Here is a 143404-nt window from a genome sequence, read left to right as displayed (position 1 = left end):
TTTGTCTTGCTTATTATTTAGAGTGGGCTTAATCTATAAACAACTGCACCAAACAAAAGCACGCTTTATCGATCGCCAGTAAAGATGTTTGCTGGTTGCTGGCCGTAATAAACCTAGGACTCCTGAGTTAGATTTCTTCAATTGAATTCATGGCATGAGTTCATTTCAATATGAGCTGCTTGAAACTGGCTTTCGGGTGTCCGTGCCTCTATCATTGTTAGTTATGGGCAATTTCAGCCGGACCGGGTTGGCAGTGTAATACAAATGTGTTCTAATCGTACTCAAGCAATGAAGCTGATTGCTTTTTTACGCATCATCCTGGCACCCGCAGAAAGAAAGCGGCGAGAAGTTTATGGAGATGCTTCTGGGCACCTGCGCCGAGTGGTTCGACAAGCGGGACCAGCTGCTTCAGCCGCCGAACGGGCCCGAGCGGGTGCTGCGCAGCTGGCCGGCTTTCGTGTCCTTCTTGGCGAAGCTCCTGCTGGGACTGCGGCGTCGCAGCGGAGAAGGAGACATGGCGAGCAGCAGGCTGTTTCCGGGCCCAGCTGCTGTGCGACTGCTGCCACGACATTCTGCAGTCCCCTTCGCTGAACAACGCACAAGAGGTAAAGCTCTATAAGTATGTATTTATACGGTTCCTCAGAGCCATTATTAACTACCTGTGTCCCTCAATCATAAATTATCAATGCGCCGCGTAGGAATCAAACGAGTCCTAAAGGTGTCTAAAAATGTGACAAACTAGAATTGTGATCGGTTGGTTGGTTGGTTTTATGGGGTTTAACGTCCCAAAGCGGCTAAGGCTATGAGAGACGCCGTACTGGAGGGCTCCGGAAATTTCGACCACCTGGGGTTCTTTAACGTGCACTGACATCGCACAGTGGACGGGCCTCTAGAACTTCTCCTCCAAAGAAACTCAACCGCCGCGGCTGGGCTCGAACCCGAGATTTTCGGGTCAGCAGCCGAGCACCATAACCACTGAGCCACCGCGGCGGCTAGAATTGTGAGGAACCCAATGCTCTGCTCTCAAAGAGTTTGGAGGGATCGCATAAAGTTATTTGGTCCAATCACGCAAATAGGTGCACAGAAATTAACATGACGGTCAGCAGTGATTTTAGGCGGCACTACGAGCGCTCAGAACGCGGTCCGGTCCGCACTCCTCAGAGAGTTCTTCAAAAGAAAGCGCACGAATGGCATACAGAGCAGAAGCAACACAGGGAAATCCATGGAACGCGCCTGCGTCCTATGTGCCACACGTGTGGCTTCATTGAATAAGTAATGCCCTAAATAGACCACCAGAGAATACCTTAATACGTTAGAGTTCGTTACACATTCAAGTGCCTACTCTTGAAGAAGCCAGCGCCAGAAATGCACCTTTCGCCTTTGGATCTTTAATGTAAACCTCGGATGCTCTGCACAAGTAGGTAACCTTAATCATTACTGCGAAAGCTAATCAAGACGAATGTATCTATTTGATTCAAGATGGTGCCCTCAGCGCCAGAATGAATGGTGCATTGGTGAACGCAACGCGGCTCGCTCGCATCTTCTGATGGGAAAATCGTGCTCTCAGTAAGCTCTTATTCGTCAGTAAGCCCCAGTTCGTCAGTATTGATGCCCTTTGTTCCAATTACCTTCCGGTCACTTCTGCCGTGCCGCAAGGAAGTGTGCTTGGACCATTACTGTTTTTGGTCTACATTAATGACATTGTGGATGTAAATAGTGAACCAGTGCAATTCAGGCTTTTTGCCGATGATTGTGTTTTATTTCATGAAGTCAGATCCTACGAAGACCAAGTCATTCTTAATTCTAACCTTCACAACATTCACTCATGGTGCAGTCGATGGGAGATGGAACTTAACAATGAAAAAAGTCTTTATGAAAGTGACCAATAAACAATGTAGCCTATCATTCCCGTATGCCCTTCCAAATAATTCGCTTGAAGAAGTTAACGAATGCAAATACCTAGGTGTTACTGTGACCAATAAACTTAGCTGGAACAAACATATAACCAACATATGTGCGTCATCCTAGTGCAAAGCTTCTAGCCTACACATCCATCATCAGACCGAAACGTGAGTACGCATGCACCGTATGGGACCCTTACACAATCCATAACATTGAGGCACTGGAAATGATCCAGCGAAATAGTGTTGGATTCATCTTTAATAAATATCGTTCTAATGACTCTCCAACCACTCTTACAGCACAAAACAACATACCGGCTTTGCAAACACGAAGAAAAATTCAACGATTCAAATTTCTTTTTCTACTCAAACGTAACAAACTCTCCATGAGACCAGATTTATTTTTTAAACCGATCACAACGTGACTAATACGACATCGTCACACGGAATCACTAACACTTTACAGCGCTAGAATCAATGCTTTTAAATACTAATTTTTTTCCTCACAATAAATCGAAAGAATGAACTCCCGTCTGAGGTTGTAAACAGCATCGATGCCATTAACAAAATTACTTATTGATCATTGCTGAGTTGTTTTTTCCTTGTTCTTTACTATGTTCTATTACTCTTATGTTAGTTTTGTGCTTGTAATCTGCCGTGCCTCTTTATTTTTTGTGCTTTTACCCCTTCTGCTTGGACCCATTTCAGGGTCTGCAGTATTCTGTAAATAAATAAAATAAATAAATTAACGTACTCGAGAAATTGTATAATATAGTAAAGTATCAACGACAAGATAGACAGTACATTTAAGGGTCATTACTATTGTTCATCTATAAGGAACTCAGCGTCGAGGTTCCCCTCTGGGTACAAATTCAAAACTTTGCTCGCCGCTTTCTGCAAAAAACCACAAGCCCCTGTTAGTCACTGTGCTATATTTGCTGGCTTTTGTTGTTATCCGAAGTGATTCCGCTCTGCTAAGCTAGTCTTAGCAGTGAGGGCGCTAAGCGTCATGCGATATCGTCCTCAATGTTGCCCTCCCGCGCTTACCACTAACCACCGCTGTTTTTTTTTTTCTCACAGATTGCGTGTTCGCGGTCGGTTCTGAGGAGCACCGGCAAGGTGATCGAGCATAACGCTCCCCACCTGATGCAGACCTTGGTGCAGCGGATGCCGGAGGCGTTCCTTCAGCCCGGCCTGTCTGCCACCACGCGCAGGGATTTGCTGGAACTGATCGAGCTGCGCGGCTCCGGATGGGTGTTCAACCTTGAAAAGAAGGAGTACTACGAGAAGACACCAATTTATGTTGAAGCTTATATGGCAAAATTGTTGATTTGCTTGCAAGCCTGTTTAATTCGGCAGCAATCAGCAGTCAAGGATGGCGCTTTATTTCTTGCTGCGCTATTATTTTTCATAGTAAAAAGCTCGTGACAGCTCTAGAAATCTTTTTCTTTTGTTGTGTTAGCAGTGTCTTGAGCCAATTGTGATATCGTCGTCAATAAACGAATGTACGTTTCGATCGAATATAATGCTGTGTTGTCTCGAGTTTTGTGGAAGCATCTGCGGAGCCCAACAACTTCAATGCGTTTGCGTTGCACATCGCGTTGAATAGAGCTATACAAAGCCATGCAAACGCTAGATGCCCTCCTTCCGTGCGAGATCTACCGCTGGTTCATTCCGTGACACATGTTGCTGTGATCACTGCGGTTTAAAACCTCGATACCAGCGCCATAATGCAGTGAAGGTGATTGTATGCGGCGCTGAAACGAAATTGGTATGGGTGATTAATAGAAACATCCCCATAGAGCGAAAATGAAAAAAAGCTGTGCGCGGGGCTGTTCTCTTCTCGGGCTCGGTTCTGACATCCTGATTTGTTTAGAATGCAACTCTACCTTCTCCTGCCTTTTTGAGCTTTTTTTTTAAGTACACATGGTTTTTTTGGGACTTGATCACTGATGTTCATCAGTTCTGGGTCTGAGTGTTGTGTTTTATCGGAAGCTCTTGAATCAATAAAAATATTTCAGTAAAAAAATCTACGTAACAATTAGTGAAGAAAGAAACATGCGGCGGTGGTCACAGATCTCAACTAAGGAAAGTTGAGCCTAAGGTCATGACGCACTGTAAAATTGAACTTTCCTCCCATACTGACGACCCGCTCCCCCCTGGAGACCAAGTTAGCGGGCCGAGCAGTGTTTACACACAGCTGCACTTATACGCGGCTCCGCAGAGGAATTATGGGTCACGTTATCAAGTCGCATTGAAGAAACGAATGCAGCCGGTGCATTTAACGAACAGCTCAGGTTTACGACTCGACGGACGGCGAAGGTATTGAACAATAAAACGTTTTCCAAGGGAAACCTTTCCATGACAAACTGTCAGGCTGCGACCAAATAGGATGCATTATTGAGATCTTTCGAGCACTGAGCGGGCGGAAATTTTAGACCGGCTCCTCGGACATTGGGCAGAGTGTGTGTGGCGCTCGAAAGGACGAAACAGGACTGGGCTACTGAAGAACGTATGATACCGAGGGATATAAAGCAATACCGCATCCCCCTCTCTGAATTACGACCACGTGCTCCGATATGACAAATTAGTACGCAAGCTTTATGAGTAGCTTGAAGCGCTGCTCATTTTCTATAGTTTCTAAATCTTTGCCTCCTTTTTCTGTTTACCCTTGTTGTGCATGCTGCAGACAGGCTTTTGAAGTATCCCATCTTCAATACTATAGTTCAATACATTTTCTCTATCTGTATATGGTATCCCTTGGCAAAAATGGAAGTATGAGAGTATCAGTATCGAAAAAAAAAAAATCGGCAGTGGTTTGGGTCTGATTCAAGCGGGTTAATTGCGTTAGCAGTGGTGTGCGCGTATTTGCGGCGATTCCTCGGCGCGTTGCCTTCGCCTGCTAGCATTGCGGCATTCCTGAGCCGTCAGGTGTTAAGGTTCACCGTTGACCGATATCGTGGAACCACTCTGGGAGGTAGACCATTGTCGCCTAGCTGCATCCTTAGTACGATGCTTTGCAAGATCAGGATCTATAGCGCACAAAATTGAAGGGACACAACACAAGCGCTAAACTTACACTGAACGATCTTTATTTTTCGCGGACAACCTTATAAAGGTCACGTAAGGTACAGTAACAGATGACTAAAAGTTCAGGACGTGCAAGGAATGAGAAAAAACAGAATGCAAGCCACCAAGCAGTGAGCACGTTTCACACTATCGCCCGCTGCCTTGCGTCCAAGAAAGCTAAGTACTTTTTTGATAATGACAACGAAGGATCCTTAACGCATTTTCCAATCCCTCTTTTTCCATTGCCGCTGCTTTAATTATCTCCCTCGTTTTTTGATCACTATTTTTTCAAACTACTGAACACTCATCGAACTTAGGCGCGCAGTTGTGACCACGGCAGTGACGAGCCAAATTACCTGGCCCCTCACCTCTAGCATTTCTGTAGTGCTCGCTGAGTAGCTTATTCAGGCACCGGCCTGTCTGTCCAATATATAGCGCGTCACATGAAAGTGGCAACCTGTAAACAGCGTTATCGGTGCAATTTACAAAGCGGTTCTGGAGCCGTACAGAGCAGACGTTCCTCTCCTGCTCATCGGGACATGTGTCCTTACACATGTGGGACAACTTTTCTGGGGCTGACAAGCAAACTCTAACTCCAATTTTCTCTCCAATCTTTCTGAGGCCGTGGGAGAGCCTGTCAATATACGGTATTACTTCAATTTTGTTGAGACCTTCCTTTTTATCTGTCAACCTTGTGCTTTTTCTTTGTCTGTGCATGCTTTCTGTTACTGCTAGTACGAGGTACCTCGGGTAACGCGCTTCCTGAAGGCGATCAATCTGATTACTGAAACTTGTTGTCATGAGGCATGTGATTAGACAGACATGTTTTTACTACCACTCTTTTAACCAACTTCGTATGTGCCGAGGCTCTCTTACCGTTTACCTCGGCACATACGAAGTTGGTCAAAAGAGGAGTAGTAAAAACATGCCTGTGGAGAAGATGGAATGGAATAGAGAATGCTAATGGAGAAGTTGGAGATGGGCTGCAGGGTCGCTAGTGTTCAATAGGCCACTACCCAAGGAATGGGAACAAAGGGCCGTCTCCTGCTCAGGCTATAATCGGGAGCATAAAGGGTGCAATCCCATAAAGAATGGACTTTAATCCGGGGAAGAAAAGTGGCGGGTAGACCTGGTCCCAATCACGACCGGTACGGAAGAGTAAGCGTACGGGTTTGCCCATCGCATGTGGAAATGGCAGTTTTCAACAAGTGCATCTCGAGTAAAACGCGAATGCCATGTCAAAAAGGCAAATTAGCATCGTGAGAAAACACCGGCGACGAGCTATCGCTGTCCTAACGTGTATCCCACTTTCAGAGACATTGATACCAGCGTGCTGTTTTTAAATTTTGAAAACCTGCGAGAATACTGCTGACAATGGCCTTCCGCGTTCAGGAATCGCGGGATGTTACGCAATTACTGCGCTGTAGAGATAGTAGGAGAAGTTTCGTTGTTATAATGTCTCTAAAGTGGTTTTTTTTGCGTCTAGGGGTTTCTTTTTTGCCGCTCTATTGAGACAAAAGGGAGGCATGAACCCTTTGTGCATAAAAGTAGGGAACAGTTTGTTCTTCAATGCGAAGGAGGCCAAAACGTAGGATTTGCCGCAACGTAGCCTTCGCTATGATAGGCTTAAAGGTTTTATGAAGGATACAACTATATCAAAGATGGAAAGACGTATTTTGCAACCACGACCTCATGTCCTGCAGGATATAGTCTGTAGAATTACGTTATCACGCAGGAAATCTTAGGTCGGCCAAATTAGCCGATGTATCAATATTCGCCTCATGAAGCCTGATTCTTGCCGCGGCTATATCAGGCCCTAGACACTTGGTGGCACATTGCAAATGAAGTGAACGAAATAGCAAAGTCTGTACCCATTGTTTGAGCAGACGTGTAATATTTGTAAATTTGGAGCGAGAGATACTGTATGCATTTCTTAAGCACGTGGAAGGGCATTCGTGCGTAAGTAAACCAGATATTTATATACCGTCCAAGGAACTGAAGTTCTTGTATCCGGAGGCGCCATCGCTCTAGCACGTTGACCACTGACACTTTTAGGCACCCGATCGTTCCCTATATATACGTTGTTTTTCTAAGAAAAAAATCAGTTGACGACTAGCGCTTGTGTTGTCTTCTCTCCTTTAGTACCTGGTGTTTAGCGCTGCTACTATGTGCTCTCTATCTGAAGACCAACCAGCCCCGCTTTCTGCCTGAAAATACACAACTAATATGCATCGATGAAACCCCATTCAAGCACTGAACGAAAATGAGACACAAACGCGCCCATTTCTACAGCATTTTGAGACTCTCACGCGAAAAATAGCGATCGATGTGCCGGAATGTGGTTATTATCATGGCTGTGGCAACCACGTCTGCGGAATGCATTTCCACTCGATTGCGCGGCCCATTTCCTTTCATGAACACGGCAAAGATATGCGAGCGCAAAGTAACGTGTTCATTTCGCAAATGCCATCACATATCGCATCGCGCAATCTAGTCCATACGAAAACCTCTGCTTCTTCACCGAGAGATCTTGAGTGGCTGAATGGCTGTTTTTGGCTCACGCCAGTTATGAACGCTTTATATCATCTTGTGCAAACGTTGGGTCCTGAAATATCAAGCGTCCTTTAATCCCCGTTTTGCTTTCTCTTTGTATGACCCCAGGCAACGTCATTTTTTTTTCGCGCATTGGACATGGCCGCTAATTTTGTGTTATTAGGATTTCGTGCTAACCCCGAAGTTGAAAAAATCTTCCATTGGATTTCCTGCAATATAGTACAGAAGACTAAGCACATAGTATTTCATTAAAAAATCAGTTCTTCCAAGTAACCTGTTGCGTAATAGAAGCGTGTGGGAGTAACTGCATACATTTTAATGCTCTGGCGTATATTTCACCAACACGTACCTTGTCAAGAGCATATAAGTGTGGCGCGTGTGAGAAAGAGTAGGGGGATTTATTAGGAAGTTCAGTTTTGACACTGACATATGTGATGTCACTCCATTTTGTAGTGCGGAATATTATAAAGAATTTATAATTTGCACCGCGGCTCCATGGTACTTTTTGTTTTAGTGCACCTGGAGTAGCCAGTGGTTATTGAGAAGAATTATGGTACATTTTATAAGACATTCTTAAAACACATATGAATAAGTGCTAAATATAAATTAATTTAACAAGAAATCAAAAGCTCGAACGTTTCAATGAATAAAAAATGTGCCTCTTCCGCACCACAAACAGAAATTAAATGAAAGAGTCGATCAATAAGATTACAGAAATGCACGAACAACACGATTACATTTCTTGTTGAGGCATCCATTTGCTTGCTGGGGTGGTGCCTGAAAATATACGAGGAAAAAGACTTCAGACAGCTATGTTCGTGAATTTTGGTCCCAGAAGACTTTGTTCAAAAAAAAACTCTACGAAGAGAAAGGATAAAACGCGCAAAAAAAAAAGCCCAGAAGCGAAGCTCAAGCAGCTGAAAGCCATGTTTTTTTTTTTCTGTTGGGGAATGGGGGCGAGGTGGGGAGGGTATCCTTCCGCCATCTGCATTTGATCTTCGTCCCTTCGGATTCGTGTGGTAGGAGTTGGCATGCTTTGCCAGAGATGAAGTGAAATATCTAAAGCCGACGAGATTAAAGGTCAGGGCTCCAGCCAGGAAGAGACTGGCAGCAGAAGCAGGAAAACAGGAAAGAGGTGGAGAGTGTGAAGGTGCTTATCAAAGGTGCTTTTCCCTCTAACCCCCTGTTGGTAAACGTGACGTCACTGCTACTTCTCTAGGATGCATCCTACCGAGCACTTCCGACATGACATCATATGTAAACCATTGGTATGAAATTTCAGTGGATTACCAAGCGCCTTTGTGAAAAACCGTGACGTCAGGAGAATCCGTGGATGCCACTGGCTGGAGAGTCTCGACTGTAAAGATTTGGCATTGAAGATTCGTGGATGGCTGGGCTAATAAGATCTAAACGACTCAGTACGCACTAGTTTTCTTCCTGATCGCACTGGCTGCTGGTCGGCGTTCCCTGGATAGAACGCACTAGCTTCGTGTACCTGAACGCAGAACTGAAGACTTGACTCCTCCGTTCTGCTCGGCACAGCTTCGGTGGCTGCTTACTCGAGGCATCTGTGCCGCTCGCAGTCTACTAACGCTTTGTGGTGGCCGGCCTGCGGTCCTGGTCACTAATTTTTGTAATGAGTACCGGCACCTTTTTGCAGGAACTGCTATCGCTTCTGCCGAACCTGTTATCGATATTCCTGTTTGTATTGCGTCCGTGGGAGCCGGCACTGGCGAATCCTCCCGTGAAAACGTCGACATAAACTGCGATCGGTCTCGGGAGCATCGACTGGCCTTGGAGCAACTGCTGCTGGAATACAAGCGGTGTTGCGCTTCCTCCTCGAAGGTTCGTAAACACCCATTACGCTGCACCGCATCATCACCCATGACGACGTTCGCCCTGTACGACAGCAGCCTTACCGTGTTTCTGCTAAGCAGGGGCAGTTATTGAAACTCAGGTTCAGGAAATGCTTGACGATGGCGTTGTTCACCTTCCCAAAGCCTATGGTCTTCGCCTGTAGTCCTCGTTAGGAAAAAGGATGGCACTCTCCGGTTTTGTGTCGACTATCGCAGACTGAACAGTGTGACCAAAAAGGACGTCTACCTGTTGCCGCGTATTGACGATTCACTGGAGAGATTACGGCGCTCTAAGTACTTCTCATCCATTGACTTGAATAGCGGCTATTGGCAAATTGAAGTAGACGAACGGGTACGCGAAAAAACCGCTTTTGTGACTCCAGATGGCTTCTATGAATTCAAAGTGCTTCCTTTCGGTTTGAGCTCCGCCGCGGCTACGTTTAAAAGGATGATTGACAACGTCCTCACAGGCCTCAAGTGGCAAACATGGCTTGTTTACTTGGACGACGTCGTCGTTTTTTTCGAAGCGTTTGATCAACATCTCTAGCGCCTGCGGGCTGTCCTCGAAGCCCTCCTCTCCGGAGACCTTACCCTGAAGCCCCAGAAGTGTCATTTCGGTTACGAAGAGCTCAGATTTCTGGGTCACGTTGTGAGCTCTGAGGGAGTGCGGCCGGACCCCGAAAAGACTGCCGCCGTCGCACGTTTTCCCGTTAACACCGACAAGAAAGCTTTAGAGCGCAACACCGCCCTGCAGGAAACTGCGCGCTTTGCTTCGTACCGCCTTGTGAACGGACGTGAAGTCCAGAGCATGCTTGATGCCATGCTCGCATGTCCTGAGGATGACGAACTCGACCCAGACTCTCAACGATTTGCCCAACGTGCTGAAGAAGCCCGTCAGCTGGCCCGCGAGCACATCGGGCTACAGCAGAGCACCGATGCGCGCCGTTACAACCTTCGCCACCGAAAGGTTGACTACAAACCCTGTGACCAAGTCTGGGTGTGGACTCCTGTCCGTCGCCTAGGCTTGTGTGAGAAACTGCACTACCACTATTTTGGCTCTCACAGAGTGGTACGGCGTGTGAGTGAGGTTAACTATGAAGGGGTTCCGGACGGTGTTGCACAACCCCGACGCCGACAGCCCAGCTCTAACATTGTGCACGTTGTGCAGCTTAAGCCGTACTATAACCCGGTGACGCAGACGTGTTGATGTCTTGGCTCGCTTCAGTTACGGAACTTTGCTCGTTTTTCGCTTATTAAGGCGGAAGGCTTTAATGCCTCATCGCTGTAAGCAGGAGTTGTCGACAGAAATGTCATGCTTTTCAATTGGTAGAAACGGTCGTGACGTCAGAGTGCGCGAATTTCAAACGGGGCACATTGTACTTTGGCTAGTAACCATGCAACCAATTAAAGAGATCCTATAGTGATGCTCCAAGTAAGCGGCACTGAGGTTAGTTAATTGCTTAATCACCAAATTAGCATAATGAACCTTTCTAATCAGGCAAATAAATAAATAAATCCGAGTAGGAAATTGGCCGAGTTCTGGAATGAATCCCGGACTCCGGAGTGCGAGACGAGCATGCTATCCACTCCGCCATGCGAGCTCGATGGTTTGCAATGAACAAAGGCGCGTCTAGTGAATACGGTCCCACCTTCCTCCCTTCCCGTTACGCCGAGGTTCAGGTGTCGACCGAGGTACGCGAGGCAGATAGATTTCCTTTCCTCAAAAACCAATTTACCGACGAGCAAGGCGTCGAACCGAACATGCGATGGCGTTCTGTGGACTCCCTGGCAGCGTTGCAAGACGCTGTCGTGTTTCACTCTTATAGAGGCGAAGCTTAACATCTTAACACACAAGTGACACGAGCAGCAACACAGCCTCACCGAACTTTAGGTCAACTAAGTGCCCCCCTGAATTTTTTGTATTAAAACTGTGACCTAACCGTTCGTCGTACGCCGTTGCAGGGGACGCCATGCGATTTCTAATTTCATATAAGCCACTTAACCAGGTTAGAGGGTAGCTCAATACAAGTACTCGAAGCGAGTACCCGACTGTTTCACTCGGAGCTTTGTGGATTGAGCATTTGTAAAACCATCGTAAAGCCATGCCTGCCTTGAACGTGCGTTGAGGTCGAACGCTCATGATGACAAACCAAAGGCCCAACCACAAGGCAGTGTTGGCTGTGTTAGACGTGGGTCAGCGTCTCGTCTGCCAGCGTCTTCGCTCGGAGCGCATAGCAGAATACGATCAAAAAATGACGGCATATGATGTGGGGTTTCCACACAGGCCTGGCGAGAGATCGTGGATAAAGCCCCTCAATTATCTCCTCTCTATAGCTAATCGTCCTATTAAGCGGCGAAGGAACTTACTGCGGGGGCAAGGACGACAATAGCAACGTTAGAGAAGGGGCAACTGCTACCTTCGGATAAACTGGCCGCCGCTTTTATGGCAAAATTCTTTAATGGCTCATACTGTCATGAACAAGACGTGTTAGCAAATTTGTCCGCGTTTCAGACTGGTCGAAATGGTCGTGACGTCACTGCGCACGAATTTTTGACGGGTGTCCACCGAAATATGTCAAACAGTTACTGCGCAAATCTCTTTCCTCAAATACAATTTTCGACTGGTCTCCTCCGAGGTACGTGAGACAGTCACTGCGTATTTTCCTTTCCTCAAATACAATTTTCGTTTTCCTCATTACGCACCCTCTTTCTCTTTCTTTGTTCACTCCACTTCCTTCGAGTACAGTGCGGTTCAGGTGTCCACCGAGATGACAGAGAATTACAGCGCCATTTTCGTTCCTCGAAAATCACGGGGGCACTTTGTTGGCCTAAAGTACGGTGAGGCGAAAGCCTTAAGTGCGATGTTGCTGCTTGCGTGGCTAATTCGTTGTTAAGATGTTAGGCTTCGCCTCTAAAAGTGAAACGTGACAGCGTCTTGCAACGCTGCCAGAGTCCATAGAACGCTATCGCCCGTTCAGTTGTACGCCTTGCTCATTTGTAAATTGGTTTGTGAGGAAAGGAAATGTATCTGTCTCGCATACCTCGGGGGACACCTGAAACTCGCCGTAACGGGAAGGGAGGAAGATGGGAGAGAACTAGGACACCGGATTCACTATACTCCGTTTCATACATAGCTGTAAACGCTGCCAAAGGTACGAAAGTAGTCCGCTGCAAAAAACACGCAAAATGTATCCGTCCGCCTCGCGTCGTGGCTGAGTGGTACGAAGCGCGCGCCTTTCTGTTCATTTTACAAAGGGCCTAGGTTCGACTCCCGGCTCGGGTGGTTTTTTTATTATTTTTTTTTTATTTTTCTTAAAAGATTCATTAGGTAGAAACTCGAAACTGTCAAACTCTAATACCTACTTTGAAAAACACAGCGCTGTTTACTTGTCTGGAAGGGAAAAGGCAGTGTAGTGTATTGGCGACGGACGTGATTGCGAAGTGCTTTTCTCGGGTACTGAACGACTTTTTAGCATGCGGCACACAATGAATCATTGTGTGCCTCCACAAGGTAGCCTTACTCATGTCCGGCAAATCGGCATCTTCGTTCACTTCATCCAGGATTCTGTCCAAAGTAGGTATTTCGCGTTCGGCATACATACGATGTAACTTGAGTCGGATGGCGTTGACTGCAAAGCTGTCATATTTAACACTGCAAGAGCTAGATATGGCCACCTGGCTAGGTCGTTTTTGCGGTGATCTTATTCCAGTAGCGAGACCTTCCTTCTTGAACCTCGCAACTGTCCGAGGGCTCACCCATGTCATCTCGCCCACAGTTTCGAGAACTTCGCGCACAGTCTTCTCCGGGATGCGCTTCCTTACGCTAGAGTAAACGTTGACAATAACCTGCTTCGAGTCTTTCGAAAATTTCGGAGACTTCAGCTTGGAGAACAGGCGAGCAGGAGATGTTTTTGAAGCCGCAGTGGGCGAAGAAAACAAGCGAGTAGGCGATAGCGTTGCCATTTTCTCCATACTCGGAAACCGAAAGACGAATGCGGAAGACATCACCGGCCGGCCTAGCTGCGAAAACCTGATACAGGAGGAGCCGAAAAAAAACCAGAAAACTAAGGCACTCTGTTTTGAAGAACATTAAAGAAAAAGCAATCTTTTTGCAAAATAAAACACCAATATTATTATGCTGCAATATTAACCAAAAATAACTTTAATATTGAGTTCATTACTCTTGTCACTTTCGACGCACTACATTACGATGCGGACGAGGACCGCGAACAGGCGCCGTAGCCTTGGCTGCGTTGACAGCTATGTATGAAACGGAGTATAGGCGCGCCTTTGTTCATTCCAAACCATCGAATAAAGACAAAAAAAAAGAGCTAGCATGGCGGAGTGGTTAGCATGCTCGTCTCGCACTCCGCAGACCGGGGTTCGACACCCGAAATCGACCAATTTCCTACACGGTTTTATTTATTTATCTGGCCTGACTAGAAGGGTTAATTAGGCTAATTGGATAATTAGGCAATTAACTAAACTCAATCCCACTTACTTGGAGCATCATTTTACGATCCCTTTAATTGGTTGCATGGTTACTAGCCAAAGTACAATTGGCCCCGTTTGAAATTCGCGCACTTTGACGTCACGACGGTTTCGACCAATTGAAAAGCGTGACATTTCTGTCGACAACAACTGCGCACAACGATGAGGTAATAAAGGCTTCCGCCTTAAAAAGCGTTGCGTTCAAAGGGCAACCAAACAAACGGTAGTTTGGGTGCCGGGACATACCGGCATTACGGGAAATCAGGAGGCGGATAGGATAGCTCGAGTGTACGCAATAAACCGAGCATCCAACATTCCCGACCCCGCTGAGGAACTGGAGCCGGTAGCCCAAAGCTACACAGACATTCTGAACTATTACAGAGGGATCAGACGAAAATACCCGCCCCTACACAAACAACTCAGTAGAGAAGACGCCGTAGCATGGCGACAGTTACAAACGGGAACATTCCCGTGCCTAACATTCTAAGTAAAATCTACCCCACCCAGTATAAGAGCGAGTGCCCGTGGTGTGGAGACAAACCAACATTATACCATACCACATGGGCATGCGAGAAAATAGACAAGCTATCCATAATTGAAAACCCGAGTGCGGAACAGTGGAAGAGGATGCTATCCGGCGACATCCTGAAAATCCGACAAGGACTAGTAAGGCGTGCACGCAGGGCAGCTACCCTCAGCGGGGCCCTGGACTAGGGGAACCGACCATGATGATAAGATGGAAGAGCGCAAATCCTCGTAGTCGGAGACTTCAACGCACCCCAATCTGAATATGGATACGTTAAATCCACCACGAAAGGCACGAAGCTATGGGAAACTTCACGCGATCTCGGCCTCACTTTACTTAATGATCCCCACTCCTGCACGCGGCTAGGCAACAGCGTCAGCAGGGATAGCACACCCGACCTGACCTTCACCAAGAATATAACTGAGGCCTAATGTCATAACACCAGAAATACGGCATCATAACAATCTCGTTTCATACGTCCGCACTCAAGTCAATTCCAAAAAGCACTACGCTCACGGATTGGGATAAGTTTAGAAAACTTAGAGATACCGCTCCCACCAACATCGAAAACTGAGATAATTGGGTAGAGCAGCTGAAAAATGACGTGCGCAAGACGACCAAGGAGGTGGAAGCGACGGAAGATGAGCCGTCGGCTGACTCCAAGCTTCTACATCTCTGGGAAGCGCACAAAAGCATCTTCAATAGATGGGAAAAACAAAAACACAACAGGGCACTTAAGCTAAAGGCAGCCAAACTACAGAGGCAGATCGAAGCCCATACATCCGACTTATCTAGGCAACAATGGGGCCAGATATGCGACAGTCTAAATGGTCAGTTAGGTAACAAAATGGCCTGGCTCCTCTTAAGGCACCTCTTAGATCCCACTAAAACAAAATCTACTACCAGATCTCACATGAGCGAAATCATACACGGATTCCCCGGAAGAGATGCGGAGCTCCTAGACGAACTTCGAAAGAGATACCTGAATACGTCTAAAAGCGACGCCCTTAACCGCTACACGGGTGCTCCCAACGAGGAGCTGGACAGAGACATAACGGACGCGGAGACATGGGCTGTAATCGGTCACCTTCGCACAACATCAGTTTCGGGACCAGACTGAGTCACGAATAAGATGCTGCGAAATCCAGATCGTAAATCGCTCTCGGCAGTTACCGATTTAATGAATGGATATTGGCGCAAAGCAGAACTTCCTCAGTCATGAAAAAACGCGATAGTAACGTTTATTCCTAAACCCAACAAAAGCTCAGCATTGACACCCTCACACCCATATCCCTTACCTCGTGCTTAGCCAAACTCATGGAGCATGTGATCTTGAGCCGATTGCAAGGCTATGCTGAGGATAATGACTTATTACCCAGTGCTATGGTAGTTTTCAGGAGCCACCTATCAACCCAAGACGTCATGCTCCAGTTGTATAACGACGTCATAGATCCCCCGGATAAAACCGGCACCAAAGCCGTTCGTGAACTTGACTTAGAAAAGGCCTTCGACTACGTGTCGCATGGAGCAATTCTAAGAGGCCTCTTGAGCATAAATGTAGGTGCCAGAACCTACAAGTATGTCAGTTCTTTGCTGTCGGGAAGAACGGCAGAACTCTTAATCGGGGGAATTAGGCCGGATAGGCTAGAACTGGGAGATTGAGGCCCGCCGCAAGGCCCCGTTCTCTCACCCTTTCTCTTCAACCTATCCCTCATATCGCTGCCTAGCAAGCTAAACGCCATAGAGGACTTGCGTCAAACACTCTATGCGGACGACGTTGCCCTATGGGTGGGAAATGGCTCCGATGCTCACATAGAAGAAGCTCTTCAGAAAGGAGTGCAAGTAGTCCAGGAGCATGCCAGTAGCATAGGAATAAAATGTTCTCAACCCAAGTCTGAACTCCTTCTAATAAGAAATAAGAAACAGAGAGAAAACACCATAGAGGTGAACCTTCAAGGTGTACCGATAAAGGAGGTCGAAACCATTCGAGTACTAGGTCTGTTGATTCAAAATAATCGTAAGAGCAACATTACAATCACCCGTCTGGAAACAACGGTCAACCAGATAGTCAGGCTCATTAGAAGAATTACTGCTAAAAAGAGAGGTATGAAGTAGGCCGACATCTGTCGCCATATACATGCATTCATCATTAGCAGATTCGCCTACTCTCTACCATACCTCGAACTTTAAGGTGGCAATCGACAGATTAAACAGGTTACTCAGACAGGCATATAAAGCTGGTCTAGGGCTTCCTAGAAACACACCCACGGACTGATTTTTATCCTTGGGTATACACAACACTGTAGAAGAACTCATCACTGCACACAAGGCGATGCACATCCAAAGACTGGCCAACACTACAGCGGGAAAGGAGACTCTAGATCGAATAGGCGTAAACGCTGAACCCATGTCTAACCGACCGGGCCCTCTACTACGAGGAGTGTGCGACAAACTAGTCATCAAACCGCTCCCCAAAAATATGCTACCGGGCTTCCACGATGGAGACGACGAGCCGAGCGCGGGCTCTGCATAGAAAGTACCTGAATCATTTTGGAGCAGTGTACACCGATGCAGCCGATTATACTTTCAGCCAAGGGGCCCTTCGCTATCTGCGCATCCAAATTCATAGCAGGAAGAAGCGAGTGCATCTCTGCGGCCTCGGTCACGGTCTAGTACGCGGATCAAGCTGAAGAAGCGGCCATAGCCTTGGCCATAGCAAATACTGACGCTGACATCATTCTCAGTAATTCTAAGACTGCCATACGCAACTTCTCGCGCGGTAGAATATCCCTAGCTGCTAGAAACATCCTCAGAAATATTACACTGTAACGAGAAATAGAACTGGTATGGGCACCTGCCCATTCAGGGAACCCAGGGAACGAAGCAGCCCACCAACACGCTCGAGGTTTTGTCGGCCGAGCGGTGGGCTCTCGTCCAGGGGGATCCGAGATGGAGGCAGTGATTTCGTACCACGACATTACCCAATTCTACAAACTCTCTAGAAGAATCCTCCCCCGCACAAATCACTCTCCAAACATCAAGAGGTGGCTTGGAGAAGACTTCCAACCCATTCTTACCCGAACCCGTACATTTACGCCCACATCTACACCGATCTCATAGACCCCACCTGCAGACACTGCGGTAGCACTCCCACCCTCGATCATATGCTATGGGACTGCCCGGAGGATCCTCCTCCGGAAGCTCTTATAGAAGCTCCTTCACCAGACGCTTGGGAAGAAGTGCTGCGCAGCTCGGACCCCGCCGTCCAGGCAGGAGCCATCAAGCGCGCCGAAGAGGTCGCCGCCAGCTATCAGCTAACGGCCACCTGGCCCTTCTGCGAAACATCCAGGAACCCTTCTTTTCCGACAATAAAGTTTTCTCTCTCTCACTCCACCTGAAGCCGCAAAAAAATATTGTAAAATAGAGCAAATAAACGTTTTCCACCACCACCAACTGATCGTGCCGAAAGGGTGGTGGCGTTACGTGGACTCCCTGGCAGCGCTACAACACGGTGTCGCGTTCCACTACTAAAGGCAAAGATTAATTAATGCACCAACAGAATGAAGTGAGCAATCGCGTTGCAAAATACAGCACTCAGGCTTTTTTCGGCTTTCACCAGTTTATCCGTTAACGTTCCTCGTAGTTTTTTTTGTTATGTCGACAGCGCCCATCCTTTTCATAAGGGGGAATAATGCCACCTAGTATTGCCAGGTGGCGCACAGCTGACAACGAAGTAGGGCTCGCGCCGTCAGGGGATTGGTCGGAAACCATCGCTCGGTGCGGGAACAGAGAAGTGCCACGACACTCCTGCAGCAGTGGTGCCCGTGCCTGGACTCGACAAGGACCAGAGCTCCCTGCGAAAGATAGAAAGGACCAGACCTAGCGGAACAACCAGGTATGTACCTTTGTTCTTTATGCGGCTGGCTTTGCACAGTAATTATTGCGGTGTTTAGGTTTAGGTCAAAAAACAGCCGCTGTACGTTTGAAAGTGTTAAGCTTTGCACATACATGTTGAAGTGGCCACCGCGGTACTCCAGAATGAGCAACTGCTCGGTCTCAGTCTGCTAGCCAATGTACTGACAAGAGGACCTGTATTTCTCTATGCAAAGCGTTCGTCATTGGGAGGGGATCATTTGTTTTTAAGCATGAAATGCTTTTAGCTCCTGTTGTCGGCAGTGTGGTGACGTCACGCCGAGACCAACAGCCAACGTCCGGACACTGAATTCCACTCATCCAGGTATTGAAACGAGAGCATCCGGGCATCGTACGAGATTTAATGAGATTTAACGAGACTCTCTAAGCCCCCCTACAGGACCGGCTCAAAAGCGGCGATAGCTTCACGCCGAGAGGGAGGCATTTGGTTTGCAGCCTTCGGGCTGCAGTCGTGTTTTTTCAGCCAGCGTCCGTTCCGGCGGACGCGGTTGTTTCGACGAGCGTCTTTGCACTCTTTTGCTCTGTGCTCTTATCTTTCAACTCTTTTCTATCTGCACATGGGAGTGGTGGTGGCTCGGCTTGAGCCAGTTGGCAGGCCCGTGCACTTCTCCTTTTCATCCTTCTCTCAGTCCCAACCGACGAACGGGTGGTAGCGTTCCTCCCTTCCTGTACGGTCCGGTTCGGGTGTTCACCGAGATGACAGAGTATTTCTGCGTAATTTTTTTTCCTCAATAGGGGTCGCGTTCGAAGGGCAAGGAATCGCAACGAACGGCTGGTGGCGTTCCGTGGACCGCCTGGCAGCGCTACAACACGCTGTCGCGTTCCACTGCTAAAGGCGAAGCTTAAGCGTTGTTAATTAGCAGTTAATTAGTATTTATTCATTAATCAGTATTTAGCCACTAATCAGTAATTTGTCATTACTTCGTCATCAATTTTTGTGACGTAATCCAGTGGTGGCGCTTCTGCATCGTCCTGCATTTCATGCTTTACTCCCTGCCTTTCCTGTTCTATATCCTCCTCCTCCTCCTACTCTCGGTTACGGGAGAGGCAGAGATTTCAAAGTGGTGCGGAAAACGCGTTCGCCACTACGCACTTTAGACAGTTCGAACGCGCTGCATATACATTCTTGTCAGGCCTGCGTCTCGTCGTGTCCGCGTACGCTTCGTGTTATGCCTGTAAACATTTCATGCTTACTCTACTCTTGGTTGCGGGAGAGTCATAGTTTTTTTTCACTCTGAGGAGGAAGACCCGGTGAGGTGGAGGGGGGGTGTGATGTGTGGTGGGATGCACAGCGTCAATTTGATTTTTTGTGTCTAGGCATGGTGTTTTCTAGAGAGGATTACACGGAATAATCTGCGCAGCTTTAATTAAGCATCACCGTAGCTAGCAGAACGGTATCGGCGTTCTTGATGATGATCAAGAGGCACGGACGGTGTGCTGCGGGATGCTAGGCACAAGTTTGGGTAGAATAAAATTTCAGGGATAAAGCTTCTGACCAGCGGAGCAGGACGAAGTCCGCATACAAACAGAAACGGGGGAATACAGTTTGGAGAGGGGGCCCCTTCGTGTTTTGGGCCCCTATAAGCTATGACGTCAATATAGCTTAGGATGAAATTAATATAAAAAAGCAGCGGGGGGGGGGGGGGGCTGTATGAAAGAAACGGTAAAGCCCTCAGCAGAACAGGTAATTGACCCAGTATATGCCGAAGGTCGGTCGTACAAAGGGCCAGAGTAAAGAAATTCATTTGCAATATCGGGCCGCGATTACCTGTTCTTAGCATTACAAGTTTGTGTGATTGTTGAAGGAATCCATGGAAGACTGGTCTTGGTGACGTATCTTTAATTCAGTTTTTTTGAGGATTATGGGGGCGTTTTTTTTTTACGGGTATGCTCAGGTGGATGCCAGAAAAAACTCACTACCTTAAACACCGTCGCAGCAATGTGGATTGCTGCACAATCCCCGGTACCACGTCGTGTGCGTACGTAAGCGCGGAAAGTAAAAAAATTCAGAGGGCACTTTGCTGACCTAAAATGCGGTGAGGCGAAATCCTAAAGCGCGTTGTTGCTGCTTGTGTAACTGATGTGTTAAGAAGTTAACCTTCGGCTCTAAGAGCTAAACGCGACAGCGTCTTGCAACGCTTCCAAAGGAGTCCATAGAACGAACTCGCCCGTTTGGTTCTACGCCTTGCTCGTCGGTAAATTGGTTTTTGAGGAAGGGAAATGTGTCTGTCTCGCATACCTCGGGGGACACCTGAACCTCGCCTTAAAGGGACGGGAGGAAGAAGGGAATGAACAAAGACACCGTATTCACTAGACGCGCCTTTGTTCAATGTGGACCATTGAGCTTGCATGGCGGAGTGGTTAGCATGCTCGTCTTGCTCTCAGGAGACCGGGGTTCGATTCCCGCACTCGACCAATTTCCTACTCGGTTTTATTTATTTATCTGGCCTGACTAGAAAGGTTAATTAGGTTAATTGGGTAATTAAGCAATGAACTTCACTCTTTCCTACATACTTGGAGCATCACTATACGATCCCTTTAATTGGTTGCATGGTTACTAGCCAAAGTACAATACGCCTGTCTGAAATTCACGCACTGTCACGTCATGACCGTTTTGACCTATTGAAAAGCGCGGCATTTCTGTCGACAACTCCCGCTTACAACGATGAGGCATTAAAGGCTTCCGTCTTAATATGTATGACAACTGTAGGGTAAGACCTTTCTTCTTCGTGGCCAGGACAAGAGTTTTGCGGACTAAAACATTATTAGTCAGCTGCCACGACAAGGACACGTTATGCGGAGCATGTGGAGAGGAGGTGGAAACCTCTGTACAGTGACACTTCTCTGCAAAGGGCTTCGGCCTGCAGTTAGAAGCAGCGGGGCTGTTTATTGACAGCACTGGGGTTTAAAGAGATTGAACGCATGACATGACAAAGTGGCATGACATCCCGCACACACCGGATCTGCCAGTCGTTTCTTAATGTAGTGCTCTGCTGTCTTCTTCAAGGTATTCTATTCGATGGCGTGGTCTACGAAAGATTTGCGGAGCTGTCCTCCACTTCGGCAGCTCAAACGTGCCTTACGCGATGAGCCGGAGTCCGGGAGTGCCCCCTCGAACGCCCAGGGCCTCATCAAGAAGGCGCTGCAAGGTGAGAAAGCGTTCGGCCGCGTTCATCCAGCCTGGAGTGGAGCTCACCTCCCGTGAGCCCACATCAAGGGCACCATTTTGAACATTTAAATCTGTTCGCATAGCCTTAGAAGTTTGGTTTTAGGAGAGCGCAGCGAGTAGCAAACGCTAGGGCCTAGTTTACTTAGGTCCAACGTACTATAATCCTATCCGGAAAAAACTTCTCTGATAGAGTTGGAGGCCGGTTTCCTGGGAAGGGTGGAATTCCAGGGAGCTTGGCAAAGGCAGGTGGGGATCGTAGATCACGATACTTGCTTCCATGGACTGCTATAACTGCCGCATTAGAAAATTAGAGGGAGATGCCTTTGTTGTGCTTAATGCATGCCATGTCTTAGCGCCCGTGCTTAAAGCGTGGCTGCTACAGCGCTTATGATTTCGATGCGACAGCAGCTTATGTCGGCGAGAGCGAGTGGGCAAACGAGTGTTCCGGCTTTATTCCGCTTGGTTCCTTAGACGTTTATTTGCGCGCAGATCTGAACGCCCTTTCCACCCAGCAGCTGACGGAGCTGGTTAAGGCTCTATGTCTAAGAGCCACACAGGGCACTCAGAATGACAAGCCAGCTTTTCAACTGTGCACCTTCCTAATCGCGGTAAGCCGGCTTTTCTTTCCTGTTGATTCTTCGTGCCGTGTGACCGATGCAGTTCGTATTCTGGTCGACTTTCTTGCGCTATCCTTACAACTGCACATAGCAAGGTATAATGCTGTTGAGAATACGTCAGATTACGAGGTACCTGTATGATTGTCTTTACCCATGACGTTTGTACTTGGTGTCCTTGCCGTCCGTAGCAGAATTCATATTTTGACTACTGCTCTGCTCTCGTTACTTCTGTCTTATTATTTAGAGTGCGCTTAATCTATTAACAACTGCACCAAACAAAAGCACGCTTTATCGATCACCGGTAAAGATGAAGAGGAGACCACTCGGGCTCCATATTTGTGGCGTTTCGTCTGCTCGTTGCTGGCCGTAATAAACCTAGGACTCCTGAGCCAGATTTCCTGAATTCAATTCATGGTATCACTTGATTTCAACATGCGCAGCTTGAAACTGGCTTTCGGGCGTCCGTGCCTTTATCATTGTTAGTTATGTGCAATTTCAAGCATACTAAATGCACTATAAACAAAGCCGGACCGGGTTGGCAGTGTAATACAAATGTATACTCATCGTACTCAAGCAATGAATGTAATTTCCTTTTTGCGCATTATCCTGGCACCCGTAGAAAGAAAGCGGCGAGAAGTTTCTGGAGATGCTTCTGGGCACCTGCGCCGAGTGGTTCGACAGGCGGGACCAGCTGCTTCAGCCGCGGAACGGGCCCGAGCGGGTGCCGCGCAGCTGGACGGCTTTCGTGTCCTGCTTGGCGGTGCTCCTGCTGGGACTGCGGCGTCGCAGCGGAGAAGGAGACATGGGGAGCAGCACGCTGTTCCTGGCCCAGCTGCTGTGCGACTGCTGCCACAACATTCTGCAGTCGCCTTCGCTGGACAACGCACAAGAGGTAAACTCTATGAGCATATATTTGTACGGCTTCTCACAGCCATTATTAACCACCTGTGTCCTCAAGCAGGATACGTGAAACCTAGCAGTTCCAAATTATTACTGCGCTGCGTAGGAATCAAACGAGTCTTAAGGGTGTCTAAAAATGTGACAAGCTAGAATTGTGAGGAACCCATTGCTCTCAAGGAAGTTGCAGGGTTCGGATAAAATAATTTGGTCCAATCACGGAAATAGGTGCACAGAAATTAATGTGACGGTCAGCACCGATTTTCGGCGGCACTGCGAGCGCTCAGAACGCGATCCGGTCCGTACTCCTCAGAGAGGTCTTCAAAACAAAGCGGACAAATGGCATACAGAGCAGAAGCAACAGTGAAAACCATGGAACGCGCCTGCGTCCTATGTGCCGCACGTGTGCCTTCGGTGAAGAAGTTACGCCCTAAATAGCACACCAGAGATTACCTTAGTACGTTAGGGCTCGTATCACATTCAAGTGCCTACTCTTGAAGAAGCCGGCCACAGAAATGCACCTTTCGCTTCTGGATCCTTACAGTAAACCTCGGATGATCTGCAGATGTAGGCAACCTTAATCATTACTGCGAAAGCTAATCAAGACGAATGTATCTGTTTGATTCAAGATGGTGCCCTCAGCGCCATAATGAATGGTGCATTGGTGAAAGCAACGCGGCTCGCTCGCATCTTCTGATGGGAAAATCGTGCTATCAGTAAGCTCTTATTCGTCAGTAAGCCCCAGTTCGTCAGTATTGATGCCCATTGTTTCAATTACCTTCCGGTCACTTCTGGCGTGCCGCAAGGAAGTGTGCTTGGACCATTACTGTGTTTGGTCTACATCAATGACATTGTGGATGTAAATAGTGAACCAGTGCAAATCAGGCTTTTTGCCGATGATTATGTTTTATTTCATGAAGTCAGGTCCTAGGAATACGAATGCCAGGCAGCAATGCCAGGCTGTGCCTCTACGTAGAGGGAACTGTAAGGTATCGGTAGTGCATGCGAGGTCATTGGGGCCGGTCATTGTTTCTCAGCACCCCTGCGCTGCCGTCCTCAATGGACACCCCCTCCGCGACGGGACGGGACGCTGGGGTGCGCTCGAAGCGAAGAATGACATTTCTTGGAAAGATGCAAGCGCACGAGGGCGCCGGGCCGCTCTGGTGTCCATCGCCCCGCGGTGCCAATTCGCACTAGCTGGGCAAAAGAGCGGTGACAACTATGGGACTGAAGAGTCGCCACACGTCGACACCCCCCCTTGTCTTAATCCCCTCGTCTTAACGGGCACCAGCCGAGGCGCAAACTCGCGACGAACGTATCGTTCGAAAAGTCTGCAGATTTCCTGAGGATTAAGCACTGCCGGACGGAACGGCGTCAGGGCGCCGTTGACGAGAGGGGCAATAGAGATAAGGAATAGCCGGCGACAGCGCGGGAAGCCAGGAGCAGCGAAGGCCCGAGTTGGGTGACGCTACTGACCGGGTATCGGTGAGGCGCCGAATAAACAGCCTTGGGAAGGCTAAGTCGCCTTTGAACGCAGGTGCAAGCTCGCAGTGGCAGTTACAGCGGTAACTGCCCGCTTAAGCCCGATAATCCCCAATTCCGAGACGACGCCAACGTCGGGGGTCATCGGGGAAACCGACGGCACGTGCTCGCACGAGTGTGTTTTATGTTTGTTTTTACTTTTATTTTGCGAGGGAGAGAATGTTCTACCCCGCACGTGCTGGCATGACTGAGCGTTTGTGTTTGTTTTTACTTTTATTTGGATATGGAGAGGGTGGTTTACCTCATAGAAGCCGGAGGGCTGGCCATGCCCTTGAAGATCCAATCATGTTAAGTGTGCAACATGATTGCAAGCAGCCAAATGTGGGCCGGGCCTTTAGGGGTTTAAAACCGATCCCCGGAGCCGGGAAAAGGGTTCTGGGCTAAGGTCAGGTGCTATGCATCTTCGGCTACGCCTAGTAGGGGCCTCCCCTAGTGTTAGCCAGTTCCACCTTTTTGTTGTTTGTCTTTGTGCTGCTTAATTTGTCTCCAGTGCCTAAATTTGTATGTGATGTAAATATCTGTACATAAACTTCAGTTAGTCCCTTTATCCCTGCATCGTAACTCATCTTGATACCGTCTCTGACGGGGCACCCCTGGTGCCCCGGCACTAGAACCGTGGCATGTGACGAGCATTGGCCACCGACGCACTCGCCTTACAATGATTTGCGGAGAAAGCAACCAGCTAGAAGCATTTCAGGAGACCATGCTATGCTGTGAAAGAAAAGTGGCCGTCAAATTCCGATTCAGCGCCAGGAAAGTCTCCATGGAGACAAATCCGGCAGCTATTTTTGGCAGAAGCTGGCGCTGCCCTTGTAAACTGCATCGTTATCTCCGTTGTCTCCCTCTTGCTCTGGAGGTAGCGATAAGGTAATCGAACGTGTTTCACTAGGAAAAAAAGAAACTGACTGCTGCTGCTGCAAAAAAGAAAAAGCAGCTCATTGCTCGTTGGCGTTGACGACGGTCCGTTCGCCCGCGGCCTGCGCACTACGTGTTCATGCGTCAGCACATTGAGAGGCGCGCTGACCAGGCCGCGGGCCGACAGCCCGCCTCTCAATGTGGTGAAGCATGAACACGTACTGCGCGGTCCGCGGGCGAACGGACCGTCTTCTGAATCGCCCTTTTAGTAAGTGCGCAAGCCTTCCTGGCGCGACGAACGCGCCGGCCACACAGATGGCTCAAAGGGCAACGCGAAAATGGCGAGCCGGCCGCCCTAGAAGCTCGTCTGAAGCAGAAGAGCTGTGAAAGAAAATACGAGCAGAATCGCTTTATTAAGGCGAAAGCCTTTAATGCCTCATACTGTCGTGAGCAAGGAATGTTAGCAAGTGTGTTCGAGTTTCGGCGAAGAAAAAAAAAATTCACGGGCACTTTGACTGTCTAAAGTGCGTAGAGGCGAACGCGCTTTCCGCAGCACTTTGCCTATGTGACACTGGTGTCGTCCAACGGATGACGTCACACATAATTGATGACGAAGTAATATCAAATTGCGAATTAGTGCCTAATTACCGATTAATCACCGAATACTAATTGACTGATAATTAATGACGCTTAAGCTTCACCTTTAGGAGTGGAACGTGACAGCGTGTTATAGCGCTGCCAGGCAGCGGTGGACACCCGTCAAAACGCGGACACATCTGCCGACAAAGCTGTCGCTACATCTGCCGACAAGGCTGCCGACACGGCTGCTAACGACAGTTTGAGACAGTAAAGGCTTCCGCCTTAAAACCTTATTGAGACTGGGAATCCAACCAGGGCCTTTGGCACTTCCAGGGTAGTCGCCGCCATTGCGCCACGAAGGCTCACAGTTTGAGCATGAATAAAGGCACATCTAGTGAACGCACGAGTTTCATGAGTGAAGTAAAACAAATAAAAAATGCAAATATGAAAATAAACAAAAATATAAAGAAATAAAATCGTAAAATACGAAAAATATAAAAGAAAAGGCACATCTAGTGAACGTACGCGTTTCATAAGTAAAACAAAACAAATGGAAATATGAAAAGAAACAAAAATATAAAGAAATAAATCATAAAACGCAAAAAATATAAAAGAAAAGGCACATCTGGTGAACGCACGGGTTTCATGAGTGAAATAAAACAAATAAACAAATTCAAATACGAAAAGAAACCAAAATATAAATAAATTAACTCATACAACTTGAAAATATAAAAGAACAGGGACCGCCTGGTGCAGAAGACGCGCAGAATCGCGGTTTTGCACGACAGAACCGCAAAAACCCGCGGCGGCGGGGCGCGGAGGCAGGCCACGTGCGGAAAATGCCGTAAAGGGCACAAAAAATAGCGCCGAATGAGACACACGCTTGTGAAAATGGCCAGCCGGCCCTCTCGAGTCCTCGCCAGAGGAATAGACCGAAGAGCGGAACAGCCGTAAAAGAAGAAAAGAGAAAGGAGGGGAGAAAAGTAAGAAAGAGAAAAAGAGAAGAGAAGAAGGGGAGGAGGGGTTCGGAGTAGAAAGGGCGGCGCTGCGAGGGTTCTCCAACGACAACGGGGAATGAGCCAAAGATTCGAGGTAGCTTAAAGACCGTAGAGTAAACTAAGCATGGGTAAAACCAGGTGTACGCGTTAACAGACGCGGCCAATGTCATCATCAGTATGAACAAAAAAGGTAGCCGAAGAGTTCTTGACTGGTCTACAGTAGTCAGTGCAATGAGAACATAATGAGATGGGCAGTAGCGAACAGTAATGGGACATCTTGCCAGTAGAGGAGGAGGAATTAGAGAAGGTCTTAAAAGAAATTCAAAAAAGGAAATCACCTGGCGAGGATCAGGTAACAGCTGATCGGTTGAAGGCCGCAGAGGAGATCGTGCTAAAGATGTTAGCCACCCTGGGCATGGAGTGCTTTAGCGTACCTGAAGCGTTGAAGACCGCGAACATCTTAATTCATATGAAGGGAGACGTCCAAAACTTGCAAAATTAAACCAATCAGTTACAAGGTCGCGAATACTAACGCATTCTTCATTAACTCTACACCCAGCTTTTACCAAGCCAGTGATCGGAGTACCTCCTGTATTAAGACGGTGAGCAGCAATGGCGAGATCTTGTCTCCACGCCTAGCACACTTCCTTATCGGAACTTCTCTGGTGACTATAGAGAGGACTATGGTAGCTGTGCAGTCGTTAGATGTCTAGTCGTTTCATATATTTGTACACCCTGTTGAAGCAATCAATGCTTGCATGACTGCTCATATTTCCACCGAGTCCAATGCTTTCTCGCAATCAGCGAAGGCTATATAAAGGGTGAGTGATGCAACACATCGGAATGCAAGTCATGCTAACTAGCAGGCTGGTTGAAACAACTGAGAGGCGTGTAGCCCACCGTATTTAACATCCATACCAGTTTTCTTAGACTTTCGGAAACGCGGTTGCCCTCGGCGCTGTGGCTCACGAAAGTCTGCCTACATCGCGACAGGCGCTTTCGAGACACTCTCTTCCGAGTCCGTAACTCGTTGAAGTGGCCAAAATTTGCTGAGCCACAGCGCCGACGATAACGGAGTTTTCAAAATTCTAAAAACTTATATGCATATATTACTCAATATCGGCTGCGCCGCCCACAATGCTGTGCCGAAAAAACCACCTGCCCTGCTACGGCAGGCAGCCACTGGTGGAGCCTGTGCGAGCCGGATTGGCCTCGCTGAGCCACCTTCAGCGACCGATCATTAATATAACCATTCATTAAGGAAGTTTAACTGAAAGCCTACTTTAAAAAATGTGATGCCTTAGATGAAACACCCTCTGTTATATTCTGCACATTTCTCGATCACCTGATGGATAGTGTGAATATTGTCTATGGTCGAGCATGCTTTACAAAAAGGCTTCTGGTAGTTTTAATCTGGGTGTATTAGATTTTAATGTACTAAACAAACACTAATTAATGATGTCCTAATGGAAATCAAGCAGAAGTGCTCTTGGACAGGGCGTGTAGTGCGAAAGCCAGATAACTGCCGGTCCTTATGGGTAATGGAGTGTGTTACACCCGAAAAGTATGAGGCCGGCACGATGAAGGAAGTGATTGATTTACTGGCCGGAGTGTTAGAATGTAAGATGACGGGCCGAAGAGAGGCGCGTGCTGCCGGCACGGGAGTCGAGCTCCATTCGCCGGAACTTCGGCGTCATCTTCATCGGCGGCCGGTACTGCTTCTGCCGCGTGAGGCAGCTGCTACTGCTACAGTAGCCCCCCCCCCCCCCCGCGCTAGTGAAGGAGTCCGGTGAAGCTGGGAGCCGGAACGATACCTTCCGCTGCTGAGAGGTAGCAAGGAAAGATGCCGGAGGAGGGCAGGTGGACGGGGCGTCTTTTGTGAAAGCTGGCTCCAAGCGGTCGATGGAAATGGTGTCAGTGCGCCCATGAAGGTGCACGACGAAGAACTTCGGTGTTTTTTCGAGTACACGGAAAGGGCCGTCGTAGGGGCGCTGAAGCGGCTTGCGGACAGTCTCGGCGAACAAAGACGTGGGTCCAAGTCGCTAGTTTGGATGGAACGTATGAAGGTGGCCGAGACTGGCGTCGGAGGTGTAGCGCTCGGAGATGACGGCAAAAACGGCGGAACTGCGTCACGTTATCAGTAGGGTCGGGACTTGTGGACGAATCGGTGGATTCGAAAAATTCACCAGGAAGACGCAGGGGCGAGGCGAAGACAAGTTCTGTCGGAGTGCAACGAAGATCTTGGTTTAGTGTATCTCGGAGGCTGAGCAGAACCAGTGGCAGGGATGCAGTCCAGTGGGTAGTGTGGAGTTGGGCTTTGAGGGATGTTTTGAGCGAACGATGGAAACGTTCGATCATGCCGTTGGCGATGGGATGGTAAGCAGTAGTTCTGATTCGGGAAGTGCCAAGTAAATTCATAAGGTTATTAAAAAGGGAAGATTCAAACTGGGCGCCACGGTCGGTGGTGATGGTGGAGGGAACCCCGGGAGACCCACATGGCGACGAATGTCCTGGCGGTGGTGTCACTGGTGGTGTCAGGCAGAGGGAACGCTTCGGGCCAGCGAGTAAACCGATCGATGCAAGTAAGGAAATATGTGCGTCCAGCGGAAGGTGGCCAGGGACCCAAGATATCGATGTGGACGTTGTCAAAACGGGCGGACGGCGGAGGGAACTAGTCGAAAGGAGAGGTCGTGTGTCGCTTTGTTTTAGACTGCTGGCAAGCCAGGCAGGCACAGACCCAGGCGCGCATGTCCTTGTTGATGCCGGGCCAGACGTAACGTTTTGTGAGAAGATGCTGGGTGGCGCGGTTCCGGGATGGGACAGGCCGTGGAGGGCGTCGAAAACAAGACGACGAAAGGCAGAGGGGACCAAAGGGCGCGGAGTCCCGGCCGAAGTGTCGCAGATGATGTGGACGGGGCACGAAGGGAGTAGAATTTCACGGAGAACCAGTGGGTCAAATTTCATGCGAACCAGGCCAAATGTCATGCGGAGGTATTCGAAGAGGCCGAATGGTGTAAAGATTGCAGTTTTGGGTACATCGGATGGTTCGACAAGGATTTGGTGGTAGGCCTTGACGAGATCGATTTATGAGAAAATTGTGACGCCATGCAGTGCGGAGGTGAAATCGGCGATGTGAGGTATGGAATACCGGTCCGGAACGGTGGCGCTGTTGAGGGAGCGGTAATCGCCACAGGGCTGCCAGTCCCCTGGGGATTTCTTTGCTACCATGTGAAGAGGGGGCGCCCATGGTCTAGATGAAGGTCGGAGAATGCCGAGCTCCAGCATGTTACAAAATCATTGCGGGCGATCTGTAAACGGTCTGGAGCAAGGCGACAGGCTCGAGCGTGTGTTGGAGGGCCAGTGGTCACAATGTGATGCGTGACCGGGTGTTTGACGGGCAGAAAAAGTTGGAGGGACGGAGTAGAGAATGGTATTCATCCAGGAGGATCACGTAGGCGGACTAGCGCGGGCTGGGTATACTGGCAAGCGGTTCTCGAATACGGTGGCCATGAACCGAGAGGTTCGTCACGGCATCTACGAGACACTTGCTGTGCATGTTGACGAGCAGATTATAGTGATGCAGGAAATCAGCTCCTAGGATTGGGTAGCGTACTTCTGCGACAAGGAAAACCCATGGGAACACACGTCGGAGGCCCAAATTGAATGTAAGAGCATGTTCGCCGTACGTAGCGATGGGGGTGAGGTTTGCGGCTTGGAGTGATGGGCCAGTACGAAAAGAAGGTGATGATGTAAAGCTGCAAAGCAGGACGCTCACATCGGCACCAGTGTCGACGAGAAAACGGAGGCCCGAGTTGTGGTCGCGAATGAAGAATAAGCGGCTGGTCTCTGGGGTGGCACCACTTGCTGCTTCTAATGGTGTCGTGGGATGTTTACCTGGAAGCGAAAGGGATGGGTACACCGACGCGTTGCTTCACCAAAGGTGCAGTGATACCAGCACTCGCTGCCTTGAAGAGGTAGGGTAGCACTGCGTCGGCGAGGTGAAGTCTGGCGACAGGAAGGCGAGCGAGAACGGGAAGTCGACAGTGCGGCGATTTGGTCGGAGAGTCGCGTGATCTGGGCTCGGAAGTCGTCACGGAAGGTCTGAAGGGCCACGCAGGAGGGAAGAGATGATGGTGGTGTGGGGGGCTGCGAGACTGCGCAGAGAGATTTTGCGGAGTAGGAAACTTCTATGACGGAGTCCGCCAGCTCAGCAAGCTTCTCCAAGGAGAACCCCTGGGCGGGCACAGCACCATGCGAACCGACGGCGGCAAGCGCTGAAGGAAAAACTCACGAAGGAAAGCTTGGTCGAAAGTAGTAGCCTTGTCGCCCAGGAGCTGCTGGAGCCGCCGCAGCAACTGTATTGGCTTGCGGTCTCCCATTTCTTCGGAGGAGATGAGCTGCTGGAGGCGGCGATGTTCCGAGACGGCTGTTCGCTTGATGAGCTCAGCAGCCAACGTGTCAAACGGGGCCCAGGCGCGCGGAGTTATGAGGAGGTCGCGGACCTCGGCGTCAATCTCAAGTGGTAACGACGCAGCGACGTGATGAAACTTGTGTGCCTGGCTGGTGATGCGGCCAATAGTGAACTGGCTGTTAACCTAAGCGATCTAGAGCTGAGGATCGGCTGCCGAGAACGGGGGAAGGCGAAGGGACAGCGCAGAGACGGCGCTGGAGGGTCCGTCACCGGGCAAGGCGGAGGCGTTGTCGTCGGCGTTGGTTGGCAATGGTGAGAGAGGGTGTTCCAATGTACGTCCGGGTCACCAGTTTGTTGCACACGAAACGTGTGAGGCCGGCACGATGAACGAAGTGATTGAGTTACTGGCCGGAGCGTTAGAATGTAAGTTGGCGTGCAGAAGAGAGGCGCGTGCCGCTGGCACGAGAGTCGAGCTCCATTCGGCGGAAGTTCGGCGTCATCTTCATCGGCGGCTGGTACTGCTCCTACCGCGTGAGGCCGCGGCTACTGCTACAAGTGGATTCTAAGGGAAGGCAAGCGCAGCAGGGGAGTGAAAGACCTACCTTTAGATCTCAAGCGTGCACTGATATCTCACAGCACACTGGCGCGTTTTGTTTCACCTCCATCGAATCGTGGCACATTGAACTTTGCCCATCTCGTGAGCATCAAAATGCTGCAAACGCAGCCGAGCGGGTAATTTAGTCGCCGTAATGAATTGTTTCTACTAGCACCGGTCGTCCTTTCAAGTTTTGGCAGTGGACAGTCTTTGAATGAATAGTGCAAATCATGCCGCAGCACTTGTGCTCAGGTACGTCGCCATGACCTGGCTGCTCTCCTTACACTCCCCGCAGGTTTCTAAAGGACGGCATGCCCCCCTGAAATGTGTACAAAAATCAGAAATGTAAAAATTTGTCGTAATGCATCAGCGAAAGGGCGCTAGCTCAGCCGGTACCTGTCGACGCACTTTGCAATTGTGCTGTGTAGGGTACTAGGAAGTTGAACTGGGGTCTACTTGCGCCAAGGCCCGCACTCCCTGCCGCGCACCACGCTCTTGGCCGTTTGTGCCCACGCAACCACATAGGGCATAAACAGCCATCATTTCCTCGCTGTTATTTTAGGCTTTTGGCCCTTCTGCTCTCGCTCGAATAGAGCTGAGTAGATTGGAGGGATGGCAGCTGAGCAAGAAACGTTGTTACGCTTATAGACCTTGCGTTCTGGTTTAACAAATTTAAATACGTTTTTTTTTCGCTCAGGATAACTGGCAGTTCAAATCGGAGGCCTTTTATTTCAGTGCTCTTAAATATGTGCTCTTAATTTGTCCCACAAATTAGCTGCTTGAAAAAAGCAGCTTATTTCCTTACAGTATGTTTCTTAGTCTTCCTTACAATATATCATTTATTTTCAGGCTTTCGTGAGTGCCTTGAACGCAGATGATGCCCTGAAAATTATTGTTGCAATCGATGTGAAGACAAGCAGCAAAATCTTGTTCAACAGCCACCTCTCAGAAAAGCTAAAAGGGTAAGCAGCATTTCCTGTTAATGCTCTATTATCAGTACTAAATGGTTGTTGTTATCCCATTTTCTATATTTTTGCAACCCAGGCTTATCATTTCGTAGCCTATCATTTCCGTATGCCCTTTCAAATCATCCGCTTGAGGAAGTTAACGAATACAAATACTAAGGTGTTAGTAAAACCAATAAACTTAGCTGGAACAAACATATAACCAAAATATGGACGTCATCCTTTCAGAAACTTTGCTTTCTTAGGCATAGATTAAAAGGTGCTCCTTCTAGTGCAAAGCTTCTAGCCTACACATCCATCATCAGACCGAAACTTGAGTACGCATGCACCGTCTTGGACCCTTACACAAAACATAACATTGAGGCACTGGAAATGATCCAGCGAAAGTGTGTTAGATTCGTCTTTAATAAATATCGTTCTACTGACACTCCAACCATTGTTATGGCAGAAAACAACATACAGACATTGCGAACGCGAAGAAAAATTCAACGATTGAAATTTCTTTTTCTACTCAAAAATAACAAACTCTCCATGAGCCCAGATTTATTTCTTAAACCGATCACAACGCGACTAACACGACATCGTCACACGGAGTCACTAACATCTTACAGCCCTAGAATCAACGCTTTTAAATGCTCATTTTTTCCTGACACAATAACTCAATGAAATGAAATCCCGCCTGAGGTTGTGAACAGCATCGATGCCATTAACAAAACTACTTATTGATAATTGCTGATTTGTTTTTTTCCTTGTTTTTTACTATGTTCTATTACTGTTATGTTAGTTTTGTGGTATGTAATCTGTCGCGCCTCTTTTTTATTTTTTGTGGATTTGCCCCTCCTGCTTGGACCCATCTTAGGGTCTGCAGTATTCTGTGTAAATAAATAAGATAAATGGAAATTGTATAATCTAGCAAAGTATCAACGACAAGATAACAGTGCCTTTATGCGTCCTTACTGTTGTTCATCTATAAGGAACTCAGCTATGAGGTTCTCCTGTGTGTATAAATTCAAAACTTTGCTGGTCGCTTTCTGCAAAGCAGCACAAGCCTCTGTTAGTCACTGCGCTATATTTGGTGGCTTTTGTTGTTATCCGAAGTGATTCCGCCCTGCTAAGCTGGTCTTAGCAGTGAGGGCACTAAGAGTCATGCGATATCGTCCTCAATGTTGCCCTCCCGTGCTTACCACTAACCACTGCTGTTTACTTTCTCACAGATTGCGTGTTTGCTGTCGGTTCTGACAAGCACCGAGAAGGCCATCAAGCGTGACGCTCCCCACCTGATGCAGACCTTGGTGCGGCGGATGCGGGAGGCGTTCCTTGAGCCCGTCCTGTCGGCCACCACGCGCAGGGATTTGCTGGAACTGATCGAGCTGCGCGCCTCCGGGTGGGAATTTAACCCGGGACAGCGGCAGTACTACGAGAACACACCAATTTAAGTTGAAGCTGATATGAAAAAATTCTTGATTTGCTTGCAAGCCTGTTAATTCGGCAGCGCTCAGCAGGCAAGGATGGCGCGTTATTTTTAGCTGCGCTATTTTTCATAGTAAAAAGCTCGTGACAGCTCTGTAAATCGTTTTGTTTTGTTGTGTTAGCAGTGTCTTGAGCCAATTGTGATATCGTCGTCAATAAACGAATGTACGTTTCGATAGGACATACGATGCTGTGTTGTCTCCATTTTTGTAGAAGCATCTGCGGCGCACAACAACTTCATTGCACATCGCGTTGAATAGAGCTATACAAAGCCATGCAAACGCTAGATGCCCTCTTTTCGTGGGAGATCTACCGCTGGTTCATGCAGTGACACATTTGCTGTGATCACTGTGGTTTAAAACCGCGATACCATCAGCATCGTGAAGTGGAGGTGATTGTATACACACGGACACTTTCGATGCTCATTGAACTCGATCTGCATCGAGATTTTCGAGCACGCTCGAAACATCCGGTGCTACACGGGCATTTTCAATGCTCCTTGAAAAGTTTCCGTCATGTGCGTTAGGTGGCGCCAAATGTTTCTCCAACAGCCATAACAAAGTGATGTCCGGCAACACTGTGCAGTCGGGGGCAGTGGCAGCCAAATCCGTAGCCAGACGTGCGACGCACCTCTGTGCCTCTGCTGTCATGTCTGCTGTTGTGCGATGGAACCCGAGGGTCCGGAACGCCTCCGCGATTTCTGCGTAGACTACGGCGTTTCTCTTCTGGTGCCGCAAATTATCTAGGCGGTCTAGCCAGCAGTCGATGAGAGCGGCTGTCTTGCGCTCGCTCCACAGTGTGCGCGTCGACGTTACGTCGACGAGCTGTAGGACGCCATCTTTGTTGTTTACACTGACGGCGAAGCTTGGAGTGTGGTGCCGAGATTACATATAAATATGTTTGCATATAAGCAGGCATAGTGCCTGAAAATGTTCTGTCTTGCATTTTAATCAATTACAACAACAGTTGTAGTTTTTTTTGTTAACTAGTGTTTATATTTATAGCTTCGTGAGAGCGAGAGTGCTTTCGATTGTGCTTGGAACCTCAAGCACTCTTGAGGGGCAGGCATCGAGTCAAGCAGGATCGAGCTCGATTGCGCTTGAAAGTGGCCGTGTGACAACCGTCGATCTGCATTGAGTTCGATGAGCATTGACTCAATGAGGATCGAATGTGTCCGTGTGACAGGGGTATAATAGAGACATACCGATAGAGAGAAAATGAAGAAAAGCTGTGCGCGGGACTGTTCTCTTCTCGGGCTTTGTTTTGACATTCTTAATTGTTTAGAGTTCAACTCTACGTTCTCCTGCCTCCTTTGAGCTTTTCTTAAGTACACTTGGTTTTTTGGGACTTGATCACTGATTTTTATCAGTTCTGGATCTAAGTGTTGTGTTTTATTGAAAGCGCTTGAATCAATAGAAATATTTCAGCAAAAAAAAAATACGCGACAAAATAGTGAAGAAACAAACATGCGGCGGTGGTGACAGATTTCAACTAAGGAAACTTGAGCCTAAGGTCATGACGCACTGTAAAATTTAACTTTCCTCCCATACTGACGACCCGCTCCCCCTGGAGACCAAGTTAGCGGGCCGAGCCGTGTTTGCACACAGCTGCACTTATACGCGGCTCCGCAGAGGAATTATGGGTCACGTTATCAAGTCGCAGTGAAGAAACAAATGCAGCTGGTGCATTTAACGAACAGTTCAGGTTTACAACTCGACGGACGGAGAAGGTATTGAACAATAAAACGTTTTCCAAGGGAAACCTTTCCATGACAAACTGCTGGGCTGCGACCAAATAGGATGCATTATTGAGATCTTTCAAGCACTGAGCGCGGGCGGAAATTTTCGACCGGCTCCTCGGACATTGGGCAGAGTGTGTGTGCTGCTCGAAAGGACGAAACAGGATTGGGCTACTGAAGAACGTAAGATATCGAGGGACATAAAGCAATACCGCATCCCCCTGTCTGAATTACGACCACGTGCTCCGATATGAAAAATTAGCACGCAAGATTTCTGAGTAGCTTGAAGCGCTGCGCACTTTGTATAGTTTCTAAATCTTTATCTCCTTTTTCTGTTTACCCTGCGTTGCGCATGCTGCAGACAGGCATTTGAAGTATCCCATCTTCGATACTATAGTTCATTAAATTTTTTCTATATGTATATGGTATCCCTTGGACAAGATTAAAGTGTCAGAGTATCAGTATCGAAAAATATATTGGCAGTGGTTTGGGTCTGGTTCAACGGGGTAAATTGCGTTAGCAATGGTGCGCGCGTTTTTCTGGCGATTCCTCGGCGCGTTGCCTTCGCCTGCTAGCATTGCGGCATTCCTGAGCCGTCAGGTGTTGAGATTCACCGGTCACCGATGACGTGGAAGCACTCTGCGAGGTAGAACATTGTCGCCGAGCTGCATCTTTAGTTAGCACGGCGCTTTGCAAGATGAGGATCCATAGCGCACAAAATTGAAGGGACACAACACAAGCGCGGATCTTGCACCGAGCGATCTTTATTTGGCGCGGAAAACCTTATAAAGATCACGTTAGGTACAGGTACAGATTGCTAACACTGATTATCTTGTCAAGTTCATGGCGTCCAAGGAATGAGAAAAAACACAATGCAAGCCACCAATCAGAGCACGTTTCACACTATCGCCCGCTGCCTTGAAACCAAGAAAGCTAAGTCCTTTTTTGATAATGACACCGAAGGATGACTAACGCAATTTTCCAATGCCTCTTTTTCCATCGCCGCTGCTTCAATTATCTCCCTCGTTTTTTGATCACTATTTTTTCCAACTACTAAACACTCATCGAACTTAGGAGCGCACTTGTCACCACGGCGGTGACGAGCCAAATTACCTGGCACCTCACCTCTAACCTTTCTGTAGTGCTCGCTGAGTCGCTTATTCAGGCACCGGCCTGTCTGTCAGGTATAGAGCATGAAACATGAAAGTGGCAACCTGTAAACCTCGTTATCGGTGCAATTTACAAAGCGGTTCTGGTTCCGTACAGACCAGACGTTCCTCTCCTGCTCATCGGGACATGTGTCCTTACACATGCGGAACAACTTTTCTGGGGCTGACATGCAAACTCTAACTCCAAATTTCTCTGCAATCTTTTTGAGGCCGTGGGATAGCTTATGAATATACGGCATTACTTCAATTTTGTTGGGACCTTCCTTTTTATCTGTCAATCTTGTGCTTTTTCTTTGTCTGCATGCTTTCTGTTACTGCTACTGCGAGGTACCTCGGGTAACCCGCTTCCTAAAGGTGATCAGTCTGATTATTGAAACTTGTTGTCATGTGCATGACTTATTTACTGCATTAGACATGCATGTTTTTACTACTCCTCTTTTAACCAACTTCGTATGTGCCGAGGCTCTCTTACCGTTTACCTCGGCAGATACGAAGTTGGTTAAAAGAGGAGTAGTAAAAACATGCCTGTAGATAAGTTGGAATGGAAAGGAGAATGCGAATGAAGAAGTTGGAGAGAGGCTTCAGGGTTGGTAGTGTTCAATAGGCCACTACCCAAGGAATGGGGACGACGGGCCGTTTCCTGCTTAGGCTATAATCGGGAGCATAAAGCCTGCAACCCATAAAGAAGGGTATTTAATCCGGGAAAGAAAGGCGGCGGGGGAGCCCTGTTCCCCAGCACGACCGGTTCAGAAGAGTAAGTCTACTGTTTTGCCCATCGCATGTGGAAATGGCAGTTTTCAACAAGTGCAGCTCGAGTAAAACGCGAATGCCTTGTCAAGAAGGCGAATTGGCGTCTTGAGAAAACACCAGTGACGAGCTATCGCTGTCCTAACGTGTATCGTACTTTCAGGGACATTGATACCATCGTGCTGTTTTTAAACTTTGAAAGCCTGCGAGAATACTGCTGTCAATGGACTTCCGCTTTCAGGAATCGCGGGATGTTACGCAATTACCGCGCTGTAGAGATATTAGGAGAAGTTTCGTTGTTATAATTTCACTAAAGTGTTTTTTTTTTGCGTCTAGGGGTTTCTTTTTGCCGCTCTATTGAGACAGAAGGGAGGCCTCAACCTTTTGTGCATAAAAGCTGTGAACAGTTTGTTCGTCAATGCGAAGGAGGCGAAAACGCAGGATTTGCCGCAACGTAGCCTTAGCTATGATAGGCTTGAAGTTTTTATGAAGGATGAAACTATATTCGAAGATGGAAAGCCTTATTTTGTTACCACGACCTCATATCCTGCAGGATATGATCTATAGAATTACGTTATCACGCAGGAAATGTTAGGTTGGCCAAATTATCCGATGTATCAATATACGCCTCATGAAGCCTGACTCTTGCCGCGGCTATATAGGTCCTGGACACTTGGTGGCACATTGCAAATGTTGTGAACGAAATAAAGTGTCCACCCATTGTTTGAGCAGACATGTGTAATATTTGTAAATTCGGAGCGAGAGATACTAGAACCTTTTCTTAAGCATATGGAAGGGCATTCGTGCTTAAGTAAGCCTGATTTTTATCTTCCGTCCAGGGCACTGAACTTCTTGAATCCGGAGGCGCCATCAATCAGCACTTCGACCACTGACACTTTTTGGCGCCCGATCGTTCCCTATAAATACGCAGTTTTTCTGAGAATAACATCAGTTGACGACTAGCGCTTGTGTTGTCTTCTCGCCTTTAGTACCTGGTGTTTAGCGCTGCTACTATGTGCACCCTATCTGAAGACCAACTAGCCACGCTTTCTGCCAAGAATACACAACCAATATGCATCTATGAAACCACATTTAAGCACTGAACGTGGATGAGATACAAACGCGCCTATTTCTACAGCATTTTGAGACTCTCACGCGGAAAATAGCGATCGATGTGCTGGAATGTGGTTATTATCATGGCTATGGCAACGACGTCTGCGGAATGCATTTCCATTCGATTGCGCGGCCCATTTCGTTTCATGAACACGGCAAAGATATGCGAGTCCAAAGTAACGTGTTCATTTCGCAAATGGCATCACATACCCCAGCGCGCCATCTAGTCCATACGAAAAGCTCTGCTTCTTCACTGAGAGATCTTGAGTGGATGAATGGCTGTTTTTGCTCACGTCAGTTATGAACGCTTTAAATCATATTTTGCAAACGTTGGGTCCAGAAATATCATGCGTCCCTTAATCCCCCGTTTCACTCTTTTTTGTACGACCCCAGGCAACGTCATTTTTGATTTGCACATTGGACATGGCCGATAATTTGTGTTATTAGGATTTCGAGCTAACCCCAAAGTTTAAAAAAACTTCCCTTGGATTTCCGGCAATATAGTAAAGAAGTCTAAACACGTAGTATTTCATTAAAAAAAGATCTTCCAAGCTTTAAACTGTTGCGTAATAGAAGCGTGTGGCAGTAACTGCATACATTTTAATGCTCTGGCGTATATTTCACCAACATGTACCTTGTCAAGAGCATATAAGTGTGGCGGCGCGTGCACGTCCTGAGAAAAAGTGGGGGGGATTTATTACGAAGTTCTGTTTTGATAGTGGCGTATGCGATGTCACCGCATTTTGTAGCGCCTAATATTATCGAGAATTTCTAATTTGCACCGCGGCTCCATGGTACTTTTTGTTTCAGTGGACCTGGAGTAGCCAGTGGTTATTTAGAAGTATTGTGGCACATTTTATGTGACATTCTTAGAAAACATATGAATAAGTGCTAAATATAAATCAATTTAACAAGAAATCAAAAGCTCGAACGTTTCAATGAAAGAAAAGAGTGCCTCTTGCGCACCACAAACAGAAATTAAATCAAAGAGAACATCAAAAATATTACCGAAATGCACGAGAAACACGATTACTGTCCTTGTTGAGTCACCCATTTGCTCACTGCGGTGGTATCTGCAAATATACGAGGAAAAAGAATTTAGACAGCTATGTTCGTGAATTTTTGGTCCCGGAAGACTTTGTTCAAAGAAATAGTCTACGAAGAGGAAGGATAAAGGAGGAGGATGTAGAAGAGGAAAGGCAGGGAGGTTAAACGCGCAAAAAAACCCGAAGGGAAGCTCAAGCAGCTGAAAGCCAAATATTTTTTTTCTTTTGGGGAATGGGGGCGGGGTGGGGAGGGTATCCTACCGTCATCTGCATTTGATCTTCGTCCCTTTGAAACCCGTTGGTGGCAGTTGGCATGCTCTGCGAGAGATGAAGTGAAATATCTAAAGCCGACGAGATTAGAGGTCAGGGCTCCAGCCAGGAAGAGACTGGCAGCAGAAGCAGGAAAACAGGAAAGAGGTAGAGAGTGTGAACGTGCTTATCCCTGGTGCTCTTCCCTCTAACCCCCTGTTGGTAAACGTGACGTCACTGCTTTTTCTCCAGGAAGCATCCTACCGAGCACTTCCGACATGACATCATATGCAAACCATTGGTATGAAATCTCAGTGGATTACCAAGGGCCTTTGTGAAAACCCGTGACGTCAGGAGAATGCGTGGATAACACTGGCTGGATAGTCGCGACTGTAAAGATTTGGCGTCTATGATTCGTGGATGGCTGGTCTACATTAAGATCTAATCGACTCAGTACGCGCTAGTTTTCTTCGTGATCACACTGGCTGCAGGTGGGCGTTCCCTGGATAGAGCGCACTAGCATCGTGTACCTGAACGCATGCAGACCTGAAGACTTGGCTCCTCCGTTCTGCTCGGCACAGCTTCGGTGGCTGTTTACTCAAGGCATCTGTGCCGCTCGCAGTCTACTAACGCTTCGTAGTGGCCGGTCTCCAGTCCTGGTCACTAATTTTTCTAATGAGTACCGGCACCTTTTTGCAGTAACTGCCATCGCTTTTGCCGAACCTGTTATCGATATTCCTGTTTGTTTTGCGTCCGCGGCAGCCGGCACTGGTGAATCCTCCCGTGAAAACGTCGACATAAACTGCGATCGGTCTCGGGAGCAACGACTGGCCTTGGAGCAACTCCTGCTGGAATGCGAGCGGTGCTTTGCTTCCTCCTCGAAGGTTCGTCAACCACCATCACGCTGCACCGCATCATCACCTGTGACGACGCTCGCCCCATACGAAAGCAGCCCTACCGTGTTTCTGCTAAAGAACGGGCAGTATTTCAAACTCAGGTTCAGGAAATGCTTGGCGATGGCGTTGTTCACGTTCCCAAAGCCCGTGGTCTTCGCCTGTAGTCCTCGTTAGGAAGAAGGATGGCACTCTCTGGTTTTGTGTCCACTATCGCAGACTGAACAGTGTGACCAAAAAGGACGTCTACCCGTTGCCGCGCATTAACGACTCGCTGGATAGATTACGGCGCGCTAAGTACTTCTCATACATTGATTTGAAGAGCGGCTATTGGGAAATTGAAGTAGACGAACGGGACCGCGAAAAAACAGCTTTTGTCACTCCAGAAGGCCTATATGAATTCACAGTGCTTCCTTTCGGTTTGTGCTCCGCCCCGGCTACGTTTAAAAGGATGATGGACACCGTCCTCACAGAGCACAAGTGGCAAAGCTTTCTTGTTTACTTGGACGACGCCGTCGTTTTTTCCGAAACGTTTGATCAACATCTCGAGCGCCTGCGGGCTGTAATCGGAGCCCTCCTCTCGGCAGACCTTACCCTGAAGCCCCAGAAGTGTCATTTCGGTTACGAAGAGCTCAGATTTCTGGGTCACGTTGTGAGCGCTGAGGGAGTACGGCCGGACCCCGAAAAGACTGCCGCCGTCGTGCATTTCCCGTTACAACCGACAAGAAAGCTGTCCAGCGCTTCCTGGGCCTCTGTGCGTATTATCGGCGCTTTATTGCGGGCTTTTCTACGACTGCCGAGCTGCTAACGCGCCTCACCAGGAATAGCACCTCCTTTGTCTGGATCACTGAGCAACAGACCGCTTTCTCTACGCTCCGCCAGCGCCTTCAAAACCTCCCGTTCTTGCGCACTTCGACGAAGGTGCCGATACCGAGGTTCACACCGACGCCAGTAACATCGGTCTTGGCGCGGTCTTTGTCCAACACCAAGAGGGTATTGACAGGGTTATCGCCTATGCTAGCCGTACTCTCTCCCGCGCCGGGAGCAATTACCCCACGTCTGAAAAAGAATGTCTTGTGCTCGTGTGGGCCACCATGAATTTTCGCCCTTATCTGTACGGCCTCTTATTCAAAGTCGTAACCGATTCCAACTTATTATGCTGGCTGGCAAATTTGCGAGACCCATTTGGGCGCCTGGCAGGCTGGAGCTTACGGGTCCAGGAATTTGACATCACTATTGGCTACAAGTCTGGCCGCCGACACGAAGACGCCGACACACTGTCGAATGCACTTGTTGATCCTGGCGACGCAGCACCTGATGAGGACAGCGGCTTCCTTGGTACTCTCCGCCTCCCACCTATTGACCCGGCAGAGGGCGGACTGGTACGTTCGCTCTCTCAATGACGCCCGTGAAGGTAGAGATACGGCTATACTTCGCCACTTCTCTCGACGTCTTGGCTCCTTCTGTTTACGGCAAGGTCTCTTGTACAAGAAGAAGTCGAGAGGCAACGATAGACCTTACCTTCTCATCATTCCAGCTGATCTCCGAGCTGACGGTCTTTTCGCCTGTTAGGATGAGCCCACGTGTGGCCACTTGGGCTTTTCACGTACGCTCGCCAGAGTGCGGAACGTTTACTACTGGCCTGGATTTTCTGCTGCTGTCAAACGCTACGTTAAAAGCTGTTGTGAATGCCAGCGCCGGAAAACGACACCACTTAAAGGGGTCGTGAAATGTTTTCCGAAAATTTTGAACGACGTGTGTATTTGGAATTCTGACCCTTCATTCTATAGTATACCTTGGTTCGTTTCATCGTCTGGGTTGATTGAATAGCGAAAAAAAACTAAATTTCGGTTTCCCAGTGCGCGCCCCCCTCAACTCGCAGTAAACGTCATTTTAAGAAGCCAATCAGAGGCTTCTGTCGTCAACACAACATGGCGGCGTAGCGAGGCCTCTTTAGCCATAGTTGACCGAGGTTACAGCACGCATATTGACTCGAATGTGGCACTGTCGTCTGCTCAGAATGGAGTCTGCTAGCTGTCAAGCTGACACATGTGCGAAAACTTGGCCGGCGCGCCGCACCAGCCGCCCTTGCGAACTGCCGCCCACTGCAAGCAGGGACACGGAGCGGCAAGCATCTTTGCGCCGCTAGACTCATGCCAGGCCCACATCCGGTGTAACACTTTGCCACCGCACACCAGCGCCTGCGCGCTGCTTGGCTACTGAAGTTCGCACCAGAAAAGACAAAATAGCGATGTTATCAGAAAGACTGCCGGCTGTACTCGGGCGGCGACAAAGCATGCCTGCACACGTAGCGCTCTTTCGGCAACGGCGCTGGACGCGGGCGCGCCGGGCGACGAACTGCACTGCTCTCTGGATGCCCTGGTCGTCGCTAGGCCTGTTTAGCATCGAAGCCGCGGTGGACAGCGCTTCGGAAGTAGCCTGGGTTATAATAAAATGCCTGCTTTTGGCATCGCTTTACCGTCAACAGCATCGTCTCACAACAAAAAATATGGTCATTGTTGCGGTGCGCTCGGCAGCGGAGCTATATAGCGGACGCCAGGCGCGCAAGCCGGACCGCAACGGCCGGGCAGCGGCAGCTGAGCGGCGGTTGTGGCAAGAAATTTGCTCGTATTACAGTTGATGCTTCTACCAGCAACTCGGCATTGTTCAACGATCCTCAAAAATGATCTATTTGCCACACTTCTTGCTGCGACAGTTTATTATTTACGTGAAGAAAAATCTTTAGCTCATTTTTATGACGCCAGCGGACGGGATCCAGGTTTGCCGGCCGGCCTGCAGACTCGATCGCTGTATTTCCCATTCGCACCAGAAAAGACAAAACAGTCATGCTATCAGAAAGGCTGCCTGTTATATTCGAGCAGTGGCAGCATGCCGAGCTTTCGGCAACGACGCCGCCTGCGGACGCGCCGGGCGATGAACTGCGAGGCTTGCCGGCGGCCCTGGTCGTAGCTAAGCCTACCTGGTTTTGCATCGATACTATAGATACCGCAGCCGAGGGAGCTTAGGAACTGGTCAGCGCTGTAAAAGGTACTACTCTCGTCACCCCTTTAACTGTGAACCTGTTCCATAATAAAATAAAGATATGCTCGATTTCCGCGACGCCAGCGGAGCTAGCAAATGCCAGCTATGCGAGGGGCGACCAGGCACTAAATAAAGCGGTCATGGGATGAAATTTGCTTCTATCGCCGAATTAAATACTGCCAGTAACTCGGCATCAGCCAACGATCCTCAAAAATGATTCATTTTTGGCATTCATCTATTCCAGTGCTTGTTATGATCGTGAACAAATAATACTAGCATGTTTTTCTGACGCCGGCTGCCGGCATCCAGGCTGACAGGCCGGCCCCGAGAAACGCGCCCCCACATCATTATGACGCTGGCGCTCTGCGCGCTCGCATTCTGCCCCTTGTCAGTGCGACGCGCCACGTGCGGCCTGTCATTGACATCGGTTGGGCGCAGGCGGCGAGCTGCTGTCAGTCGTTGTTACGCCGCTCGCAACGGCACGTCGCGCGCCCGGCAAGTAGCAGTCATGCCGAGAGCCCGCGACACCTCTGCCTGCGGGAGCCCCGACCGTGAACCTCCGAACCCGGTCGTGGACTCGAGTCTTCATCTCTATCGCAAGGGGTGGGTTGACTCGCAGCCCCATCTGCAAATTATGCCTAACCCTCTTCACGCTTCTGGAATATATTTTTCTGCAGCAAAGAACAAAAGCGCGGAACCGATACGCGCCGCGATAGCTGATTCGTTCGTATCGAGTTCATGTAAACAGAGAGTCGTCGAGGTGGGCTGACCTTGCTCAGCTCGATTCTCTGACTCAAACCACCGCTGTCAAGGAACACCACCTAGATAGGTTCGCGTAAGGAAGGCTATGTCGAGCCGCTGATACTGAAGCCAACGAGGATGCAGAAGCAGAACCGAAACCGAAACTGGTCCCAGGTCAGTGATTGATGTATGACCGCGCGTTGCAGTTTAACAGAGTGCAATTACGCGTGCAAATAATTGGAAAACCTTGTTTCACTTTCTGAATTTCTCATAAAGCTATTATTTTAGGGCAAACGAAAGTTTAAGGTACCTCTATACGTTTCTGAAGGTCTTAAAATGACGTAGTCGAGTAGTGCGTGTGCCGGCCGTCGGCGGCGCATGGTCGTTTCAGGAACGCAAAAAGGCAGCAATTTCGAACGGGCTTTATTAAATGCAGACTCAATATTGAGACGAAATATTTCGGAATCAGCATGTCTAATGTTTACGGAAGCAGTAAAAATTAAAACCGGGCAGCTTCATTTTCTTTTCACAACCCCTTTAAGCCGGCGGGTTTTCTCAAGCCTATTAAAGCCCCTCGCGCTGCGTTCGACCAATTCGGCATGGACCTCCTCGGCCCTTTCCTTTTGTCGCAGGGCGGCAATAAGAGTTCACAGTTGCTACCGACTATTTGACTGGCTACAACGAGACCAAGGCGATCTTTCGAGGCACAGCTTCCGAAGTCGCGGAGTTTTTATGCACAACATCGTCTTGCTACATGGCGCCCCTTTGCACGTGATTACAGACAGAGGGACGGCGTTTACAGCGCAGCTAATAGACCACATCTTTCGGCTGAGCTGCACAACGCACCGCAAGAGCACGGCCTAGCATCCGCAGAGCAATGGCTGGACCCAACGATTGAACAGGACCCTTGCGGACATGTTGTAAATGTACCTAGATGTCCAACACAAAACTTGGGATGAGGTCCTGCCGTGTGTCATTTTCGCCTACAACACCGCCCTGCAGGAAACTGCGCTTTACTCCGTTCCGCCTTGTGTACGGACGTGAAGTCCAGAGCATGCTTGATGCCATGCTCCCGTGCCCTGAGGATGACCAACTCGACCCAGACGCTCAACAATTTGCCCAACGTGCTGAAGAAGCCCGTCAGCTGGCCCGCGTGCACATCGGGCTACAGCAGAGCACCGATGCGCGCCGTTACAACCTTCGCCACCGAGAGGTTGACTAGAAACCCTGTACAAAGTCTTGGTGTGGACTCCTGTCCGTCGCCTAGACTTGTGTGAGAAACTGCTCTGCCGCTATTTCGGCTCTTACAGAGTGGTACGGCGTGTGAGTGAGGTTAACTATGAAGTGGTTCCGGACGGCGTTGCGCAGCCCTGACGCCGACAGACCATCTCTAACATTGTGCACGTTGTGCAGCTTAAGCCGTACTATACTGGGTGACGCAGACGTGTTGATGTCTTTGCTCGCTTCAGTTGCGGAACTTTGCTCGTTTTTCGTTTATTAAGGTGGAAGCCTTCAATGCCTCATCGTTGTAAGCAGGAGTTGTCCATAGAAATGTCACGCTTTTCAACTGGTCGAAACGGTCGTGACGTCCCAGTGCGCGAATTTCAAACGGGGCCAATTGTACTTTGGCTAGTAGCCATGCAACCAATTAAAGAGATCGTACAGTGATGCTCCAAGTAAGTGACAGTGAGGTTAGCTAATTGCTTAATTACCCAATTAGCCTAATGAACCTCTCTAATCAGGCCACATAAATAACAATCCGAGTAGGAAATTGGTCGAGTTCGGGAATGAACCCCGGACTCTGGAGTGCGAGACGAGCATGCTATCCACTCCGCAAGGGTTGCTCGATGGTTTGCAATGAACAAAGGCGCGTCTAGTGAATACGGTTCTATCTTCCTCCCTTCCCATTACGCCGAGGTTCAGGTGTCGACCAAGGTATGGGAGGCAGATACATTTTCTTTCCTCAAAAACCAATTTATCGACGAGCAAGGCGTAGAAACGAACATGCGATGGCGTTCTGTGGACTCCCTGGCAGCGTTGGAAGACGCTGTCGCGTTTCACTCTTAGAGCAGCACCTCCTCACCGAACTTTAGGTCAACAAAGTGCCCCCCTGAATTTTTTGTATTAAAACTGTGACCCAACCGTTCGTCGCACGCCGTTGCGGGGGACGCCATGCGATTTCTAATTCCATATAAGCCAATTCCAGGTTAGAGGTTAGCTCGATACAAGTACTCGAAGCGAGTACCCGACTGTTTCACTGGGAGCTTTGTGGATTGAGCGTTTGTAAAACCATCGTTCGAAGCCACGCCTTCCATTTCTGTGTGCAATGTGCGTTGAGGTCGAACGCTCATGATGACAAACCAAAGTTCCTACCACAAGGCAGTGTTGGCAGTGTCAGACGTGGGGTCAGGGTGTCGTCTGCCAGCGTATTCGCTCGGAGGAGGAGGAGGACTTTTATTCCTATTTACAGTCAGAGGTCGATGGGGCGAGCCGGAAGGGCCCGCCCATTACAAACACTAGGATGGATCCCTAGTCCGGGATCCCTGTAGCTTCCGCAGCGGCCCGGGCTCTAGCTACCAATGCCTGTTGGGCATGGAGTTCGGAGAAGCCGCGCAGGGCAGCTTCCCAGTCCTCTCGAGTGGGGTGGAGGTGGGGTGGGTAGGCAGGATTGGAAGGGCATGCCCACACCGTGTGGTAGGTGTCCGAAAACTCCTCCTCACAGTGTGGACACGCGCCCGAGAAAGAAGAATTGAAGTGCTTAAGTACTGCCGGGCACAGTACAGTATTGGTATAGAGGCGGAGAAGCCAGCTCTCCTCCACCCTGGTGAGGCCTTTTCAGGGAGGGGGATAGAGACCATGAAAATTTTGATAAAGAGAGGTGATCTCTTTAAAGGTGATGGCCGGATTGAAATTGAATTCCGGATCAGACTGCGGATGAGGCGACGCCCGGTGAGTAAGCGCGCGGGCGGCAGCGTCGGCTGCCTCGTTCCCCTCAAGACCCGCATGAGCCGGAGCCCACACGATGGTATGATGGGTCGGAAACCTTGTGTATTCGCATGCGTGGAGAATTTTGAAAGCACGGTCTGGAATATACCCTTGCTCAATATTGCGGCAGGCGCCCCTGGAGTCCGTAATAATGACTCGGGACTCTAGATCTGCGGCGGCCAGTGCAATGGCGATCTCTTCCTCAAATGTAATGTTTGGGGCACGGAAAGTAAGGCCCTTAACTGTAGTGTTTTGGTGGATGACGGCCGCCGTGTACCAACAACCATGGTGTGGGCGGGCCGCATCCACATAGAAGACACCTGGCTTATGGCCATATTGTTGAGAAATAGCCTCCGCCCGCGCGAGACGGCGACTATCATGGGTGTCTGCAGTCATGTTCTTCGGAAGGGGTCGCACCTGGAGCGCAAAGCGCCAGGCTTCAGGGATGCGGACCCGTTCTTCTGTGTGTGTTGCGTAGGATATGTGTAAGCGGGTCAGAAGGCGGCTCCCCGCAGGTGTTTTGCTTAGGCGCAAGTATTGATTGTTAAGATGAGCTTCACGTAACTCCATAAAGGTGTAGGTCATCCGCAGACCGAGGAGACGCTTGTCGGAGGGAGCCGAATATAAAATCTGGCTGGTCACGAATGCATTGGACAGCCGCAGGGCATCTTTGCATCGTAGTCCCCCCCTTTTATTGGACACCCGGCGGAGCATCCGACCCACCTGGTCCCCCACCTTACGTAGCTTGTTTAGGGTAGTGTCTATCTTGGGCCTATGATGAATGAAAAGCCCCAGTACCCGGATCTCCTCGTGTTCAGGTATCAGTCCGCTAAGTAGGGAAAGGGCAATTTTGGTTGTGCACTTTGAGTTGGGGCGTATGTGCACAAATTCAGATTTGCTCGGGGAGCATTCAAGACCACAGCGACGAGCGTATTCGTCCACAATAGCTGCCGCTTGTTGCAGGTTGGTCTCGATGTCTCCAACCGATTGTTGTGTTGCCCAGAGGGTGATGTCGTCCGCATACAGAGCGTGCTGCACACCGGTGACCTCTGCCAGCTGGGTAGGGAGCTTCATCATGGCCAAATTAAATAGTAATGGCGAGAGGACAGCTCCCTGTGGGGTCCCTCGTGTGCCAAGTTGATATGGGCCATATTCTGTGTCTTGCAGCCGGATATAGGATTGGAGCGCGTAGCAAAATACGATTAATACATGATGGCATAAGATCTGGGGTTTGCAGGCAGGCCTGGCCAGAGTTCGTGGATAATGCCCCTCAATTATCTCCTCTCTATAGCTAATCGTCCTATTAAGCGGCGTAGGAACTTACTGGGGGGGCAAGGACGACAATATCATTGTTACAGAAGGGGACACTGCTACCTTCGCATAAACTGGCCGTGGCTTTTAAGGCTAAAGTCTTTAATGGCTAATACTGCCGTGACCGAGACGTGTTATCAAATATGTCCGTATTTCAGATTGGTCGAAATGGTCGTGACGTCACTGCGCGCGAATTTTGACGGTTGTCCACCGAAATATGTCAGACAGTTACTGAGCAATTTCCTTTCCTCAAATACAATTTTCGACTGGTGTCCACCGAGATATGTGAGACAGTTACTGCGTAATTTCGTTTCCTCAAATACAATTTTCATTTTATTCATTACGCCCCCTCGTTTTCTTTCTTCTTTCACTCCAATTAATAATGCAGAGGAATGGGAGACCATACTCGGAAGTGCCGACCTTAGCATACAACGATATGCTACCCGCCTGGCAGCAGAAGCTGCGCGACTATATCGTTGGTATTCTGCCCGCTGCGACGCTGCCCCTCCCCGGACGCCTGCGTGCGGACCCGGAGGGGCACGGGTCTTCTTCTGGCGGAAATAAAGTTTCTTCTCTCACTCACTCCCTTCCAGTACAGTGCAGTTCAGTGTCCACCGAGGTGACAGAGTTACAGCGCCATTTCCTTTGCTCAAAAATTCACGGGGCACTTTGTTGGCCTTAAGTGCGGTGCGGCGAAAGCCTTAATCGCGATGTTGCTGCTTGCGTGACTGATGCGTTTTTAAGATGTTAGGCTTCGCCGCTAAAAGTGAAACCTGACAGCGTCTTGCAACGCTGCCATAGAGCGGCGTAGGAACTTACTGCGGGGGCAAGGACGACAATAGCATTGTTACAGAAGGGGACACTGCTACCTTCGCATAAACTGGCGGTGGCTTTTAAGGCGAAAGTCTTTAATGGCTAATACTGTCGTGACCAAGACGTGTTATCAAATATGTCCGTATTTCAGATTGGTCGAAATGGTCGTGACGTCACTGCGCGCGAATTTTGACGGTTGTCCACCGAAATATGTCAGACAGTTACTGAGCAATTTCCTTTCCTCAAATACAATTTTCGACTGGTGTCCACCGAGATATGTGAGACAGTTACTGCGTAATTTCGTTTCCTCAAATACAATTTTCATGTTATTCATTACGCCCCCTCGTTTTCTTTCTTCTTTCACTCCAATTAATAATAATAATAACGCCATCGCCCATTCAGTTGTACGCCTTGCTCATCAGTAAATTGGTTTTTGAGGGAAGGAAATGTATCTGTCTCGCATACTTCGGGGGACACCTGAACCTCGCCGTAACGGGAAGGGAGGAAGATGGGAGAGAACTAGGACACCGGGTTCACTAGACGCGCCTTTGTTCATTCCAAACCATCGAGCTAGCATGCAGGAGGGGTTAGCATGCTCGTCTCGCACCCCGACGAGCATGCCCGACGAGCTCGTCTCGACTCCCGAAATTGGCCAATTTCCTACGCGGCTTTTTTTATTCATGTGCTCTGACTAGAAGGGTTAATTAGGCTAATTGGGTAATTAAGTAATTAACTAAACTCAGTCTCACTTACTTGGAGCATCATTTTACGCTCCCTTTAATTGGTCGCATGTTTACTAGCCAAAGTACAATTGAGCCTGTCTGAAATTCGCGCACTTTGACGTCACGACCGTTTCGACCAATTGAAAAGCGTGACATTTCTGTCGAACACTCCTGCTTGCTACGATGAGGCAATAAAGGCTTCCGCCTTAAAAAACGTTGCGTTCAAAGGGCAACCAAACACGCTATAATTTGGGTGCCGGGACATACCGACATTACGGGAAATCAGGAGGCGGATAGGAGAGCTCGAGTGTACGCACAGCGCGCCATTCTTAATTTTACTCATGGCCGTATTTCAGTTGAAGCGTTTCGCGTACTCATATCAAATCCTCCTAAACACCTGACCCTACTGATATGGGCTCCAGCCCACATGGGCTTGAAGGGTAATGAGGGAGCACATGAGCTAGCTCGAAGGCTCACTTTCCGAGCAGCTTATCACCCCGCCCCCAACATGCTCGCCTTGGTCAGGAAGGACACCATAATCAGTTCACGCGATCTGCTCCAGCACTATCGTCTTTCTCGCCAACTCTATCCAGGTCCGCACCAAGAACTTACAAAGACAGAGGCCGTCACATGGCGCCAACTCCAGACGGACACTTTCCCCAATCCCAAAAGATTGCATAATATATTTCCTGAACGGTATATGCCGATGTGTTAACATTGCAATATCCCAGCAGACCTCCTTCATATGGTCTGGACTTGTCCACGACAACACATGCCAATACCCACACAACATACCTGGGAGGCTCGTCTACGCAGCTCTACCCTAGACGACCAACGAACGCTCATCGGTCTCGCTCTAGAGGCTGCCAGATTCCAAGGAGTCTTGGCCGACCCCTAGATCTGGGCCTTCGGCCCCTTGACTGTTTTAATAAATGTTTACCAACCAACCAACCAACCAACAACCCAACCAACCAACCAACCAACCAACCAACCAACCAACCAACCAACCAACCAACCAACCAACCAACCAACCAACCAACCAACCAACCAACCAACCAACCAACCAACCAACCAACCAACCAACCAACCAACCAACCAACCAACCAACCAACCAACCAATGACAAACCGAGCATCCAACATTCCCGATCCCGCTGAGGAACCCGAGCCGGTAGCCCAAAGCTCATTCTCAACTATTACAGAGCGATCAGACGAAAATACCCGCCCCCACACAAACAACTCAATAAACGGGAACATTCCCGTGCCTAAACATCCTAAGTAAAATCTACCCCACACAGTACAAGAGCGAGGGCCCGTGGTGTGGAGACAAACCAACATTATACCATATCACATGGGCATGCCAGAAAACAGACAAGCTATCCATAATTGAAAACCCGAGTGCGGAACAGTGGGAGAGCATGCTACCCAGCGACATCCTGACAGTCCAACCAGGATTAGTAAGGCATGCAAGCAGGGCAGCTACCCTCAGCGGTTCCCTGGACTAGGGGAACCGACCCTGATGATAAGATGGAAGACTCCATCTGAAGCGGAAAAAAAATATTGTAAAATAGAGCAAAAAAAGTTGGAGGCTTATCAAGGTTAAGCCCAGTGGATGCGAAGCAGCCTTCGTTTTGCATTCTTATTATTAACGTAATTAGCGTTTGGAGGCATCTTGACCGCATACAAGCCCGCCGCAAAGACGCTGGCGCGGTTGCGGGCACAGAGACTGACGCGACGGCGGGCGCGCGCCGCTTGGATGGATGGATGGATGGATGGAAAAAACTTTATTGTCAATAAATTGGTGTTCTTGACCCTTACGGGTCACTGGGCGCCGTGGTCGATCCTTGGTCCAGAATGCCGCACTTGACTGCAGCCATCGTGGCTCGGCGCACAAGGAATCGTTGCGCTTCCTCGTCCTCGCTGGCCAGCAAGTGCTCCCACTGCATCACACTCGGGTTTATTCTTGGCTCTAAGTCTGCCTTAGGGCAGGTCCATGTGATATGTTCTAGTGTAGGTTTACTCTGACGCCACGGGCATTCGTCTGCATATTGTGTAGGGAAAATCTTGTGTAGTTTGTGCAGGTGTGGGCAGGTACCGGCTTGTAGTCTGCGCCAGTCTGCCGCCTCCTATTTGGTGAGCCTTTTGTGTGGGGCTGGGTAGCGTTTCCGCTGACCCCTGTAATGATCGAGTATATCTGAGTACGTGGGGGTAACTGGGTCAAAGGTGCCTGTGATGCAAAGTGCTGAGTCTGCTCGGTTGACCTATCCTCGAGCTAACTCGTCTGCTGCCACGTTGCCCCTCATCCCCTCATGTCCCGGAACCTACACTATACTATGTTTAGTGTTTTTGTGTCTTCTCGTCGTGTGTAGAATATGATTGGCGATGCTGTCGATCCTGCCTCTTGTGCAGTTTCTACATGCTTGTTTGGAGTCCGTCACTATAGTGAGGTTGTGTCCTGTTGCGTTGCCGTGTGATATTGCCAGAGCAATGACGGCTTCCTCAGTTGCTTCTATGTTTGGGTTGTTTATCGTTGCGCTGGTTATTTCTTGTCCTCTTTCATCTGTTACAACGGCGATCGTTTTCCGTTGGTATCGGTACTTTGCTGCGTCCGTGTAGACTACGTTGGGATTGTCGCTGAGTTCCCTGGTGAGTGCTCGGACTCTGGCTTGTCGTCTTTCATGATGTAAATTCGGATCCATGTGTCGTGGTATTGGTCTTACCCGGATGTTGTTTCTGTCTTCATTATTAATCTGTTCCTTGTCTCTTTGTGTACCTAGAGGTAGCCGTAATTTCTCCAGTGTGTGTCTTCCCGTCCTGGTTTGAGTGAGTCTGTCTAATTGCGCACTACGTTGCGCTTCTCGTAGTTCGTCGAAGGGCCATTAGTTTCTCCCAGGGCCATTAGTTTCTCGGTTGGTGTGGACATTGGAGTTTGAGCGCCGTTTTGTACGCTTTGCGTAGTATGGTGTCGATTTGTAGTCTCTTGCTTGTTTAGTTCGTGGTAGGGGAGGCTGTACGTAACCCTGCTCGTGACGAGGCTGTCTATGAGTCTTAGGGTGTCCTGTTCTCTCATCCCCTTCTTTCTACTGCTGATTCTTCGCACGATTCTGGCGACTTGCTCTGTTGTATTCTTAATAGAGGCAATGGTTTTGCTACATCGTCCTGTGTTTTGCAGCCACATTCCAAGTACCCTGACTTTTGTTTTCTCAGGTATTGTCTCGTTTCCGAGTTTCAGGGTGATTTGGGAGTCGTATTTTCGTGTACCTTTTTTACTTCTTACGTATTCTGATTTTTCTGCTGAGCACAATAATCCTCTGGCCCTGGCGTATTGTTCAGTATGGTCGATCGCTTTTTGTAGCCGCTCTTGTTTAGCTGCTAGGGAGCCTGTGGTTGTCCATATTGTGACGAAGACGAAGCTGGCAGTGGCGCGGGACAGAGCGCTCGCGCTAGGCCAGCGGCCATTAAAACCATCTCATAGCCATCGTTCACCATGCCTCATTCTTCGGCTGGCCGCCGCGTAACATTTGGTGTGAGGTGCTGGGGTCCCTTCATCGCCATCCTGGTCCCGGAGCTTCGGTGTCCTGCGCCTGCCGTGGACATCGACCGTGAGTGCCTGGTCCGCGCCGCCCGGCCATGCCCCAGCCCGTCCGACCTGAACCGACCTCGCCGCTCACCCCAGCCCCGTCCCGCGCCCGGACCACAAGACACGACGACCCAAGACCCGACCGACCCGAGAACCGACCGACCCGAGACCCTACCGACCCAAGACCGAAGACCCACACGTGAAGACACCGCCCCCCTGGCCCTGCCGTCCGGTGCGTCCAAGGACCTCGGCCGTCAGCTCCTGGCACCCTCCGGCCCGGATGCTTCGTGGACCGGGACTCATTCTCTCATCTTTCTCATCGTGGCGACCAGCACTGCACCATCTTCTACATATTGTTCGATCCTTCACTCAAGCCCATCGCCATTTCGCCGTCTGCTCGTCATCGATCGGGACGATCGCTCGGAGGCCCCGGGTAGTGTGACGAAGACAAAGCTGGCAGTGGCGCGGGACGGGGCGCTCGCGCTAGGCCAGCGGCCATTAAAACCATCTCATAGCCATCGTTCACCACGCCTCATTCTTCGGCTGGCCGCCGCGTAACAATATTGTTATGTCATCTGCATACATTGCGTAGCTGATGTTTTCTATTTCGTCCAGTACTTTCGTGAGTCCTATCATCGCTATGTTGAATAGTAGCGGTGATATTACTGAGCTTTGCGGGGTACCCTTGTTTGGCACCGTGAAGCTCTCCGATCTTGTATCTCCGATGCCTATCGTAGCTGTTCGTTCCGTGAGAAAGGCTTTGACATAACGGAAGGCTCTGCTTCCACAGTTTATGTAATTGAGACCTTCCATGATGGCCGCATGTCCCACATTATCGAAGGCTCCCTTTATGTCGAGTGCTAGCACTATGTGTTCGGCGCTTCTTGGTATTTCAGTGAGGACATCCTCCTTTAATTGTATGAGTACGTCTTGCGTGGACATTCCCCTTCTGAAGCCAGACATGGCATCAGGGCAATATCCGTTGTCCTCCATGTAGTTTGTGATCCTTTCATTAATCACCCTCTCGTATATCTTCCCTAGACAGGAGGTTAGGGAGATTGGTCTTAGGTTTGCAATTTGGAATCTTTTACCCGGCTTGGGTATCATAATTACCTCTGCATGTTTCCATTCCGCCGGCACGATTCCTTTTTCCCAGATAGCGTTTAGCTACTTCGTAAGCTCGGCGATGGCCGTGTCTCCCATGTTTCTAATGGTAGCGTTATTTTGTCCTTTCCGGCTGCCGTATTCTTTTTTGCTTCCCCTATGGCTGCCCTTACTTCCTCCTCGGTGATTGGCCTATCCATCTCGGGGTTGTTTTCGCCTGTGTATACTTGGTCTTGCTTTGGGTGCATGATTGTGCCGTAGCATTTTTCCCTCAGTGCTTGTGTTAGTTGGTCTTCCGTTCCAGGGAAGGTGTGGAGTAGTCTTTTCATGGACTTACCGCTTTCCGTTTTGGTTTTTGTGGGGTCTATCAAAGCTCTTAGTAAATTCCAAGTTCGGGCCATACCTAGTGTTCCTCTAAGTGTTTCCGTGAACTGTTGCCAGTTTTGCATGGCAATGTTGTCTGCGTGTTCTGATGCCTTCTTAGTCAGTTCTGCGATCTTCAGCTTGAGTTTCCTGTTGTGTTTTTGCCGCCTCCATCTCCTGATAAGGCTCCTTCGTGCTTCCCATAGGTGAAGAAGGAGGCTGTCTACGTCTGGGTGTTGTTCCATGCGAACGATCATCTTCGTGTATTTTGTCTGACCTTCATAAGCTCCGTTCACCACTCTTCTATGTTGGTTATCGGATTTATTATTTCGTCGCTGTAGTTTTTGAAGGCTTCCCAGTCTCTGACTTTGGCGGTCCGTAGGCATCTCTTCATTTCTCCTGCGGCTATTTCTAAGTTAAGGATGAAGTGGTCGCTCCCTAAGGTTTCTATTGTATTTTCCCATTGGATATTCTCGTTGTTTTTTGAGAAGGCTAGGTCAGGCGTGGTGTCTTTGCAGGCGCTGTTTCCTATCCTCGTCGTAGTTGTGGGGTCGTTAGCTAGCTCCATGCAGTATTTTTGTGCGCTTTCTGCTATGCTTTTACCTTTGGCATTGAGGTTTTGGTACCCCCAAATGGGGTTTGCCGCATTAAAGTCTCCTAGGATCAACAGTGGGTTCTGGCCTGCCATATCGCTGGCGTTCTTGAACAGTTCGTGCATTCTGGGGTTCTTTTGTTTTGGGAGCTGTATACGTTTATGATGAAAGCGCTGTCATCCGCTGGTTTTTCTGGTACAATTTCTAATACAGTGTGGTGCCCGTCCGTATCCGTTATTCTGATTTTGCAGATTGCCGTAATTGACTTATGTACAAAGGTGACGGCCTTGCTGGAACCGTCTCCGTCATACATCTCGTATCCTGTTATGCTTGTTTTAGCACTGGCACCGTATTCTTGGATGGCAATGATGTCCGGCGGTTTTTCTTGGTTCTTTATGAGATGGATTAACTGAGTTTGTTTTCTTTTTATTCCTCTACAGTTCCATTGCCAAATTTTCAAGCTTCCTTTCTTGTTCAGCCTTGTGTGTTTGCCGTTAGACATTTTGTATTCTTGCTTCCTGCTCGTCGGAATGGATGGGCCTATTGCTCATGTGTTCTCTCATGCGTTTGCTGTGTGCTTACTTCGTTGTAGTCGCTACTTTCCCTTTAATGTAGTTGTATTTTCCGTCCATTTTCTCCAGGTGTTCACTGACTTTGACATGGTGTTTCATTATTGCTAGCAAAGTTGCTCTCACCATCTCCTGATAGAGTTCTTAGATTTCTAGTAGTTGGTGTTGTGCTGCCTTTATGGCGGCCACCTCTGCGGATTCTGTCCTACGTTGGTACGTTTCTACTTGATCGGCCTCCGCGATGGACATGGGCTGTCTGGCGTGTTCGAGGTTTTTTAGTGCATTCATGTATTGTGCTTTTTGTCTTTGGAGTTCTATTTTAAGATGTGTGTTTTGTTCTTCTAGCTCTTTGGCCCTTTGATCGCTTTGAGCAAGTCGCTGTTCTAGTTTTACTATTCTGTCCTCAAGTTGCATTGTCTTAGAGTGTGACACAGTGGTTGCACAGTTATGTCCAATTGGCCAGCTAACCTTTTTCTCCGATCACTGCTGTGGCTGGTTGAGATCTTGCTTCTTGTTTTTGCTCGCCAGGCCTGGGAAGTCCCCTTTGCGTTCCTGGAACCCGCTGTTTTCTTTGCGCGTTGTCGACCTGGATCTGGATCGCATCGCTGATCTTGACCTCGATCTCGTGCGCTTGTCGGCGTTGCTGCTGAGTGTTGCGTTGTTGTCGGAACGAAGCAGTTGCTTCGTTGCGTCTGCCCCTTGGTTTTCTCTGGATCTGCTCGTTTGTGTAGCAGCGTCCCCGTTGTCTTGCGTTCGCTGTCCCGGTGATCCAGCGTCCCCGTTGTCTTGCGTTCGTTGACCTGGCGGGGTCTTGCCTTTCGGTTGCCCCGTTTGGTACTTGGCTTTTTTATACCGCATCTCGCAGTCCTTGAATCCAGTAGCGGGGTCACCACCGCAGAGCGCACATTTTCTTTCTTCGCAGTGATGGTTTTCCTGGGGGTCGCGGGTTCCACATGACTTGCATACCTTCACCTGTGGGGTGGGGCACAAGTCTGTTCTGTGTCCAGGCTGCATGCATATGTGGCACACCTGCCTTCGGACTCGGTACGGGTAGCATTGGTACTCAGCCCCTGCAAAAATCACTTGCTTGGGAAGGAATTTGCCGTCGAAGAGTAGCATTGCTGAGGAAGATTTACCCAGCATTCTCGCCCCGACGATTTCGACTCCATGCGGTCGGACTCTAAGTTCCGCAAGTAGGTCTTCGGTCTTGAGGCCCGGCTCGACTCCGTGGATGACTCCTCGGATCACATCATCCGGCGCCGCAATGTACGTGTTGACATCGTAGTTGACGCCCTTGATGCTGAGTTGTCTTATTTGCTTGATTTGTCTTGCCGTATCTTCAGATGGCGTGCTTGTGATGATTATGTTGGATCCAGGTCGGATTCTGGTAATGAAGTTCTCTCCTCCGCATGCTGAGTGGTCTCCGGTAGCCGCCTGGATTGCTTTCGATATGAGAAACAGTGGAAACTGTTTCAGTTGCAGCCCATGCTTAGGTATTATGACTTTCACGTCGGTCTTAGGTAGCGGTGGTATCCGCCTGTCTTCTCCAAATTGGTCGCTGCGTCCCGTCCGACTGGCGTCTGTAGCCTCTTGGCTTCCGCTCTGGCTTTCTTTTATTCTTTTGCTCGTTTGAGCTTTTCGCGCCGCTTCATCCCTGGTGTGACGTCACATATCACGTGTTGCAGCGATGGTGGCGCCGCCGCCGCGTCGCGCGCGACGGCGCGAACCGAAGCGTGGAAGATATGATTGAAACAGCGCAAGGCCGAAGGCCAAAAAAAGAGAGCAGAGGAAAGGAGGAAAAGGACAACACAGCGCTGAACTAGCAACTGACATTTATTTGGCACGCTGCGCGTATAAATACATTCAGGCACCAAAATAGAAAACAACGCATAGAGCAATTCATGCACGCAAGCATGAATTCCCTGCAAGCAAACACAAACTAAGAAGTGTGATTCAGGAAGCAAAGTTCTTTTTGTGATAAAGCCACTGATGCAGCACTTACACATGTATCACCATACTTCTTGATATTCGAAGCCTCGATAATTTCCCGGCAAAGCTGGTTTTTGTTCCTTGCAACAACTCGGCAAAAATTAAACTGTGGGGTGCAATCACATTCACGGCAATGCATGCTAAGGTTACGAGACTCTTTGTTATCTACATTGTTGCGGTGCTGCCTGAGCCTATCATTTAAGCACTGTCCAGTCTGGCCAATATAAAACCTATTACAAGTGAGAGGAATGGAATACACGACATTTTTTTGACACTTCACAAATTTGTATTCATGGTTTTTGGGGCAATCGGGGGAAGTTTTCCCTGGGTTGTTGACACGCGTACGCAAGCTTGATAGCTTAACGGGGGCCGAAAAAACAACATCCACTCCGACTCTTTTACCAACACTTTTCAAATTATGTGATAACTTGTGGATATAGGGAATGGCTGCTACTCGCTTACTTGTTTGACGTTCAGAACTGGCGGAGCATTTCAGTTTCTTCAACAAAACTTCGGCCACAGAAGAAAGCACGTGAAGCGGATAGCCACTAGCAGAAAGCCTCTCTACCTCCTGGTTACTAAAGCTGCGTTCGGTTAGATGTAGACAGGATTTTGTAAGTGCACTCCTGAAGCTTAACATGACAATTCCTCTTTTAACAAGCTTCGAGTGCGCGGAACTGTAAGGTAGAAACGGTTTATTGGCCCTAGGCTCGAAGGACCAGCACACACTGCAAGGTGAAAACTTCAGGCTCAAGTCTAGAAATCTAATTGTGTCCTCTACAGGAACTTCATGAGTTACGTCCAAAGGGGCAAGAACAGCGGAAAATACACCACAAACTTTGGACACTTCCCTACTAAAAGCTTCGCGGTCACAAGTCAGTAAAACAAGATAGTCATCCACAAAGCGACGAACTGCCGCAACAGCTGTGCCATTTAAGCGGTTACTTAATTCTCTGTCATGCATTGCTAAAAAGAAATCACTCAAAATTGGAGCAATGCAAGAACCTATGCAAATGCCCTTCTTCTGGATGAAAATTCGACCTTCCCACTCTGTATACGTGGATTCAAGGTAGGCTAATAACATTTCTAAAAAGCTCTCGACCGACATGCCGGCTGCGTTTTGAAAGCGAATGGCACCATAATTTTCAATTACGTCCCTAATGCACAGAAGGAGACTGTCATGCAGAATGGAGTAGTACAAGTCCTTTACGTCAATAGAAAAAGCACACAGTTGCTTGTCGTGGTAGTAGTCTAGAGTGCTAATCACGTCAAGGGAATTCTTAACCTGGAAAGGATCGTCAACTGGTAGTTGTGTTAGTTTTTCTTTCAGAAACTGTCCTAAACATTTTTGCCAAGAGCCTTTCTCGGAAACAATGACACGGAACGGCACGTCAGTTTTATGTGTCCTAACAGTAAAAAACATACTCAAGCTGGCTATTTTACAGGTATTCATTGAGGTAAACAGCTTGTCTAAGTTATTCTGTTTACACAACTTCTTGACCTTGCATTTAGACTTCGAAAGACTTGTTATTCTCCCCTCCCTACACACCGACAAGACGGCATCCATTGCTTTTTTGTTGAAACTATCCTTAGAGAGAACGACAAAACCCCCTTCCTTATCTGCAGTCAACAGGACCAATCCTTTGGTCCTGTTGACTGCAGATAAGGAAGGGGGTTTTGTCGTTCTCTCTAAGGATAGTTTCAACAAAAAGCAATGGATGCCGTCCTGTCGGTGTGTAGGGAGGGGAGAATAACAAGTCTTTCGAAGTCTAAATGCAAGGTCAAGAAGTTGTGTAAACAGAATAACTTAGACAAGCTGTTTACCTCAATAAATACCTGTAAAATAGCCAGCTTGAGTATGTTTTTTACTGTTAAGACACATAAAACTGACGTGCCGTTCCGTGTCATTGTTTCCGAGAAAGGCTCTTGGCAAAAATGTTTAGGACAGTTTCTGAAAGAAAAACTAACACAACTACCAGTTGACGATCCTTTCCAGGTTAAGCATTCCCTTGACGTGATTAGCACTCTAGACTACTACCATGACAAACAACTGTGTGCTTTTTCTATTGACGTAAAGGATTTGTACTACTCCATTCCGCATGACAGTCTCCTTCTGTGCATTAGGGACGCAATTGAAAATTATGGTGCCATTCGCTTCCAAAACGCAGCCGGCATGTCGGTCGAGAGCTTTTTAGAAATGTTATTAGCCTACCTTGAATCCACGTATACAGAGTGGGAAGGTCGAATTTTCATCCAGAAGGAGGGCATTTGCATAGGTTCTTGCATTGCTCCAATTTTGAGTGATTTCTTTTTAGCAATGCATGACAGAGAATTAAGTAACCGCTTAAATGGCACAGCTGTTGCGGCAGTTCGTCGCTTTGTGGATGACTATCTTGTTTTACTGACTTGTGACCGCGAAGCTTTTAGTAGGGAAGTGTCCAAAGTTTGTGGTGGATTTTCCGCTGTTCTTGCCCCTTTGGACGTAACTCATGAAGTTCCTGTAGAGGACACAATTAGATTTCTAGACTTGAGCCTGAAGTTTTCACCTTGCAGTGTGTGCTGGTCCTTCGAGCCTAGGGCCAATAAACCGTTGCTACCTTACAGTTCCGCGCACTCGAAGCTTGTTAAAAGAGGAATTGTCATGTCAAGCTTCAGGAGTGCACTTACAAAATCCTGTCTACATCTAACCGAACGCAGCTTTAGTAACCAGGTAGAGAGGCTTTCTGCTAGTGGCTATCCGCTTCACGTGCTTTCTTCTGTGGCCGAAGTTTTGTTGAAGAAACTGAAATGCTCCGCCAGTTCTGAACGTCAAACAAGTAAGCGAGTAGCAGCCATTCCCTATATCCACAAGTTATCACATAATTTGAAAAGTGTTGGTAAAAGAGTCGGAGTGGATGTTGTTTTTTCGGCCCCCGTTAAGTTATCAAGCTTGTGTACGTGTGTCAACAACCCAGGGAAAACTTCCCCCAATTGCCCCAAAAACCATGAATGCAAATTTGTGAAGCCGCCGCGGTGGCTCAGCAGCTATGGTGCTCGGCTGCTGACCCAAAAGACGCGGGTTCGATCCCGGCCGCGGCGGCTAGAATTTCTTTGGAGGAGAAATTCTAGAGGCCCGTGTACTGTGCGATGTCAGTGCACGTTAAAGAACCCCAGGTGGTCGAAATTTCCGGAGCCCTCCACTACGGCGTCTCTCATAGCCTTAGTCGCTTTGGGACGTTAAACCCCATAAACCAAACCAACCAAACCAAATTTGTGAACTGTCAAAAAAATGTCGTGTATTCCATTCCTCTCACTTGTAATAGGTTTTATATTGGCCAGACTGGACAGTGCTTAAATGATAGGCTCAGGCAGCACCGCAACAATGTAGATAACAAAGAGTCTCGTAACCTTAGCATGCATTGCCGTGAATGTGATTGCACCCCACAGTTTAATTTTTGCCGAGTTGTTGCAAGGAACAAAGACCAGCTTTGCCGGGAAATTATCGAGGCTTCGAATATCAAGAAGTATGGTGATACATGTGTAAGTGCTGCATCAGTGGCTTTATCACAAAAAGAACTTTGCTGCCTGAATCGCACTTCTTAGTTTGTGTTTGCTTGCAGGGAATTCATGCTTGCGTGCATGAATTGCTCTATGCGTTGTTTTCTATTTTGGTGCCTGAATGTATTTATACGCGCAGCATGCCAAATAAATGTCAGTTGCTAGTTCAGCGCTGTGTTGTCCTTTTCCTCCTTTCCTCTGCTCTCTTTTTTTGGCCTTCGGCCTTGCGCTGTTTCAATCATATCATGTACAACCAACTCGCCCATCAGCTCGTGCTTTCGAAGCGTGGAGGCCTCCGCCGGGCGACGTCCGACGGCGCGATATGAGGCCCCATCTGCAGCCGGTGTGACGTCATCACGTGACGTCACATCATGTGATCTCACTTAGAGGTCAATGGTGGCCACTGCCGGGCGTCGCGCGAAGGCCCGAAACCTACGTTAATATGCTTCGCATAATAAACGTTTTCCACCACCACCAACGCATCGCGCCGAACGGGTGGTGACGTTCCGTGGACTCCCTGGCAGCGTAACAACACGGTGTCGCGTTCAACTCCTAAAGGCAAAGATTAATGAATGCACAAACAGAATAAAGTGAGCAATCGAGTTGCTTCTTTCACAAAGGGGAATAATGCCACCTAGTATTGCCAGGTGGCGCATAGCCTGGGGACATCATCATCATCATCATCATCAAACCGTCGCTCGGTGCGGAAACCGAGCAGTGCCACGACACTCCTGCAAAGGTGGTGCCCGTGCCTGGACCCCACAAGGACCAGCGTTCCCTGCGAAAGATAGAAAGGACCAGACCTAGCGGCACAACCAGGTATGTACCTTTGTCCTTTATGCGGCTGGCTTTGATCAGTAATTATTGGGATGTTTAGGCTTAGGTGAATAAAGAGCCGCTGTACGTTTGAAAGTGTTAAGGTTAGCACATACATGCTGAAGTTACCACCGCGGTACTCCAGAATGAGGAACTGCTCGGTCTCAGTCTGCTAGCCAGTGTACTGACAAGAGGACCTGTATATCTCTGGGCAAAGCGCTCATCATTGGGAGGGGATCATTTGTTTTTAAGCATGAAATGCTTTTAGCTCCCATTATCGGCAGTCTGTTGACGTCACGCCGAGACCGAGAGCCAACTTTCGGGCACTGAATTCCACTCATCCGGGCATTGAAATAAGAGAATCCGGGCACCGTAGGAGATTTAATGAGATTTAACGAGACTCTCTAAGCCCTTCTACAGGATCGGCATAAAAGCGGCGAAAGCTTCGCGCCGAACGGGTGGTAGCGTTCCTCCCTTCCTGTACGGTTCGGTTCGGGTGTCCACCGAGATAAGAGAGAATTACTGCGTAATTTCCTTTTCTCGATAGGCGTCGCATTCGAAGTACTACAAGAAATCGCACCGAATGGCTGGTGGCGTTCCGTGGGCCGCCTGGCAGCGCTACAACACGCTGTCGCGTTCCACTCCTAAAGGCGAAGCTTAAGCATTTTTAATTAGCAGTTAATTAGTATTTAGTTATTAATCAGTATTTAGCCACTAATTAGTAATTTGTCACAACTTCGTCATCAATTATGTGTGACGTAATCCAGTGGTGACGCTTCTGCATCGTCCTGCATTTCATGCTTACTCTACTCTCGGTTACGGAAGAGGCAGAGATTTTAAAGTGGTGTGGAAAACGCTTTCTCCTCTACGCACTTTAGAGAGTTCGAACGCGCTGCATATACATTCTTGTCAGGCCTGCGCCTCGTCGTGTCCGCGTACGCTTCGTGTTATGCCCGTAAACATTTCATGCTTACTCTACTCTTGGTTATGGGAGAGGCAGAGTTTTTTTTCGCTCTGAGGAAGAAGCCCCGGTGAGGTGGAGGGGGGTGTGAAGTGTGGTGGGATGCACAGCGTGAATTTGAATTTTTTTTCTAGGCATGGTGTTTTCTAGAGAGGATTACACGGAATAATCTGCGCAGCTGTAATTAAACATCATCCTAGCTAGCAGAACAGTATCCGCGTTCTTGATGATCAAGCGGCACGGACGGTGTGCTGCGGGATGCTAGGCACAAGTTTGGGTTTCAGGGATAAAGCGTCTGACCAGCGGATCAGGACGAAGTCCGCACACAAACATAAAGGGGGCAAGAGCTGTTGGGAGAGGGGGCCTCTTCGTGTTTTGGGCCCCTATAAGCTATGACGTTAATATAGCTTAGGATGAAATTAATATAAAATAGCAGCGGGGGGGGGGGGGGCAGTATGACAGAAAGGGTAAAGTCCCCAGCAGAACAGATAATTGACCCAATATATGCCGAAGGTCGGTCTACAAAGGGCCAGAGTAAAGATATTCATTTGCAATATCGGGCCGATTACCTGTGCTTATCATTACAAGTTTGTCTGATTGTTTAGAAATCCATGGAAGGCTAGTCATGGGGAAGCGTCTTTAAGTCAGCTTTTGTGAGGATTATGGGGGCGTTTTGTTTTGCACGGGTATGCTCAGGAGGATGCCAGAAACACTCACTACCTTAAACACCCTCGCAGCGATGTGGATATTTGCACAATCCCCAGTACCACGTCGTGTGCCTACGTCAGCGTGGAAAGTAAAAAAAATTCAGAGTGGCACTTTGTTGACCTAAAGGGCGGTCAAGCGAAAGCCTTAAGCGCGATGTTACTGCTTGTGTCACTGATGTGTTGTTAAGATATTAAGCTTCGCCCCTAGAGTGAAACGCGAAGGCGTCTTGCAACGCTGCCAGGGAGTCCATAGAAAGCCATCGCCCGTTTGGTTCTATGCCTTGCTCGTCGGTAAATTGGTTTTTAAGGAAAGGAAATGTATCCGTCTCGCATACCTCGGGGGACACCTGAACGTCGCCGTAACGAGGAAAGGAGGAAGATGCGAGTGAACAAAGACAACGTATTCACTAGACGCGTCTTTGTTCATTGTGGACCATCGAGCGGGCATTGCGGAGTGGTTAGCATTCTCGTCTCGCACTCCGGAGACCGCGGTTCGATTCCCGCACTCGACCAATTTCCTACTCGGTTTTATTTATTTATCTGGTCTGACTGGAAAGTTTTAATTTGGTTAATTGGGTAATTAAAAATAACTAAACTCATTACCACTTAATTGAAGAATCACTTTACGATCCCTTTAATTGGTTGCCTGCTTACTAGTCAAAGTACGATTGGCCTGTCGACAACTCCTGCTTACAACGATGAAGTAATTAGGGCTTCCGCCTTATTATGTATGACAATTGAAGGGAAGAGCTTTCTTCCACGAGGCCAGGACTGGAATTTTTCGGACCAAAACATATTCAGTCAGCTGCCACGAGAAGGACACGTTATGCGGAGCGTGTGGAGAGGAGGAGTCAACGTCTGAGCATTGACTCTTCTCTGCAAAGGGCTTCAACCTACAGTTAAAAGGAGCGGGGCTGGTTTATTGACAGCATTGGTTTTTAAAGACGTGGAGGGCATGACATGACAAAACGGCATGACATACCGCACGCACCGGATCTGACAGTCGTTTCTTAATGTAGTGCTCTGCTGTCTTCTTCAAGGTATTCTATTCGATGGCGTGGTCTGCGAAAGACTTGCGCTGCTTCCCTCCACTTCGGCAGCTGAAATGCGCCATGGGCGACGAGCCGGAGTCTGCGAGTGCTCCCTCGCACGCCCAGGGCCTCATCAAGAGGGCGCTGCAAGGTGAGAAAGCGTTCGGCCGTGTTCATCCAGCATGGAGTGCGTGACCCCACATGAAGGGCACCGTTTTGAATATTTATATCTGGTCGCATAGCGTTAGAAAGTTGGTTTTAGGAGAGTGCAGTGAGCAGCAAACGCTACCGCCTAGTTTACATAGGTCCAACGCACTATAATCCTATCTGAAAACAACTTATCTCATAGAGTTGGAGGCCGGTTTCTAGGGAAGGGAGGAATTCCATGGAGCTTGGCAAAGGCACGTGGGGATCGTAGATAACGATATTTGCTTGCATGGACGGCTATAACTGCCGTATTAGAAGACCAGAGGGAGATGCCTTGGTTGTGTTTAATGCATGCCATGTCTTAGCGACCGGGCCTAAAGCCCGGCTGCTACAGCGCTTGTGATTTCGGTGCGAGAGCAGCTTATGGCGGCGAGAGCGAGTGGACAATCGAGTGTTGCGGGTTTATTCCGCTTGGTTCCTTAGACGTTTATTTTCACGCAGATCTGAACGCCCTTTCCACCCAGAAGTTGACGGAGCTGGTTGAGGCCCTATTCCAAAGAGCCACACAGGGCACTCAGAATGACAAGCCCGCTTTTCAACTCTGCACCTTCCTAATCGCGGTAAGCCGGCTTTTCCCTCCTGTTCATTGTTCGTGCCGTGTGACCGATGCAGTCCGCATTCTGGGCGATTTTCTTGCGCTATCCTTACTGCAGCACATAGCAAGGTATAATAATGTTGACAATGCGTAAGATTACGAGGTACCTGTATGATTGTCTTTACCTATGACGGTTGTACTTGGTGTCCTTGCCGTCCGTAGCAGAATTCATATTTTGACTACTGCTTTGCTCTCGTTACTTCTGTGTTGCTTACTATTTAGAGTGGGCTTAATCTATAAGCAACTGCACCAAACAAAAGCACACTTTATCGACCACCAGTAAACATGATCAGGAAACCTCTCGGGCTACGTAGTTGTGGCGTTTCTTCTGCTCGCTGCTGTCCGTAATAAACCTAAGACTCCTGAGCGAGATTTTTCATCAATTCTATTCATGGCATCAGTTAATTTCAATATGCGCAGCTTGAAACTGGGTTTCGGGGTCCGTCCCTTTATCTTTGTTAGTTATGTGCAATTTTAAGCATATTAAATGTACTATAACGAAAGCAGGACTGTGTTGGCAGTGTAATTAATACATATGTGTTCTGCTCGAACTCATGCAATGAAGCTAATTTCCTTTTTGCGCACCATTCTGGCACCCTCAGAAGGAAAGCGGCGAGAAGTTTCCGGACATGCTTCTGGGCACCTGCGCCGATTGGTTCGACAAGCGGCACCAGCTGCTTCGGCCGCTGAACGGGCCCGAGCGGGTGCCGCGCAGCTGGACGGCTTTCGTGTCCTCCTTTTTCGAAGCTCCTGCTGGGCCTGTAGCGTCGCAGCGGAGAAGGAGACATGGCGAGCAGCACGCAGCTCCTGGCCCAGCTGCTGTGCGACTGCTGCCACGACATTCTGCAGTCCCCTTCGCTGGACAACGCACAAGAGGTAAAGCTCTAATTGTGTAGTAAGGCGAAAGACTTTAATGCCTCATGCTGTCCTTAGCAATCCGTGTCAGCAGCCGTTTGTTCGTCCGTGTCGGCAGATGTGTCCGCGTTTGGACGGGTGTCCACCGAGATATGCGGGACAGTTACTGCTACTTCTCTTTCCTCAAATGCAATTTTCAGTTTCTTCATTAAGGCCCCCTGTTTCTCTTTCTTCTTTCATTCCCACTTCCTCCCTTCCTGTATGGTACAGTGCGGTTCGGGTGTCCACCGAGATGACAAAGTTTCCTTTCCACAAGAAGAGTTGCGTGCAAAGGGCAAGGCATAGCGCGAATGGGTAGTGGCGTTCCTCCCTTTACTGTGCGGTTCGGGTGTCCATCGAGATGACAGAGAATTACGGCGCCATTTAATTTCCTCAAAAAGCGTTGCGTTCAAAGGCAAAGGCATCGCGCCGAAAGGGTTGTGGCGTTCCTGCCTTCCTTTACTGTGCGGTTCGGGTGTCCACCGAGATGACAGAATTACTGCGTAATTTCCTTTCCTCAAGAAAGCGTCGCGTTCAAAAGGCAAGGCATCGCGCCGAATGGGTGGTGGCGTTCCGTGGACTGCCTGGCAGCGCTACAACACGCTTTCGCGTTCTACTCCTAAAGGCGAAGGTTAAGCGTCATTAATTAGCAGTTAATTAGCATTTAGTCATTAATCAGTAATTAGTCACTAATTAGTAATTTATCATTACTTCGCCATCAGCCCCACCGCGGTGGCTCAGTGGTTACGGCACTCGGCTGCTGACCCGAAAGACGCGAGTTCGATCCCGGCCGCGGCGGCTGAATTTCGATGAAGCCGAAATTCTAGAAGCCCGTGTGCTGTGCGATGTCAGTGCACGTTAAAGAACCCCAGAAGGAGGAAATTTCCAGAGTCCTTCACTACGGCGTCCCTCATAGCCTGAGTTGCTTTGTGACGTAAAACCCCAATAAACCAACCAATTATCTGTGACGTCATCCAGTGGTGACGTCAGAAGTGTCACATAAGCAAACTGTTGCTGAAAACGGTTTCGCCTCTACGCTCTTTAGACAGTCAAAGTTCTTCTGAATTTTTTTCTTCGCCTTCTCAGAGCCATTATTAACATCCTGTGTCCTCAAGCAGGATACGTGAAACCAAGCAGTTCGAAATTATCACTGCGCTGCGTAGGAATCAAACGAGTCTTAAAGATGTATAAAAATGTGACGCATATGAATTGTGAGGAGTCCATTGCTCTCGAGGAATTTGCAGGGATCGCATAAAATAATTTGGTCCACTCACGGAAATAGGTGCACGGAAACTAACATGACGGTCAGCAGTGATTTTTGGCGGCACTGCGAGCCCTCAGAACGCAGTCCGGTCTGTACTCCTCAGAGAGTTCTTCCAAACAAAGCGCACGAATGGCATACAGAGCAGAAGTAACCGAGAAAAGCAAGCAACGCGACTGCGTCCTATGTACCGCACGTGAGGCTACGTTGAAGAAGTAATGCCCTAAATAGCACACCAGCGAATACCTTAATACGTTAGGGCTCGTATCACATTCAAGTGCCTACTCTTGAAGAAGCCGGCACCAGAAATGCACCTTTCGCTCTTGGATCCTTACTGTAAACCGCGGAGGCTCTGCAGAAGTCGGCAACTTTAATCATTATTGTGAAAGCTAATCAAGCCGAATGTATATATTTGATTCAAGATGGTGCCCTCAGCGCTATAATGAATGGTGCATTGGTGAACGCAACGCGGCTAGCTCACATCTTCTGATGGGAAAATCGTGCTCTCAGTAAGCTCATATTAACGTACCCGGGAAATTGTATAATCTAGTAAAGAATCAATGACAAGACAAACAGTACGTTTATACGTCATTACTATTGTTCATCTATAAGGAACTCAGCGACGAGGTTCTCCTGTGGGTATAAATTCAAAACTTTGCTGGCCGCTTTCTGCAAAACACCACAAGCCCCTGTTATATTTTGTGCTATATTGTGCTGTAATTGCAGACTTTTGTTGCTAACCTTAGTGATTCCGCTCTACTAAGCTGGTTTTAGCAGTGAGGGCACTAAGAGTCATGCGATATTGTCCTCAATGTTGCCCTCCCGTGCTTACCACTAACCAGTGCTGTTTTTTTTCTCACAGATTGCGTGTTCGCGGTCGGTTCTGAGGAGCACCGGCAAGATCATCGAGCATAACGCTCCCCACCTGATGCTGACCTTGGTGCAGCGGATGCCGGAGGTGTTCCTTCAGCCCGGCCTGTCGGCCATCGCGCGCAAGCATTTGCTGGAACTGATCGAGCTGCGCGCTTTCGGATGGTAGTCCTCGCAAAGGAGGAGTACTACGAGAACACGTCAACTTAAGATGAAGCTTATATGGAAAAATTGTTGATTCGCTTGCATGCCTGTTTAATTCGGCAGCAATCAACAGTCAATGATGACGTGTTATTTCTAGCTGCGCTTCTATATTAAAGTAAAAATAACATGACAGCTCTGGAAATCTTTTTCTTCTGTTTTGTTAGCAGTGTCTTGAGCCAATTGTGATTTCGTCGTCAATAAAAGAATGAATCTTTCGATAGAATATAAGATGCTGTGTTGTCTTCATTTTTGTTGAAGCATCTGCGGCGCATTTCACTTCGTGTTGAATAGAGCTATGCAAAGCCAAGCAAACGCTAGTGGTCTTCTTTTCGTGCGAGATCTACCGCTGGTTCATGCAGTGACACATTTGCTGTGATCACTGCGGTTTAAAACATCGATACCAGCGCCATCATGAAGTGAAGGTGATTGTATCCGGCGCTGAAAAGAAATTGGTATGGGTGATTAATAAAAACATCCCGATAGTGCGAAAATGAAGAAAAGCTGTGTGCCGGATTTTTCTGTTCTCGGGCATGACATCCTGAATTGTTTAGATTTCAAATCTCCCTTTTAGAGGACAACAACAACAACAACAACCTGCCTCCTTTGAGCGTTTTTTAAGTACAGTTGGTTTTTTTGGACTTGACCACTGATTTTCATCAGTTCCGGATCTAGGTATTGCATTGTATCGAAAGCGTATGAAGCAATAAAATATTTCAGTAAAAAAACTACGTGACAAAAGAGTCAAGAAACAAACGTGCGGGGGTGGTGACAGATCTTAACTAAGTAAACTTGAGTCTAAGGATATGACACACTGTAAGGATATGACACACTGTAGCGGGCCGAGCCGTGTTTGCACACAGCTGCATCTATACGCGGCTCCGCAGAGGAATTATGGGTCACGTTATCAAATTGCAGGGAAGAAAAACAGAAATGGCTACAGTGAAAAATGCAGCTGGGGCATTCAACGACCTGCTCAGGTTTACGACTAGACGGACGGCGAAGGGAGTGAATAAAACGTTTTCCAAGGGATACCTTTCCATGAGAAACTGTTGGGCTGCGACCAAATAGGATGCATTATTGAGATCTCGAGCAATTTTCGTCCGGCTGCTTGACTAACCTATACACACATCCCTCGAAGACATCGTCGGGTCGCCGCCTCCTTGCCGGACTACGCATCCAACACACCACTCTCATGGAAGAGTGCGTACGTGGGCCCTCTTCCCGCGAACATGGACCGTGAGGCACATAATGGCCGGTGCCTGGCGCGGGCGGAAGCCCTGGCCCGCCACTATGGATCGAAACCCGGCGTATTCCACGTGGATGCCTCAGGCCCCCACCATGGGGAATGGTACACAGCCGCAGTCGCCCACTAATCCAAAACAGTGAACGGCCTTACTTTCCGAGCCCGTGACATAACACACGCGGAGGAGGTCGCCATTGCATTGGCTGCATCTGATTCCAATTTAAAAACAATTATTTCCGACTCGCGAGGGGCATGTCGGAACGTCGAGCAGGGCTGGACACCGTATCTAGCCTACCGCATTCTTCGAAACAGCGTCTACACCGGTTACCCCGCGCAGCGGCGTATCGTTTGGGCTCCCGCTCACATAGGCCTTGAGAGAAATAAGGCAGCTGACGCCGGCGCCCGCGCGCTCTCTCAGCGGACATTCCCCTCGGACCCTGACGATCAGGCACTCGAATTTATTCCAGCTTACACCTTCAAAGACATCGTTTTACTCTATCAGTCTGGCCATGGTCTTTATCCCCGCCCGTGTAAAGCTCTGTCAAAAGCGGAGGAGCGGCTTCTGCTCAGCCTGTATACTAATACTTTGCTGTGCCCGGCAGCTCTGAAACACTTCGACCCTTCTTTCTCTGGCAGCTGTCCGCACTGTGCGGAGAAGTCTTCGGACATCTACCACATGGTGTGGGCCTGTCCCTCCAACCCTGCTATCCCCCCTCACCCCAACCCAACCCGGGAGGACAGGGAGGCGACCCTGCTCGGCTGCTCTGACGTGCAGGTCCAACGGGCCTTGGTCGCGCGAGCCTGGGAGGCGGCCGATGCCACTGGGGTCCCGAACTAGGGACCTCCACCTAGTATTTGTAAGGGCTGGCCCCCTCTGGGTCAGCTCATGCATAACCTCCTGTATTATACTTGTACATAAATGTTTTCCACCACCACCACCTCGGGCATTTGACTGAGTGTGTGTGCTGCTCGAAAGGACGAAACAGGGCTGGGCTACTGAAGAACGTAAGATATCGAGGGACATAAAGCAATACCGCACCCTTCTCTCTGAATTACGACCACGTGCTGCGATATGAAAAATTAGCACGCAAGCTTTCTGAGTAGCTTTAAGCGCAGCGCACTTTCTATACTTTCTAAATCTTTACCTCCTTTGTCTGTGTACCCTTCATTGTGCATGTTGCAGACGGTCATTTGAAGTATCCCATCTTCGATACTATAATTCAATACATTTTCTCTATCTGTATCAAGTATCCCTTGGCAGAAATGAAATTATCAGAGTATCAGTATCGAAAAAAAATCGGCAGTGGTTTAGGTCAGGTTAAGCCGGATAAATTGCGTTAGCAATGGTGCACGAGTTCTTCTGGGGATTCTTCGGCGCGTTGCGTTCGCCTGGTAGCATTGCGGCGTTCCCGAGCAGTCAGGTGTTGAGATTCATCGGCGATCGATGACGTGGAACCACTCCGCGAGGTGGAACATTGTCGCCGAGCAGCATCCTTAGCACGACGCTTTGCAAGACGTTCTTCACGCTGTTCTGGCGTCTCTTGTGCACGTTGTCGGTTTCTCGCTTCGGAACAGCAGTCGAGACACCGATCCGACTCCCCGCTGCATAGTTTCGACTCCGGGCCATCAGGGCCTAGCAGGAAACGAAGCTGCAGACGCGGCGGCCCGAGCACTCACTCACCGGGCGTTCTCATTGGGTCCTGAGCATCTGAAACCTGAAGGTGGCTCTTTACTCTCGTTCAAAGACATAACATCTTATAAGGATAGGCACCGCGTGTACCCAGCCCGTGCAAAGGGACTGGGGAAAGCAAACGAACGCGTTCTACTTAGACTATTCACTAATACAATGCTGTGCCCGGCAGTATTAAAACACTTCGATCCCGCGTTCACTGGCAGGTGCAAACACTGTGGCGAGGTGGGTGACACCTACCACATGGTTTGGGCTTGCCAGCGCAACTCAGCAAAAGGCTTTGGTCAAGAGGGCTAAGCTGGCGGCTTCGACCGATGGGGTCCCGGAATAGGGACTCCACCCATTGGAGGGCTCTTTAAGAGAGCCTCACCTCTTTTATTACATAAAGGCTTTTCATCATCATCATCATCATCCAGTTCTATTTAGAGAAGTGCACTGCATAGCAAAGCATTCACGCCAATGAAGGGAAAGGCAAAGGAAGGGCGCATAACTGGCCGCCTGGGGCAGTGGACACCTTAGTCGCGCTTTAAGCTACGAAATCAACCGGGCGGGAGCTTGGAAAGCACACGAGGTGCGAATAACTGCCCTCTTGGAACAATGAACACCTATCATGCTTTGGTGGTGAAAATGTTTTAATGAAATGGTTTAGGAGGTTGTAGCGGTGGTTGGAGCTCTCAGTCCGGAACCCCATTGGCATAGGCTGCTGTCCGGGCTCTTTCGATGAGTTGCTTTTGACTCTTTTCGTCCGAGCTGGACAGAGCTGCCTCCCACCCCTCCTGCGTTGGCTGGTTATTAACAGTGATCGCCTGATTTCGTTGGCAGGCCCATACCATATGGTACAGGTCCGCCTTCTCCACGCAGAATTTGCATTGTAAGTCAAATGACTCCGTGTCTATGGCATGTAGTCTTCGTGGGTTGTTGTAAGTGTTGGTCTGTAGCTTTAGGAGGTGTTGTTCCTCCCCTTTATCTAGTTTCTTAGCCGGCGGGGGGTTGACCCGACGGGATAATGTTAAGTGCTGAAGTACGTCATTGTAAGTTAGTAGTGGGGTAGGAGGTTCCACGGCATCTGCGCTGGGTGCCCGGGGGAGAAAAGCTCGGGCTGAGGCATGTGCGCTCTCGTTCCATGGGAGGCCCTGGTGACCTGGTACCCATATTAAGTGTTTGTGTGGGTTGGTAGCCACGGATGTAGCTATCTTGCAGGATTTTAGCTGCTAGCGGTGCGACCCTGCCCCTGAGGTAACTGCGATACGCTGTCTGTGAATCGTGAGAATGTATTCTGAGCTAGTAAAATACAGTAAAAATAGTAGTTGCAGATAGAGCAATCGCCGCTTCTTCCGCAGCGGGTATGTCCTGGCTAGACTAGTCCATCGACTGTTGTATTTGGTGCACTACCGCGACGGCCGTCATTCCCTGCTCGGGACCCCCAGCATCAACATAGAACACGCCCTCGCGCCCGCCGTAGTGTCTTTTCATGGCTTCGGCTCGTGCTTGTCGTCTTGACTGGTGAAAATTGAGGCGCATATTCCTGGGGAGTGGAGCTGCCTTGAGTTGTCCTTTCCATGACGCTGGGATGTCGGTTTTGGTGTCTAGCTGTCGGGGGCCATTGATGATTTAAATAACTCAAGACTTGTCGGCCAGTTCGAGTTGTGGAGAGCCGTACCACCTGCGCCGTAAGGTGTGCCTCTATTAGCTCATCGATCGTGTTGTGCACATCCAGTCGCAAGAGCCGGTCCGTCGATGTCGAGGTTTTCCGTCGATGTCGAGCCTTCTTGTAGGCTGTTCTGATTTTTATGTCCAGGTTTTTAATGTCACGCTTTTTAAGGCGGAGGTAGGGCGCTACGTAGACGACGCGGCTTACAACGAAAGCCTGCACCAGTCGCAGAGTATCGTCTTTTCGCATCCCTGATTTGCGCGTCGTTATCCTGGCGATCATCCTGGCGACTTGCTCACTCACGGGCCGTAGTTTCTGGAGGGTAAGTAGGTTGTTGCCGTTGTTATTTATGTACAGACCCAGGATCTTCAGGGTCTGAACTTCCTTGATGGGTAAGTTGTCTACGCGGATGTTGATCGTGTCTTGATTCTTGCGATGAGGGAAGACTATGAGTTCGGATTTTTCGGGTGAGCACGTTAGTCCACACGCCCGGGCACAATTTTGAACAGTTTTCGCCGCTGTTTGTAGTTGTTCTTCAATCATTCCCATACTTCCCGTGGTTGTCCAGATGGTTATATCATCAGCGTACAGGGCGTGTCGTATGCCCTGTACCTGATTCAGAAGAGGTGGGAGATTTAGGAGTGCAATGTTGAAGAGAAGTGGTGATAGTACTGCTCCTTGCGGAGTGCCTCTCGTGCCCATCTTCACTTGCGTTGTGTGTTTTGTGCCGGTGCTGATGTTGACGGTTCTGTCCGTAAGGAAATCGCAGATGTACGAGTAAACTCGCTGTCCACAGTTCATGCTGTGGAGGTTCTGAGGATTGTGGAGTGTTTGACATTGTCAAACGCTCCCTTGAGGTCAAGTGTTTGAAGCGCTCGGTTACTGTATGTGCGTGCGGGATCAATCACTTCGCGTTTGATTTGCAGAAGCACATCATGGGTGGACAAGTGTGCCCTGAACCCAAACATCGTGTGATAATTTCATTTCTGCCAAGGGATACCTGATACAGACAGAGAAAATGTATTGAATTATAGTATCGAAGATGGGATACTTCAAATGACCGTCTGCAGCATGCACAATGAAGGGTACACAGAAAAAGGAGGTAAAGGTTTAGAAAGTATAGAAAGTGCGCTGCGCTTCAAACTACTCAGAAAGCTTGCGTGCTAATTTTTCATATCGCAGCACGTGGTCGTAATTCAGAGAGAAGGTTGCGGTATTGCTTTATGTCCCTCGATATCTTACGTTCTTCAGTAGCCCAGTCCTGTTTCGTCCTTTCGAGCTGCACACACACTCAGTCAAATGCCCGAGGTGGTGGTGGTGGAAAACATTTATGTACAAGTATAATACAGTAGGTTATGCATGAGCGGACCCAGAGGGGGCCAGCCCTTACAAATACTAGGTGGAGGTCCCTAGTTCGGGACCCCAGTGGCATCGGCCGCCTCCCAGGCTCGCGCGACCAAGGCCCGTTGGGCCTGCAGGTCAGAGCAGCCGAGCAGGGTCGCCTCCCAGTCCTCCCGGGTTGGGTTGGGGTGAGGGGGGATAGCAGGGTTGGAGGGGCAGGCCCACACCATGTGGTAGATGTCCGAAGACTTCTCCGCACAGTGCGGACAGCTGCCCGATAAAGAAGGGTCGAAGTGTTTCAGAGCTGCCGGGCACAGCAAAGTATTAGTATACAGGCTGAGCAGAAGCCGCTCCTCCGCCTTTGAGAGACCTTTACACGGGCGGGGATAAAGACCTTGGCCAGACTGATAGAGTAAAACGATGTCTTTGAAGGTGTAAGCTGGAATAAATTCGAGTGCCTGATCGTCAGGGTCGGAGGGGAATGTCCGCTGAGAGAGCGCGCGGGCGGCGGCGTCAGCTGCCTCATTTCCCTCAAGGCCTATGTGAGCGGGAGCCCAAACGATACGCCGGTGCGCGGGGTCACCGGTGTAGACGCTGTTTTGAAGAATGCGGTAGGCTAGATACGGTGTCCAGCCCTGCTCAACGTTCCGACATGCCCCTCGCGAGTCGGAAATAATTGTTTTTGAATTGGAATCAGATGCAGCAACGCAATGGCGACCTCCTCCGCGTGTGTTATGTCACGGGCTCGGAAAGTAAGGCTGTTCACTGTTTTGGATTGGTGGACGACTGCGGCTGTGTACCATCCACCATGGTGGGGGCCTGAGGCATTCACGTAGAATACGCCGGGTTTCGATCCATAATGGCGGGCCAGGGCTTCCGTCCGCGCCAGGCGCCGGCCAATATGGGTATCACGGTCCATGTTCGCGGGAACAGGGCCCACGTGGAGGGCGCATCTCCACTGGGATGGAATACGTACGCGCTCTTCCATGAGAGTGGTGTGTTGGATGTGTAGTCCCGCAAGGAGGCGGCGACCCGACGATGTCTTCGAGAGACGTGTGTATAGGTTAGTCAAGCAGCCAGGCGAAAATTGCTCGAGATCTCAATAATGCATCCTATTTGGTCGCAGCCCAACAGTTTCTCATGGAAAGGTTTCCCTTGGAAAAAATTTTATTCTTCGCTCCCTTCGCCGTCCGTCTAGTCGTAAACCTGAGCAGGTCGTTGAATGCCCCGGCTGCATTTTTCACTGTAGCCATTTCTGTTTTTCTTCCCTGCAATTTGATAACGTGACCCATAATTCCTCTGCGGAGCCGCGTATAAGTGCAGCTGTGTGCAAACACGGCTCGGCCCGCTAACTTGGTCTCCAGGGAAAGCGGGTCGTCAGTATGTGAGGAAAATTCAATTTTATAGTGTGTCATGTCCTTAGACTTAAGTTTACTTAGTTAAAATCTGTCACCACCACCGAACGTTTGTTTCTTGACTCTTTTGTCACGTAGGTTTTTTTTACTGAAATATTTTTATTGATTCATACGCTTTCGATACAATGCAATACCTAGATCCAGAACTGATGAAAATCAGTGGTCAAGTCCCAAAAAACCAACTGTACTTAAAAAACGCTCAAAGGAGGCAGGTGAAGGTAGAGTTGGAATCTAAACAATTCAGGATGTCATGCCCGAGAACAGAAAAGTCCGGAACACAGCTTTTCTTCATTTTCGCTCTATCGGGATGTTTCTATTAATCGCCCATACCAATTTATTTTCAGCGCCGGATACAATCACCTTCACTTCATGATGGCGCTGGTATCGATGTTTTAAACCGCAGTGATCACAGCAAATGTGCCACTGCATGAACCAGCGGTAGATCTCGCACGAAAAGAAGACCACTAGCGTTTGCTTGGCTTTGCATAGCTCTATTCAACACGAAGTGAAATGCGCCGCAGATGCTTCAACAAAAATGAATACAACACAGCATCTTATATTCTATCGAAACGTTAATTCTTTTATTGACGACGAAATCACAATTGGCTCAAGACACTGCTAACACAACAGAAGAAAAAGATTTCCAGAGCTGTCATGTTATTTGTACTTTAAGATAGAAGCGCAGCTAGAAATAACACGTGACCCTTGACTGCTGATTGCTGCCGAATTGAACAGGCTTGCAAGCAAATCAACAATTTTTTCATATAAGCTTCATCTTAAATTGACGTGTTCTCATAGTACTCCTTCTTTCCGAGGACTACCATCCGGAAGCGCGCAGCTCGATCAGTTCCAGCAAATGCTTGCGCGCGATGGCCGACAGGCCGGGCTGAAGGAACGCCTCCCGCATCCGCTGCACCAAGGTCTGCATCAGGTAGGGAGCGTTATGCTCGATGATCTTGCCGGTGCTCCTCACAACCGACCACGAACACGCAATCTGTGAGAAAAAAAACAGCACTGGTTAGTGGTAAGCACGGGAGGGCAACATTGAGGACGATATCGCATGACTCTTAGTGCCCTCACTGCTAAGACCAGCTTAGTAGAGCGGAATCACTAAGGTTAGCAACAAAAGCCAGCAATTACAGCACAATATAGCACAAAATATAAGAGGGGCTTGTGGTGTTTTGCAGAAAGCGGCCAGCAAAGTTTTGAATTTATACCCACAGGAGAACCTCGTCGCTGAGTTCCTTATAGATGAACAATAGTAATGACCTATAAACGTACTGTTTATCTTGTCGTTGATACTTTACTAGATTATACATTTTCCCGAGTAGGTTAATATGAGCTTACTGAGAGCACGATTTTCCCATCAGAAGATGTGAGCGAGCCGCGTTGCGTTAACCAATGCACCATTCATTATGGCGCTGAGGGCACCATCTTGAATCAAATATATACATTCGGCTTGATTAGCTTTCACAATAATGATTAAGGTTGCCTACTTCTGCAGAGCATCCGAGGTTTACAGTAAGGATCCAAGAGCGAAAGGTTCATTTCTGTTGCCGGCTTCTTTAAGAGTAGGCACTTGAATGTGATACGAGCCCTAACGTATTAAGGTATTCGCTGGTGTGCTATTTAGGGCATTACTTCCTCAACGTAGCCTCACGTGCGGTACATAGGACGCAGTCGCGTTGCTTGCTTTTCTCGGTTACTTCTGCTCTGTATGCCATTCGTGCGCTTTGTTTGGAAGAACTCTCTGAGGAGTACGGACCGGACTGCGTTCTGAGGGCTCGCAGTGGCGCCAAAAATCACTGCTGACCGTCATGTTAGTTTCCGTGCACCTATTTCCGTGAGTGGACCAAATTATTTTATGCGATCCTTGCAATTTCCTCGCGAGCAATGGGCTCCTCACAATTCATGTACGTCACATTATTATACATCGTTAAGAGTCGTTTGATTCCGACGCAGCGCAGTGATAATTTCGAACTGCTTGGTTTCACGTATCCTGCTTGAGGACACAGGTTGTTAATAATGGCTGTGAGAAGCCGAAGAAAAAAATTCAGGGGAACTTTGACTGTCTAAAGACAGTAGAGGCGAAAGCGTTTTCAGCAACACTTTGCTTATGTGACACTTCTGACGTCACCACTGGATGACGTCACAGATAATTGGTTGGTTTATTGGGGTTTTACGTCACAAAGCAACTCAGGCTATGAGGGACGCCGTAGTGAAGGGCTCCGGAAATTTCCTCCTTCTGGGGTTCTTTAACGTGCACTGACATCGCACAGCACACGGGCTTCTAGAATTTCGCCTTCATCGAAATTCAGCAGCCGCGGCCGGGATCGAACTCGCTTCTTTCGGGTCAGCAGCCGAGCGCCGTAACCACTGAGCCACCGCGGTGGGGCTGATGGCGAAGTAATGACAAATTACTAATTAGTGACTAATTACTGATTAATGACTAAATACTAATTAACTGCTAATTAATGACGCTTAACCTTCGCCTTTAGGAGTGGAACGCGACAGCGTTTTCTAGCGCTGCCAGGCAGTCCACGGATCGCCACCACCCATTCGGCGCGATGCCTTGCCTTTCGAACGCGACGCTTTCTTGAGGAAAGAAAATTACGCAGTAATTCTGTCATCTCGGTGGACACCCGAACCGCACAAAAAAGGAAGGCAGGAACGCCACAACCCCTTCGGCGCGATGCCTTGGCCTTTGAACGCAACGCTTTTTGAGGAAAGTAAATGGCGCCGTAATTCTCTGTCATCTCGATGGACACCCGAACCGCACAGTAAAGGAAGGGAGGAACGCCACTACCCATTCGCGCTATGCCTTGCCCTTTGAACGCAACTCTTCTTGAGGAAAGGAAATTTTCTGTCATCTCGGTGGACACCCGAACCGCACTGTACCGTATAGGAAGGGTGACCGGATGAATGGGCAATTCGGATGCAAAAACACATGGCAGTTGTTGAGGCACCTTTTAGACCCGGCGGCAACCAAATCTGCGCAGAAGGGGCAAATGGCTAGGTTAGTGCATCGGTATCAAGGCACGATTGGGGAATTTATACATGAACTCCGAAGTCGTTACATAAACAGAGAGGCGGGCGGTTGCTTGCCGGATTATTCGGGGGAGGAAAACCTTGAATTGGATGCAGACTTTACGGTGGCGGAGGTAGAGTTTGCAATGGGCCAGCTTCGTACCACGTCAGCAGCGGGTCCGGACGGGGTTACTAATAAAATGCTGAGGAACCTGGATTTCAAGTCAGTGGGGGCACTCACGAATTTAATGAATAAATTTTGGGCGGCTGGGGAGATTCCGCCAGAGTGGAAGCATGCTAGGATTACATTTATTCCTAAAGCAGGGAAGAAGCTCTGCATTGAGAATCTGCGTCCCATCTCGCTAACGTCGTGCTTGGCCAAATTGATGGAGCATGTAGTCCTGAACAGGCTTCAGGGTTATGTAGAGGACAATGAGTTGATACCTGAAACAATGATTGGCTTCAGGGCTAATTTATCGACGCAGGATGTCAAGTTACAGCTCAAAACAGACGTGGTTAATCCTGGGTACGGCACGGGCACCAAGGCTATCTTGGGGCTCGACCTCACTAAGGCCTTTGACAATGTTACCCATGAGGCAATATTGAGGAACCTATCGGACATAGGACCGGGGGGTAGAACCTTCCGGTACATCAGATCGTTTCTGGAGGGTAGGACTGCGGAGATTGTAGTCGGAGAAATGAAATCGGATCCCTTCCCATTGGGGGGCAGGGGGACACCGCAAGGGTCGGTATTATCGCCCTTCCTATTTAATCTCGCCCTGATCAAGATACCACCCAGGCTGCAAGGGATATCGGGACTTAAACATACATTTTATGCGGATGACATTACTCTATGGGTAACAAGAGGCAGTGACGCACAGTTGGAAGAAACTCTACAACAGGCGGTGGATATTGTGGAGGAGCTAGCAGGGGAAGCAGGACTCTCGTGTTCTCAGCCCAAGTCCGAGCTTTTTGTGCTGAGGGATAAACCAAGAGGGATACATGCGAGGCACTATGTGCCGCCACCACCTTTAGAGGTGAGAGTGGGGGGAGTACCGGTCGCTGAGGTCCAAACGATCAGGATCCTGGGTATGTATCTGCAGACTAACAGGAAGAATAGCGAGTCATTGCAAAGGCTTAACAATACGGTCAATGCTACCGTGCGGCTAATCAGGAGAATCGCCAATCGTAAGAGAGGTGTTAAGGAAAAAGACTTGTGTAAGCTAGTGCAGGCATTTGTGCTCAGTAGAATAGTGTATGCGACGCCTTATTTGAAGCTGGACGCGGCGGAAAAAGGAAAGGTGGAGGCTATGATTAGGCAGGCGTATAAAGCGGCCCTTGGGTTGCCTCAGAATGCGTCTACCGAAAGGCTGCTGGGATTAGGGGTGCACAACACCCTAGAAGAACTACGGGAGGCGCACTTGGTTATGCAGCTCGGTAGGCTTTCAAAAACAAAAGCAGGGAGGGACATATTGGAAAGGATCGGCATTGGAGTTGACGTTCCAGCCGGTGACACGAAAATTCAGGTGAGGCGGGAAATGCACAAGGGCTTGTACATAAAACCTTTGCCCAAGAACATGCATCCAATACATCACGAGGACCGCAGGAAGGCAAGAGCCAAAGCTTTACATGCTAAGTACGGGAAGTACAACGGGGCAGTCTATGTAGATGTCGCCGAGTATAAGAACAAGGATGCATTTGCAATTGCGGTGGTGGACGGGCGGGGCCACTTGATCGCCTCTGGATCAGTCAAAACCCGCTCCCCAGAAACTGCAGAGGAAGCGGCAATAGCACTAGCTATGACTAGTAGTAATGCTGACCTGATATTCAGCGATTCAAAAACAGCCATCCGAAATTTGGCGAGGGGCAGAATATCTGTCACAGCGGCGCGGTTGTTGAATCGGACCACGGAGCGAGGGATTACAGAGGCGGAAATTGTCTGGGTACCTGCACACTCTGGGAAACCTGGGAACGAGACGGCTCACATGAATGCTCGAGGTTTCGTCAGCCGAGTAGGTGAGCCGGACGTCCCGGGAAGGTCCACGAGAGATGGGCTGGTATCCTTTCATGACATTACTACTCATTTCAGACTTAACCGGAGGATTTACCCACCCCCGGACAAGCAATTGGTGAAGGCGCAGGAATGCGTCTGGCGCCGATTGCAGACCAGATGTTTCTTCAACCCATACGTGTTGAGCAAAATCTACCCGGACATTCAGCCGGAGTGCAAATGGTGTCACGAATTGGCAACCTATGACCACGTATTATGGAGCTGTAGCATAGCACCGCCACCGGCGGACATTATGCGTGATCCTTCCCTCGAGCAGTGGGAGGCCGTGCTGGCCAGCTCAGACCCGGTCGTCCAGACCAGGGCCGTGGAGTGGGCCACCCAGGTCGCCGTCAGCCACGGGTTGATGGCCATCTAACACGGAATCGTCCACACATGCTCTCTGACGAAAATAAAGTTTTTCCATCCATCCATGAAAATTGCATTTGAGGAAAGGGAAGTAGCAGTAACTGTCCCGCATATCTCGGTGGACACCTGTCCAAACGCGGACACATCTGCCGACACGGACGAACACACGGCTGCTGACACGGATTGCTAAGGACAGCATGAGGCATTAAAGTCTTTCGCCTTACTACACAATTAGAGCTTTACCTCTTGTGCGTTGTCCAGCGAAGGGGACTGCAGAATGTCCTGGCAGCAGTCGCACAGCAGCTGGGCCAGGAACAGCGTGCTGCTCGCCATGTCTCCTTCTCCGCTGCGACGCTGCATGCCCAGCACGAGCTTCGAAAAAGGAGGACACGAAAGCCGTCGAGCTGCGCGGCACCCGCTCGGACCCGTTCAGCGGCCGAAGCAGCTGGTGCCGCTTGTCGAACCAATCGGCGCAGGTGCCCAGAAGCATGTCGGGAAACTTCTCGCCGCTTTCCTTCTGAGGGTGCCAGAATGGTGCGCAAAAAGGAAATTAGCTTCATTGCTTGAGTACGAGCAGAACACATATGTATTACACTGCCAACACCGTCCTGCTTTCGTTGTAGTAAATTAATGTGCTTAAAATTGCACATAACTAACAAAGATAAAGGCATGGACCCCGAAACCCAGTTTCAAGCTGCGCATATTGAAATGAACTGATGCCATGAATAGAATTGATGAAAAATCTCGCTCAGGAGTCTTAGGTTTATTACGGACAGCAGCGAGCAGACGAAAGGGCACAACTACGGAGCCCGAGAGGTTTCCTGATCATCTTTACTGGTGGTCGATAAAGTGTGCTTTTGTTTGGTGCAGTTGCTTATAGATTAAGCCCACTCTATATAATAAGCAACACAGAAGTAACGAGAGCAAAGCAGAAGTCAAAATATGAATTCTGCTACGGACGGCAAGGACACCAAGTACAACCGTCATAGGTAAAGACAATCATACAGGTACCTCGTAATCTTACGCATTCTCAGCATCATTATACCTTGCTATGTGCTGCTGTAAGGATAGCGCAAGAAAATCGACCAGAATGCGGACTGCATCGGTCACACGGCACGAACAATGAACAGGAGGGAAAATCCCGCTTACCGCGATTAGGAAGGTGCAGAGTTGAAAAGCTGGCTTGTCATTCTGAGTGCCCTGTGTGGCTCTTTGACATAGTGCCTCAACCAGCTCCGTCAACTTCTGGGTGGTAAGGGCGTTCAGATCTGCGTGCAAATAAACGTGTTAGGAACCAAGCGGAATAAACCCGCAACACTCGTTTGTCCACTCGCTCTCGCCGCCATAAGCTGCTCTCGCACCGAAATCACAAGCGCTGTAGCAGCCGCGCTTTACGCCCGGTCGCTAAGACATGGCATGCATTCAACACAACCAAGGCAGTTATAGCCGTTATACGGCAGTTATAGCCGTCCATGCAAGCAAATATCGTTATCTACGATCCCCACGTGCCTTTGCCAAGCTCCATGGAATTCTTCCCTTCCCTAGAAACCGGCCTCCAACTCTATGAGATAAGTTGTTTTCAGATAGGATTATAGTGCGTTGGACCTAAGTAAACTAGGTGGTAGAGTTTGCTACTCGCTGCACTCTATGCGCTATGCGACCAGATATAAATATTGAAAACGGTGCCCTTGATGTGGGCTCACGGGCGGTGAACTCCACTCCATGCTGGATAAACACGGCCGAACGCTTTCTCACCTTGCAGCGCCCTCTTGATTAGGCCCTGCGCGTGCGAGGGAGCACTCGCTGACTCCGGCTCGTCGCCCAAGGCGAATTTCAGCTGCCGAAGTGGAGGGAAGCTGCGCAAGCCTTTCGCACACCACGCCATCGAATAGAATACCTTGAAGAAGACAGCAGAGCACTACATTAAGAAACGACTGTCAGATCCTGTGCGTGCGGTATGTCATGCCGTTTTGTCATGTCATGCCCTCCAAGTCTTTAAACCCCAGTGCTGTCAATAAACCAGCCCCGCTGCTTTTAACTGTAGGTTGAAGCCCTTTGCAGAGAAGAGTCACTGCTCAGACGTTTACTCCTCATCTCCACACGCTCCGCATAACGTGTACTTCTCGTGGCAGCTGACTGAATATGTTTTGGTCCGAAAAATTCCAGTCCTGGCCTCGTAGAAGAAAGCTCTTCCCTTCAATTGTCATACATATTAAAGGGACACTGAGGAGAGCACTATTAATATATTTTTTATAGCAAAATACGATAGTTCGGCATGTCATGGCTTTGTTGCCACTTGACCGGCAGCGAAAAATGCATTTATTTCTAAGAAATTTGGATTCGAAGTTGAAAAGGTTTTTCCCGCCGCTGTGATTCAAACTTGGGATTCGGCTATGACGACAGAGGACTAAGTGACGTGAAACATGACGTGATGCAGACTCCGTGATTTCTGGTGCCAGCAGTGCGGCCTAGCAACAGCCGAAAAGAAAGCTACCGCCGGCCGCACGTTGAAGGCATCTATCGGCTATTGCGGCCGTCGCTACAGTCGCTTCGCTTACGTTTGCACCGGCGTTTTGCGAGCGTTACGATGGATCTCGTTCTCGAAGTCGTCAACGAAGTTCTCGCAAATAGACACCTTTAGCATACCGTGTACCTTGATACCGCTAGCGGAATACCGGGAGCCCGCCTAACGCCGGCGAGCAGGCGCTGATTGGTCCCGATGCTTCAGGCGAGCGCGCAGCTGCCCGGCACGTGGCGCCATCTGGCGACGTCAAGGAGATTTGCGCATGCATTGGCTGCGCCTCAGTGATTTGTGCTTCTCGTGTCCTAGCGTTGCTAGAACCATTGGTTCCAGCAACACTGTTTTCTTATATGACGTCATGACGCTTGTACTTGCGAGTTTGGCCTGTGGCGGCGATACCTGTATTTTGGTTCTTGCTCTTTTCTACGTTACAAGAGCTTTGTTGTCAGTATGAGTGGCGTTTTTGTAATCAGGAGCTGTTATTCTGTCGATACAAGCCAACTTCAATTTCTCCTCAGTGTCCCTTTAAGGCGGAAGTCCTAATTGCTTCATCGTTGTAAGCAGGAGTTGTCGACAGGCCAATCGTACTTTGACTAGTAAGCATGCAACCAATTAGAGGGATCGTAAAGTGATTCTCCAAATAAGTGGGAATGAGTTTAGTTAATTCATAATTACCCAATTAACCTAATTAAAACTTTCTAGTCAGACCAGATAAAAAATTATGGCTGAGGCTTAGCTAAGGTTAAGCCTAGTCAGATGCGAAGCATATTGGTGGCTAGGCTTGGTAATACATGGCTTTCCTTGGTTGCATACTTGGTCATTTTAATGCAACCACTAGAAGCCTTCGTCGTGGGGGAAGACAACGGCATGGCTACAGCGGAACGCCGACCAACCCCGAGACGCGCGTTGGGTGAGCGCCTGGATTGCCACGGAAGCCGCGTCTGCCTGCCCGGTGGAGCGAGCGTTTCCCTACACCGAGTGTGAACGCGTGTTCGAAATGCGCGGGAATGCCGCTCAAGGACATTCCGGCGTCTGTGCGATGCCATCGTCACGACGACGTCACGGTGCGACGTGGCGTGACGGCTAGGGGTCCCACGGCGACGGCGCGAGGTGGAGGCCGCCTCTCTCATCCGATGTCCCGTGGTGCGACGTCATGGTGTCACGGGGTGTGACGTCACGGTGTCACGTGGTGTGACGTCTAGGGGTCCCACGCCGACGGCGTGAGTGGGAGCTCTAGCAATATGCTTCGCATAATAAATAAAACCGAGTAGGAAATTGGTCGAGTGCGGGAATCGAAACCCGGTCTCCGGAGTGGGAGACGAGAATGCTAAGCACTCCGCAATGCCCGCTCGATGGTCCACAGTGAACAAAGACGCGTCTAGTGAATACGGTGTCTTTGTTCACTCGCATGTTCCTCCTTTCCCGTTACGGCGACGTTCAGGTGTCCCCCGAGGTATGCGAGACGGATACATTTCCTTTCCTCAAAAACCAATTTACCGACGAGCAAGGCATAGAACCAAACGGGCGATGGCGTTCTATGGACTCCCTGGCAGCATTGCAAGACGCCGTCGCGTTTCACTCTAGAGGCGAAGCTTAATATCTTAACAACACATCAGTGACACAAACAGTAACATCGCGCTTACGGCTTTCGCTTCACCACCCTTTAGGTCAACAAAGTGCCCCTCTGAATTTTTTTTACTTTCCACGCTGACGTAGGCACACGACGTGGTGCTCGGGATTGTGCAAATATCCACATCGCTGCGAGGGTATTTAAGGTAGTGAGTGTTTCTAGCATCCACCTGAGCATACCCGTGCAAAAAAAACGCCCCCGTAATCCTCACAAAAGCTGACAAAGATACTTCCCCAAGACCAGCCTTCCATGGATTTCTTCAACAATCACACAAACTTGTAATGATAATCACAGGTAATCGGCCCGATATTGCAAATGAATTTCTTCACTCTGGCCCTTTGTACGACCGACCTTCGGCATATAGGCAACGGGCAGTCGTCAGGAGCCGCCACGATCGCTGAACAACCAGCGCCATCTAGCGGGCAGGCGGGGAACATATCGCAGGATTGCTCAGCCGTAGCAGACGGCATGGCAGCCTTGCGCGAGGCTGGTAGAATGGCGGTGGAAAGCGTGCCGATGGTTATATCGGCGGCCTTTCGCGATTTGGACGATTTGAATTCCTTCTTCCGAGGAGCGAACTTGAAAAAGGGCAAGCTTTTGCTTGAAGCCGGTCACGTGCACAACGTGAAAGAGCTCGTGCTTTCAAGCGGCTCCGAAATAAGGGGGAAATGCATGGCGCAGACCCCTGCTACACGGGCGTTTCGAATGCCTTCCAACCGAATGTCATTCGACTCGACTGCCGAGCTAACGCTGCTACACGAAGTTTTTCAACGGCATTCGGTTCAGATGACATTCGAGTCGACGGAGCTCCGCGGAGACATTCCAGATTTTTGCCTTCGAAACGCGAGCACAGCCCGAAGCGACCGAAGCCGTCGCTGCCGCCGTCGCTTCGCCCCGCCCACAGCCGCGCGACTGCTTCCGGCTTTGTGGCTGTTCATTTCGATACCCGCTACTCGCTTTTTTCTGCTGTTTGTTTAGCAAATAGTTCATGTTCCGTCTAAGTGAGTGCTTGCAGATAATAGTACACCAACGAACATTTACCGCGTGTGCATGAAATTTCCCCAGGAGTGCGCTGATGAGGACGACTGTACTCATGCTGCTGTTTACATCGCTGCGTATGAACAGCTTGTACTGGTTTGCAAGACATATAAAACGAAATATGCGCTTTAGTTCTATTAAATAATCTCCTCTCTTCTGTACCGGTTGTACCCGTGCCTGTTTACGCAGTGCGACAATCTGTGGGAAGCGCCGACACGATCGCTCGCCTGAGAAACACTTGACAGCCGGGTTGTTGACATCGCGTAGGACCGGCGCTTCTCGCTAATTTTCCCGGCTTCCTCCGACATGCCCCGTACTTTATTTTAAACTACTTTATCCAGAAGCATGTTTGGTGACCGTTCGCGTTAACTGAAATGGCTTAACTTGATACCCACAAGCTAGCGACGGCGACGACTGCTGCTGGCCGTAAAGCACTGCTCGGCAGCCCGAGTCACACCGCCGCTTCCCGTTCATCGTATGCTCGTCCTGCGATGTAAGCAATAGTTGCTTTCATGTCACTCTTGTCAAAACTACACTCGTTGACCATTTGCATTCGCTAAAACTTGTGAATTCGTTCTTCACAATCACCGATCCAACCCTGCGGGCTCGCCAGTCGTCGCTGAAGGGAACGGAGACTGAAATTAATTTGGCAAGTGGTTGTCGCTAGTGAGTGTCCATGTGTGCACATGTGAAATATAGGCGCTCGTTTCGCGTATTTCCAATCCGCATAATGTATAAGCGCGCATGTATTCGCACCGTCACCTCAGCGCGTTTTCGCTCAGCCGCCGAACTCCCGAGGGCATGAAAGCTGACCGTCCGCTGATCGGACTAGTCGGTGTCGTTTAGCCAAAAAACTTGTGCCACTACAATAATATTATAATAATCTAGATAGTTGGCTATAATCACATGCTGCTGTTCACCGTGATAGTGCCGTTGTCGGACTAGCGTGACCGTAGTCGTCGTTGTACACTGAAAACGAGCTGAGAATTTCGAATGCGTTTGGAAAGTGCCGTGTAGCACCGCGGGAGTCCGTCGAGTTCGAATTCCATTCCAAGTCTCGACTGCCATTCGATTCAGATGTCATTCGAAAGTACCCGTGTAGAACAGGTATAATCAACGCGCCGCCGAAGAGCGTGGAGATCTCGAGGTAAGCTACGTCTGTTCATCGCTTGTATTTTTCTGGCTCGCATCTCTCATTGTTATTTCAGATTGACAACAGCAGGAGAATCATTCGTATTTGACCCCGGCATTCTTCGCAAAAAGAGTACGCAGCCCAGCCGCGGCGATCAGATGACATACGGAGCTGACTGCCAATGCGTGCGACGGCGAGCGTATCCTGTCTCCGCTGCGCTGCTCGCCGCGAGAGGCGCCTCCGTCGGCGCCGGAGTTACGTTCGCCCGTTGCCTATATTGGGTCAATTACCTGTTCTGCTGAGGACTTTACCCTTTCTTTGTGCCTCTAGGTCTGGTCCTTTCTATCTATCGCAGGGCGCTCTGGTCCTTGTCGAGTCCAAGCAGTGGCACCACCGCTGCAGGAGTGTCGTGGCACTTCTCGGTTTCCGCACCGAGCGACGGTCTTATGATGATGATGTCCTCAAGCTGAATGATGACCGATCCCCTGACGGCGCAAGCCCTACTTGGTCGTCAGCTATGCGCCACCTGGCAATACTAGGGGGCATTATTCCGCCTTATGAAAGAGAACAGCGCTGTCGACATAAAAAAAAAATTACGAGGAACTTTAGCAGATAAAGTGGTGGAAGCCGAAAAAAGCCTGTGTGCTGCATTCTGCAACTCGATTGCTCACTTTACTCTGTTGGTGCATTAATTAATCTTTGCCTTTAGGAGTGGAACGCGACTACGTGTTGTTGCGCTGCCATGGAGTCCACGGAACGCCGCCACCCGTTCGGCGCGATTCGTTGGTGGTGGTGGAAAGCGTTTATTTGCTCTATTTTACAATATCTTTTTTGCGGCTTCAGATGGAGTCTTCCATCTTATCATCAGGGTCGGTTCCCCCAGTCCAGGGCTACGCTGAGGGTAGCTGCCCTGCTTGGATGCCTTACTAGTCCTGGTTGGACTTTCAGGACGTCGCTGGGTAGCATCCTCTCCCTTCTGTTCCGCACTCGGGTTTTCAATTATGGATAGCTTGTCTGTTTTCTGGCATGCCCATGTGATATGGTATAATGCTGGTTTGTCTCCACACCACGGGCACTCGCTCTTGTACTGTGTGGGGTAGATTTTACTGAGGATGTTTAGGCACGGGAATGTTCCCGTTTATAACTGTCGCCATGCTACGGCGTCTTCTCTATTGAGTTGTTTGTGTGGGGGCGGGTATTTTCGTCTGATCCCTCTGTAATAGTTGAGAATGATTGTATAGCTTTGGGCTACCGGCTCGGGTTCCTCAGCGGGGTCGTGAATGTTGGATGCTCGGTTTGTGGCGTACATTTGAGCTACCCTATCCGCCTCCTGATTTCCCGTAATGTCGGTATGTCCCGGCACCCAAACTATCGCGTGTTTGGTTGCCCTTTGAAAGCAACGTTTTTTAAGGCGGAATCCTTTATTGCCTCATCGTTGTAAGCAGGAGTTGTCGAGAGAACTGTCACACTTTTCAATTGGTCGAAACGGTCGTGACGTCAAAGTGCGCGAATTTCAGAAGGGCCCAATTGTACTTTGGCTAGTAACCATGCAACGAATTGAAGGGATCGTATAATGATGCTGCACGTAAGTGAGACTGAGTTGAGTTAATTGCTTAATTGCCTAATTAGCCTAATTAACCCTTCTAGTCAGATCACATGAATAAATAAAACCGTGTAGGAAATTGGCCGATTTCGGGAGTCGAGAGGAGCTCGTCGGGCATGCTCGTCGCGGTGCGAGACGAGCATGCTAACCACTCCGCCATGCTAGCTCGATGGTTTGGAATGAACAAAGGCGCGTCTAGTGTATCCGGTGTTCTAGTTCTCTCCCATCTTCCTTCCTTCCCGTTACGTCGAGGTTCAGGTGTCCCCCGAAGTATGCGAGACAGATAATTTCCTTTCCCCAAAACCAATTTACCGATCATCAAGGCGTACAACTGAACGGGCGATGGCGTTCTAAGGACTCTCTGGCAGCGTTGCAAGACGCTGTCACATTTCACTTTTAGAGGCGAAGCGTAACATCTTAATAACGCATCACTCACGCAAGCAGCAACGTCGCGCTTGAGGCTTTCTCCTCACCGCACTTTAGGCCAACAAAGTGCCCCCGTGAATTTTTGAGGAAAGGAAATGGCGCTGTAATTCTGTCATCTCGGTGGACACCTGAACCGCACTGTACTGGAAGGGAGTGAGTCAGTGAAGAAACTTTATTTCCGCCAGAAGAAGACCCGTGCCCCTCCGGGTCCGCACGCATGCGTCCGGGGAGGGGCAGCGTCGAAGATAATGATGATGAAATGACTTTATTTGCACCCATCAAGGAATCAGAGGGCGAAAAAATTACCGACGATTACGTTACTTCCTAATGCGAAATTTGAGCGCAGCAAATAAGCTGTTTCACCTTTTCGATAGATTGAGGCAAAGAAATCGAGCAACACGTGTATGCGCTATCACAGAATTTTTTTTTTATTTTTCACACGTATTCCTTTAACAAAGACTCCACTAACAGTTCTTGACAGTCATGAAGGAAGCTTTGTGGTCGGAGAAATAGGGTGATATATGTTCGAATTGGTACACCAATGCTTGATTCTCAAAGACGAGATCTATACAAGTGCCTCTCGCGGTTGTCACAGCCGTGGGACGCGTTACGAGCGAGAGGAACGGGATGTTCTCCCGCATAAGTGTTAGGAAATTGCTGTTTGTCTTTATGTCAACATTAAAGTCCCCCCCTACTAACATCGGTGTGGATCGATGGACGGTTAATGCGAGTTGCAGGAAGTGCACGACGTCTTTCGTGAGTGCGGTAGGGGCGAAGTAGGCAGCTACTACCAGCAAGCCGTTGGGCAACTTTGCGGCGCACAGTTCGCCAACTTCATGTGACGTGCCAAACATTTCGACTGGTATTGCAGAGAGACCTGTGCGCAAGTAGATAGCGACTCCCGCCGCTCTGTTGTGGTCTCTGCGAGCACCACAGCACTATAGGAAATCTATGATTTCGAGAGGCTCTTCGGGATCCATCCAGGTTTCAGCAAAGCAAAGTACAGAGGAATGGCGCAGAATGTGATCGTGGTGTACGTCCTTGGCATGTGCGGCCAGGGAGCGTACGTTAAGAATGTGGTTGTGAATGATGAATCAAGTGCTGCCAGCGAATGACGCGTCCATTGGCTGTCTGCGTGTGTTACTGATGTGTGGTTAACATGTTAAGCTTCGCCTGTAAGAGTGGAACGCGACAGCGTCTTGCAACGCTGCCAGGGAGTCCACAGAACGCCATCGCCAATTCGGCTGTACGCCTTGCTGGACGGTAAATTTATTTTTTGAGGAAAGGAAATGTATCTCTCTCGCATATCTGGGTGGACACCTGCACCTCGCCGTAAGGGAAAGGGGGAAGATGGGAGTGAACGAAGACGCCGTATTAGCTAGACGCGCCTTTGTTCATTCCAAACCATTCAGCTGGCATTACGGAGTGGCTAGCGTGCTCGTATCGCACTCCGGAGACCCTGGTTCGATTCCCCAACTCGACCAATTTCGTTCTCGGTTTTATTGATTTATGCGGTCTAACTAGAAAGGTTAATTAGGCTATTTCATATTTATATTATTGTATTTCTATCCATCGTGTTCTGTCAATAACCTGTCAATTGTTGGAACTGTCTAGGATGTTCGACACAACGTATATGAAACGAGCAACGTCTTACTGAGTGGGGAAGTGCGTGGTGGTGGAGGGAACGCGGCTTCGTACTTATCTGTTTTTTTTCAGCAGCGTCTCCTTTCGCGGACGCTGTTGTCGCTGCGGCGCGCGTCTTTCTTTTCTTTTCTTCTGACCTCTTCATTCTCCTCTATATTATTTAGGCTAATTGATTAATTAAGCAATTAACTAAACTCAGTCCAACTTAGTTGCAGCATCACTATACGATCCCTTTGATTGGTTGCATGGTTACTAGCCAAAGTACAATTGGCCCCATTTGAAATTCGCGCACTGTGACGTGACGAGCATTTCGACCAATTGAAAAGCGTGACATTGGGGGCGGAGCTGGTTACGAGGCCGACGCCGACGCCGACGACGACGACGCGGAACCCAGGAACGGACGCCAAAGAGCTGCGCTCTAAAAGACGAGTCTTGACCGCCGTCATCTTCCTCCCCTTTCAGCAGGCTGGGATCCCTTGGGATTCAGCGGTGTCCAGGGCCACACGGATGACTTCTTTTTGTTCTTCTTTCTGGCTGGCCATTAAAGCCTCCCAGGACTCTATATTCCTGTCTGGTTCGTTGTGGCTAGGGCATGTCCACACCGTGGATCATGTCTGCTATTTCTTTACACTGTTTACACCTGGGGTCTTGGATCGCCGGATGCCGTCTGCTTAGTGCGAGTGGGTTCGGAAAAACTCCCGCCTGTAACTTTCTTCATATGACCTCTTCCTTTTTGCTGAGGCCCTTGCATGCTCCAGGTAATGTCTGTCTTTAATCTGTAATGGCTAAGAATATCTTGGTACGTCTTCAGCTCCTCGCTCGTCTGGAGGGGCTCTCTGCTCGACGAGACCGCATTGGGGTCCCGGTGTGTGAGTCCTCGGGCCAATGCGTGCGCTGTCTCGTTTCCCCGGAGGCCCTCGTGGGCCGGTGTCCCAACAAGGTTAATTAGTTCAGCCGGTGTCGGGCCGGCAGTCAGAATTTTGACTGCTTCGACAGATACCCTGCCTACGTTGTAGTTGCGGAGAGCCGATTTGGAATCTGTTATAATCACCCTGACATTCCGTTGAGTTAAAGCCAGCGCAATGGCTACCTCCTCAGCCGCTTCTGCATCTCTCTGTTGGGTGCTGCAGCACGAGACTCGGTCTCCGCCCTCCCTGGTCGCTAGGGCTACGAAACCCGTTCTGCCTTCATATTCCGCCGCGCCCGTGTAAACCACGTCCTGTCTATTGGCTAATATTTTCTGCAGAGCTTTCGCTCTGTCCTTTCGCATACCCTCATGGTGTACCGGATCCATATTCCTTGGGAGTGGTGGGATTCTGATTTTGTTCCTTATGTCTGTTGGGATATTCTCCGTGTGTTTGAGCCGCGCTCGAGGTTCGAAGCCTAGCTTTTCTAGTATTATAGAGCGCAGCTCTTTGGCGTCCGTTCCTGGGTTTCGCGTCGTCGTCGGCGTCGGCGTCGGCCTCGTAACCAGCTCCGCCCCCAATGTCACGCTTTTCAATTGGTCGAAATGCTCGTGACGTCACAGTGCGCGAATTTCAAATGGGGCCAATTGTACTTTGGCTAGTAACCATGCAACCAATCAAAGGGATCGTATAGTGATGCTGCAACTAAGTTGGACTGAGTTTAGTTAATTGCTTAATTAATCAATTAGCCTAATTAATATAGAGGAGAATGAAGAGGTCAGAAGTAAAGAAAGACGCGCGCCGCAGCGACAACAGCGTCCGCGGAAGGAGACGCTGCTGAAAAAAACAGATAAAGAGAAATTTATTGGACCCACAAGTACATAAAAGGGACCACAGTCCCTCGAACAGGCAAATGAACAATACAGCGACATTCGTCGCTCAATAACACGAGTCGCGAAAAAAAAAGATACAAAAGGCGACAACCAACACAAACACCAACAAACTCCACGAGAGTCCGGATTGTCCTCAAATGTCCAGAACGCGCGGGGGAAGCACGCACTACGGTACATACCACCAACGCGCACGTCACACACTTAATAGGGCAGGAGCCGCACCGTCACGCGACCCCTGTCGGCGGCGATGAAGCGGGTGCTCCACCGCCGCAAAAACTCCTCTTCTGGTAGTTGGATTCTGTCCAAGCACGCCTGTTGGAACAGGCGCGCTCGTACGCGCTGGAGCAGGGGGAACATCGCGCGCTGAGGCCGACCCTGCAACGAAGCGACGCCACGCTGGCGCCACAAAACAAAGGCGCCCACACAAAGAAGGAGGCGCACAAAAAAGTCGCGCGGCCTAGTGCGCGCGTCTAAAGAAACAAAAAACATGCGAGACATGAGTCTCCAAAAAGTGCGCGCCACGACGCACTCGAACATGGCGTGCTCGAGGGTCTCGGTCGCACCGCACTGGGGACACCGCGAAGAAGGAGCGATGCCCCACGCGGCGATGCGGACCCCCGTCGGTAGGACACTCCAGCCTCGCAGCCAGCCGAAGTCGCGGACGTCGGGTGGTAACGAATGCGACGTCAAGTCCCGCCACCGCACCTGCCTGCTCCGCTGAAGCTGGTCTGGTGTAGCCTCCTGGATGGCAAGGAGCTCGCAAACGCGGGAGGCCTGCGTCTCAGAGACGTCGACCTCGGGCAAGGTGGCGGTGAGGGACTCGGCCGTCCGGCAGACATACCGGTAGAACCCCGACTGCTGTTCGGCTGAAGGACCTGTGCAGTTGCTAAAAAAGTGGCGCCGCGAAGTCCCGAGCAGGTATGCGAGGAGCCCTCTGCCCGGGTAGTCGGTGGAGTTGACTAGGTCGCGGACGCCTCTAACAGCGAGGATGCTGCACATGGTGCGCAGGTTGGGCAGGCTAAACCCGCCCATGCGCGTCGGAAGACGGAGGAGCGCGCGAGCGACGGTCTCCGTCTTTCCCGCCCAGAAAAAACTGCCGCAAAGGGTGGCTAAGCGGCGCGTGAAGGTGCGTGGCGGGCAAGCGACGCGAGCTACGTAGTACAGCGACGCGCACACGGAGGAGCGGATGACGAACGCGCGCTCCGACAGCGAAAGCTGGAAGTTAGCCGCCACTGCGAGACGGCGCTCCGCGGTCGCTCGTAGCTCGCTCCACGTTTCGCGAGCTACCTCCCCGGAGGAGAGGAAGACTACGCCTAGCACCTTGCATGCTGGGACCCACTCCACCTCGCCTAGCAGGTCGGACGCGAAGGCTCCGAAGGGGAGAGCCTTGCTCTTGCCCCTGTTGAGCAGGGCGCCGGACAGCTCGCTGTAAGAAGAAAATAGCCGACAAAACGCTACGAAGCTGTCCTCGTCCCGCAAAAACAGGGACACGTCGTCGGCGTAGGCTGACACCTTCACCTGGCCCTGGCCAGGCAAAGGGAAACCGCGTATTGAGGGGGACTCTGCTACGCGGCGCAGGAGGGGGTCAATACACAACACAAACAGCAACGGCGATAGGGGACAGCCCTGTCTAATGCCGCGCTGGATGCCGAACGGGTCGCTCAACGCGCCGTTAAAGAGCAAGCGGGCTGTGAGATCGGAGTACAGCCGCTCCAACCGCTCTACGAACTCGGGCGGGAAGCCGAAAGCCCCGAGAACGCCAAAAAGGTATCGGTGCTCGACCCGATCGAAGGCTTTAGACTGATCGAGCGAAACGAAACAACCCGGAATTCCCGTTCTCGAGGTAAACGTGAACAAGTCACGCGTTAGTGCGAGAGACGAGAAAACCGAGCGTCCGGGCACACTGCAGGTCTGCGCAGGGCTTACAAGCACCGATAAAACCTTACTCAACCTTTTAGCCAGCAGCGACGCCACGATCTTGTAGTCTGCGTTAAGCAGAGTGATCGGGCGCCACGCTTGCGGGTCAGATGGGCACCCGCCGGGCTTCAGGATGAGCACGACACGGCTATCTCTGAAAGACTCCGGCCTCTCGCCGTCCCTGACAAAGGCGTTCACCATCCGGAGAAGGTGGGGCTCCAGGACGGTGAAAAACCTAGCATAAAAGCTAGTGGGGATGCCGTCAGGGCCTGGAGCTGAGGCGGCGTTCATGCCCTTAACGGTCGCGAACAGCTCGTCGGGGCTAACCGGGGCGCTAAGCTGCGCGCCTAAGTCGTCCGGCACCTGCGGCAACGTTGCGCAAAAGCTAAGGAGAGCGTCCGTAAAAGCGCCGTTGCCCCGCCGTTCGGTCCCAGAAGCAAACAGCAGCGAAAAGTGACGCGTAAAGGCGTCACGGATCACTGTCGCGCTGCTGCTCCTGGTCCCGTCCGGCAAAACAACCTCGGTGACGCGGACCTGACGCGTGTCCTCGAGGCTACCTGCCCGTACTTGACGGAGTACGGTAGGGTCCGACACGGGCCTGCCCTGAGCTAAAGCCTGGGTCGCGGCTCGTGATGATTGGCGGAGAAGCGTGTGGTAGCGCGCTTTCAGGAGGTTTAGATAGTCGCGCATCGCGAAGGTGAGCGGCGCGCCTCGCTGGACGGCGCGTATACGGGCGAGGGTGGTGTTTATCTCGCCCGTGATGCGCTTCCTTCGCTCTCTCCCTTCGCGAACTAAAACCAAACGCCACGCTTCTTTCCGCTCGTCCCAGGAGAGGGGACTCTCGTCGCCTCCGCCCGGGCCGCCCAGCGCTTGCTCAATCGCTACCACGCTCGACCAGTCTGTCAGCAGACATGGATCCATACGCCACGCGTCTACGCGTGGGGCGCACCCGCCGATGGCCAGTACTGCTGACAGTGGTCGATGGTCGCTAATGCGTGGGGTGCCCGGGGGAAACGCGAGCACATCACATGATACAATAAAACGCTCAAGTTCTCGCGGGAAGAGAAACTTGTCTAAACGGCTGGCTGACCTGCCCCGCTCCCATGTACCACCAAAAACATCACCGTGTAGCTTCACCCACGCGTCGGTTAAACTAAATTGCACACAAAGATCGCGGAGTGAGCGAGCCCCGGCGTAAGGCCTGCCTTGGCCGGGGCTGCGAACATCACGAACAGGGTCAAGAACGCAATTAAAATCGCCAACCAAAAAACAGGGATAACAATCTAACAAAAAGGAGTCTAATAAATCAAAGAAACTAGAAGAATCGGAGCGGCGGGCTGGCGCGTAAACCACCAACGCTCTGACGCGCATTCCACCCAGGAAGAAGTCGACAGCGAGGGTGCGGCCGTCGACGCCGTAGGTGCAATGCGCGCCAGAGCGGAGGGAACTGTTGACAAATACAACGCCAACACCGCACGAAACAGAACAGGTTAATGAGAAAAAAGCTTCAACACAAAAAGCAGACTTAAAAGCAGTAACGTCGCGTGGGGAGCGGAAGTTGGTTTCCTGTAAGAACAGGATGTCGACGCCCTGTGAGCGGGCGAAGTGCATAATCTCTCTCTGCTTGTCCGGTGATCGAAATCCCTGAACATTCAGGGAGAGGAGATGCACTAGCGCCATGATGACAAGACAGGGCGCCGACGTACACGGGAAACATTTAAAGTGCCCCGCCATGGGCGGAGCTAGGAGCACACTTTTTTGCGTGGGGCGGGGCAGCGCCGTCTAAGCTATCGTCTGAATTCTCCTGACGCGCGTGCTTCCCCGCGAGCTTGCCGGTGTCCATCTCTTCGATGGGGTTCGCACGCAGGTCGAGCGGCTGGCTCACCGACACTGTCGGAGGTGGAGTTCCGGGTGTCGCTGCATCGGTCGGGCGGGTGTCAGGTCGCCCGTCCTCCTCCCTGGACAGCGGTCGGCGTGGCGCACGGCGGGGCGGGCCCTGGTCGCTGGAAGGGGTAAGGGCCGCGCGCTGCTCGGGGGTCAGGTCGCCCGTGAGGCGCAGGATGGTGCCGCCGTCGGAGAGCCCACCCTCCTCCGTGAAGGAGGTGGAGGACTCAGAGTCCCGGCTCGCCTCGTCCGCCGAACCGAAGGGTGGAAGCGATGCGGGGGAGAACGCCCCCATCGTGTCGGAGGCGGAAGGGGACGAGGGCGAGCCGAACGCGAAGAGCCCTAGTGAGCTCTCCGCTGGCGCGTCGGCAGCCGGGGTGGTCGGGCTGCCGTCACCAGGCTCAGCAGGCTCCTCCCCCTCGCGGGTCTCGGCCGGGTGGTGCTCGGCCTGGACCTCCTCGGTGGTCTCGACAGGGGGGCTCTCGACCCGGTCGACCTGCGCGGTGTCGTCGGCAGGACGGGGTTCGGCGGGGGGCTGCGGGGTCGCGGTTGCGCCTCCCTTGGGCGGCTCCGGGCGGGGGGGGCGCCGACTTCCGGGCGGCGGCGGCGTCCGCGTAAGAGCGCGGCCGCAGGCAGTCCGCTGCCGCGTGGGGGCCGCCGCATCGCCTGCACGCCGCCTGGCACCCGGCCGTTTCGTGGCCGAATGCGTCGCAGCGCGAGCACCGCGGCGTGCGGCACGTAGCGCCGACGTGGCCCTCCTGCCCGCAGCGCGAACACACCTTGCGCACGCCCCGGTAATCGCACAGGATGCGGTGCCCCAACACGTTGATAAAGTTGGGGACTGGTTTCCGCATCTCCATGCGGACGAGGCGCTGCCCGTTGCCGACGTGCCGCCGGCCCTTGAGAACGGGGTGTCCCACCTCGAGCACTTTCCCGTACGGGCTGAGTGCTGCGGCGAGCGAGGCGTCGCCCACGAAGAGCGGCAGCCGGAACACCGTGATGTTGACGACCGCCGGTCCCACGCAGGCGACCGGAACTAGGGTGCCGTTGACGGAGAAGGCCCCCTCTGCGAGTAACTTTTGAGCCGCCGCAGCCGAGACCACGGCGACACAAAACTTAAAACCCCCTTGGTGCTGGAGGGTTTCCAGCATCTTGGGGCCGATAACGGCCTCAATGCCGTCGACGATGTCGTCGGCCGAGGCGTCTAACTTTGCTTCAAAAGTGAAGCAGTGCTCCTTTGGGGGAGGAGCGCGAAAGGTCGGTCCTCCGAGAGGACCGGATGGAGCCATGCTGGTGCCGGGCCGGGGACCGCGTTCAGCAGGCTGGTGGGTGGTGGGGGGTGGGGGGCCGCGGGCAGCACCTCCACCGGGTTCCTGGGACAGCAGGGGGGCGGCAGCAGGCATTCCCGGGCAGCCGGCCGGCAGCCGGGCGCCGGGGCGGCGATCCTCCAGGGGGGTGGCGGCGCCTCCTCCTGGGGGCGGGGTGGCGGGGTCCAGGGGTCCGCTCCGCTCCGGGGGTGGTCTCCGGAGTGCGATACGAGCACGCTAACTGCAGTTGCCGAATGTGCGCATCAGATAAGCGGCCAAAGCCGCGCTCGCCGAAGCGAGATCAGATCAGATCAGATAAGATAAGATCAGATCAGATAAGTACGAAGCCACGTTCCCTCCACCACCACGCACTTCCCCACTCAGTAAGACGTTGCTCGTTTCATATACGTTGTGTCGAACATCCTAGACAGTTCCAACAATTGACAGGTTAATGACAGAACACGATGGATAGAAATTCAATAATATAAATATGAAATAGCCTAATTAACCTTTCTAGTTAGTCCGCATAAATCAATAAAACCGAGAACGAAATTGGTCGAGTTGGGGAATCGAACCAGGGTCTCCGGAGTGCGATACGAGCACGCTAGCCACTCCGTAATGCCAGCTGAATGGTTTGGAATGAACAAAGGCGCGTCTAGCTAATACGGCGTCTTCGTTCACTCCCATCTTCCCCCTTTCCCTTACGGCGAGGTGCAGGTGTCCACCCAGATATGCGAGAGAGATACATTTCCTTTCCTCGAAAAATAAATTTACCGTCCAGCAAGGCGTACAGCCGAATTGGCGATGGCGTTCTGTGGACTCCCTGGCAGCGTTGCAAGACGCTGTCGCGTTCCACTCTTACAGGCGAAGCTTAACATGTTAACCACACATCAGTAACACACGCAGACAGCCAATGGACGCGTCATTCGCTGGCAGCACTTGATTCATCATTCACAACCACATTCGTGACAGAATTCTGTACTAAGGCTTTCGCCTTGCACTTTAGTCGCCAAAGTGACTCCTAATTTTAGAGCGCAGCTCTTTCGCGTCCGTTCCTGGGTTTCGCGTCGTCGTCGGCCTCGTAACCAGCTCCGCCCCCCTTTCATCCCCCCAGCGCTAGCAGCGACCGACTGATACCGATGATGATGATGATGATAACTTTTATTTCCACCGATGTAGGAGGCCCCCTACTCCCCGTCCCTGGCACGCAGGCCTAGGGGACGGGGGACGGGACCTCCGCTGGATGCCGCTGACGCCGCTAGAGAGTCAAGATAACGTGACTGCATAGAACACCGTCGCCGCCATGCAGAAAGAGGAGGAAAGGGTCCCCCCCCCCCCTGTTCTTGTGTGGCGGATAGGGTGCTCTTCAGTTGCCGACGCGCCGGTTATTTCACGTAGGCCCCGGCACGTCGACGAATACGTGACCACCTTCCCACGGCTAGACCTGGTTCTTAGCGCTGCGGAAGCGAGGGTATCATATTGTTTGTGTCGGCATCGGCGGCGTTGTCCCTGAAACCAACTCCGCAGCTAGGGTTGACTCACTATCGAAAAGGTGAAACAGCTTATTTGCTGCGCTCAAATTTCGCATTAGGAAGTAACGGAATCGTCGGTAATTTTTTTAGCCCCGAATGGCTGCGTAGGAGTCGTTGTTGTTGCGCTACTCTGGTAGCCTCAATGAGCTCGTCTAGTGTGTTCGAAATCCCCATGTTCAGAATTTTCTGGGTGGATGTGTACGGGGGGAGGCCCAGAGCGGTTTTGACGCCTTTCCTAATTAGGATTTCAGTCTTGTTTTTTTCTGCTTTGGCTAGCCGTAGGTATGGTGCCACGTATGTGATTCTGCTGATTACAAATGATTGAATTAGTCTTAAGAGGTTCGTCTGCTTCATTCCCGCGTGTTTATTTGCTATTCTTTTGAGTAGCCTACACGTCTGGCTTACACTCGATTCGAGTTTTCGTATCGTTTCGGTGTTCTTACCGTTTGTCTGTATCCTAAGACGCAGTACTCTAATCATCTCCACTGAGGGTATTTTGTCCCCGTTTACCGTTAGCGTTATCCCATGTTCATGGAAGAATACCAACGATATAGTCTCGTAGCTTCTGCTGCCAGGCGGGTAGCGTATCGTTGTATGCTAAGGTCGGCAATTCTGAGTATGGTCTCCCATTCCTCTGCATTATTAATTGGAGTGAAAGAAGAAAGAGAAAGAGGGGGGGGGGCGTAATGAAGAAAATGAAAGTTGTATTTGAGGAAAGGAAATTACGCAGTAACTGTCTCACAGATCTCGGTGGACACCAGTCGGAAATTTTATGTGAGGAAAGGAAATTCCTCAGTAACTGTCTGACATATTTCGGTGGACAACAAAAAAATTCGCGCGCAGTGACGTCACGACCATTACGACAAATCTGAAACACGGACAAATTTGCTAACACGTCTTGGTCACGACATTATTAGCCATTAAGACTTTCGCCTTAAAGCCACGGCCAGTTTATGCGAAGGTAGCAGTGTCCCCTTCTGTAACGTTGCTATTGTCGTCCTTGCCCCCGCAGTAAGTTCCTTCGCCGCTTAATAGGACAATTAGCTATAGAGAGGAGATAATTGAGGGGCATTGTCCAAGAACTCTCGCCAGGCCTGTCTGGAAACCCCAGATCGTATGCCATCATGTATTGATCGTATTCTGCTACGCGCTCCGAGCGAAGACGCTGGCAGACGAGACGCTGACCCCACGTCTGACACTGCCAACACTGCCTTGTGGTTGGGCCTTTGGTTTGTCATCATGAGCGTTCGACCTCAACGCACGTTGCGCAGAGAAATGGAAGGTGTGGCTTCGAACGATGGTTTCACAAACGCTCAATCCACAAAACTCCCAGTGAAACAGTCGGGTTCTCGCTTCGAGTACTTGTATCGAGCTAACCTCTAACCTGGAAGTGGCTTATATGGAATTAGAAATCGCATGGTGTGCCCCGCAACGGCATACGACGAACGGTAGGGTCACAGTTTTAATACAAAAAATTCAGGGGGGCACTTTGTTGACCTAATGTTCGGTGACGCGGTGCTGCTCTAAAAGTGAAACGCCTCTAAGAGTGAAACGCGACAGCGTCTTCCAACGCTGCCAGGGAGCCCACAGAACGCCAAAGCAGGGTAGGTTCCACGCCTTCCGCGTCGGTAAATTGGTTTTTGAGGAAAGAAAATGTATCTACCTCGCATACCTCGGTCGACACCTGAACCTAAGCGTAACAGGAAGGGAGGAAGATGGAACCGTATTCAAAAGACGCGCCTTTGTTCTTTGGAAACCATCGAGCTCGCATGACGGAGTGGAAAGCATGCTCGTCTCGCACTCCGGAGTCCGGGGTTCATTCCCGAACTCGACCAATTTCCTATTCGGATTTAGTTATTTATGTGGCCTGATTAGAGAGGTTCATTAGGCTAATTGGGTGATTAAGCAATTAGCCGCCGCGGTGGATTGTTTGTTTGTTTGTTTGTTTATGGGGTTTAACGTCCCAAAGCGACTAAGGCTATGAGAGACGCCGTAGTGGAGGGCTCCGGAAATTTCGATCACCTGGGGTTCTTTAACGTGCACTGACATCGCAAAGTACACGGGTCTCTAGAATTTCTCCTCCAAAGAATTTCAACCGCCGCGGTCGGGATCGAACCCACGTCTTTCGGGTCAGCAGCCGAGCACCATAACCGCTGAGCCACCACGGTGGATTAGTGGTTATGGTGCTCGGCTGCTGACCTAAACGACGCGGGTGCGATCCCGGCCGCGGCGGCTGAATTTCTTTGGAGGAGAAATTCTAGAGGCCCCTGTACTGTGCGATGTCAGTGCACGTTGAAGAACGCCAGGTGGTCGAAATTTCCGGAGCCCTCCACTACGCCGTCTCTCATAGCCTTAGTCGATTTGGGACGTTAAACCCCATAAGCCAAACCAAACCTGATTAAGCAATTAACTAACCTCACTGCCACTTACTTGGAGCATCACTATACGATCTCTTTAATTGGATGCATGGCTACAAGCCAAGCTACAATTGGCCCCGTTTGAAATTCGCGCACTGTGATGTCACGACCGTTTCGACCAGTTGAAAAGCGTGACATTTCTGTGGACAACTCCTGCTTACAACGATGAGGCATTGAAGGCTTCCGCCTTAATAAACAAAAACGAGCAACGTTCTGCAACTAAAGCCAGCCAAGACATCAACACGTCTGCGTCACCGAGTATAGTACGGCTTAAGCTGCACAACGTGCACAATGTTAGAGCTGGTCTGTCGGCGTCGGGGCTTCGCAACGCCGTCCGGATCCACTTCATAGTTAACCTCACTCACACGCCGTACCACTCTGTAAGAGCCGAAGTAGGGGCAGAGCCGTTTCTCACTCAAGCCTAGGCGACGGACAGGAGTCCACACCCAGACTAGGTCACAGGGTTTCTAGTCAACCTGTCGGTGGCGAAGGTTGTAACGGCGCGCATCGGTGCTCTGCTGTAGCCCGATGTGCACGCGGGCCAGCTGACGGGCTTCTTCAGCACGTTGGGCAAATTGTTGAGCGTCTGGGTCGAGTTGGTCATCCTCAGGGCACGGAAGCATGGCATCAAGCATGCTCTGGACTTCACGTCCATAGACAAGGCGGAACGGAGTAAAGCGCGTAGTTCCCGGCAGGGCGGTGTTGTAGGCGAAAGTGACTTAGGGCAGGACCTCATCCGAAGTTTTGTGTTGGACAGCTACGTACATGAACAACATGTCCGCAAGGGTCCTGTTCAGTCCTTCGGTAGAGCCATTGCTCTGCGGATGCTAGGCCGTGCTCTTACGGTGCGTTGTGCAGCTCAGTGGAAAGATGTGGTCGATTAGCTGCGCTGTAAACGCCGTCCCTCTGTCTGTAATCACGTGCAAAGGGGCGCCATGTAGCAAGACGACGTTGTGCATAAAAAACTCCGCGACTTCGGAAGCTGTGCCTCGAGAGATCATCTTGGTCTCGGCGTAGCCAGTCAAATAGTCGGTAGCAACTATGAACACCTATTGCCGCCCTGCGACCAAGGGAAAGGGCCGAGGAGGTCCATGCCGATTTGGTCGAACGGAGCGCGAGGTGCTGCAACAGGCTTGAGAAAACCCACCGGCTGATGTGGTGGCGTTTTCCGGCGCTGGCATTCTAGGCAGCTTTTAACGTAGCGTTTGACAGCAGGAGAAAATCCAGGCCAGTAGTACATGTTCCGCACTCTGGCGAGCGTACGTGAAAAGCCCAAGTGGCCACACGTGGGCTCATCCTGGCAGGCGTAAAGAACGTCAGCTCGGAGATCAGCTGGAAAGACGAGAAGGTAAGGTCTATCGTTGCCTCTCGAGTTCTTGTAGAAGAGACCTTGCCGGCAACGGACGTTCAGGAACTGAAAGTGAAATGCATTGAATGTCTGGTTTACCTAACGCTGTAGATGTTCACAGCTCTTCCAAGGGCTAGGGCAATGAATTTGCATGGAAGATTCATGAGAAGATTGTCCACTTTCTGAAAGTAGATGGGTGGCATGCTCTGTTTTCTAGCATTGTGTTGGGCTCCTGTTTGCTAGCTAATTTATTGCCTTTTTATTAATACACCTCTTCCTGTCTTAAATTTGTGTACACGACGAAACAAATACTTAACTGCTACGCAGAAAAAGTTCATATGAGCGGAAATCTTGTGTATATTGAAAGAAAAAACAACGTTTCACAGTTCCACCTAAATGCTGCGAATGCAAAATTAGATTTAGGTTCCACAAGTACTGAAAATAAGGAGCCCACAAACAATATGGTTTTTGCGCATTCCTTTTCTATGATTACTTATATACTTCATCGGAACGTGTGCTAACCTGTGCTATCTAAACTTTCTTCCAGGGAAGTTTTACGCTCACTTTCAGCAAAATCAACCTGCATAATAAAGAAGGACCACTTTTACTGGAAGAAGATGTCAAGTCTTCTTTCCAGTCCAAGGATCTTGCTATGAAATGAAAATAAAATGAAGTTTTAAAGCTTGCAAAAACAGGCCATGCTGGTTAAATTACTTGAAGATTTGATCTGATTGATGCTTTACTTGCTGCATTTCATAAAGTCCCTATACTGGCCCAAAATATTTGCATAACTAAATCGAAATGCTAATTGTCTGTGGGGACATGACATTGCATACATAGGCAAAATTGAAGTTTTCTGCATTTTCTAAAAATCTTCTCTACGGTTGGTAGCTCGCAGCTAATATTGGTTATCCGGCCCTTGAATAAAGTGACCGATTTTCTCAGCGACCTTATTGACGAAATTAAGGGCTAGTATTGCTAAAGTGTGTTATCAAATCGTGCTACTTTACTTTCGTGACGGTCAAACAGGTGACGTGCCGGTTGCTGAACCGTGCCAAGCAAGCGCCGACCGGCCGGAATGCCAGCGCCTAATAATGCACAGAGTGGCGCAACCAGTATGTTCGCAGAACGTGCTGCCTAGTGTAGGTGACGTCTGCTTATCTGACGTCTGCTGATGGGGACGACTGCTTATGAAGTACAGGCGTCCCATTGAAATCTACGAAGGAAGGCACCAATGAAATTGAAAGTGCCCTGAGTATAGGAGCTCGGCCGTGAAGTTTAGGTTTCGGTTCACCTACGGCCAGGCGCTTTATATTGACTGTTGAAACAGCCTAGCAAACGACTCTTTTGCTGGGTGAAATTTCACACCAGCGCGCATATTTTCAATCGTTACGGCGCTCCGCGCCATGATAAGCCCTTGCATTCCGGCCTGTTGGCGGCATCACGGTAGTTCAATACTTGTCCTAAGGCCTCATTTTGTAAAACGACCCTCAATCGGGCCCTCACTTAAGTTGCTGTGTGCGTGGGATCCTCCAGCAAGACCTTTTCAATGCGTTTTGCAGAACCTAAGTCATCTGTAGTCAAAACTATAATTGAGTGTCTTTGGGCCTTTCCCACTTTTCTTGTTGCGTTTTCCACACTGAAAGGTCGGCGCTCCTCCGCTGGCCTCGCCGCCAGTCCCACTATCGGTTGCCGACAAGCGCAGAAATCCCTCAGGGGGCGGTGCTTCCTAACCCGCCGGAACGATGCGGCGGACTGGCCGGAGCTGTGGTGTCTGCGCGTCAAGCTATCTATTCCACAACCATATCTTAACATACATATGCGGATGGATGAGAACGAGCAGGGGGCGAGTATCGAAGGAGTACTGCTTCATAAACTCCTGCACAGTGTGTGTTCTCTTCTGGGTGTTCAAGTGTGTTATATGGCTGAGGTGTTTATATCAATTTCACGTATTGATTGAGCTAGCTTATGCATTTTCATCAGAGGGTGCTTCAGAGTAATTGTGAGGATCGATTTGAAACGGACACACATTTTAACGAGATAGCGTTAAAGCCTCTGTTAAACAGAAAATCCAGTGCCAGCGTTGTCGGCATTGAGAGAAAAATCACGGGCATGGCTCTGGCGGAGAGCAAACCCCCAGAGGAAGGAGGTAAGCCCCCTAAGTCTCGTGACCATACACTTACAAAAATGCTTCTTGAGACAGTGTTGAAGTTCTCATGAGCAGACTCAACACGCCATGTTGAATTTTTGTTGTGACCAGGATGGGCTAGTGTTGGTGAATTATTGAGGCCGAGTTGAAACTCATTGGAAAAGTGGCCACTGTGCTAGAGTTGAGCATTCTCATTGAAATTTCTGCTTCGCGTTCATGTTGAATTCATGTTGGATTTACGGGAGTGAATCAACACGCCATTCTGAATCTTGGCTAGGGTAAAAAAGCAAAAAATTCTGGGAATACATTCGTATTGCGCCAGATGGACCGACTACCAATGCAATTTTCGGCGGTATGTTCATATTTATTGCTGAAATTTTTCGTTAACGTGAAGCCGTCATCCCCAGTGACGTAGTGCTCCACACATACGCACAAACACGTATGTATATAAATATATACACATACATACACATGCATACACGCCAGCCCTACACATCCATGAGATAAGAGCATGGGACAGTACTGCACACAATGAACTGACTAAGAGTTCATCTTACGATCTTAAGTGCAACCTCGGCTTCGCCCTTATATAGTCCTACACAGGGGTGTCCGGACCTGCACAGGTTGTGGCCTTCCGATCAGCAAAGTTATGTCAGTTATTACTAATAGTATTTATTTATTTTATGTGTAGTAGAAGTAATCAAGTTCATATGCAACGGTCTATTATTTCACGACCTGGTTTCATTCATAAACAACTTAAATAAAGCATTAATTAAGCGCCTTTTTTATGAGAGCACATACGAATCCTCCAAAGTAGGTATGCCTAAATGAGCATATTGCACTACTAGCACTTTTTTCTATGCAAGAAAATGACTTTCAGCGGTTTATGGGAGTTTTAACAAGTGCTGCATGCGTCCTTAATATGTGTAATGTGATCAGGTTCTGTTTACACGATGCATGTCGAAATGATTTCATTTAGTTAGGCTTAGAAACGGCTGCCTTGAGATGATTCAACTTAAATTCAACAGGAATTGCTCAACAGTAAATCTCTTGACTACGCTCAACAAAAATTCCGTGTAGCAGGTGTTGAGTAGACTCAACATACATTGAGTTCATGTTGGTTTCCAGTTGATTCAACAGGAGCTCAACAAGGCGTCAACTGAAGCTCAAAAGTCATTTTTGTAAGGGTACGGCGTCATCACAACCTGCCAACCGGATAGTGAGAAAACTGCCCACCGTTGAAGGTGACAGTTAAATTAAGTAATAGTCGCTCGGGCCGCACGAGGTAAATCTCTGGGAGTACCTATCATCGCAGAGCTGTATCGCATCACTTGTCCACTGCACCACTGCGCCATGAGCTGTATGAGGATGTCTAGAGATGTATGAATATTGTCACGTAGTGGTGGCTGCAGTCCGACGAACAGAAAAACGGTGAGAATGACTCCTAAACGAAGCTCTTTATTTGGGCTGACTTGCGCCCTCGACAAACTGATTCACTCGGTGGCGGCGTAGCAACAAGCGTGCTGGGCGGTCGTTGAACTGAATGCCCGCCGCTCTCGGCCGAGCTCTTTTTAAAGCCATAGCCATCACGTATGTTCGACTTTGCTATATATGTATCGGCCCGACACGTATCCTTCACGGCGCCCCTAATGAATGATATGTAAATAATTAAACTACACAAACCCGCGGAGCATGGGCGAGTTTTTTTATTTTGTTTTTTCCTGACTCCACAAAGCAACGCCCACGCTTTCTCCTGCCGCTCCCTTCAGGAAGGACGTCTCCTGACACCTCGCAGGGCACCTGTGTGGCATTCTCCTGTTTTTCTTGCTCCTTGATTGGTCCGCTTCAAGGAGGAAGCGCCTTCGCTTGAAAGGGGAAGGTAAAGACTAGCCTCTTTTGTCGGAAGGTAGCTTTCCGCTGCAAGAAAGCTGGCTTTTACGCTTCATGGATTTCTGTCCTAACTAGAAGGCACTAATAAACCATGGAACACGTTATTGTTGCGCGTACAATTGTCGAAATAGCAGCAGTATTGCCTCCGGAAAGCAATCAAAAAAATTTTTTCCTCTTTCAGGACTGGTAGGAGCGTGCTTGGAGAAAATATCGCAGAAGAATTATTTTAAGGGCGCTGTATCACTACCTTGTCAAGCAGCCGCCGCGGTGGCTCAGTGGTTATGGTGCTCGGCTGCTGACCCAAAAGATGCGTGTTCGATCCCGGCCGCGGCGGTAGAATTTCTTTAGAGGAGAAATTCTAGAGGCCTGTGTACTGTGCGATGTCAGTGCACGTTAAAGAAACCCAGGTGGTCAAAATTTACGGAGCCCTTCACTACGGCGTCTCTCATAGCCTTAGTTGCTTTGGGACGTTAAACCCCATAAAACAAACCAAACCATCTTGTCAAGCCAAACCTTGGTCAGCACTGAAATGTAATGGAATTATGCATGCGATAAAGAAGCGGTCCGTAAAAAAAAAAGCAAACGAGATTTGGCCTCAATATTACGCTATACGATAGGTTTTTCATTACGGCCTGGAATAATTGGAAAGTGTCCAAATGCCCCGCTGTACTGAAAACATATTATCGCACTTCACTTTCGTAGTTGCGAGCGCGCAAAAATATTGTGCTCAAAATATGCATCAACATGTTCGATAGGCTGAAAGTCACAGAGCAGAACGCGCTGAAGTGCTTGCCCAGCCATGGCTGCTGGTTTCTTAGAGACAGCGCATTTAAATGTCGCTCTCATTAAGCAGAATCATTCGCTTTCATTGTCTGCGTAGGAAAGAACAGGAGTCAGAGCTTGTAAACCAATCCGCTGGACATCTACCCCGGTGCCTCAGGGCACCTACGACCCGAGATGCTGATGGGAGAGCTTGTCCGGAGGAGCCTTTTTTAGCCCGCAACCGCGAATCCGACGGTTACCACTCCCGAGAAAAACGGCTACCACTCCCCACTCCCGCGGCGCTGCCAGCTCTTCATCTCTTCTACCTAGCAAAAATTCGTTGTAAACATGCTGTGTAGTTTTTATTCAAGCTCCTTCAGTGTGACAGATTTTAGCTACTCTACGAGCACGTCCGACGTATTCCATGCTTGGCGGGGTGCCTTGTACATACGACACATGCGCAAGTCGTACCGTCAGTTTAAAAAAGTGCGACAGCACTTACAGTGAGCATCCGCTGCTTTGAGCCATTATGTGTTGGTTTACCCGCCTTTCTGTCAGAAGCCAGCTTTGTGGCAAGCTGCCCATTCTGCCCATTAATTACGAGCAACCTGCCCATACAGGCATGCGTATATTAACATGTTAACATTGCTGGGAACGAATTCAGTAACCTGAAAAAAAAAAACCATCAATCAATCAAACTTCCACACGCATCGTGACAGAGAAGTGCGAGAGTCGCTCAGTTAATTCAAAACAGCGTCCTTGTGACTTATTGAGAGCCTCGGGAAAATCCGCTGTCTATCTGAAGATTTAATTCCAATAAATTCATAATTTAGTACAAAAAAACTGCTATTCTCTAATCACAGTCTTGAGGCATAAATTTTTAAATTTATTTTCAGAGCATTAATTTTTCGTTTGCTCTTTACGATTCAGTTCTCGATTCTCTCTTTCGGACAACAGTTACTTTTTATTATCATTGTTTCCACCCGTCCTGCCACACCCGGCTGAGTCACTGGGTGGGGTTGATCAGATGGCACAAAGGAGTAGGGTGCAGCATGCCACAGTGTGTTGTTTCCTTCTCCACCCCTCACCACGTATTTGGCCACACATACACGTGCCTGTAGTAAAGATGTTAAACGCACCATCTTTAGGTAAACATAGGGGGGTCTCAGTGACATCAACGGCCGAGATTAGAGGTCAGGGCTCCAGCCAGGAAGAGACAGGCAGCAGAAGCAGGAAAGCAGGAAAGAGGTGGAGAGTGTGAATGTGCTTATCACTGGTGCTTTTCCCTCTAACCCCCTGTTGGTAAGCGTTACGTCACTGCTTCTTATCCGGGGAGCATCCAACTGAGCACTTCCGACATAACATCAAATGTAAACCATTGGTATGAAATCTCAGTGGATACCAAGCGCCTTTGTGAAAACCCCTGCCGTCAGGAGAATCTGTGGATGCCACTGGCTCGAGAGTCTCGACTGTAAAGATTTGGCATCTGTGATTCGTGGATGGCTGCGCTATTTCAGATCTAAACGTCTCAGTACGGGCTAGTTTTCTTCGTGATCGCACTGGCTGCAGGTCGGAGTTCCCTGGATAGAACGCACTAGCATCCTGTACCTGAACGCAGACCTGAAGACTTGGCTCCTCCGTTCTCCTCGGCAGGTGGTGGTGAAAACTTTATTTACCACTGGGAAGTTTGGGACACACAGGTCCTTGGGCTCCCGCACGGCCGCACTGTACTCAACTGTTCATGTCCCGGAGGCTCATGACGCTGGCAGCCCGGCCGGGGGCGATGGCTTGCTTGGCCGGGTCCTCAGAACGCAGTAGGGCCTCTCAAGCTTCCCAAGTGGTAAGGTGCACCAGGCCCCGCGGGGGAGGATCCGCCGGCCAGAGGAAAAGGATATGGTCTAGAGTGGCTTTGGGGTGGTGGCAGAGGGTACAGGAAGGGTTAGTGTGGACTTGGTGATAGCGCGAGCGTATATAAGGCGAGGGTAAGGTGCTTGTTTGAGGCCATCTCCAAAGTGTCTGATGATAATGGTCAAGGGACGGACGGGGTGGAGGGTAGAGCCGACGCTCGGCTTTGGCCGCCGGTGCCCGGTTGAGAGAACCTCGGGCTAAAGCGCTGGCAGCCTCGTTTCCGGGAATCCCGGAGTAGGCAGGCACCCATATCAGCTACACATGGCGGGGCGGGTGCGCGGCACAGCTTCGGTGGCTGCTTACTCAGGGCATCTGTGCCGCTCGCAGTCTACTAGCGGTTCGTGGTGGCAGGTCTGCGGTCCTGGTCACTAATTTTTGTAATGAGTACCGGCACCTTTTTGTAGGAACTGCTATCGCTTCTGCCGAACCTGTTATCGATATTCCTGTTTGTTTTGCGTCCGCGGCAGCATGCACTGGCGAATCCTCGCTTGAAAACGTCGACTTAAACTTCAATCTGTCTCGGGAGCAACGACTGGCCTTGGAGCAGCTGCTGCTGGAATACAAGCGGTGCTTCGCTTCCTCCTCGAAGCTTCGTCAAACACCCATCACGCTGCACCGCAACATCACCTATGACGACGCTCGCCCCATATGACAGCAGCCTTGCCGTGTTTCTGCTAAAGAAGGGGCAGTTATTCAATCTCAGGTTCAGCAAATGCTTGACGATGGCGTTGGTAACCTTCCCAAAGCCCGTTGTCTTCGCCTGTAGTCCTCGTTAGGAAGAAGGATGGCACTCTCCAGTTTCGTGTCGACTATCGCAGTCTCAACAGTGTGACCAAAAAAAGGACGTCTACCCGTTGCCGCGCATTGACGACTCACTGGATAGATTACGGCGCGCTAAGTACTTCTCATCCATTGACTTAAAGAGCGGCTATTGGCAAATTGAAGTAGACGAACGGGACCGCGAAAAAACCGCTTTTGTCACTCCAGATGGCCTCTATGAATTCATAGTGCTTCCTTTCGGTTTGTGCTCCGTCCCGGCTGCGTTTAAAAGGATGATGGACACCGTCCTCACAGACCTCAAGTGGCAATGGTGTCTTGTGTACTTGGACGACGCCGTCGTTTTTTCCGAAACGTTTGATCAACATCTCGAGCGCCTGCGGGCTGTCCTCGAAGCCCTCCTCTTGGCAGACCTTACCCTGAAGCCCCAGAAGTGTCATTTCGGTTAAGAAGAGCTCAGATTTCTGGGTCACGTTGTGAGCGCTGAGGTAGTACGGCCGGACCCCGAAAAGACTGCCGCCGTCGCACATTTCCCGTTACAACCGACAAGGAAGCTGTCGAGCGCTTCCTGGTTCTCTGTGCGTATTTTCGGCGCTTTATTGCGGACATTTCCACGAATGCCGAGCTGTTGACGTGCCTCACCAGGAATATCACCTGTAGGGGGCGGGGACCTCCCTCAAGCCTCTATAGCCTTTTTGTCCCCGCTCTCCACATCCTTGATGTGAAAATAAACCTGATTGATTGATTGATTGATTGATTGATTGATTGATTGATTTGTCTGGATCACTGAGAAACATACCGCTTTCTCTACGCTCCGCCAGCGCCTTCAAAACCCCCCCCCCCCGTTCTTGCGCACCTCGACGAAGGTGCCGATACCGAGGTCCACACCAACGCCAGTAACATCGGTCTTGGCGCTGTCCTTGTTAACACCAATAGGGTATTGAGGGGGGTTATCGCCTATGCTAGCCGTACTCTCTCACGCGCCGAGAGCAATTACTCCACGTCTGAAAATGAATGTCTTGCGCTCTTGTGGGCCACCATGAAGTTTCGCCCTTATCTATACGGCCTCCTATTCAAAGTCGTAACCGATAACCCCTGCTTATGCTGGCTTGGAAATTTGCTAGACCCATCTGGACGCCTGGCACGCTGGGGCTTACGGGTCCAGGAATTTGATATCACCACTGGCTCCAAGTCTGGCCGCAGACACGAAGACGCCGACGCACTGTCGCGTGCACCAGTTGATGCTGGCGACGCAGCACCTGATGACGAGAGCGGCTTCCTTGGTACTCTCACCGCCTCCCACCTATTGACCTGGCAGAGGGCGGACTGGGACCTTCGCCTTCTCAATGACGCCTGTGACGATAGAGATACGGCTATATCTCGCCACTTCTCTCGACGTCTTGGGTCCTTCCGTTTGCGGCAAGGTCTCTTGTACAAGAAGAACTCGAGAGGCAACGATAGACCTTACCGTCTCGTCATTCCAGCTGATCTCCGAGCTGACGTTCTTTTCGCCTGCCAGGATGAGCCCACGTGTGGCCACTTGGGCTTTTCACGTACGCTCGCCAGAGTGCGGAACATGTACTACTGGCCTGGATTTTCTGCTGCTGTCAAACGCTACGTTAAAAGCTGCCGAGAATGCCAGCGCCGGAAAACGCCAGCACATAAGCCGGCGGGTTTTCTCAAGCCTGTTGCAGCCCCTCGCGCTCCGTTCGACCAAATCGACATGGACCTCCTCGGCTGTTTCCCTTTGTCGCAGGGCGGCAATAAGTGTTCATAGTCGCTACCGACTATCTGACTGGCTACGCCGAGACCAAGGCGATCTCTCAAGGCACAGCTTCCGAAGTCGCGGAGTTTTTTATGCACAATATCGTCTTGCTGCATGGCGCGCCTTTGCACGTGATTACAGACAGATGGACGGCGTTTACAGCGCAGCTAATAGACCACATCTTTCGGCTGAGCTGCACAACGCACCGCAAGAGCACGGCCTAGCATCCGCAGAGCAATGGCTCGCCGAACGATTGAACAGGACCCTTGCGGACATGTTGTCCATGTACGTAGATGTACTACACAAAACTTGGGATGAGGTCCTGCCATATGTCACTTTCGCCTACAATACCGCCCTGCAGGGAACTACGCGCTTTACTCCGTTCCGCCTTGTGTACGGACGTGAAGTCCAGAGCATGCTTGATGCCATGCTCCCGTGCTCTGGGTTTGACCAACTCGACCCGGACGCTCAACAATTTGCCCAACGTGCTCAAGAAGCCCGTCAGCTGGCCCGCTTGCATATCGGGCTACAGCAGAGCACCGATGCGCGCCGTTAAAACCTCCGGCACCGACAGGTTGACTTGAAACCCTGTGATCAAGTCTGGGTGTGGACTGCTGTCCGTCGCCTAGGCTTGAGTGAGAAACTGCTCCGCCGCTATTTCGGCTCTTACAGAGTGGTACGGCGTGTGAGTGACGTTAACTATGAAGTGGTTCCGGACGGCGTTGCGCAACCCCGACGCCGACAGACCCCGAAGCCGTACTATACTCGGTGACGCAGAGGTGTTGATGTCTTGGCTCGCTTCAGTTGCAGAACTTTGCTCGTTTTTCGTTTATTAATATGCGTCGGTTTAAAGCATACCAGGGCACTGATACGCCTTCTCCTTAGCACCTGGACGGTGTTTTTGCCGACGGGGATGATGTTACGGCCATAGGCTTGGACAAAGAAGATGACGAAGAGTGGTGCTTGTGTGTGGTGGACGAGGAGGGAGGACGAAGTGTGTTCGGGCGTTGGCCCTTATTGCAGGCTCCTTGGCTGCCTCTCGTTGTACATATCTTCCACCGCCTTTTGTTAACGTATATTTTGACGCGTTACAATTTTGAAAATAACTAAACTGTGCAGCGAGCCGGCAGCATAGAAAACACATGGCTAAATGAAAATAGGTAAGCTGCTATGCCTTGCAACAGCACGCTTGGATTACGGTTGCACATGAGGTGATCTGAATAACTCAGAGACCTGAAATTATTTCTCCAGTTCGTGCCCCTGAAACAAACAGGAACGATAAAGACTACCTGATTTCTGACCCTGCACTCTTCGCTAGGTAAAACACTTTTTCCACTCAAAACCTTTGTGGCCGCCTAAATCGGTTACATTTTGTTTGCTGCCATATAGCAAAAGAAAAGCCAAAAGAAGGAGCGCTGGCTGCAGTCTTTGTAGCTCCGCTGTAGCTCAAGATTTCTAGCATGGTAATTGTGAATGTAATACGCGCAAGAATAAATCAGTGTGTTCGTGCATTACCACGCCTCTCTATAGCGTACAAACCTCTGGAAATCAGGTAAAATGCAATAGACTGCAGGTGCGGAAGCCTTCAATGTCTCATCGTTGTAAGCAGGAGTTGTCCACAGAAATGTCACGCTTTTCAACTGGTCGAAACGGTCCAAACGGTTGTATTTTGGCTAGTAGCCATGCAACCAATTAAAGAGATCGCATAGTGATGCTCCAAGTGGCAGTGAGGTTAGTTAATTGCTTAATCACACAATTAGCCTAATGAACCTCTCTAATCAGGCCACATAAAGAACTAAATCCGAGTAGGAAATTGGTCGAGTTCGGGAATGAACCCCGGACTCCGGAGTGCGAGACGAGCATGCTATCCACTCCGCCATGCGAGCTGGATGGTTTGCAATGAACAAAGGCGCGTCTAGTGAATACGGTTCCATCTTCCTCCCTTCCCGTTACGCCGAGGTTCAGGTGTCGACCGAGGTACGCGAGGTAGATACATTTTCTATCCTCAAAAACCAATTTACCGACAAGCAAGGCGTGGAACCGAACGTGCGATGGCGTTCTGTGGACTCCCTGGCAGCGTTGGAAGACGCTGTCACGTTTCACTCTTTGAGGCGTTTCACTCTTAGAGCAGCACCTCGTCACCGAACTTTAGGTCTACAAAGTGGCCCCCTGAATTTTTTGTATGAAAACTGTGACCCTACCGTTCGTCGTACGCCGTTGCGGGGGACGCCATGCGATTTCTAATTCCATATAAGCCACTTCCAGGTTAGAGGTTAGCTCGATACAAGTACTCGAAGCGAGTACCCGACGGTTTCACTGGGAGCTTTGTAGATTGAGCGTTTGTGAAACCATCGTTCGAAGCCACGCTTTCCATTTCTGTGTGCAACGTGCGTTGAGGTCGAACGCTCATGATGACAAACCAAAGGCCCAACCACAAGGCAGTGTTGGCAGTGTTAGACGTGGGGTCAGCGTCTCCTCTGCCAGCGTCTTCGCTCGGAGCGCGTAGCAGAATACGATCAATACATGATGTCATACGATATGGGGTTTCCAGACAGGCCTGGCGAGAGTTCGTGGATAATGCCCCTCAATTATCTCCTCTCTAAAGCTAATCGTCCTATTAAGCGGCGAAGGAACTTACTGCGGGGGCAAGGCCGACAATAGCAACGTTACAGAAGGGGACACTGCTACCTTCGCATAAACTGGCCGTGGCTTTAAGGCGAAAGTTTTTAATGGCTAATAATGTCGTGACCAAGACGTGTTAGCAAATTTGTCTGCGTTTCAGATTGGTCGTGACGTCACTGCGCGCGAATTTTGACGGTTGTCCACCGAAATATGTCAGACAGTTACTGAGCAATTTCCTTTCCTCAAACACGATTTTCGACTGGTGTCCACCGAGATATGCGAGACAGTTACTGCGTAATTTCCTTTCCTCAAATACAATTTTCATTTTCTTCATTACGCCCTCCTCTTTCTCTTTCTTCTTTCACTCCAATTAATAATGCAGAGGAATGGGAGACCATACTCAGAAGTGCCGACCTTAGCATACAACGACACGCTACCCGCCTGGCAGCAGAAGCTGCGCGACTGTATCGTTGGTATTCTTCCAGCTGCGACGCTGCCCCTCCCAGGACGCCTGCGTGCGGACCCGGAGGGGCACGGTTCCTCTTCTGGCGGAAATAAAGTTTCTTCACTCACTCACTCCCTTCTAGTACGGTGCGGTTCAGGTGTCCTCCGAGATGACAGAATTACAGCGCCATTTCCTTTCTTCAAAAATTCACGCGGGCACTTTGTTGGCCTAAAGTGCGGTGAGGCGAAAGCCTTAAGCGCGACGTTGCTGCTTGCGTGACTGATGCGTTTTTAAGATGTTAGGCTTCGCCGCCAAAAGTGAAACGTGACAGCGTCTTGCGACGGTGCCAGAGAGTCCATAGAACGCCATCGCCCGTTCAGTTCTACGCCTGGCTCATCGGTAAATTGGTTTTTGAGGGAAGGAAATGTATCTGTCTCGCATACTTCGGGGGACAGCTGAACCTCGCCGTAACGGGAAGGGGAGAAGATGGGAGAGAACTAGGACACCGGAGTCACTAGACGCGCCTTTATTCTTTCCAAACCATCGAGCTAGCATGGTGGAGTGGTTAGCATGTTCGTCTCGCACCCCGACGAGAATGCCCGACGAGCTCGTCTCTACTCCCGAAATCGGCCAATTTCCTACACGGGTTTATTTATTCATGTGGTCTGACTAGAAGGGTTAATTAGGCTAATTGGAAAATTAAGCAATTAACTAAACTCAGTCTCACTTACTTGGAGGATCATTATACGATCCCTTTAATTGGTTGCATGGTTACTAGCCAAAGTACAATTGGCCCCGTTTGAAATTCGCGCACTTTGACGTCACGACCGTTTCGACCAATTGAAAAGCGTGACATTTCTGTCGACAACAACTGCGCACATCGATGAGGCAATAAAGGCTTCCGCCTTAAAAAGCGTTGCGTTCAAAGGGGAACAAAACACGTGATAGTTTGGGTGCCGGGACATACCGACATTACGGGAAATCAGGGGGAGGATAGGATAGCTCGAGTGTACGCAACAAACCGACCATCCAACATTCCCGACCCCGCATAGGAACCCGAGCCGGTAGCCCAAAGCTATACAATCATTCTCAACTATTACAGTGGGATCAGACGAAAATACTCGCCCCCACACAAACAACTCAATAGAGAAGACGCCGTAGCATGGCGACAGTTACAAACGGGAACATTCCCGTGCCTAAACATCCTAAGTAAAATCTACCCCACCCAGTATAAGAGCGAGTGTCCGTGGTGTGGAGACAAACCAACATTATACCATACCACATGGGCATGTGAGAAAATAGACAAGCTATCCATAATTGAAAACCCGAGTGCGGAACAGTGGGAGAGGATGCTATCCAGCGGCATCCTGAAAGTCCAACCAGGACTAGTAAGGCATGCAAGCAGGGCAGCTACCCTCAGCGGAGCCCTGGACTAGAGGAACCGACCCTGATGATAAGATGTAAGAGTCCATCTGAAGCCGCAAAAAAAAAATATTGTAAAATAGAGCAAATAAACGTTGTCCACCACCACCAATGCATAGCGCCGAACTGGTGGTGGCGTTCCGTGGACTCCCTGGCTGCGTAACAACACGGTGTCGCGTTCCACTCCTAAAGGCAAAGATTAATTAATGCACCAACAGAATAATGTGAGCAATCGAGTTGCAGAATGCAGCACACAGGCTTTTTTCGGCTTTCACCACTTTATCTGCTAAAGTTCCTAGTATTTTTTTTTGTTATGTCGACAGCGCTCTTCTCTTTCATAAGGGGGAATAATGCCCCCTAGTATTGCCAGGTGGCGCATAGCTGACGACCAAGTAGGGCTCGCGCCGTCAGGGGATGGGTCATCATTCAGCTTGAGGACATCATCATCATCAGACCGTCGCTCGGTGCGGAAACCGAGAAGTGCCACGACATTCCTGCAGCGGTGGTGCCCGTGCTTGGACTCGACAAGGACCAGAGCGCCCTACGATAGATAGAAAGGACCAGACCTAGCAGCACAACGAGGTATGTACCTCTGTCCTTTACACGGCTGGCTTCGCACAGTAATTATTGCGATGTTTAGGCTTAGGCGAAGAAAGAGCCGCTGTACGCTTTAAAGTGTTAAGCTTTGCAGATCCATGCTGAAGTGACCACCGCGGTACTCCAGAATGGGCAACTGCTCAGCCTCAGTCTGCTAGCCAATGTACTGACAAGAGGACCTGTATCTCTCTGGGCAAAGCGTTCATCATTGGGAGGGGATCATTTGTTTTTAAGCATGAAATGCTTTTAGCTCCCATTGTCTGCAGTATGGTGACGTCACGACGAGACCGAGAGCCAATTTTCGGGCACTGAATTCCACTCATCCGGGCATTGAAACGAGAGAATCCGGGCACCGACGAGATTTAATGAAATTTAACCAGACTCTCTAAGCCCTCCTACAGGACCGGCATAAAAGCGGTGATAGCTTCGCGCCGAACGGGTGGTAGCGTTCCTCCCTTCCTGTACGGTTCGGTTCGGGTGTCCACCGAGATGACAGAGAATACTGCGTAATTTCCTTTCCTCGATAGGCGTCGCTTTCGAAGGGCAAAGAATCGCACCGAACGGCTGGTGGCGTTCCGTGGACCGCAGGCAGCGCTACAACACGCTGTCGCGTTCCACTGCTAAAGGCGAAGCTTAAGCGTTGTTAATTAGCAGTTAATTAGTATTTAGTCATTAATCGGTATTTAGCCACTAGTTAGTAATTTGTCATTAGTTCGTTATCAATTATGTGTGACGTAATCCAGTGGTGACGCTTCTGCATTGTCCTTGATTTCATGCTTACTCTACTCTCGGTTATGGGGAAAGCCACAGATTTAAATGTGGTGCGGAAAACGCTTTCGCCTCTGCGCACTTTAGACAGTTCGAACGCGCTGCATATGCATTCTTGTCGGGCCTGCGTCTCGTCGTGTCCGCGTACGCTTCGTGTTATGCCTGTAAATATTTCATGCTTACTCTACTCTTGGTTACGGGAGAGGCGGAGTTTTTTTCACTCTGAGGAGGAAGCCCCGGTGAGGTGGAGGGGGATGTGAAGTGTAGTGGGATGCACAGCATGAATTTGATTTTTTTTGTCTAGGCATAGTGTTTTCTAGAGAGGATTACACGGAATAATCTGCGCAGCTGTAATTAAACATCACCCTAGCTAGCAGAACGGTACCCGCGTTCTTGATGATGATCAAGAGGCACGGACGGTGTGCTGCGCGATGCTAGGCACAGGTTGGGGTAGAATAAAATTTCAGGGATAAAGCGTCTGACCAGCGCAGCAGGACGAAGTCCGCATAAGCTATGACGTCAATATAGCTTAGGATGAAATTAATATAAAACAACTGTGGGGGGGGGGGGGCAGTATGAAAGAAACTGTAAAGTTCGCAGCAGAACACGTAATTGACCCAATATATGCCGAAGGTCGGTCGTACAAAGGGCCAGAGTAAAGAAATTCATTGGCAATATCGGGCCGATTACCTGTGCTTATCATTACAAGTTTGTGTGATTGTTGAAGAAATCCATGGAAGACTGGTCTTGGGGAAGTATCTTTAATTAAGCTTTTCTGAGGATTATGGGGGCGTTTTTGTTGCACGGGTATGCTCAGGTGGATGCCAGAAAAACTCACTACCTTAAACAGCCTCGCAGCAATGTGGATATTTCCACAATCCCCAGTACCACGTCGTGGGGCTACGTCAGCGTGGAAAGTAAAAAAATTCAGAGGGGCTCTTTGTTGACCTAAAGTGCGGTGAGGCGAAAGCCTTAGGCGCGTTGTTGCTGCTTCTGTCTCTGATGTGTTGATAAGATGATAAGCTTCGCCTCTAGGAATGAAAAGCGACAGCGTCTTGCAACGCTGCCAGGGAGTCCATAGAACGCATGGCCCGTTTGGTTCTACGCCTTGCTCGTCGGTAAATTGCTTTTTGAGGAAAGGAAATGTATCTGTCTCGCATACCTCGGGGGACACCAGAACCTCGCCGTAACGCGAAGGAAGATGGGAATGAACAAACACAACGTATTCACTATAAGCTCCTTTGTTCATTGTGGACCATCGAGCTTGTGGAAAACGCGAATGCAAGTAAGGCATTCGGATATAAGCACTCGTAGTACACGTGAGAACTTTGTTGAAAGTGCTGTTTATCTGCGGGAATGTTACCGGGCGCAGCGTGATCCACCTGAGTGGGTAACACTAATCTAGTGAAATTTAAGAAATTTTAACTTCTCCCGTAGCAGCTCAAGTGCAGCTGAAGTGTTGTTATTGCTTTCATGTCAATCTCGAAAATACAGAAAAAAAAACTGCCATGGCGGAGTGGTTAGTATGCTCGTCTCGCATTCCGGAGACCGGGGTTCGATTCCCGCACTCGAACAATTTCCTACTCGGTTTTATTCATTTATCTGGCCTGACTAGAAAGGTTAATTAAGTTAATTGGGTAATTAAGCAATTAACTTAACTCATTCCCACTTACTTGGAGGATCACTATACGATCCCTTTAATTGGTTCCATGGTTACTAGCCAAAGTACAATAGGCCTGTTTGAAATTCACGCACTCTGACGTCATGACCGCTTTGACCAATTGAAAAGCGCGACATTTCTGTCGACAACTCCTGCTTACAACGATAAGGCATTAAAGGCCAGGACAAGAGTTTTGCGGACTAAATCATACTCAGCCCGCTGCCACGAGAAGGACAATGAGGAGGAAACGTCTGAACGGTGACTCTTCTCTGCAAAGGGCTTCAACCTACAGTTAAAAGCAGCGGGGCTGGTTTATTGACAGCACCGGGGTTTAAAGACTTGGAAGGCATGACATGACAAAATGGCATGACATCCTGCACACACCAGATCTGACAGTCGTTTCTTAATGTAGTGCTCTGGTGTCTTCTTCAAGGTATTCTATTCGATGGCGTGGTCTACGCAAGACTTGCGCAGCTGCCCTCCACTTCGGCAGCTCAAGTGCGCCTTTCGCGACGAGCCAGAGTCCGCGAGTGCCCCCTCGCACGTCCAGGGCCTCATCAAGAGGGCGCTGCAAGGTGAGAAAGCGTTCGGCCGCGTTCACCCAGCCTGGAGTGGAGTTCACCTCCCGTGAGCCCACATCAAGGACACCGTTTTGAATATTTAAATCTGGTCGCATAGCCTTAGAAAGTCCAACGTACTATAATTCTATCCGGAAACAACTTCTCTGATAGAGTTGGAGGCCGGTTTCCAGGGAAGGGTGGAATTTCAGGGAGCTTGGCAAAGGCAGGTGGGAATCGGAGATTACGATATTTGCTTGCATGGACTGCTATAGGTGCCGTATTAGAAAACCAGAGGGAGATGCCTTTTTTGTGCTTAATGCATGCCGTGCCTTAGCGACCGTGCCTAAAGCGTGGTTGCTACAGCGCGTGTGATTTCGGTGCGAGAACAGTTTATGTCGGCTAGAGCGATTGGACAAACGACTGTTGCGGGTTTATTGCACTTGGTTCCTTACACATCTATTTGCACGCAGATCTGAACGCCCTTACCACCAAGCAGCTGACGGAGCTGGTTGAGGCTCTATGCCAAAGAGCCACAAAGGGCACTCAGAATGACGAGCCAGCTTTTCAACTCTGCACCTTCTTAATCGCGGTAAGCCGGCTTTTCCCTCCTGTTCATTGTTCGTACTGCGTGACCAATGCAGTCCGCATTCTGGTCGACTATCGTGCGCTATCCTTACAGCAGCACATAGCAAGGTATAATGATGTTGAGAATACGTCAGATTACGCGGTACCTATGTGATTGTCTTTACCCATGACGTTTGTACTTGGTGTCCTTGCCGTCCGTAGCAGAATTCATATTTTGACTACTGCTTTGCTCTCGTTATTTATGTCTTACTTATTATTTAGAGTGGGCTTAATCTATAAACAACTGCGCCAAACAAAAGCACGCTTTATCGATCACCAGTAAAGATGATCAGGAAACCACTCGGGCTTCGTAGTTGTGGCGTTTCGTCTGCTCGTTGCTGGCCGTAATAAACCCTTGGACTCCTGAGCCAGATTTCTTCAATTCTATTCATGGCATAAGTTCATTTCAATATGCGCAGCTTGAATCTGGCTTTCGGGCGTCCGTGCCTCTATCATTGTTAGTTATGGGCAATTTCAGGCATACTAAATGCACTATAATGAAAGCCGGACCGCGTTGGCAGTGTAATACAAATGTGTTCTCATCGTACTCAAGCAATGAAGCTAATTTCTTTTTTGCGCATCATCCTGGCACCCGCAGAAAGAAAGCGGCCAGAAGTTTCCGGACATTCTTCTGGGCACCTGCGCCGATTGGTTCGACAAGCGGCACCAGCTGCTTCGGCCGCTGAAGGGGCCCGAGCGGGTGCCGCGCAGCAGGACGGCTCTCGTGTCCTCCCTGGCGGAGCTCCTGCTGGGACTGCGGCGTCGCAGCGGAGAAGGAGACATGGCGAGCAGCACGCTGTATCCGGGCCCAGCTGCTGTGCGACTGCTGCCACGACATTCTGCAGTCCCCTTCGCTGAACAACGCACAAGAGGTAAAGGTCTATAAGTATATATCAATAAGTCTTCTCAGAGCCATTATTAACCACCGGTGTCCTCAAGCAGGATACGTGAAATCAAGCAGTTGGAAATGATCACTGCGCCGCGTAGGAATGAAACGAGTCCTAAGGGTGTCTAAAATTGTGACAAACTACAATTGTGATTGGTTCGTGGGTGTCTAAAAATGTGACAAACTAAAATTGTGATTGGTTGGTGGGTTAGTTTTTTGGGGTTTAACGTCCCAAAGCGACTAAGGATATGAGAGACGCCGTATTGGAGGGCTCCGGAAATTTCGACCACCTGGGGTTCAGTACACGGGCCTCTAGAAGTTCTCCTTCAAAGAAATTCAACCGCCGCGGCTGGGATCGAACTCGCGACTTTCGAGTCAGAAGCCAAGCACCATAACCACTGAGCCACCGCGGCGGCTAGAATTGTGAGGAACCCAATGCTCTGCTCTCAAGGAATTTGGAGGGATCGCATAAAATTATTTGGTCCAATCACGCAAATAGGTGCACAGAAATTAACATGACGGTCAGCAGTGATTTTCGGCGGCACTGCGAGCGCTCAGAACGCGGTCCGGTCCGCACTCCTCAGAGAGTTCTTCAAAACAAAGCGCACGAACGGCATACAGAGCAGAAGCAACACACGGAAAACCATGGAACGCGCCTGCGTCCTATGTGCCACACGTGTGGCTTCGTTGAAGTAATGCCCTAAATAGACCACCAGAGAATACCTTAATACGTTAGGGCTCGTAACACATTCAAGTGCCTATTCTTGAAGAAGCCGGCACCAGAAATGCACCTTTCGATTTTGAATCATTAGTGTAAACCTCGGATGCTCTGCAGAAGTAGGCAACCTTAATCATTACTGGGAAAGCTAATCAAGCCGAGTGTATCTATTTGAATCAAGATGGTGCCCTCAGCGCCATAATGAATGGTGCATTGGTGCACGCAACGCGGCTCGCTCGCATCTTCTGATGGGAAAATCGTGCTCTCAGTAAGCTCTTATTCGTCAGTAAGCCCCAGTTCGTCAGTATTGATGCCCATTGTTCCAATTACTTTCCGGTTACTTCTGGCGTGCCGCAAAGAAGTGTGCTCGGACTATTACTGTTTTTGGTCTACATCAATGACATTGTGTATGTAAATAGTGAACCAGTGCAAATCAGCCTTTTTGCCGATGATTGTGTTTTATTTCATGAAGTCAGATCCTACGAAGACCAAGTCATCTTTAATCTAACCTTCACAACATTCACTCATGGTGCAGTCGATGGGAGATGAAGCTTAACAATGAAAAAACAGTCTTTATGAAAGTGACCAATAAACAAAGTAGCCTATCATTTCCGTATGCCCTTCCAAATCATTCGTTTGAGGAAGTTAACGAATGCAAATGCAAATACCTTGGTGTTACTGTGACCAATAAACTTAGCTGGAACAAACATATAACCAACATATGTGCGTCATCCTAGTGCAAAGCTTCTAGCCTACACATCCATCATCAGACCGAAACGTGAGTACGCATGCACCGTCTGGGACCCTTACACAAAACATAAGATTGAGGCACCGGAAATGATCCAGCGAAAGAGTGTTAGATTCATCTTTAATAAATATCGTTCTAATGACTCTCCAACCACTCTTACGGCACAAAACAACATACCGGCTTTGCAAACACGAAGAAAAATTCCACGATTGAAATTTCTTTTTCTACTCAAACATAAAACACTCTCAATGAGCCTAGATTTAATTTTTAAGCCGATCACAACGTGACTAATACGACATCGTCACAAGGAATCACTAACACTTTACAGGACTAGAATCAATGCTTTTAAATAGTAATTTTTTCCTTACACAATAAATCGAATAAATGAACTCTCGCCTGAGCTTGTAAACAGCATCGATGTCATTAACAAAATTACTTATTCATAATTGCTGAGTTGTTTTTTTCCTTGTTCTTTACTATGTTTTATTACTGTTGTGTTAGTTTTGTGCTTGCAATCTGCCGCGCCTCTTTATTTTTTGTGCTTTTGCCCCTTCTGCTTGGACCCATTTCAGGGTCTCCAGTATTCTGTAAATAAATAAAATAAATAAATTAACGTACCCGAGAAATTGTATAATCTAGTAAAGTATCAACGACAAGATAGACAGTACATTTAAGGGTCATTACTATTGTTTATCTATAAAGAACTCACCGACGAGGTTCCCCTGTGGGTATAAATTTAAAACTTTGCTGGCCGCTTTCTGCAAAAAACCACAAGCCCCTGTTAGTCACTGTGCTATATTTGCTGGCTTTTGTTTTTACCCTAAGTGATTCCGCCCTGCTAAGCAGGTCTTAGCAGTGAGGGTGCTAAGCGTCATGCGATATCGTCCTCAATGTTGCCCTCCCGCGCTTACCACTAACCACCGCTGTATTTTTTTTCTCACAGATTGCGTGTTCGCGGTCGGTTCTGAGGAGCACCGGCAAGGTGATCGAGCATAACGCTCCCCACCTGATGCAGACCTTGGTGCAGCGGATGCGATAGGCATTCCTTCAGCCCGGCCTGTCGGCCACCACGCGCAGGGATTTGCTCGAACTCATCGAGCTGCGCGGCTCCGGATCGGTGTTCAACCTTGAAAAGAAGGAGCACTACGAGAAGACACCAATTTATGTTGCAGCTTATATGGCAAAATTGTTGATTAGCTTGCAAGCCTGTTTAATTCGCATTCAGCAGTCAATGATGGCGCGTTATTTCTTGCTGCGCTATTATTTTTCATAGTAAAAAGCTCGTGACAGCTCTGGAAATCCTTTTCTCTTGTTGTGTTAGCAGTGTCTTGAGCCAATTGTGATTTCGTCGTCAATAAACGAATGTACGTTTCGATAGGACATACGATGCTGTGTTGGCTTCATTTTTGTAGAAGCATCTGCGGTGCACAACTTCTATGCCTTAGCGTTGCACTTCGAGATGAATAGAGCTATACAGAGCCATGCGAACGCTTGTGGCCCTCTTTTCGTGCGAGATCTACCGCTGGTTCATTCAGTGACACATTTTGCTGTGATCACTGGGGTTTAAAACCTCGATATCAGCGCCATCATGAAGTGAAGGTGATTGTATGCGGCGCTGAAACGAAATTGGTATGGCTGATTAATAAAAACATCCCCATAGAGCGAAAAATGAAGAAAAGCTGTGCGCGGGACTGTTCTTTTCTCGGGCTCGGTTTTCACATCCTGATTTGTTAGGATTCAACTCTACCTTCTCCTGCCTTTTTGAGCTTTTTTTAAGTACACATGGTTTTTTGGGACTTGATCACTGATGTTCATCAGTTCTGGGTCTAAGTGTTGTGTTTTATCGGAAGCGCTTGAATCAATAAAAATATTTCAGTAAAAAAAAATAACAATTAGTGAAGAAACAAACATGCGGCGGTGGTGACAGATCTCAACTAAGGAAAGTTGAGCCTGAGGTCATGACGCACTATAAAATTGAACTTTCCTCCCATACCGACGACCCGGTCCCCCCTGGAGACAAATTTAGCTGGCCAAGCCGTGTTTGCACACTGCTGCACTTATGCGGGGCTCCGGAGAGGAATTACGGGTCACGTTATCAAGTCGCAGTGAAGAAACAAATGCAGCCTGTGCATTTAACGAACAGCTCAGGTTTACGACTCGACGGACGGCGAAGGTATTGAAAAATAAAACGTTTTCCAAGGGAAACCTTTCCATGACAAACTGTCGGGCTGCGACCAAATAGGATGCATTATTGAGATCTTTCGAGCACTGAGCGGGTGGAAATTTTCGTCCGGCTCCTCGGACATTGGGCAGAGTGTGTGTGCTGCTCCAAAGGACGAAACAGGACAGGGCTACTGAAGAACGTCAGATGTCGAGGGACATAAAGCAATACCGCATCCGCCTCTCTGAATTACGGCCACGTGCTCCGATATGACAAATTAGCACGCAAGCTTTCTGAGTAGCTTGGAGCGCTGCGCACTTTCTATAGTTTCTAAATCTTTGCCTCCTTTTTCTGTTTACCCTTCGTTCTGCATGCTGCAGACAGGCATTTGAAATATCCCTTCTTCGATACTATAGTTCAATTCATTTTCTCTATCTGTGTACGGTATCCCTGGCAAAAATGAAAGTATGAGAGTATCAGTATCGAAAAAAAATCGGCAGAGGTTTGGGTCCTGTTCAACCGGGTTAGTTGCGTTAGCAATGGTGCGCGAGTTTTTCCGGCGATTCCTCGGCGCGTTGCCTTCGCCTGCTAGCATTGCGGCATTCCTGAGCCGTCAGGTGTTGAGGTTCACCGGTGACCGATGACGTGGGACCATTCTGCGAGGTAGAGCATTGTTGCCGAGCTGCATCCTTAGTTAGCACGATGCTTTGCAAGATAAGGATCCATAGAGCACAATATTAAAGGGAGATAACACAAGCGCTAAACATACACTGAACGATCTTTATTATTCGCGGACAACCTTATAAAGGTCACGTATTGACAGGTACAGATGACTAACAATGATTATCTTGTCAAGTTCATGACGTGCAAGGAATGAGAAAAAACACAATGGAAGCCACCAAGCAGTGAGCACGTTTCACACTATCGCCCGCTGCCTTGCATCCAAGAAAGCTAAGTATTTTTTTGATAATGACAACGAAGGATACCTAACGCAATTTTCCAATTCCTCTTTTTCCATCGCCGCTGCTTCAATTATCTCCCTCGTTTTTTGATCACTATTTTTTCCATCTACTGAACACTCATCGAACTTAGGCGCGCAGATGTGACCACGGCAGTGACGAGCCGAATTACCTGGCCTATCACCTCTAACGTTTCTGTAGTGCTCGCTGAGTCGCTTATTCAGGCACCGGCCTGTCTGTCCAATATAGAGTATGCCACATGAAAGTGGCAACCTGTAAACAACGTTATCGGTGCAATTTACAAAGCGGTTCAGGCGCCGTACAGAGCAGACGTTCCTCTCCTGCTCATCGGGACATGTGTCCTTACACAGGCGGGAAGGAAGGAAGGGAAAACTTTATTTACACTAATGGTTTTTACTTCGGTTTGGGGGGCATCTTCAGAGACGTCTTGGTTCTACCCCCAGGAGCCTTCTCTGTCGAAGTCGTCTGCCTCTAATCAGTGGTCGGTTGCCCTCAGTCCAGGGCTCCGCTGGCCGCTGCCGCCCATTGAGCTCGCTGTACCAGACCTTGTTGGTCTTCGCAGCGGTCCCTGGACAGCAGAGTCTCCCACTGCTCCGCACTCGGGTTTTGTATTTTGGGGACCACGTCTATGTTTTGGCAGGCCCATGTGATGTGGTATAGTGTAGGTTTTTCGTCGCACCAGGGACATCCGTTCGCGTAATTGAAGGGTGCATTTTGTTTAGTATATGTAGGTTTGGGAAAGAGCCTGCTTGTAATTGTCTCCAAGTGACAGCTTCCACAACTTTTCTGGGGCTGACATGCAAACTCTAACTCCAATTTTCTATCCAATCTTTTTGAGGCAGTGGGATAGCCTATGAATACACGGCATTACTTCAATTGTTTTGGGACCTTCCTTTTTATCTGTCAACCTTGTGCTTTTTCTTTGTCTGCGCATGCTTTCGGTTACTGCTACTACGAGCTACCTCGGGTAACGCGCTTCCCGAAGGCGATCAATCAGATTACTGAAACTTGTTGTCATGAGGCATGTGCGTGACTTATTTACTGCATTAGACATGCATGTTTTTACTACTACTATTTTAACCAACTTCATATGTGCCGAGGCTCTCTTACCGTTTACCTCGGCACATACGAAGTTGGTTAAAAGAGGAGTTGTAAAAACATGCCTGTGGAGAAGTTGGAATGAAATGGAAAATGCGAATGGAGAAGTTGGAGAGGGGCTGCAGGGTCGCTAGTGTTCAATGGGCCACTGCCCAAGTAATGGGAAGAAAGGGCCGTTTCCTGCTCAGGCTATAATCGGGAGCATAAAGGGTGCAATCCCACAAAGAAGCGACTTTAATGCGGGGAAAAAGAGCGGCGGGTAGCCCTGGTCCCAAGCACGACCGGTCCAGAAGAGTAAGTCTACTGTTTTGCCCATCGCATGTGGAAATGGCAGTTTTCAACAAGTGCATCTCGAGTAAAACGCGAATGCCTTGTCAAAAAGGCAAATTAGCATCGTGAGAAAACACCGGGGACAAGCTATCGCTGTCTTAACGTGTATCCCACTTTCAGGGACATTGATACCAGCGTGCTGTTATTAAATTTTGAAAGCCTGCGAGAATACTGTAGACAATGGCCTTCCGCGTTCAGGAATTGAGGGATGTTACGCAATTACCGCGCTGAGAGAGAGTAGGAGAAGTTTCGTTGTTATAATGTCTCTAAAGTGTTTTTTTTTTTGCGTCTAGGGGTTTCTTTTTTGCCGCTCTATTGAGACAGAAGGGAGGCATGAACCCTTTGTGCATAAAAGCTGCGAACAGTTTGCTCGTCAATGCGATGGAAGCCATAACGCAGGATTGGCCCAACGTAGCCTTCGCTATGATAGGCTTGAAGTTTTTATGAAGGATACAACTACATCAAAGATCGAAAGCCGTATTTTGCAACGACGACCCCATGTCCTGTACGATATGGTCTATAGAGTTACGTCATCAAGCAGGAAATGTTAGGTCGGCCATATTAGCCAATGTATCTATATTCTCCTCATGAAGCCTGACTCTTGCCGCGGCTATATCAGGCCCTGGACACTTAGTGACACATTGCAAATGTTGTGAACGAAATAACAAAGTCCATACCCATTGTTTGAGCAGACGTGTAATATTTGTAAATTTGGAGCGAGAGATACTGGAAGCATTTCTTAAGCATGTGGAAGGGCATTCGTGCGTAAGTAAACCAGATATTTATCTTCCGTCCAAGGCACTGAAGTTCTTGTATCCGGAGGCGCCATCGCTCTAGCACGTTGACCACTGACACTTTTTGGCACCCGATCGTTCCCTATAAATACGTGGATTTTCTAAGAACAGAATCAGTTGACAACTAGCGCTTGTGTTGTCTTGTGTCCAGAAATATCAAGCGTCCCTTAATCCCCCGTTTCACTTTCTTTTGTGGGACCCCAGGCAATCTCATTTTTGGTTTGCGCATTGGACATGTCCGGAAATTTTGTGGTATTAGGATGTCGAGCTAACCCCGAAGTTGAAAAAATCTTTCCTTGGATATCCTGCAATATAGTACAGAATCCTAAGCACATAGTATTTGATTAAAAAAGCAGTTCTTCCTAGTGTTAAACTGTTGCGAAATAGCAGCGTGTGGGAGTAACTGCATACATTTATGTTGAGGCGTATATTTCACGAACACGTACACTGTCAAAAGCATATAAGTGTGGCGCGTGCACCTCCTGATCAAGAGTGGGGGGATTTATTACGAAGTTCTGTTTTGATACTGGGATATGTGATTTCACCCCATTTTGTAGTGTGGAATATTATAAACAATTTCTAATTTGCACCGCGGCTCCATGGTACTTTTTGTTTTAGTGCACCTGGAGTAGCCAGTGGTTATTGAGAAGAATTCTGGTACATTTTATAAGACATTCTTAAAAAACATATGAATAAGTGCTAAATATAAATTAATTTAACAAGAAATCAAAAGCTCGAACGTTTCAATGAATAAAAAATGTGCCTCTTCCGCACCACAAACAGAAATTAAATGAAAGAGTCGATCAATAAGATTACAGAAATGCACGAAAAACACGATTACATTTCTTGTTGAGGCATCCATTTGCTTGCTGGGGTGGTGCCTGAAAATATACAAGGAAAAAGACTTTAGACAGCTATGTTCGTGAATTTTGGTCCCTGAAGACTTTGTTCAAAGAAAAACTCTACGAAGAGAAAGGATAAAACGCGCAAAAAAAACCTCGAAGCGAAGCTAAAGCAGCTGAAAGCCATTTTTTTTTCTTATGGGGAATTGGGGCGGGGTGGGGAGGGTATCCAACCGCCATCTGCATTTGATCTTGGTCCCTTTGGAACCCGATGGTGGCAGTTGGCATGCTTTGACAGAGATGAAGTGAAATATCTAGAGCCGACGAGATTAGAGGTCAGGGCTCCAGCCAGGAAGAGACAGGCAGCAGAAGCAGGAAATGAGGAAAGACGTAGAGAGTGTGAAGGTGCTTAACCCTGGTGCTCTTCCCTCTAACCCTCTGTTGGTAAGCGTGACGTCACTGCTTATTCTCCAGGAAGCATCCTATCCTGACCTTCCGACATGACATCATATGTAAACCATTGGTATGAAATCTCACTGGATTACCAAGCCCCTTTGTGAAAAACCGTGACGTCAGGAGAATCCGTGGATAACACTGGCTGGGGAGTCTCGACTCTAAGGATTTGGCATCTGTGATTCGTGGATGGCTGTGCTACTTCAGATCTAAACGCCTCAGTACGGGCTAGTGTTCTTTGTGATCGCACTGCCTGCAGGTCGGCGTTCCCTGGATAGAACGCACTAGCATCGTGTACCTGAACGCAGACCTGAATACTTGGCTCCTCCGTTCTGCTCGGCACAGCTTCGGTGGCTGCTTACTCGAGGCATCTGTGCCGCTCGCAGTCGCAGTCGCGTTTCACTCTTATAGAGGCGAAGCTTAACATCTTAACACACAAGTGACACGAGCAGCAACACAGCCTCACCGAACTTTAGGTCAACTAAGTGCCCCCCTGAATTTTTTGTATTAAAACTGTGACCTAACCGTTCGTCGTACGCCGTTGCGGGGGACGCCATGCGATTTCTAATTTCATCTAAGGCACTTAATCAGGTTAGAGGGTAGCTCAATACAAGTACTCGAAGCGAGTACCCGACTGTTTCACTCGGATCTTTGTGGATTGAGCATTTATGAAACCATCGTTCGAAGCCACGCCTGCCATTTCTGTGTGCAACGTGCGTTGAGGTCGAACGCTCATGATGACAAACCAAAGGCCCAACCACAAGGCAGTGTTGGCTGTATTAGACGGGTCAGCGTCTCGTCTGCCAGCGTCTTCGCTCGGAGCGCATAGCAGAATACGATCCAAAAATGACGGCATATGATGTGGGGTTTCCACACAGGCCTGGCGAGAGATCGTGGATAAAGCCCCTCAATTATCTCCTGTCTATAGCTAATCGTCCTATTAAGCGGCGAAGGAACTTACTGCGGGGGCAAGGACGACAATAGCAACGTTAGAGAAGGGGCAACTGCTACCTTCGCATAAACTGGCCGCCGCTTTTATGGCGAAATTCTTTAACGAGCAGATAGAAAGGAGGCTAGGCCGATCAGAGAACACAGTCTATACGGACGCCTCCATGTACGTACACGCAGGGAAGTGCTTAGCCGCTACGGTGGTAGTTAACAGCACAGGAGACATGGCCACATGCGCCTCAGTGGAGGTCGTGGGCATAACGGAGGCCGAGGAAATTGCCGTCGCGCTGGCGGTAGCAGAAGGCTATAGGAAAGGCCGATCCCTAAACATCTTAACAGACTCGAAAGACACGTGTAAAAACTATACGAAGGGCAGAATTAGCAGCATGGCCCTCAGGATAATCAGTGGGGCAGCAGCCTCTGCTGAGAAGACACCCATACAACACATAATCTGGGTCCCAGGCCACGCAGGCGTAGCGGGGAACGAAAGAGCAGACAGCCTAGCTCGAGGGCTTACATACCGAGCAGGCATGTCAGATGTTCTGGAGCTTCAGCTACTAGCATGCGAGGGGGGATACACAGAGACATTACAACTATACAGGGGGACTAGATTCAAGTACCCACCACCACACAAAGCCCTCACGAGGGAGGAAGCAGTCGGCTGGCGTAGGCTACAAACAAACTCCTTCCCCAACTTGTACATCTATAACAAGATGTCACCAACACAATACAGAGCAAACTGCCCCTGGTGCGGCGACACACCCACACTATACCACATCACATGGGAGTGCGAACGAAATAAAGCATTCCACCAACACGAATTCCCGAGTGCGGAGCAATGGGAGAGCCGGCTCACCAGCAGCGAGCTCGCGGCCCAAAGGGCCTTAGTGCGGCACGCTACTGATGCAGCGCGACTCAGTGGAGCCCTGGACTAGGGGCCCAACCTTGCTGAAGAGAAGCCTCAAGTCGCCGGCGCCACGAAAGACGACGGAGGCTTCGAATCCGCGAATCTCTTAAAAGATCTCAATAAAAGTTTTCTACTACTACTACTACTTAATGGCTCATACTGTCCTGAACAAGACGTGTTAGCAAATTTGTCCGCGTTTCAGACTGGTCAAAATGGTCGTGACGTCACTGCGCACGAATTTTTGACGGGTGTCCACCGAAATATGTCAGACAGTTACTGCGCAATTCTCTTTCCTCAAATACAATTTTCGACTGGTGTCCTCCGAGGTACGTTAGACAGTTACTGCGTATTTTCCTTTCCTCAAATACAATTTTCGTTTTCTTCATTACGCACCCTCTTTCTCTTTCTTTGTTCACTCCACTTCCTTCGAGTACAGTGCGGTTCAGGTGTCCACCGAGATGACAGAGAATTACAGCGCCATTTTCTTTGCTCAAAAATCACGGTGGCACTTTGTTGGCCTAAAGTGCGGTGAGGCGAAAGCCTTAAGTGCGATGTTGCTGCTTGCGTGGCTAATTCGTTGTTAAGATGTTAGGCTTCGCCTCTAAAAGTGAAACGTGACAGCGTCTTGCAACGCTGCCAGAGTCCATAGAACGCTATCGCCCGTTCAGTTGTACGCCTTGCTCATTTGTAAATTGGTTTGTGAGGAAAGGAAATGTATCTGTCTCGCATACCTCGGGGGACACCTGAAACTCGCCGTAACGGGAAGGGAGGAAGATGGGAGAGAACTAGGACACCGGATTCACTAGGCGCGCCTTTCTTCCTTCCAAACCATCGAATGAAGACAGAAAAAAGAGCTAGCATGGCGGAGTGGTTAGCATGCTCGTCTCGCACCCCGGAGACCGGGGTTCGACTCCCGAAATCGACCAATTTCCTACACGGTTTTATTTATTTATCTGGCCTGACTAGAAGGGTTAATTAGGCTAATTGGGTAATTAAGCAATTAACTAAACTCAATTCCACTTACTTGGAGCATCATTTTACGATCCCTTTAATTGGTTGCATGGTTACTAGCCAAAGTACAATTGGCCCCGTTTGAAATTCGCGCACTTTGACGTCACGACCGTTTCGACCAATCGAAAAGCGTGACATTTCTGTCGACAACAACTGCGCACAACGATGAGGCAATAAAGGCTTCCGCCTTAAAAAGCGTTGCGTTCAAAGGGCAACCAAACAAACGGTAGTTTGGGTGCCGGGACATACCGACATTACGGGAAATTAGGAGGCGGATAGGATAGCTCGAGTGTACGCAATAAACCGAGCATCCAACATTCCCGACCCCGCTGAGGAACTGGAGCCGGTAGCCCAAAGCTACACAGACATTCTTAACTATTACAGAGGGATCAGACGAAAATACCCGCCCCCACACAAACAACTCAATAGAGAAGACGCCGTAGCATGGCGACAGTTACAAACGGGAACATTCCCGTGCCTAAACATCCTAAGTAAAATCTACCCCACCCAGTATAAGAGCGAGTGTCCGTGGTGTGGAGACAAACCAACATTATACCATACCACATGGGCATGCGAGAAAATAGACAAGCTATCCATAATTGAAAACCCGAGTGCGGAACAGTGGCAGAGGATGCTATCCGGCGACATCCTGAAAGTCCGACAAGGACTAGTAAGGCGTGCACGCAGGGCAGCTACCCGCAGCGGGGCCCTGGACTAGGGGAACCGACCATGATGATAAGATGGAAGAGCGCAACTCCTCGTAGTCGGAGACTTCAACGCACCCCAATCTGAATATGGATACGTTAAATACAGCAAGAAAGGCACGAAGCTATGGGAAACTTCACGCGATCTCGGCCTCACTTTACTTAATGCTCCCCACTCCTGTACGCGGCTAGGCAACAGCGTCAGCAGGGATAGCACACCCGACCTGACCTTCACCAAGAATATAACTGAAGCCAAATGGCATAACACCAGAAATACGGCATCATAACAATCTCGTTTCATACGTCCGCACTCAAGTCAATTCCAACAAGCACTACGCTCACGGATTGGGATAAGTTTAGAAAACTTAGAGATACTGCTCCCACCAACATCGAAAACTGAGATATTTGGTAGAGCAGCTGGAAAATGACGTGCGCAAGACGTCCAAGGAGGTGGAAGCGGCGGAAGATCAGCCATCGGCTGACTCCTAGCTTCTACATCTCTGGGAAGCGCACAAAAGCATCTTCAATAGATGGCAAAAACAAAAACACAACAGGGCACTTAAGCTAAAGGCACCCAAACTACAGAGGCAGATCGAAGCCCATACATTCTACTTATCTAGGCAACAATGGGGCCAGATATGCGACAGTCTAAATGGTCAGTTAGGTAACAAAATGGCCTGGCTCCTCTTAAGGCACCTCTTAGATCGCACTAAAACAAAATCTACTACCAGATCTCACATGAGCGAAATCATACACGGATTCCCCGGAACAGATGCGGAGCTCCTAGACGAACTTCGAAAGAGATACCTGAATACGTCTAAAAGCGACGCCTTTAACCGCCACACGGGTGCTCCCAACGAAGAGCTTGACAGAGACATAACGGACGCGGAGACATGGGTTGTAATCGGTCACCTTCGCACAACATCAGCTTCGGGACCAGACTGAGTCACGAATAAGATGCTACGAAATCGAGATCGTAAATCTCTCTCGGCAGTTACCGATTTAATGAATGGATATTGGCGCAAAGCAGAACTTCCTCAGTCGTGAAAAAACGCGATAGTAGCGTTTGTTCCTAAACCCAACAAAAAGCTCAGCATTGACAACCTAACACCCATATCCCTTACCTCGTGCTTAGCCAAACTCATGGAGCATGTGATCTTGAGGCGATTACAAGGCTATGCTGAGGATAATGACTTATTACCCAGTACTATGGTAGTTTTCAGGAGCCACCTATAAACCCAAGACGTCATGCTCCAGTTGTATAACGACGTCATAGATCCCCCGGATAAAACCGGCACCAAAGCAGTTCTTGGACTTGACTTGGAAAAGGCCTTCGACTACGTGTCGCAATGGAGCAATTCTAAGAGGCCTCTTGAGCATAAATGTAGGTGCCAGAACCTACAAGTATGTCAGTTCTTTGCTGTCGGGAAGAACGGCAGAACTCTTAATCGGGGGAATTAGGCCGGATAGGCTAGAACTGGGAGATCGAGGCACGCCGCAAGGCCCCGTTCTCTCACCCTTTCTCTTCAACCTATCCCTCATATCGCTGCCTAGCAAGCTAAACGCCATAGAGGACTTACGTCATACACTCTATGCGGACGACGTTACCCTATGGGTGTCGAATGGCTCCGATGCTCACATAGAAGAAGCTGTTCAGAAAGGAGTACAAGTAGTCCAGGAGCATGCCAGTAGCATAGGACTAAAATGTTCTCAACCCAAGTCTGAACTCCTTCTAATCAGACATAAGAAACAGAGAGAAAACACCATAGAGGTGAACCTTCAAGGTTTCCCGATAAAGGAGGTCGAAACCATTCGAGTACTAGGTCTGTTGATTCAAAGTAATCGTAAGAGCAACATTACAATCACCCGTCTGGAAACAACGGTAAACCAGATAGTCAGGCTCATTCGAAGAATTACTGCTAAAAAGAGAGGTATGAAGTAGGCCGACATCTGTCGCCTTATACATGCATTCATCATTAGCAGATTCGCCTACTCTCTACCATACCTCAAACTTTAAGGTGACCATCGACAGATTAAACAGGTTACTCAGACAGGCATTTAAAGCTGGTCTAGGGCTTCCTAGAAACACACCCACGGACAGATTTTTATCCTTGGGTTTACACAACACTGTACAAGAACTCATCACTGCACACAAGGCGAAGCACATCCAAAGACTGGCCAACACTACAGCGGGAAAGGAGACTCTAGATCGAATAGGCGTAAACGCTGAACCCATGTCTAACCGACCGGGCCCTCTACTACGAGGAGTGTGCGACGAACTAGTCATCAAACCGCTGCCCAAAAATATGCTACCGGGCTTCCACGATGGAGACGACGAGCCGGCGCGGGCTCTGCACAGAAAGTACCTGAATCATTTTGGAGCAGTATACACCAATGCAGCCGATTATACTTTCAGCCAAGGGGCCCTTCGCTATCTGCGCATCCAAAGTCATAGCTGGAAGAAGCGAGTGCATCTCTGCGGCCTCGGTCACGGTCTAGTACGCGGATCAAGCAGAAGAAGCGGCCATAGCCTTGGCCATAGCAAATACTGACGCTGACATCATTCTCAGTAATTCCAAGACTGCCATACGCAACTTCTCGCGCGGTAGAATATCCCTAGCTGCTAGAAACATCCTCAGAAATATTACACTGCAACGAGAAATAGAACTGGTATGGGCTCCTGCCCATTCAGGGAACCCAGGGAAAAAAGCAGCCCACCAACACGCTCGAGGTTTTGTCGACCGAGCGGTGGGCTCTCGTCCAGGGGGATCCGAGATGGAGGCAGTGATTTCTTACCACGACATTACCCAATTCTACAAACTCTCTAGAAGAATCCTCCCCCGCACAAATCACTCTCCAAACATCAAGAGGTGGCTTGGAGAAGACTTCCAACCCATTCTTACCCGAACCCGTACATTTACGCCCACATCTACCCCGATATTATAGACCCCACCTGCAAACATTGCGGTAGCACTGCCACCCTCGATCATATGCTCCGGAAGCTCTTATAGAAGCTCCCTCACCAGACGCCTGGGATGAAGTGCTGCGCAGTTCGGACCCCGCCGTTCAGGTAGGAGCCATCGAGCGCGCCGAAGAGGTCGCCGCCAGCTATCAGCTAACGGCCACCTGGCCCTTCTGCTAAGCATCCAGGAACCCTTCTTTTACGACAATAAAGTTTTCTCTCTCTCACTCCATCTGAAGCCGCAAAAACATATTGTAAAACAGAGCAAATAAACGTTTTCCACCACCCCCAACGCATCGCGCCGAACGGGTGGTGGCGTTCCGTGGACTCCCTGGCAGCGCTACAACACGTTTTCGCGTTCCACTCCTAAAGGCCAAGATTAATTAATGCACCAACAGAATGAAGTGACAATCGCGTTGCAGAATGCAGCACACAGGCTTTTTTCGGCTTTCACCACTTTATCTGCTCAAGTTCGTCGTAATTTTTTTGTTATGTCACAGCGCTCTTCTCTTTCATAAGGGGGAATAATGCCACCTAGTATTGCCAGGTGGCGCATAGCTGACGACGAAGTAGGGCTCGCGCCGTCAGGAAAGAAGTCTTTCTAGGAGGTATTGCGTCCATCATCATCATCAGACCGTCGCTCGTTGCGGATACTTAGAAGCAAACTTAGAAGTGCCACGACAGTCCCGCAGCGGGGTTGCCCGTGCCTGGACTCGACAAGGACCAGAGCTCCCTGCGAAAGATAGAAAGGACCTGACCTAGCGGCACAACCAGGTATGTACCTTTGTCGTTTATGCGGCTGGCTTTCAACAGTAATTATTGCGATGTTTAGTCTTAGGTCAGGAAAGAGCCGCTGTACGTTTTATAAGTTAAGCTTTGCACATACATGCTGAAGTGACCACCGCGGTACTCCAGAATGGGCAACTGCTCGGCCTCAGTCTGCTAGCCAATGTACTGACAAGAGGACTGTATTTTTCTAAGTAAAGCGTTCATCAATGGGAGGGGATCATTTGTTTTTAAGCATGAAATGCTTTTAACTCCCGTTGTCGGCAGTGTGGTGACGTCACGCTGAGACCGAGAGGCAACATCGGGGCACTGAATTCCATTCATCCGGGTATTGAAACGAGAGCATCCGGGCACCGTACGAGGTTTAATGAGATTTAACGAGACTCTCTAAGCCCTCCTACAGGACCGGCATAAAAGCGGCGATAGCTTCGCGCCGAACGCGTGGTAGCGTTCCTCCCTTCCTGTACGGTTCGGTTCGGGTGTCCACCGAGATAACAGAATTACTGCGTAATTTCCTTTCCTCGATAGGCGTCGCGTTCGAAGGGCAAGGAATCGCACCGAACGGCTGGTGGCGTTCCGTGGACCGCCTGGCAACGCTACAACACGCTGTCGCGTTCACTGCTGAAGGCGAAGCTTAAGCGTTGTTAATTAGTAACAGTTATAGTGATCTAGATGAGTATTCTAGTTCACTATAGTAACAGTATTTAGTCATTAATCAGTATTTAGCCGCTAATTAGTAATTTGTCATAACTTCGTCATCAATTGTGTGACGTAAACCAGTGGTGACGCTTCTGCACCGTCCTGCATTTCATGCTTACTCTACTCTGGGTTACTGGAGAGGAGATTTCAAAGTGGTGCGGAAAACGCTTTCGCCTCTACGCACTTTAGACAGTTCGAACGCGCTGGATAGACATTCTTGTCAGGCCTGCGTCTCGTCGTCTCCGCGTTCGCTTCGTGTTATGCCTGTAAACATTTCATGCTTACTCTACTCTTGGCTACGCGAGAGGCGGAGTTTTTTTCACTCTGAGGAGGAAGCCCCGGTGAAGTGGAGGGTAGTGTGAAGTGTGGTGGGATGGACAGCGTGAATTTGAATTTTTTTGTGTCTAGGCATGGTGTTTTCTAGAGAGGATTACACAGAATAATCTGCGCGGCTGTAATTAAACATCACCCTAGCCAGCAGAATGGTATCCGCGTTCTTGATGATCAAGAGGCACGGACGGTGTTTTGCGGGATGGTAGGCACAAGTTTGGGTAGAATAAAATTTCAGGGATAAAGCGTCTGACCAGCGGAGCTGGACGAAGTCCGCATAGAAACAGAAAGGGGGAAAGAGCTGTTAGGAGAGGGGCCCTTCGTGTTTTGGGCCCCTATAAGCTATGACGTCTGTATAGCTTAGGATGAAATTAATATAAAATAGCAGCGGGGGGGGGGGCAGTATGAAAGAAACGGTAAACTCCCCAGCAGAACAGGTAATTGACCCAATATATGCCGAAGGTCGGTCGTACAAAGGGCCAGAGTAAAGTGATTCATTTGCAATATTGGGCTGATTACCTGTGCTTATCATTACAAGTTTGTGTCACAGTTGAAGAAATCCATGGAAGACTGGTCTTGGTGAAGTATCTTTAAGTCAGCATTTGTGAGGATTATCGGAGCGTTTTTTTTTTTGCACGGGTATGCTCAGGTGGATGACAGAAAAACTCACTGCCATAAACACCCTCGCAGCAATGTGGATCGTTGCATAATCCCCAGTGCCACGTCGTGTGCCTACGTCAGCGTGGAAAGTAAAAAAATTCAGAGGGGCACTTTGTTGACCTAAAGTGCGGTGAGGCGAAAGCCTTAAGCGCGTTATTGCTGCTTGTGTCAGTGATGTGTTGTTAACATGTTAAGCTTCGCCTCTAACAGTGAAACGCGACAGCGTCTTGCAACGCTGGCAGGGAGCGCCATCGCCCGTTCGGTTCTGCGCCTTGCTCGTCGGTAAATTGGTTTTTGAGGAAAGGAAATGTATCTGTCTCGCATACCTCGGGGGACACCTGAACCTGGCCGTAACGGGAAGGGAGGAAGATGGCAGTGAACAGAGACACCGTATTCACTGGAGGCGCCTTTGTTCATTGTGGACTATGGAGCGGGCATGAAGAGTGATTAGCATTCTCGTCTCGCACTCCGGAGACCGGTGTTCGATTCCCGCACTCGACCAATTTCCTACTCCGTTTTATTTATTTATCTGGTATGACTAGAATGTTTAATGAGGTTAATTGAGTAATTAAGCAATTAACTAAACTCATACCCAGTTGCAGAATCACTTTACGATCCCTTTAATTGGTTGCATGGTTCCAGCCAAAGTACAATTGGCCTCTTTGAAATGCACGCACTGTGACGGCACGACCGTTTCGACCAATTGATAAGCGTGACATTTCTGTCGACAACTCCTGTTTACAACGATGAAGCATTAAAGGCTTTCGCCTTAATATGTATGACAATTGTAGGGGAACAGCTTTCTTCTTTGAGGCCAGGACAGGAATTTTCATATTCAACATATTCACTCAGCTGCCACGAGGAGGACACGTTATGAGGAGCGTGTGGAGAGGAGGAGTAAACGTCTGAACAGTGACTCTTCTATGCAAAGGGCTTCAACCTGCAGTTAAAAGCAGCGGGGCTGGTTTATTGACAGCATTGGAGTTTAAAGACCTGGAAGGCATGACATGACAAAATGGCTTGACATCCTGCACACACCGGATCTGACAGTCGTTTCCTAATGTAGTGCTCTGCTGTCTTTCTTCTTCAAGGTATTCTGTTCGATGGAGTGGCCTACGAAAGACTTGCGCAGCTGCCCTCCACTTCGGCAGCTCAAGTGCGCCTTTCGCGACGAGCCAGAGTCCGCGTGTGCCCCCTCGCACGCCCAGGGCCTCATCAAGAGGGCGCTGCAAGGTGAGAGAGCGTTCGGCCGCGTTCACCCAGCCTGGAGTGGAGTTCACCTCCCGTGAGCCCACATGAATGGCACCGTTTTGAATATTTATATCTGGTCGCATAGCGTTAGAAAGTTGGTTTTAGGAGAGTGCAGTGAGTAGCAAACGCTACTGCCTAGTTTACTTAAGTCCAACGCACTATAATCCTATCTGAAAACAACTTATCTCATAGAGTTGGAGGCCGGTTTCCAGGGAACGGTGCAATATTAGGGAGCTCGGCAAAGGTAGGTGGGGATCAGAGACCACGATATTTGTTTGCATGGACTGCTATAACTTCCGTATTAGAAAACCAGAGGGCCTTTGTTGCCCTCTTATGCAACAAAGATGCCTTTGTTGTGCTTAATGCATGCCATGTCTTAGAGACCGGGCCTAAAACGTGGCTGCTACAGCGCTTGTGATTTCGGTGCGAGAGCAGCTTATGTCAGCGACAACGAGTGGACCAACGAGTGTTGCAGGTTTATTTGCTTTGTTCCTTACACGTTTATTTGCACGCAGGTCTGAACGCCCTTACCACCCAGCAGCCGACGAAGCTGCTGGAGGTTCTATGCCAAAGAGCCACACAGGGCCCTCAGAATAACAAGCCAGCTTTTCAAAGGTGCACCTACCTAATCGCGGTAAGCCGGCTCTTCCCTCCTGTTCATTGTTCGTGCCGTGTGACCAATGCAGTGCGTATTCTGGTCGACTTTCTTGCGCTATCCTTACAGCAGCACATAGCAAAGTATAATGCCGTTGAGAGTACGTCAGATTACGCGGTACCTATGTGATGGTCTCTACCCATTACGTTTGTACTTGGTGTCTTTGCCGTCCGTAGCAGAATTCATATTTTGACTACTGCATTGCTCTCGTTATTTGTCTTGCTTATTATTTAGAGTGGGCTGAATCTATAAACAACTGCAGCAAACAGAAGCACGC

General features: G+C 49.4%; 2 protein-coding genes and 3 pseudogenes across 7 annotated transcripts in view; 4 read left to right on the top strand and 1 right to left on the bottom strand.

The window, feature by feature from the left end:
- LOC149370382 (polyadenylate-binding protein-interacting protein 1-like) overlaps positions 1-3524 on the top strand; it is a 7226-nt pseudogene extending 3702 nt beyond the window's left edge. The window contains exons 3-4 of the transcript XR_016291265.1: positions 1-605; positions 2982-3524. The exon at positions 1-605 is cut by the window's left edge and continues 353 nt beyond it. The product of XR_016291265.1 is annotated as a polyadenylate-binding protein-interacting protein 1-like (transcript). The remainder of the gene's footprint in view (positions 606-2981) is intronic.
- An 18471-nt stretch (positions 3525-21995) lies between these two features.
- On the top strand, positions 21996-70118 carry LOC149370381 (MIF4G domain-containing protein-like). 3 transcript variants are annotated; one of them, XM_089583238.1, is made up of 4 exons: positions 21996-22106; positions 22735-23007; positions 32842-32954; positions 70064-70118. In XM_089583238.1, the coding sequence occupies exons 2-4, from the start codon at positions 22762-22764 to the stop codon at positions 70086-70088; spliced, it is 384 nt and encodes a 127-aa protein (XP_089439364.1). In that variant the 5' UTR covers positions 21996-22106; positions 22735-22761; the 3' UTR covers positions 70089-70118. The 3 variants fall into 3 exon arrangements, with proteins under 3 accessions (XP_089439364.1, XP_089439356.1, XP_089439373.1); XM_089583230.1 differs by lacking the exon at positions 70064-70118 and adding an exon at positions 34172-34333; XM_089583247.1 differs by lacking the exons at positions 32842-32954; positions 70064-70118 and adding an exon at positions 34172-34604.
- An 8314-nt stretch (positions 70119-78432) lies between these two features.
- LOC149370380 (MIF4G domain-containing protein A-like) lies at positions 78433-84671 on the bottom strand (annotated as a pseudogene). The gene is made up of 3 exons (XR_016289783.1): positions 84208-84671; positions 83302-83575; positions 78433-78609 (listed from the first exon to the last, which is right to left on the bottom strand). The product of XR_016289783.1 is annotated as an MIF4G domain-containing protein A-like (transcript).
- Positions 84672-119402: 34731 nt separating this feature from the next.
- Positions 119403-126722, top strand: LOC149370379 (uncharacterized). Its single transcript, XM_089561374.1, has 5 exons — positions 119403-119577; positions 122454-122595; positions 123051-123169; positions 123803-124076; positions 126500-126722. Exons 2-5 carry the CDS (start codon positions 122466-122468, stop codon positions 126550-126552), a joined length of 576 nt encoding a protein of 191 aa, XP_089417500.1. The 5' UTR covers positions 119403-119577; positions 122454-122465; the 3' UTR covers positions 126553-126722.
- A 12153-nt stretch (positions 126723-138875) lies between these two features.
- LOC149370378 (uncharacterized) overlaps positions 138876-143404 on the top strand; it is a 7859-nt pseudogene continuing 3330 nt past the window's right edge. Inside the window, exons 1-3 of the transcript XR_016285715.1 lie at positions 138876-139520; positions 142313-142454; positions 142988-143106. The product of XR_016285715.1 is annotated as an uncharacterized LOC149370378 (transcript). The remainder of the gene's footprint in view (positions 139521-142312; positions 142455-142987; positions 143107-143404) is intronic.

This window comes from Amblyomma mixtum, chromosome 1 (genome assembly GCF_055824585.1).
Source record: "Amblyomma mixtum isolate Tamu chromosome 1, ASM5582458v1, whole genome shotgun sequence".
Lineage (NCBI taxonomy): Eukaryota > Metazoa > Arthropoda > Arachnida > Ixodida > Ixodidae > Amblyomma > Amblyomma mixtum.
This window is presented reverse-complemented; position numbering and strand designations above follow the sequence as displayed.

What these genes read in the sequence shown, in the direction of transcription:
- LOC149370381 (XM_089583247.1), top strand. Translation starts at nt 22,762, where the DNA reads ATGCTTCTGGGCACCTGCGCCGAGTGGTTCGACAGGCGGGACCAGCTG. An exon ending in CGCTGGACAACGCACAAGAG is followed by an intron (nt 23,008 to 34,171) that starts GTAAACTCTATG and finishes ACTTTCTCACAG; the next exon opens with ATTGCGTGTTTGCTGTCGGT.
- LOC149370379 (XM_089561374.1), top strand. Translation starts at nt 122,466, where the DNA reads ATGGCGTGGTCTACGCAAGACTTGCGCAGCTGCCCTCCACTTCGGCAG. An exon ending in CATCAAGAGGGCGCTGCAAG is followed by an intron (nt 122,596 to 123,050) that starts GTGAGAAAGCGT and finishes ATTTGCACGCAG; the next exon opens with ATCTGAACGCCCTTACCACC. An exon ending in TCTGCACCTTCTTAATCGCG is followed by an intron (nt 123,170 to 123,802) that starts GTAAGCCGGCTT and finishes TGGCACCCGCAG; the next exon opens with AAAGAAAGCGGCCAGAAGTT.